This window comes from Manis javanica, chromosome 14 (assembly GCF_040802235.1).
Source record: "Manis javanica isolate MJ-LG chromosome 14, MJ_LKY, whole genome shotgun sequence".
Lineage (NCBI taxonomy): Eukaryota > Metazoa > Chordata > Mammalia > Pholidota > Manidae > Manis > Manis javanica.
The window spans coordinates 32,048,320-32,191,238 of record NC_133169.1 but is presented as its reverse complement, the minus strand read 5'-3'; the positions used below and the strand labels follow the sequence as shown (position 1 = coordinate 32,191,238).

The 142,919-nt window shown below is 43.0% G+C and overlaps 1 long non-coding RNA gene across 1 annotated transcript; it reads left to right on the top strand.

Moving 5' to 3' along the window:
* Window positions 1–45,229: 45,229 nt before the first annotated feature.
* On the top strand, window positions 45,230–126,820 carry LOC108388389 (uncharacterized). The gene is made up of 3 exons (XR_005057288.2): window positions 45,230–45,497; window positions 58,612–58,758; window positions 125,472–126,820. It is a non-coding gene; the product is annotated as an uncharacterized lncRNA (long non-coding RNA).
* The last annotated feature ends 16,099 nt before the right edge of the window (window positions 126,821–142,919 follow it).

The following is a 142,919-nucleotide window of genomic DNA, read 5'->3' as shown; positions in this document are numbered from 1 at the left end:
CCTCAGATGAGTGAAATCATTTGGTATTTCTCTTTCTCCGCTTGGCTTATTTCACTGAGCATAATACTCTCCAGCTCCATCCATGTTGCTGCAAATGGATGGATTTTTCCACTTCTTATGGCTGAGTAGTATTCCATTGTGTATATGTACCACATCTTCTTTATCCATTCATCTACAGATGGACATTTAGGTTGCTTCCAATTCTTGGCTATTGTAAATAGTGCTGCGATAAACATAGGAGTGCATCTGTCTTTCTCAAACTTGATTGCTGCGTTCTTAGGGTAAATTCCTAGGAGTGGAATTCCTGGGTCAAATGGTAGGTCTGTTTTGAGCATTTTGATGCACCTCCATACTGCTTTCCACAATGGTTGAACTAATTTACATTCCCACCAGCAGTGTAGGAGGGTTCCCCTTTCTCCACAGCCTCGCCAACATTTGTTGTTGTTTGTCTTTTGGATGGCAGCTATCCTTACTGGTGTGAGGTGATACCTCATTGTAGTTTTAATTTGCATTTCTCTGATAATTAGCGATGTGGAGCATCTTTTCATGTGTCTCTTGGCCATCTGTATTTCTTTTTTGGAGAACTGTCTGTTCAGTTCCTCTGCCCATTTTTTAATTGGGTTATTTGTTTTTTTTTTGTTGAGGCGTGTGAGCTCTTTATATATTCTGGACGTCAAGCCTTTATCAGATCTGTCATTTTCAAATATATTCTCCCATACTGTAGGGTTCCTTTTTGTTCTATTGATGGTGTCTTTCGCTGTACAGAAGCTTTTCAGCTTAATGTAGTCCCACTTGCTCATTTTTGCTGTTGTTTTCCTTGCCCGGGGAGATATGTTCAAGAAGAGATCACTCATGTTTATGTCTAAGAGGTTTTTGCCTATGTTTTTTTCCAAGAGTTTAATGGTTTCGTGACTTACATTCAGGTCTTTGATCCATTTTGAGTTTACCTTTGTATATGGGGTTAGACAATGGTCCAGTTTCATTCTCCTACATGTAGCTGTCCAGTTTTGCCAGCACCATCTGTTGAAGAGACTGTCATTTTGCCATTGTATGTCCATGGCTCCTTTATCAAATATTAATTGACCATATATGTTTGGGTTAATTTCTGGGGTCTCTAATCTGTTCCACTGGTCTGTGGCTCTGTTCTTGTGCCAGTACCAAATTGTCTTGATTACTATGGCTTTGTAGTAGAGCTTGAAGTTGGGGAGTGAGATCCCCCCTACTTTATTCTTCTTTTTCAGGATTGCTTTGGCTATTCGGGGTCTTTGGTGTTTCCATATGAATTTTTGAATTATTTGTTCCAATTCATTGAAGAATGTTGCTGGTAATTTGAGAGGGATTGCATCAAATTTGTATATTGCTTTCGGCAGGATGGCCATTTTGACGATATTAATTCTTCCTAGCCATGAGCATGGGATGAGTTTCCATTTATTAGTGTCCCCTTTAATTTCTCTTAAGAGTGACTTGTAGTTTTCAGAGTATAAGTCTTTCACTTCCTTGGTTAGGTTTATTCCTAGGTATTTTATTCTTTTTGATGCAATGGTGAATGGAATTGTTTTCCTGATTTCTCTTTCTATTGATTCGTTGTTAGTGTATAGGAAAGCTACAGATTTCTGTGTGTTGATTTTGTATCCTGCAACTTTGCTGTATTCCGATATCAGTTCTAGTAGTTTTGGAGTGGAGTCTTTAGGGTTTTTTATGTACAGTATCATATCATCTGCAAATAGTGACAGTTTAACTTCTTCTTTACCAATCTGGATTCCTTGTATTTCTTTGTTTTGTCTGATTGCCGTGGCTAGGACCTCCAGTACTATGTTAAATAACAGTGGGGAGAGTGGGCATCCCTGTCTGGTTCCCGATCTCAGTGGAAATGCTTTCAGCTTCTCGCTGTTCAGTATAATGCTGGCTGTGGGTTTATCATATATGGCCTTTATTATGTTGAGGTACTTGCCCTCTATTCCCATTTTGCTGAGAGTTTTTATCATGAATGGATGTTGAATTTTGTCAAATGCTTTTTCAGCATCTATGGAGATGATCATGTGGTTTTTGTCTTTCTTTTTGTTGATGTGGTGGATGATGTTGATGGATTTTCGAATGTTGTACCATCCTTGCATCCCTGGGATGAACCCCACTTGGTCATGGTGTATGATCCTTTTGATATACTGTTGAATTCTGTTTGCTAATATTTTATTGAGTATTTTTGCATCTACGTTCATCAGGGATATTGGTCTGTAATTTTCTTTTTTGGTGTGGTCTTTGCCTGGTTTTGGTATTAGGGTGATGTTGGCTTCATAGAATGAGTTTGGGAGTATTCCCTCTTCTTCTATTTTGTGGAACACTTTAAGGAGAATGGGTATTATGTCTTCTCTGTGTGTCTGATAAAATTCCGAGGTAAATCCGTCCGGCCCCGGGGTTTTGTTCTTGGGTAGTTTTTTGATTACTGTTTCAATTTCTTTGCTTGTAATTGGTTTGTTTAACTTTTGTGTTTCTTCCTTGGTCAGTCTTGGGAGGTTGTATTTTTCTAGGAAGTTGTCCATTTCTTCTAGGTTTTCCAGCTTGTTGGCATATAGGTTTTCATAGTAGTCTTTAATAATTCTTTGTATTTCTGTGGAGTCTGTCGTGATTTTTCCATTCTCATTTCTGATTTGTTGATTTGTGTTGACTCTCTTTTTCTCTTAATAAGTTGGGCTAGAGGCTTATCTATTTTGTTTATTTTCTCAAAGAACCAGCTCTTGGTTTCGTTGATTTTTGCTATTGTTTTATTCTTCTCAATTTTGTTTATTTCTTCTCTGATCTTTATTATGTCCCTCCTTCTGCTGACTTTAGGCCTCATTTGTTCTTCTTTTTCCAGTTTTAATAGTTGTGATGTTAGACTATTCATTTGGGATTGTTCTTCCTTCTTCAAGTGTGCCTGGATTGCTATATACTTTCCTCTTAAGACTGCTTTCGCTGCATCCCACAGAAGTTGGGGCTTAGTGTTGTTGTTGTCATTTGTTTCTATATATTCCTTGATCTCTATTTTGATTTGTTCATTGATCCATTGTTTATTTAGTAGCATGTTGTTAAGCCTCCATGTGTTTGTGAGCCTTTTTGTTTTCTTTGTAGAATTTATTTCTACTTTCATACCTTTGTGGTCTGAAAAATTGGTTGGTAGAATTTCAATATTGTGGAATTTACTGAGGCTCTTTTTGTGAGCTAGTATGTGGTCTATTCTGGAGAATGTTCCATGTGCACTTGAGAAGAATGTATATCCTGTTGCTTTTGGATGTAAAGTTCTATAGATGTCTATTAGGTCCATCTGTTCTAGTGTGTTGTTCAGTGCCTGTGTGTCTTTACTTATTTTCTGCCCGGTGGATCTATCCTTTGGGGTGAGTGGTGTGTTGAAGTCTCCTACAATGAATGCATTGCAGTCTATTTCCCTCTTTAGTTCTGTTAGTATTTGCTTCACATATGCTGGTGCTCCTGTATTGGGTGCATATATATTTAGAATGGTTATATCCTCTTGTTGGACTAAGCCCTTTATCATTATGTAGTGGCCTTCTTTATCTCTTGTTACTTTCTTTGTTTTGAAGTCTATTTTGTCTGATATTAGTACTGCAACCCCTGCTTTCTTCTCACTGTTGTTTGCCTGAAATATGTTTTTCCATCCCTTGACTTTTAGTCTATGCTTATCTTTGGGTTTAAGGTGAGTTTCTTGTAAGCAGCATATAGATGGGTCTTGCTTTTTTATCCATTCTATTACTCTATGTCTTTTGATTGGTGCATTAAGTCCATTTACATTTAGGGTGACTATTGAAAGATATGTACTTATTGCCATTGCAGGCTTTAGATTCGTGGTTACCAAAGGTTCAAGGTTAGCTTCTTTAGTATCTTACTGCCTAACTTAGCTCACTTATTGAGCTGTTATATACACTGTCTGGAGAGTCTTTTCTTCTCTCCCTTCTTATTCCTCCTCCTCCCTTCTTCATATGTTGTGTGTTTTGTTCTGTGCTCTTTTTAGGGGTGCTCCCATCTAGAGCAGTCCCTGTAGGATGCCCTGTAGAGGTGGTTTGTGGGAAGCAAATTCCCTCAGCTTTTGCTTGTCTGGGAATTGTTTGATCCCACCATCATATTTAAATGATAGTCGTGCTGGATACAGTATCCTTGGTTCAAGGCCCTTCTGTTTCATTGCATTAAGTATATCATGCCATTCTCTTCTGGCCTGTAGGGTTTCTGTTGAGAAATCTGATGTTAGCCTGATTGGTTTTCCTTTATAGGTGACCTTTTTCTCTCTAGCTGCCTTTAAAACTCTTTCCTTGTCCTTGATCCTTGCCATTTTAATTATTATGTGTCTTGGTGTTGTCCTCCTTGGATCCTTTCTGTTGGGGGTTCTGTATAATTCCATGGTCTGTTCGATTATTTCCTCCCCCAGTTTGGGGAAGTTTTCAGCAATTATTTCTTCAAAGACACTTTCTATCCCTTTTCCTCTTTCTTCCTCTTCTGGTATCCCTATAATACGAATGTTTTTCCTTTTGTATTGGTCACATATTTCTCTTAGTGTTGTTTCATTCCTGGAGATCCTTTTATCTCTCTCTATGTCAGCTTCTATACGTTCCTGTTCTCTGGCTTCTATTCCTTCAATGGCCTCTTGCATCTTATCCATTCTGCTTATAAATCCTTCCAGGGATTGTTTCACTTCTGTGATCTCTTTCCTGACATCTGTGATCTCCTTCCGGACTTCATCCCACTGCTCTTGCATTTTTCTCTGCATCTCATCCCACTGCTCTTGCATTTTTCTCTGCATCTCATCCCATTGCTCTTGCATTTTTTTCTGCATCTCTGTCAGCATGTTCATGATTTTTATTTTGAATTCTTTTTCAGGAGGACTAGTTAGGTCTGTCTCCTTCTCAGGTGTTGTCTCTGTGATCTTTGTCTGCCTGTAGTTTTGCCTTTTCATGGTGATAGAGATAGTCTGCAGAGCTGGTACAAGTGACCGCTGGAAGAGCTTCCCTTCTTGTTGGTTTGTAGCCTTTTCCTGGGAGAATAGCGACCTCTAGTGGCTTGTGCTGGGCAGCTGTGCGCAGACAGGGCTTCTGCTTCCTGCCCAGTTGCTTTGGGGTTTATCTCCACTGTTGCTGTGGGCTTGGCCTGGCTGGGGCTGTTCCTCCAAAATGGTGGAGCCCCGTTAGAGGGGGAGCAGCCAGGAGACTGTTTATCTCCGTAAGGGGCCTCTGTGCTCCCTGCTGCCCAGGGGGTTAGAGTGCCCAGAGATCCCCAGATTCCCTGCTTCTGGTCTAAGTGACCTGTCCTGCCCCTTTAAGATTTCCAAAAAGCACTCTCCAAACCAAAACAACAACAGCAACAATGAGAGAGGGAACAGAAAGGAAAAAAAAAAGAAAAAACACGCGATTTTTTTTTTTTTTCCTCAGGTGCCGGTCCCAGGCACCCGCGCACTGGTCCTGCTGCCCTGTCTCCCTAGCACCAGGGTCCCTGTCCTTTCAAGGCTTCCAAAAAGCACCCACCCACCGGTCCCGCAGGGAAGGAACGCTCAATATTCTTGGTCCTCAGGCACTGGTCCCACGCACCCGCTCACCAGTCCCGCCGCCCTGCCTCCCTAGCACCGGGGTCCCTGTCCCTTCAAGGCTTCCAAAAAGCACTTGGCAAAAAGAGAGAAAAAAAAAGGGGAAAAACGCGCGATTTCTTCCGTCCTCAGGTGCTGGTCTCAGGCACCCACCCACCGGTCCCACAGGGAAAAATGCGGGATATTCTTTGTCCTCAGGTGCCGGTCCCAGGCACCCGCTCACCAGTCCCGCCGCCCTGCCTCCCTAGCACCGGGGTCCCTGTCCCTTTTAGGCTTCCAAAAAGCACTCGCAGAAAAGAGAAAAAAAAAAGGGGAAAAACGCGCGATTTCCTCTGTCCTCAAGTGCCGGTCTCAGGCACCCGCCCACCGGTCCCGCAGGGAAAAACGGGGGATATTCTTTGTCCTCAGGCGCCGGTCCCAGCCACCTGCTCACCAGTCCCGCCACCGTGCCTCCCTAGCACTGGGGTCCCCGTCCCTTCAAGGCTTCCAAAAAGCGCTTGCCAAAAAGAGAAAAAAAAAAAAAAGGGGAAAAACGCGCGACCTCCTCCGTCCTCAGGCACCGGTCCCAGGCACCCGCCCCCAGGTCTCGCAGGGAGAAACGCGGGATATTCTTTGTCCTCCGGCGCCGTTCCCAGGCACCTCCTCACCGGTCCCGCCACCCTGCCTCCCCAGCAACAGGGGCCCGTCCCTCTAAGGCTTCCAAAAAGCGCTCGCCAAAAAAAAAAACTGCTCCGGTTTCTCTCCACCCGCCGGGAGCCGGGGGGAGGGGCGCTCGGGTCCCGCCGGGCTGGGGCTTGTATCTTACCCCCTTCACAAGGCGCTGGGTTCTTGCAGGTGTGGATGTGGTCTGGATGTTGTCCTGTGTCCTGTGGTCTCTATTTTAGGAAGATTTTTCTTTGTTATATTTTCATAGCTCTATGTGTTTTTGGGAGGAGATTTCCACTGCTCTACTCACGCCGCCATCTTGGCTCCCGCCTAGAGAGCATTTTGAAGAGAAGAAATAAGGTCCAGAACCCACGTGGTTCTCTATCCAGGCTCAGGGCATTTTGCCCAGATAGCATTGTAGGATTTCATTGGTACCAGGCACTTGAGGGGAACTTAGAAAATTTTGAGGAGGCATGCCCAAGCAGGGGTCTCCTTTCCCATATCTTCCCAGATTCATAATCCCAATTCCACTCCTTATAAACTTCCTGATCATAGACAAGTTACTTCATTGAGCCTCCGTTTTCTCGTAGGTAAAATGGGAATGATGCCTTACAAAAGATATGAAAATGATATGAGCTAATGTATATAGTGCCCCAAAAATGATAAAGGCTTGGTTAAGTTGACTATTGCTAGCTTTTCTTACCTCAACCAGAGACATGGCTGGAGTCTGACTGAGCCATTTGGGTATATAAACAACTTGCTGCATTCAGGAAATTCTTATACTGTAAATAGGAAGTGATATATTTTTCTTACTATAAAAGTGATTATTTTAGAGAATTTGAAAAATGTGAAAAGCATTAATTCAACAAATATATATTAGTTACCTATTATGAACTATAGCACTGATTTTTGGCACTGGTAAACTTCCAATGAACAAAACAGAGTCCCTCTCCTCTTGGAGCAGATATATATGATAAAATGTACATATTTAACTTTTATGCACATGCACACACATATAAATTATATTAAGTATATCATAGTATGTCACATGGTGGTAATGCAATGTAGAAAAAAATATAGCTGGGAAGGAGGTTATGGGGTACAAGGGGCTTTGGAGGTAGGAGTTTTAAACATGGTGGTCAGGAAAAGCTTCACTGAGAGGTTGTCACTTGAGCAAGGCCCTGAGAACATCTGGGAGAAGAGCATTCCAGGTGGAGCAGTACATCCAAGAGTCCCAAGCAGAATTGTGCCTGGCATGTTGAGGAGCATTATGGAAGCCAGTATGGCTAAGGTGGACTAAGTAATTAATAGGATGATAATTTGTAGAGACCAAATCATGGGGTAGAGAAATGCAGATAGTGTAGGGCCTTGTAGATAATTACAAAGACCTTGGCTTCTATTCTGGTTAACAAGGGAAGTTATTGTTGCAAGAACGTGTCCTCTGTGGATCTCTTGTACTCCTATATGTCTTGCTAAGTATGCCAAGAAGGCAAGGCCATGACCACTCTTCACCAGACAGTTTTTCAGGGTCATGTTTGTAATAAGCAACCTGAGGGATGAAGTAATGTCTTCCTCTAGGGCAAAGAACAGGCTTACTATAAAATGGTAAGTTTCTCAAATTCAGTGTTCCTCTCCTAAATGCAATCCATTTAAGACCTATTGTTGCCCTCATGGAACTTGGAGGATATACAGAAGTGATGCACGTGTGTGTGGGCTCACACTGCTTGCCAGACTATTTGCAATGAAATCTTTCTTTTGGACTCAGGAGTCTTATGTTTTCTGCCACCATCCATGAAACAGTTATAGGCCAACTTATTAACTTGTAAGTAAGGTAAAATCAGATCTCAGGCTCTTCATGGTTCTTGGCAGCCATTGTAAAGTTTTGATCAGTAGAATGACATGATCTGACTCAGGTTTTTCAAAGGTCACTCTGGCAAGTGTGCAGACTATGGACTTAGGGGACAGTGGTGAAAAGAGGGAGATGACCAAAGACAACCATGGGCATCCAGGTGAGAATAGCTGCTGGGCTGGATCAGTGTGGTTTGTGGTGATAAGGAAAGCGGTCCCTTTCTGCGTCTATTTGGTCATACAGGATTTCTGACAGATTGGATATGATTTGCAAGAGAAAGGGAATGAAAAGGAGGGCAAGATTTGCCCAAGCATTTGCCACTTGTAAGATAAGATGGCTTTTTGTTTTGTTTCATTTTGTTTTAACAGAGATGGGGAAAATAGGGGAGGATTTTGTTGAGGGGCTAGAAATTAAGTGGTTTGTTTTTTACATTATGTTTGAGTTGTTTATCAGACATTTACATAGGTATTGAGTGGGCAGTTAGATATGAGTCTAGAGTTCAGGATGAAAGTAAAGATATGAGATATAAAAGTGTAAGAAATAGGGGGCGGAGCCAGGATGGCAGCGTGAGTAGAGCAGAGGAACTCTCCTCCCAAAACCACATAGAATTATGAAAATATAACAAAGACAACTCTTCCTAAAATAGAGACCAGAGGACACAGGACAACATCCAGACCACATCCACACCTGCAAGAACCCAGCACCTCACAAAGGGGGTAAGATACAAGCCCCGGCCCAGCGGGACCCGAGCCCACCACCCCCCAGCTCCCGGCAGGTGGAAAGAAACCGGAGCAGTTTTTCTTTTCTTTTTTGGCGAGTGCTTTTTGGAAGCCTTAAAGGGACAGGGACCCCAATACCAGGGAAACAGGGCAGTAAGACCGGTGAGCGGGCATCTGAGACTGGCGCCTGAGGACAAAGAAAATTGCACATTTTTCCCTTTTATTTTGGCGAGTGCTTTTTGGAAGCCTTAAAGGGACAGGTACCCCAATAGCAGGGAACCAGGGCAGCAAGACCGGTATGCGGGTGCCTGAGACAGGCGCCTGAGGACAAAGAAAATCGTGCATTTTTCCCTTTTCTTTTTTTTTGGAGAGTGCTTTTTGGAAGCCTTAAAGGGACAGATACCCCAATACTAGGGAAACAGGGCAGCAAGACCGGTGAGCGGGTGCCTGAGACTGGTGCCTGAGGACAATGTTGCGCATTTCTCCCTTTTTTTTTTTTTTCTTGGCAAGTGCTTTTTGGAAGCCTTAAAGGGACAGGGACCCCAATACTAGGGAGACAAGGCAGCAAGACCGGTGAGCAGGTGCCTGAGACCGGCGCCTGAGGAAAAAGAAAATCGCGCATTTTTTCCTTTTTTTTTTTTTCCTCTTTCGTTGTTGCTGTTGTTGTTTTGGTTTGGAGAGTGAATTTTGGAAGTCTTAAAGGGACAGGACAGGACACTTAGCCCAGAGGCAGGGAATCTGGGGATCTCTGGGCACTCTAATCCCCTGGGCAACAGGGAGCACAGAGTCCACTACAGGGATAAATGGCCTCCCGGCCGCTACCCGTCCAACGGAGCTCCACCATTTTGGAGGAGCAGCCCCAGCCAGGCTACACCCACAGCAACAGCGGAGATAAACTCCATAGCAACTGGGCAGGTAGCAGAAGCCCTGTCTACACACAGCTGCCAAGCATAAGCCACTAGAGGTTGCTATTCTCCCAGGAGAGGAAGACCACAAAGCAACAAGAAGGAAAGCTCTTCCAGCTGTCACTTGTACCAGCTCTGCAAACTATCTCTATCACCATGAAAAGGCAAAATGACAGGCAGACAAAGATCACAGAGACAACACCTGAGAAGGAGACAGACCTAACCAGTCCTCCTGAAAAAGAATTCAAAATAAAAATCATGAACATGCTGACAGAGATGCAGAGAAAAATGCAAGAGCAATGGGATGAGATGCAGAGAAAAATGCAAGAGCAATGGGATGAAGTCCGGAGGGAGATCACAGATATCAGGAAGGAGATCACAGAAGTGAAACAATCCCTGGAAGGATTTATAAGCAGAATGGATAAGATGCAAGAGGCCATTGAAGGAATAGAAACCAGAGAACAGGAATGTATAGAAGCTGACATAGAGAGAGATAAAAGGATCTCCAGGAATGAAACAACACTAAGAGAACTGTGTGACCAATCCAAAAGGAATAATATTCGTATTAAAGGGGTACCAGAAGAAGAAGAAAGAGGAAAAGGGATAGAAAGTCTCTTTGAAGAAATAATTGCTGAAAACTTCCCCAAACTGGGGGAGGAAATAATCGAACAGACAACGGAAATACACAGAACCCCCAACAGAAAGGATACAAGGAGGACAACACCAAGACACATAATAATTAAAATGGCAAAGATCAAGTACAAGGAAAGAGTTTTAAAAGCAGCTAGAGAGAAAAAGGTTACCTATAAAGGAAAACCCATCAGGCTAACATCAGACTTCTTGACAGAAACCATACAGGCCAGAAGATAATGGCATGATATATATAATGCAATGAAACAGAAGGGCCTTGAACCAAGGATACTGTATCCAGCACGACTATCATTTAAATATGATGGCTTGACATCCAGAATATATAAAGAGCTCACACGCCTCAACAAACAAAAACAAATAACCCAATTAAAAAATGGACAGAAGAGCTGAACAGACAGTTCTCTAAAAAAGAAATACAGATGGCCAACAGACACATGAAAAGATGCTCCACATCGCTAATTATCAGAGAAATGCAAATTAAAACTACAATGACGTATCACCTCACACCAGTAAGGATAGCTGCCATCCAAAAGACAAACAACAACAAATGTTGGCGAGGCTGCGGAGAAAGGGGAACCCTCCTCCACTGCTGGTGGGAATATAAATTAGTTCAACCATTGTGGAAAGCAGTATGGAGGTTCATCAAAATGCTCAAAACAGACTTACCATTTGGCCCAGGAATTCCACTCCTAGGAATTTCCCCTAAGAACGCAGCAATCAAGTTTGAGAAAGACAGATGCACCCCTATGTTTATCGCAGCACTATTTACAATAACCAAGACTTGGAAGCAACCTAAATGTCCATCGGTAGATGAATGGATAAAGAAGATGTGGTACATATACACAATGGAATACTACTCAGCCATAAGAAGAGGAAAAATCCTACCATTTGCAGGAACATCAATGGAGCTTGAGAGTATTATGCTCAGTGAAATAAGCCAAGTGGAGAAAGAGAAATACCAAATGATTTCACTCATCTGAGGAGTATAAGAACAAAGAAAATCTGAAGGAACAAAACAGCAGCGGAATTACAGAACCCAAAAATGGACTAACAGGTACCAAAGGGAAAGGAACTGGGGAGGATGGGTGGGCAGGGGGTGATAAGGGGGGGACAAGGAAGGGGGGTATTAAGATTAGCATGCATAGGGAGGGAGGGAGAAAGAGGAGGGAGAGCTCTACAACACAGAGAGGACAAGTAGTGATTCTACATTTTGCTATGCTGATGGACAGTGACCGTAATGTGGTTTTTAGGGGGGACCTGATATAGGGGAGAGCATAGTAAACATAGTATTCTTCATGTAAGTGTAGATTAAATATTAGAAAAAAAAAGAAAGAATGAAAGAAAAGGGGGATTACTCCTTGATAGGATAAAACTATTGGTAAATCAAAGATTAATGCATGCTTTAAATATCCTTAATGTTGATCACTTAAAGAGTGTCAGATGATCAGCTATGCAGGTACTATTTTCTGATAATATTCCTTTCTCTTAATAAAAAAAGTAGTTCCTGTGTGCTGACCTCCAATGAGTTCTACACAGTGGTATAGAGGGCATGTCAAAGTGTGGGTAAAGTTTCTGTTTGTTTCTATGCAGAAGATCAAGGCCTAGCTTGGCTACCCAGAAAATGAACTAATATATGATATGAGGAGGCGCTTCCGGCATCAGCACTCTGGAGAACTCGTGCCGGGGGATCATCATCAAAAAGCCTCCACAGGGATCTGGGCGATGCTGCGGTTGTGGCTGTGTCCACCCTACCGTTTCCTGGACTTGCCATTGGAGTGAGGAGGGAGATGTCTAGGCTGGCATGTGCATACAGTGAGACAACGAAATTGACCGGATCTGTACTGTTGGAACTCAACCAGGAGTTGGGAGGGGTGCAAGTTGTAGCACTCCAAAATCTTATGACTACAGACTTTCTACGGTTAAAAGAACATATGGGATGTGAACAGATCCCAGAAATGGGTTGCTTTAATTTGTCTGATTTCTCTCAGGCTGTTCAAGTACAGTTGGACAATATCCATCATATCACAGACTAATTTTCACACATGCCTATTGTGCCTAAATGGTTTTCTTGGCTTCACTGGAGATGGCTGGTAATTATAGATTTGCTTTGTTTATGTCACCGTATTCTTATTATGTTAATATGTGTGTGCAAGTAAGTTAGTAGTTTAAAACCTATACATACTTAAGGTACTCTACAAGAAGATATGTCAAAGAAATAATCAATCCTCCCATGTTTTCTTCCATATGCTACCTCTATAGCTTTTCTTCTTCCTTCCTAATTACAACCCTTTAGTAGAATTAGTGCCTCATATCGAATTTACCAAGTATCATAATTCCTCCAGGTGGTAAAGATACCTCGAGACAAGTTCTGGGCATAGAAGCCACAGGGCATAAATCTGCAAAGAAGTAAAAAGCTAACCTTTTCAAACAATATGGCTTCTCTCTCACTTACCAATTTTTCATTTCCCTGTATGGCCCCGGAAGATGACTGGTTAGCCAGAGACAGGTAAGATTCCTCAAGGGAGGAACAACCTAAGACAGGCACAGTCGCAGGGGCGCCATCAGTTGAGAAATTGGGGAACAACAGTGGTGAATCTTAGAACCTCACCCCTGCTGTGTTGAGAGAAAGCTTCTGCATCCATGGATGTTTTATTGCCCTTGTCTAGCTCGGATTAGCACATAGTCTACAGGCACACACCTGATCATCTACAATTGCTCTCTTACAACACTAAACTATGTTTTCTACCTTTATCTTGCATCTACCTACCACTTCAGCAGTTTATTAAAAATAAAAATAATAGTAATAATAAAGGGAGAAATGTGGGATCCACATATAAATCAAGTATAAAAGTCAAACAAATATTCATATTTGACCTGTTTATAGTTCATAATGCGTGATCAGAACTGAATATTTCTGTGATGAATGCCCTTGTACTGTTCACCATGTAAGAATTTATTCACTATGTAAGAATTTGTTCACCATGTAAGAACTTGTTTGTTATGCTTCAGAAGATTGGAGACTGATGAGAATTAGGCTTGAGATGGATTAATGATTGTGCATTGAGCATTGACCCCCCTATACAGAATTTTATTGTTGTTAACAACCATTTGATCAATAAATATGAGAGATGCCCTCTAAAAAAAAATAAAGTAGGACCTTAGCCAGAGGCAATGACATTTTATCTCTTAATTCAATTTGGAAAGCTATTGTTGAAACTCTGAAACTGATGTAGTCATTCTTCATGGTGACAGAAATGCACTTTGACCTGATAGGGCAGAGAGTCACGAGGGGCTCCATGGCAGCTCTTCTGCCAGACGGACTTGGCTGTGGCCATATTTGCTTCTCTGAAGAAGTTGGGTGACTTTTGCTTGGCCCACACTCTGTGAACCGAAACACATGCTTTGTTGGCCACAGTTGAAATTGAAAATGGGAACTCTTTACCAATATGCTGATAGCTTGTGCCACAAACAGTATTCATTGTAGATTTTCAATAGAATTCCTCTTAGCAGAATTCAGGTCCTGAGGGTAAAAATTAAATCTAGAAATTCTGAAACGACAGTTATTCTGAGCCCCCAGTGCGGGAGGAGGATCTATGATGATGGCCTTTACTATCTATGCATGTTTGTCACCAAAAAGGTGGCATGTTGCTGTGGTTCTCAAACCGTTCAGGCATCCAGGTGCCTTGGAGGGTTTGATAAAACACAAATTCTTAAAGCTCTCCTCCACAGCTTCTGAGTCAGTAGCTCTGATATAACCACCAATTTAGATTTCTCCCACATTTGCAGGTGGTCCACCCTTTGAAGACCGCTGGCTTACTGGTTAAAAACAGAGCCCAATTAGCCCAACTACCAGGTTCAAACCAAGGCTTCATCTTGGGTAAGTTACTTAAACTTTCCATGTCTGATTTCCATATTGATATAATGAAGATAATGATACTATCTACTTCATAAATGTACTGTGAAGATTAGATTAATTGATGCATAAGTAGTAATTATAGGTTGGCACATAGTAAACTTCTTTCCTATTCTTATTAAAGGAATTCATATTTATTTTTAACTGTTTCTTGAAAATAGTTACAGGGATTGTCACTTTCTGAAAAAAGTTCCCTTTTAAGGTCTGCAATTTAGGGTTTATATTTACACTGAGGGCATAGTGAGAGACAGGAACAAATTTCATGAAACACGGTAAGTGTATAAAACATGAACAATCAGCCACACAAGATGTCCAGGCATGACCAAGATAAAAAGTTGAAAGAGCCAAGTGTAGATAAAGTGAACTTACTTCTCTTCCATGCATGCGCATGACATGCTACTTCTGCCTTTTGCTTCCACGTTGCTCATATGGTGATCATTCAGTCATTTCTTCCACAGACTTTCTTTTATCCTGTGACTGAAGTGACAGGCTTCACCTAAAGACCAGGTTTGTTGACATTCAACCAGTTAAGTACTTATTTGGCTGCCCTGTTGCTGAGGGCTTTGTCCAATCATCTGAAAACCAGGAAATCTTGCACATTGGCTTGCAGTCATTATTTCAGCATTTGTGAAACTTAATGCACTTTTCTGACCACTGCATATAGTAATATGTAGGTCAAGATACCCCCAAATTTAAGTTTTCTCTATATGTTTGTCCTTTCTTTACTAAAACAAAACTAAGGGTTGCTCTAATAAGAATTGTTAACTGTAGTGAAAATTTTTGACATGTACAGGACTGTCTGGTTCTCCAAATACTGTGGAGTTTTTCATGGCTTTGACATAATTCTGGGTGAAGTTCAATGTCCACATTGACCCATCCAACCCTAAGGAGCCCCTTCAGATATCTATTCCAAGGACATCTTTCTTCACTCGATCTTAGCAGCCTGCCTTCATGCCAATACTCTGGATCTTTAATCAGTTTTAATCGTTTCTTCTCTGAAACCCTGAATTTTGATGTTTCATCCTTTGATTTCAACTTTTGACCCACTTAACTTGCCCTTCCATTGCACCATGGCCTTGATTGTTACCTGCACTCTCGTTTTCTCAATTCCCTCATGTCCTTCTGTCTCCAGCCCAGACCTGCAGTCAATCATTTTATCCTCATTGCCCATAACTCCTCACCACCACTGCCCATCCTCAACCCATGGCCCGTCCAAACCATCCCTTTATCCTTGGATTGCTGAGTTCTGAAGGAAGCACAGAAGTGCGCTTAATTGGTATCATCACAAACTTGTGGTTTATAATTTTTTCTGAACCCTTAATAGTGCATAAATTCAGGCATGGGCTGTCTGTCATGTGAACTGCTCCCCGTCATGTGCTTTGGGGAAAAGCAGCAGGAATTTTTATTTAGTGATGACTAATACTCCTCTAGCAAGAGTTCTAGGGAGGCAGCTAATGGAACAATAAAATCAGTGACACATGGAACAATATTTTTGGACGTTTTAATAAAAGCTCACTGCTCTCACTGCCAAACTTTCCTTGGCTGCTACATAGGAATGTGGCAGACACTTTTATGGAAACTGATCTGACAAGTACAGCTTTCTCTGGTTCCATATGTCTGGATTCTTTTCAGCAGCAGGATCACATTTTAAAAACTGCTTAGAAATCAACTAATTACTACAACCATGAGCTTCTAAGGGCCCCAAGTGCCTACCAGTTGGTGAATGAAAGGGTCCAGTGTGGTGGCAGATTTCTGCAATCTTGCTTCTGGTCATTTCCCTGAGTCCCACCTTTTCCCCAACACATATTCTCTTTATTAATTCCTCTTTCCTAATGTAGTTTCCAAATGAAGTGATAATACTATCTTTAGGATACCCTATTCTGAAAAATATTGGAGGAATTGTAGTTCCTTCCTTGGCTGACCAACTGTGAGGGGCTTCTCAGGATGCAGGACTCAGTTCAAGACCCTGGAGAGTCCTGGGAAAACTAGGTTGAGTTGGCTACCTTATTTATGTCTTGGGCTTCCTTAGTTACCCAAACTTACATCAGAAAAACATTCTCACAGCCTTGAAAAGTAGCCTCTCTAGGGTCACTCACAAGTTAACCTATTCTCCTATGGAGCAGTTAATTCCAGTATCAAAACTTTTTATGCAGTTATAAAAAATTATAAAACTACTTCTTAGTTCCTAATTAGATGTATAGTTGCAAACATACTCTCATCAAATATTTTACCTCCTTTGCTTTTAAGAGGCTGGTGTCTGAGTTACATGCTGTCCGTATGTCCTCTGACTTCCGCTCCACCCTGCTTCTGCTCTAAATAGATTCCTCAGCTAAAAGGCCCGTCTGGAAAGATCATGAGTCAGCATGGTTTCCCTACAGCTTGGCTTTGCTCCATGTGACCTGTGACTCTTAGTCCCCATGGCCCAATCATTCCTTTATCACTCATTTCCCTATGACAGAATTGCTGGCTAGGCCTTATGGGGCCACAGCACTCATTCTAGAAGAGAACTGTGTCTGTTCCAAGTCTGATGTAGCACACATTTTCTCTCATTCTCCATCACTGTTTAGCAGGACTGCTTCCCATGTCATACACTGAAAACATGGCTGTTGCTTTGGTTTATGGAAGATGATGTTTCTTCCCCTGTTTTTTTTTAGTGTTTTGATATTTCTGTGGGCCTCAAGAAGAAGAGTAGGGGAAAATCTTTATTTGCTGTCTTCACTATTCACAGAAACATTATTTTGGGAAAAAATGACCAAATACACATTTTTCTATTCTTAAATATTTATTTTATTTCTCTCCTCTTGAGCACATGCAGTGTACTAAGGGCCCATGCAGACACTGGGCTCATGGGGATTCTGGTGAGGCTTTCATTGCAACCTGACACTGTGAAGACGGGCTAATCAGAGATTCAGTCTATTTGTTTTCATTAGTTTTCTCTATTCTGCCACTTCCATTTTACCCTCAATGCCAAAAATGTATCAAAATCTACCAATGTAAATGACATAGAGGAATTCTCTAAACATTGGTAGAGAAAGTCTTTTGCAAAATTCTTGGTAGTCTTGTGTTAAACAGTCTTCCCATCACTTTTTAGGAAAGGAGAAGTTAAAAATCCAAGTTTCTCTTGAGACTAATGAAAACGTTTTGTAGAAAATCAGTAAAATGTTTCTGTACTTTAGAAACATAAAAAATGGCACTCTCTCTTTTAGAGGCTCAAAATTTCCATTTAAAGGAGATTGTGATCATTTCTACACTTCTTTGTGGTTTATAAATAGACTCTTTCTAAAAAAGAAATCTCTCTTTCTCCGTAGTTCAATACACATCTTGAATTTAGTTAAGCTGTTAAAGTTGAAAATCTATATTTTTCCCTTATAAATCAGAATTGTACACATTGGCTTCCTAAATGTCAAACATTTATTACTATATGATGTAGTACAATGCTTTCAAAGGCTGAACTCTGCTGTGTAATTAAGACCTAAGCTCAGTGGCTCAAGCAGTGTGGGCAGAACTGAAGGTTTATTTTATTTGACTAGAATAGCACTGGGCAAAGACAAGGGAAGAAAACTTTGTAAAACTACTCTAACTTGGAGACTGCAACCTTTGCAGAACCAGTGACGTTAAAAACAAAAGGAAAATATTTTTTTCCCTCAAAATGACTTAACTCCTAAACAAATCTTCCTGGGTTATCTTTAGTGCATCAAACCGTTTTTGAGTGTCTACCCTGTTCCAGGTTCTGGGGATAGAAGGGAAGCACTTTCCTTCAAGGAGCTCACATTCATCCCCATGTGATGATGGCCACGCTGTGCTTTGAGGGTGTTGGAATACTCTTCAATGCAGTTGTCCCCATATGTTCAACTGTATTTGGAGATATATGGCTGCTAGATCTATGCTAGATACACAACTTTTCCTCAGAAAAATACTCTGACTCATTACTTGAGACTGAGATTGCACCCCTTCCATCTATCCCTTTATGAGAAGCATGTTTTATCTGAGTACATGTTTTTGTGCATTTCTTTCCCTTGCCTTTCCTCTTTATCTGACTTTTTCCTTCTCCTAGAAACTTGAAACAAAGCTGACCCATTCTGAACACACTCCTAGTGGAATGGACAGGGCTGCAGAGCACCAGATCTCTGGGATTCCTTCCCACCTTTTGGTCTTTCTTCCTTTGTCACTTTTTCTGGATCCAGCCCCTCTAGGTGACCTCAACTTGTTAGCATTCCCTAGGGCTTGCATTCTCCTTTCATGACCTGCTCTCCTAAGGTTGTGTCATCCATTTCCATGGCTATATATAGCATCCATAAACTGACACCACAATGGATTTCTCTGTCACAGACCTCTAAGCTCAGTTTAGCAGCCCTGACTCTGCTCCTCATCAGTGCTATGGGCACGTATCTTAACGTTCACATGCTTCAGTTTTCTCATGTGAGAAGTGGATTTGATAATAGTGCAAAAGTTTTAAGTTTTCTTTATGAGTATTAAATGAATGAATGCAGAAAATGGGTTTCATAATGATAAAAAGCACAGGGGGTTGTTATGAGGCCTGAAATAGTTAATACATATGTCTTTGTCAGTTTGGGCTGCTATAAAAGAATGCCACAGACTGCGTGACTTAAACAACAAACATTTCTTTCTCACAGTATAGTGAAGGTACATCTTTTGGGGGTTGGGAAATGCAAGACTGAGGTACAGGGAGATTCATTGTCTGGCGAGGGTCCCCTCCCTGGCTTACAGGCGGCAGTCTTCTTACTGTGTCCTCACATGGAGGATACCAGAGGAGGAGGGCAAGCTTGCATGTTTCCTTTAAGGGCACCAGTGTCCTTTCTGAGAGCTCTCCTTTCATGGTCTATCCACTTCCTGAAGTCGTTGCTTCCCAATACTGTTATATTAGGGATCAGGATTTCAGCATATACATTTTTGGAGGTACATAAGCATTCAGTCCATAACAACAAATAAAGTTCTTGGGTCTGGAGCCCAGTGAGTCATCAATAACTGTTGGCTATTATAGTCAAATGCCTACTGTACATCTTTGCCAGGTTATTTCAAAGCATCTTAAATTCTGGATTGTCTATCCTTTCATATTTTGCTCTTTCTCCTATCAGGAAAGCACTAAGTTCCATGCTGTCATTCAGGCCAGAAGCCACAAATCATAGTCCTTTTCTTCATCCTTGCCCCAGTACTCTAGGTAACAATGAATTCTCTTGGTCTCAAAAAGGTTTTAAAATTAGATCTTTGTCCTTTTCCCTTCCAACTCTCTAGCCAAGTCCTTGTGTGTTATTCTCTGTCTGTCATCCTACCACTGTAGGAGACTTCTGACTTCACTGCCTCTCTTCTACCTCCCACCCTGACCCCATTCATCCACTGTCTATATTGCATATATCATCACCTGCTTAAAATTTTTCAGTGGATTCCTATTTCACTAATACCCACATTGCTCTCTTTACTGGGGTGGAAAGGCTCTGGGTGTCTAGCCCCCCGCCTGCCTTTCCAGGGTAATTTTTGACTTTCATCCTTTTGCTCACTATGTTCCAGTCACATAGCCGAGATGGTTCCTAGAAGAAATCAAACTCCTTTCCATTTAAGGCCTTCAACTTGCTAAGCCTGGACATTCTGCTCCTAGCTCTTCACACATTTTGAGCATTCTCATTTACTAAGTTTCAGCTTAGATGTCACCTCTTAGAGAATTTTTTCCTGACCATCCTATCTGAAAGTAATTTGACCCATTCCAGCCATGATATTTTTTATCACACTTCCTATTACTTGTCCTTCAGAAATTCTTTTATCTATTTCACTTCTGTGTGTATTGTCTTCTGCCCCAGAATGTATAGGACACAGGAGGACAAAGACTGCCAGTTTTGTTTATCATTGTATTCTTGTTTCTATCAATATGCCTACTAAATAATATTCAATAAGTAGTTTAAGAATAAATGCCTCAGTGTTTTCAAGGTACTATGATGTCTGTGAATCTCATTAGAATGATTCTTTTGAACTGAAAGGTGGATATGTGTCTCTAGGTAAGAGGAGGCTGAGACAGGGCTAGTAACTAAATTGAGGGGTGGGGAGGAGATTGCCTGCCAGATGTGGCTAAGTAAGTTATAGATGCAAGGGGTGTGAGCGGAAGGTGGGAGACTGAGCCGGTGCTAGGTCAAAGGGATGCTCATTAGAAACTGATGGTGGGATAAAATACTGCTTGTGTCCTTTATGGATGCAGATGAGAACGAAGCTGTCCCTGGAGGGAATAAGCAAACTGATGTAGGGAGTCTGTACATGCCTGCTTAATGCAATCGAATGGCCAGGAACATTGGAAGGCCTTTCAGCCTGGAGAGCTGAAAGAAGGCCAGGCAGTAGTGGAGCCAGTCAGGCACAGTAGCGCAGTGTGTGTAACTCAAGGCTGTTTGAGAAAAAGTCGATCTGGCATTTCCTGGACAACTCTGCCTTGGGTCTTGGCTCTCTTCCCCTTAAAGGCACTGTGTCTGAAAAACAAACTGGTAAATCCTCAGGCAGGAGGCTGCATTTGTGTGTTCTGACTCATTTTGAAAAATGAAGTTTATAAAAATGCTCAAATCCATATACAATGACTAGTATCTTTCCTTCCCACGCTTTTTCTGTAGCTGCCTAATCCTCTTCCTAAGAGGAAATCATAAGTACCAGCGTCATGTATATTTTAGTGGAGATAGTCCATTGCACATACAAACATGGGTATATGCCAGGTGAAAGCACATTAGCAGAATAAACACAGTGCTCTCCACACCTTGATTTTTCACTACAACAGTGCAGAGACACATATTATCTTTTTAAATAGTGGCTAACTTTCCACTGCGTAGACTTTTATCCACAATTTTTTGAATCTAAACCCTTAGTAAAAGACACTAAGGTAATTTTCAACCTTTTAATCTTATAAACAATGTAAAGTGAATACTTTTTGCATGTATCAGTTCCCAATATGTATCAGGTTATATTTATAGAAGTGGCTTTTTGGAGTCAAAGGGTGTGCACAGCACTAATTTGAATTTTATTGGTAAATCACCCTCCTCAGAGACAGTTTCAATGGCCAGTCCCACTGGTAATATGTGAAAATGCCTGTTTTTCCACACTCTTATTAGTGTTTCTGTTTTTTTTAAAAAAAAAACAGAACAAACCAAACTGTGATATTTGCCAGTCTGACAAGAGAAAACTCTCTAGTTGCATGTGGTTAAAGCTGTATGAAGTTATACTTTATTAATTTTTTTTCTGCTGTTACAACACATTCATAGCCTTTGCTGAAATTTCATTTGGTTTATTGACCCTTTCCTACTGATTTATGATAGTTTATCATGTATTAATGAAGTCAGTACATTGTGTGTAATATAAGTTGTAAATATTTTTCCATTTTTATTTTGCCTCTGTAGATTTTTTCTTGGCCTTGACAAATTTTTTCAGTAATTGAGTTTATCAAATTTTTATTTGGCTTCTGGGTTTTGTGTTACACTTAAAAAGAAATTCTTTTCTTCAAGTTTATTTTAAACACTCCCCCCATGTTTTCATCTAGTAGGTTTAAATGTTTGTTATTGATAATGACAACATTTATTGAAAAAATATATTTTGTTCATTGATTTGAAATGCCATTTGTATTATATACCAAATACCTATGTGATACATCTGTTACTGGATTTTCTTTTCTCGCTGTTTTTATTATTATAGCTACTTATATCCTTTTTATTGTAGATTTACAACATTCATGTATTGGCTTAATCATTACAGTTTTATAATACACTTTGAATTCTGAAACTGATAGAGCATCAATATTTTTTTCAGAAATTTCTTAGTGATGTTTTTTGTTATTTTTCTATACGAACTTTAGAATCAGCTTGTTTATTTTTAAACATCCTGTTGGATATTTTTATAATGTTGAATCTTCCTTCCCAAGTACATGAACTTTCCATTTGTTTCCATCTTCTTTTGTTTCCCTCAGGAGCTTTTTAAAGTTTCTTCCAGAGAGGTCTTGAGGGGTTCTTTTCAATTTTATTCCTAGATGTTTTATATTTTTGTGCTGATATTTTATTTGGGGCTAATTTCTAACATATTTTAACTGGTTTTTTATACATGAATTTAAAAAAGTTTCTATAAATTAATTTCATACTCAGTTCCATTGCTGAATTTTCCTATATGTTATCCTTTTTCACTTAGTTTTCTTTGGATTTTTAGCAGCACTGGATTTTTAATCAAGATGTATATCTGAATTCCCTGTGGTTTTATATTTTTTTAAAATATATATATACAAATGTTTGTTTCCTCTTTTTGGAGATTGAGTAATCCTGGGTGGGTTCTGAGCATCTGCATTTTACAAGGCTTTATAGGTAATTCTCAGCCCTACCCAGGGGGAAAAATTATTTTAAAGTAAGAAAGGATGAATTAAAAATATTAAGTCCTGGCTGGTTGATATTAGAGGTAACTGTAGAACAGGGAATAAAATAGGTTTTCTGAATATTAAATGTGTCCACAAAATTCTGGGTTACAAACATGTTACTTCTTTCATTCTTTTGTCTGTAATTCTTCCCTCTCTCCTTCCTGCCCTTTCTTCTCTTTTATAAAGGGAAACACTAATAATGCAACCTGAAGATGTGAATATAAGTGAGGGCTATGTCACATGTTCTGTTAACTGCTTTCTCAGAGTTTGTTTTTCATTAATGTGTTGGTTTTATGTTCAGAGAACCTGTGTGCAATTCTTTATAATACTTATCATGGTTTGGTATTTTATTGACAAGCAAACTGTATGTGAAAAGGAAAAGAAAATCCAGGTCACTCAGCTAGTTGCTTTGGAGACAGGATCTTCCATATTAGAACAGTTTTAACTTCTTTTCTATATATAGTTTTTTGATCAACTGTGCAAGTTCCTCTACAGCAGTAAATGTTCTCATATCTGCATCTATTTTTCATATTCTAAAACCCTTTAAAATTATTATTCTTGCTTTCAAGGGGAGAGAACATCATACATTTGCATTTCTGAAAATTCTTGCTTTCTTCTTTTTCTTAATTTTGGATTTAGTATGTTCTTTCTTTTAGTTCTTTGAGGTGTTGAAGTTGTTTGAGATCTTTCTTCTTTCTTAACGTAGGTATTTTTCTCTATATCCTTCCCTATTAGAACTGCTATTCTTGCATCCCATAAGTTTTGGTATGTGTGTTTTCATTTTTATTTGTTTTAAGATGTTTTTTGATTTCCTTTTTGTGTTCTTCTTTGACCCATTGCTGTTCAATAGCATGTTGTTGAATTTCCACATATTTAAAATTTTTCCAGCTCTCCTCCTCTTGCTTTCTAGTTTCATATCATTGTGGTGTGCTGAAAGTCTTCTCGAAAAGGTGTTTGGTATGATATCAGTCTTATATTTGCTGAGACTTGTGTTATGATATAACATATATGATCAATCCCAGAAAGTGTTCCTTGTGTGCTTGAGAAGAACGTCTATTCTGTTGCTTATAGATGGAATGCTCTGTATTCGTCTGCTAGGTCTATCTGCTTCAAAGTATAGTTCAAGCCTAACGTCTCAATGATTTTTCTGTCTGGATGATCTATCCATAGTTGGAAGTAGGATTTTAAAGTCTCCAACTATTATTGTCTTGTTGTCCATTTCTCCCTTCAGATCTGTTAGTATTTGCTTACTATATTTAGGTGTTTGGATGGGTGCATGTATATTTAGAATTGTTACATCCTCTTGATGAATTAATCCCTGTATCATTATATAACAACCTTTTTTGTCTCCTGTTACAGTTTTTGACTTAAGGTCTCTTTTTTCTGACATCCATTCAGCTACTTTTGGTCTCCATTCTCCCATTTGGAACCTATGTATGTCCTTAAAGCTGAACTGAGTCTGTTGCAGGCAATAAACATATGCTGGTGTCTTTTTTTTCCAATCCATTTAGCCACTCTATGCCTTTGGATTAGACAATTTAATTCATTTACATTTGAAGTAGTTCTTGATAGGTAAATACTTAATAATGCCATTTTATGAGCTGTTTTCTGGATGTTCTGTAGTTTTCTTATTCTTTTTTTCCTTTCTCAGTTTCTTCTTTTGTGAATTGATGTTTTTTTTTTGTAGTGATATGCTTTGACTCCCTTCCCTTTATCTTTTGTCTCTGCTGTAGGTTTTTGCTTTGTGGTTACCATGAACGTTATATAAAACAGTCTATTTTAAGCTGATAACAACTCAACTTTGATCTCATACAAAACCCCTATTTTGTACTTCCCATTAAGGATTCTGAGACTTTCTCGAACCTTTTAAATGGATATGCCTGCTCTCCACTTCTTGTTCCCTTTGAGGAGGAATTCTCAAGATTACTTCCCTTCTCTGAATACTGCAAAGCCAGGCAAGGGGCTGACAACCTGTTTGCTTTCTCTGGGTTGGTGCAGCGTGATCAGGTTTGTGGGCTTTCCTCCAGTCCCACAGGGTTGATCTGCTTCCTGAGCAAGCCAAGCACTGTACACAAAGGCACTCTCACTACCACTGGGAGCACATAGGGACCTGGTCAAGTGTTGTGTAAGGGCTGGTGAAGCATGTGGAGTTTTGGAGGAGCCTATGGGCTACTGGGGGGATCTGCAGGAGAGGTGATCCCAGAGGCTTAAAGGTAGGCTTCCTGATGGAGTCTGCAAAGCAGTTAGTAGCATTTGCCTCTTGCTTCTGTGTTCCATTCTGAGCCCTGCTGCTGTTCTCCCAGATACTCACTGCAATCCAGTCACACAGCTTATGAATTGGCATTCTGGGTGGGGCAAGAAAGAAATGGGCCTCTTTAGCAAAGTTCTACACAGCTGGGGAAAGCAGGCAGTCACTAATGTGTTCTCACTTTCTCTTGTGGGAGAAATCATGGGCTAAGAAGTTCTCTCTTGGCACTAAGCTGTGTTGCCTTGGGGGAAGGAAAAAACCATTCTGGACTCTTCTTTGCTCTTAAACTCTGTAAAAGCTATAAGCAGACTCTATGATTTGAGTGTCAAATGTGTATTGTAGTTTTTTTTAGATTTTCTCCCTGACAGATTATTTTGCTGTAAGACTGTTTATAGACAAACTAAAAATCACATCAGGAGCTCTAAATGGTATTTTAGATCCCACATTCTCTCCATTATGAGATCAAAGACAACAGAAGGCAGCAGAGTGGGGAAGATGAATTATCCCCTCTTGGCTTTGAGCTGTTAGAGAGGTGGCTAAGAAATGAATTCCCTAGGGTGATAAGACAGGTGTCCTAGATAATTCTGAAGTAGAAGGGGTCCATATAAAGTTGCTTCATCTTAAGGCAGGCACAATTGAGAGTACCAGCAGGCACTTTGGTGATCAAAATCTTATCTCCTCAACTGGGAAAAATCATGAGATATTGTGACAGTTGCCTCAGATAACTCTTTCAACTCTAGAAGCCTCCCCAGGAGAGGAGTCCTCTCTTACCTGAATGTTCATGGAGTCTCCCAGTCAAAAATTCTTCTTTCAACTCTGGATCTACTACCCACACTTTTGGGCACTCTTCGACTTCTCATTTTCTCCTTAATATATGCAAGGTGAACTTATGAGTTATATATGTAATGCTTATGTGTATGTGTATTCTTAATAATTTAAGTAACATTCTACTCTGTAGCTTCTATATGCAGCAATTTGTTTTCATAAAGAATAATTTCAGGCCCAATAATGACTGGGGGATCCCAGCAAGTAACATGACTAAAAAGAAGTGGGAGATTCCAGGCATGCTCTAGAGCCACTGCTGTAAACCCCTGGTGGGCAAGGAGGTGCAGAAGCTCCAAGTTGTTTGTTCAAAAACTGGCCCCCTTGGAGGGAGGAAAATGATGGTGGTGTGAGAAATGAGGCAGAAACCTCCTCTCAAAACCACAAATAACACAAAAATACAGCAAATACAACTAATACAGAAAGAGTGACCTGAAAACTGAAGAACAGACTGCCTACAACTAGGGAAAAGAGAAGACCTCATAGTAAAGGCTAAAGTAGGAAAGTGGTGAACTGTCAGGACCCAAGCTCTACCCCGACCCAAACTTAAAGGTGGGAGTAAGAGAAATGGAGTGGGGAGGGAGTAGAAGCCCAGGACTGACTGCTAAACACCCAGCCCTGGAGATCTGCTCCAGGAGCATGAAACTACATTACACAGAGATTAGTGGGGTTGGAAAGCAAAGACAGGCAGACTACTTGGAGAAACTGAGATTTCAGCTGCTTGTAGAGAACAGGTACCACAAATGGCCACTTTAGGACAAAAGAAAGGTGGGCACTTTGAGACTTCCTAACAGCAAGAGGGGTGCTAATGGGGCAAGGATTACACAAAGCTGGCTGCTCAGGAAAAAGGACAGGTGGACAAAATCCTACTGGCACACTCAACCCCACAGGCTGGGAACTTTCAGGAGCTTCAGAAGATTCACCTCTGGCTAGCAATGCAGCCTCAAGGTGCTCCACCATGATATGCAGCCTGCTGCTCCTTCCACCTAGCAGGCATCATCAGCACACCTGCTGTCCCTGCCATTACAGCAGGCGAGCAGGACTGTGGCCCTGTAGATGGCAGCTACAGAGTCATAATGCAGAGGCTCCTCCCTGCACGATCAACCCACTACACCTGGCAGTGGAGAAAGGCATTGCAGCCAGGAAGCAGGAAAGAGCTCTTTCCTCCTGGAAGGTGCTGGCACTGCTTGCCTGCAAACTCCGCCGTTGTTCCAGATGCTCGACAGCTCCAGAGACTAGAACTTCTGGGCATTAGAGTGTGCCACGTACACAAAGTTATTATTCCATAGGAATCACTAGAAAAATGAAACAGCAAAAAAAAAATTTGTACAAACATAAATTCACATGTCAGAAAGAGGGCTGAATGAAACTAAAAAACTCCATTCTTCTTGATAAAGATTTCAAAATAAAAATCATAAAATTGCTCATGGAGCTATAGAAAAATTTCAAGATCTCAGAGAGGACTACAAGAAAACCATAAAAACTTTAAAAACTACAGTATCTAAAATGAAATATACAATGGAGGGATTTAAAAGTAGATTAGGTGAGGTAGAGGAGATGGTAAAAGAAATAGAAATTAGAGAACAGGAAAACAAAGAAGCTGAGGTACAGAGAGAAAAAAGAATCTCTAAAAATAGAAGAATAGTAAGAGAGCTATACAACCGATCCAAACAGAACAATAGCCATATTATATGGGTACCAGAATAAGAAGGGAGAGAAAAAGGGATGGAAAGTCTCTCTGAGGAATAACTGTGGAAAACTTCCCCAATCTGAAGAAGGAAATAGTCTCTTAAGTCATGGAAGCACAGAGATGTCTGTAACTCTGGGGAAAAACCCCAGGGCAAAGTATCTTCAAAACTGGAATCAGTCAAAGGGAGAAATAAAGTGGGAGAAAACCCATTTATTGCTTAGAAGCAGTCATCCACTTCTGCTCTACTGTGTCTCTAATGACCCAGCTGCAGAAGAAAAGGCCCCACCCATCCTCTGTAGTCCAGATATGCCCTCGCTCATCCTTGTAATTACCTACCGGTATAGAGATGGACTACTTCTTTCAACCCCTTGGAAACACCTATTGATGTGGAGATGCACAAAAGCCAGGCAATTTTACCCAAATGTCCTAGGAACCCTAGGAAGACAACACCAATAAATGTAATTAAAATGGAAAAGATAAAGCACAAGAGAGAGTATTAAAAGCAACCAGAGAGAGAAAAAAGATCATGTGTAAAGGAAAGTCCTTCAGGATATCAGCAGACTTATCAGCAGAAACATTACAGTTCAGAAGGGAGTGGCATGATATATTTAATGCAGTGAAACAGAAGGGCCTCCAACCAAGAATACTCTACCCATAGGACAATCATTAAAATTTAAAGGAGGGATTAAACAATTTCCAGATAAGTAAAAGTTGAGGGAATTTACCTCCCATGAACTCTTCAACAGTATATTTTAAAGGGAGTGCTATAGATGGAAGTGCTCCTAAGGCTAAATAGCTCTCACCAGAGAAAATGAAACTATAGTAAATGAAGTAGACCAACTAGTTACTAAGGACATGCAAAATTAAATCAACTATCCATAAAGTCAGTCAAGGGATAAATAAAGAATACAGAATATGACACCTAATATATACTTGGAGGATGAAGAAGAATGGAGAAAAGAAAAAAGAACCATTAGATTGTATTTGAAATAGCATGATAAACATGTTAAGTTAGATTGTTAGATAATAAGGAAGCTACCCTTGAACCTTTAGTAACCACAAATCTACAGCCTGAAATGGCAATAAGTACATATCTATCAATAATCACCCTAAATGTAAATGGACTGAATGTACCAATCAAAAGACATAGAGTTACATAATGGATTAAAAAACAAGACCCATCTATATGCTGTCTATAAGAGTCACTTCAAACCCAAATATGTACACAGACTAAAAGTGGAAGGATGGAAAAGATATTTCATATAAAAAATGGGGAGAAAAAAGCAGGTGTTGCAGTACTTGTATCCAACAAAATAGACTTCAAAACAAAGTAACAAGAGATAAAGAAGGACATTACATAATGATAAAGGGGCCAGGCAACAAGAGTATATAACCATTATAAGTATCTATGCACCCAATAGAGGAGCACCTAAATATGTGAAATAAATACTAATATGTGAAATAAATACAAAGAATTGAAGGGGGAAATAGAATGCAATGCATTCATTTTAGGAGACTTCAACACACCACAACTCCAAAGGACAGATCAACCAGACAGAAAATAAGTGAGGACACAGAGGCATTGAACAACACTTTAGAACAGATGGACCTAACAGACATCTACAGAACATTCCACCCAAAAGCAGCAGAATACACATTATTCTCATGTGTACATGGAATATTTTCCAGGATAGATCACACACTAGACCACAAAAAAGCCTCAATAAATTCAAAGAGATTGATTGTACCAACCAATTTCTCAGACCACAAAAGTATGAAACTAGAAATAGATAATGCAAAGGGAACAAAAAAACCCACAAACATATGGAGGCTTAACTACATGCTCCTAAATAATCAGTGGATTAAAGACCAAGTAAAAACAGAGATCAAGCAATATATGGAGACAAACGAAAACAATAACTCAACATGCTAAAACCTGTGGGTTGCAGCAAAGGCAGATCTAAGAGGAAAGTATATTGCAATACAGGCTTACCTCTAGGAAGAAGGACAATCCCAAAGGAAAAGTCTAAATCACAATTAATGAAACTAGAAAAATGGGAACAAATGAAGCCCAAAATCAGTATAAGGGAGGACATAATAAAGGTCAAAGAAGAAATAAATAAAATTGAGAAGAATAAAAAAATAGAATCAATGAAACCAGGAACTGGTTCCTCGAGAAAATAAACAAAACAGATAAACCTCTAGCCAGACTTAGCAAGAAAAAAGTCTACATGCATAAACAGAATCAGAAATGAGAAAGGAAAAATCACTATACAGACACCACTGAAATACAAAGAATTATTAGAGAATACTATGAAAAATTATATGCTAACAAATTGGAACTTTCTGGAAAAATACAACCTTCCAAGACTGACCCAGGAAGAAACAGAAAATCTAACGGACCAAATACCAGCAACGAAATTGAATTCATAATCAAAAACAACCTAAGAACAAAGTCTCCAGACCATATGGATTCACCACTGAATTTTATCAAACATTTAGTGACGACATAACACCCATCCTCCTTAAAGTTTTTCAAAAAGTACAAGAGGAGGGAATACTTCCCAATTCATTCTGTGAGGGCAGCATCCCTGTAATACCAAAACCAGGCAAAGACACCACAAAAAAAGAAAAGTACAGACCAATATCCCTTATGAACGTAGATGCAAAAATACTCAACAAAATGTTAGCAAACTGAATTTAAAAATATATTAAAAATATAATTTATCATGATCAGGTGGGATTCATTCCAGTGATTCAAGGATGGTACAGTATTCAAAAATCCATCAACATCACACACCACCACAACAAATAGGACAAAAATCACATGATCATCTCAAAAGACACTGGAAAAGCATTTGACAAAATTCGACATCCATTCAAGATAAAAACTCTCAACAAAAATAGGTATGGGGGCAAGTGCCTCAATATATTAAATGCCATATACAACAAACCCCCAGCCAACATCATACTTATCAGCAAAAAGCTGAAAGCTTCTCTTCTAAGATTGGGAACAATACAAAGATGCCCACTGTCAGCACTTTTATTCACCACAGTATCAGAGTTCCTAGCCATGGCAACCAGACAACACAAATAAATAAAAGGCATCCAGATTAATAGGAAAGACGTTAAACTGTCACTGTTTGCAGATGACATGATATTGTACATAAAAAATACTAAAGAATCCACTCCAAAACTATTAGAACTAATAACTGAATTCAGCAAAGTTGCAGGATACAAAATCAGTACACAGAAATCTGTTGCATTCCTATGTACTAATGATGAACAAGCAGAAAGAGATATCAGGAAAACAACTCCATTTACAATTGCATCAAAAAGAATAAAATACCAAGGAATAAACCTAACCAAGAGGTGAAAGACCTGTACCTTGAAAACTATAAGACACTTATGAGGGAAATTAAAGAAGACACCAATTGATGGAAATACATCCTGTGCTCATGGATAGGAAGAATTAATATTGTCAAAATGGCCATCCTGCCTAAAGCAATCTACAGACTTAATGCAATCCCTATCAAAATACTAACAGCATTCTTCAATGAATTAGGATAAATAGTTCTAAAATTCATATGGAACCACAAAAGACCCCAAATAGCCAAAGCAATCCTTAGAAGGAAGATCTAAGCAGGGAGATAATACTCCCTAACTTCAAGCTTTACAATAAAGACACAGTAACCAAGAGAATTTCATACTGGCACAAGAACAGACTCATAGATCAATGGAACAGAATATGGAGCCCAGATATAATCCCACACATATATGGCCAATTAATTTATGATAAAAGAGCCATGGATATGCAATGGGAAAATGACAGCCTCTTCAACAACTGGTGTTGGCAAACTGAACAGCTACATGTAAGAGAATGAAACTGGATTATTGTCTAACTCCATACACAAAAGTAAACTCGAAATGTTCAAAGACCTGAATGTAAGTCACGAAACCATAAAACTCTTAGAAGAAAACATAGGCAAAAATCTCTTGAATATAAACATGAGCAACTTTTTCCTGAACACATCTCCTCAGGCAAGGGAAACAAAAGCAGAAATGAATGAATGAGAGTACATCAATCTAAAAAGTTTCTGTATAGCAAAGGATACCATCAGCAGAACAAAAGGCATCATACAGTAGGGGAGAATATATTCATAAGTGACATATCTGATAAGAGGTTAACATCCAAAATATATAAAGAGCTCACACACCTTAACACCCAGAAAAAAATAACCCAATGAGTAAATGGGCGGAGGATCTAAAAAGACACTTCTCCAAAGAAGAAATTCAAATGGCCTACAGGCACATGAAAAGATGCTCCATATTGGTAATCATCAGGGAAATGCAAATTAAAACCACATGAGATATCACATCACACCAGTTAGCATAGCCAACTTCCAAAGACAAGGAACAACAATTGCTGTCGAGGATGTGGAGAAAGGGGAACCCCCTTACACTGCTGCTGGGACTGAGAATTAGTTCAACCTTTGTGGAAAGCAATATGGAGGTTCCTCAAAAAACTAAAAATAGAAATACCACTTGACGCAGGAATTCCACTCCTAGGCATTTACCTGAAGAAAGCAATATCCCTGTTTCAGAAAGACATATGCACCCCTATGTTTATTGCAACATTATTTACAATAGCCAAGATGTGGAAGCAACCTAAGTGTCCACCAGTAGATGAATAGATAAAGAAGATGTGGCACATATACACAATTGAGAACTATTCAGCCATGAGAAGAAACCAATCCTATCATTTGAAACAACATGAATGGAGCCAGAAGGTATAATACTCAGTGAAATAAGCCAGGTGGAGAAAGACAAGTAAAAAATAATTTCCCTCATTTGTGGAGTATAACAACGAAGCGAAACTGAAGAAACACAACAGTAGCAGACTCACAGACTCCAAGAAAAAGAGGTTACCAAAGGGAAAGGTTTGGAGAGGGTGGGTGGGGCGGGTGGGGAAAAGGGATTAAGGGTCGCTATAATTAGCACTCACAATATAGGTAGGTCATGAGGAAGGCAGTACAGCACGGAGAAGACAAGTAATAACTCTATAACATCTTACTATGCTGATGGACAGTGATTGTAATAGGTGTGGGGGGGGGACTTGATAATATGGATTAATGTTGAAACCACAATGTTGCTTATGTGGAACCTTCATAAGATTGTGTATCAGTAATACGTAAATTAAAAAAAGAATAATTTCATAGCAGTCATCTGTCCGAGGTGTTTGTACAGAATCTTTCTATAAAGAAAAAAAGATAATCTGGTAAGGATTGCTTCTCAAATCCTCTGTTATCTAAGGGATAGTAAATAGGAAAAACATAGGTTTGTTTTATTTTATTCAACCACAAATAATCAACAGAGCTATTTAACAAATATTTCTCTACCATCTGCCATGTGCCTGGCACTATTATCTTCTGCTCATACCTGTACAAATACCCCTCTCTTCTTAGTTGTAAACACATTTTGACTTAGAGTTGAAGGAATGTGGCCTGTTTATAATAAAATCCTGGACCCCTCCATGCAAAGCTTATGCACACCCAGATTCTAAATACTTCTTATTATCCATTGGTTTGTGATGGGTAAACAGTTGGAGTTACTTTTGGACAAGCCTTCATATCCTGATCGAAATCTTAGCTCAGTGTGTTTGGTCTAGAAATTAATATTAGTTTAGTGTTAGACAGTGTAATGGTACACTGAGACTTCTACTTTTGTGCTAAGATGAAAGAGCAGAAGCAGAAAAATAATCAGTAGAAGTCATAAGCAATATTTTTGAATTCGAAGAAAATCTGTGTCTTATGTCTGGATAAAATCTGTCATTTTTTTGTCAGAGAAATATCTCCTTTTTCCTATTTGTCTTTATTCCTTTCTCCTGGTGTTCACTCTCTTTGTTGTAATTAGTTTTAGGTTTTCTGACCATTCAAAAGTTCTAGGCTTGAAAGTTTATTGATCATGAAATCATTCTTTTCTCCTTCAAGGTGTGGCAAAGCAAGTCAAGAATAGTTGTTCATGTGTGTTGTGAGCAGTTATGTGATTTGATGTGTCCGGTGTGTGTCTTGTGACTTGCATTGTTACATTTGGTATTGGGTGTGTTCACTTTGCATCGTGCAGATCATGCACGAATATGGGTGTGGGATGTCTGTGCATGATTGTTTGTATGTTGTGTTGTATGTGAAATGTGTGCTCTGTGGGTATTTGTTGGTTGTGTGTTCTGCATGTGTTTTTTTTATGTGGTGTGCCTGTTTTCTGTATGTGATTGTGATATGTATTTGGCTGGGCTTGAGAGGTTGTGTGAGCGTTTGGTTGAGTTATGTGTGTGATGTTAGATGTGTTGTCTGTGTGTTGTTGTGCTTGTGTAGTGTGCCTCATTGTGCATTGCATGTACTAATTGAACTGTGGTTTGTGTGAACTGTGTGCTTTAATGTACTGTGATGTTTGTGGTGCATGTTGTTTTCTATGTTGTGCTGTGTGTGTGTTGAGAGGTTTTGTGTGTTCTGTATGTATGTGTATGTGAGTGTTTTCTTGTGTGTGTTGTGGTTGTTGAGTGTGCATTTTGTGTGGCTTTATGTGTGGTATGTAGTGGTTGTGTTGTTCTTTGTGTTGCATTGTTAATGCAGGGTGTTGTGTGTGTTATGAGTTGTGATGTTAATTTCTGTGCGATGCTTCTGTGTGTTGTGAAGTGTTGTTCTGTGATTTGTGTTTGTGTTGTGTCTATTCTTCTCTGTTGCATATTGTGTGTGTGTGTTGTGTGCTCTGTGTGTTTTGCAAGTTGTGTGAGATATTGTGTGTTATGACTGATATGCTTTGTGTATATGTGGTATTTGGCATTGAACATTCTCAGGCTCTGTTTGCTGTACGTTTTCTGTGTTTTGGGATTGATGTGTATAGTGTGTGAAATGTGCATTGGATGAATTCGGTGTTCTTTTTCTTGTGGTTTTTGTGTTTTGCATGTGGGTTTGTATGTGTTGTATGTGTGGTGTGCATTTTGCATGTGTGATTGTGATTTCCATGTGGTGTTTGAGTGGTTGTGGTTATGTTTGGCTGTTAGTGCTATGTGCATGATGTGAGATGTGTTGGCTGTGTGTGGTTGTGCTTGTTTAGTATGTCTCATGGTGTGTGCAGTATGTGGTCAGTGCAATGTTTTTCGTGCGTATTGTGGACAGTTTTGTGCATCGAGGTGTGTGGCATGTGTCTTTGACTCCTGTTTTGCATGTTTCTGTGTTGTGTGGGTGTTCTACGTTGTGCTCCTGTATGAGGATGTATGTGTGGTGTGTCTGTGGATGGCTGTGTGTGCAGCATGTAGTGTGTGAAATGTGTGCTCTTTTTCTTGTTTGTTGATTATGTGTGTTTTGCCTATGGATTTGTGAGTGTTGTGTGTGTTTTGCATGTGTGATTGTGATTTGTGTGTGGTTGTGTTTGAGTGGTTGAGTGTGTGTGGTTCTTATGTTTGTGATGTGAGATGTGTTGACTGTGTGTGGTTGTGCTTGTTTAGTGTGCCTCATTGTGTGTGTGTGCTGCGTGTACTCTTGCAAATGAGATTTGTGTGTTTTATGAGAAACATGTGCTCTGTTGTGTCTCGTGTGTGCTCTGTGACTGTTGTGTTGTTACTTTTTGAGTATTCTGTGTGTGTGTGCATTGTGTAGAGGTGCCTGTGTGTGTATATGTGTGTAGGGTGTCTGTGTGCAGTTGTGTGCAGTGCGTGTAGTGTGTGAAATGTGTGTTTCATAAGTTCAGTGTTCTTTTTGTTGTGGTTTGTTTGTGTTTTGCATGTGGGTTTGTATGTGTTGTATCTGTGGGGTGCGTTCTGCATGTGTGATTGTGATTTCTGTGTGGTTGTGTTTGACAGTTTGTGTGTGAAGGGTCCCCACCAGTAAGATGGCAAACTTCCGGCTTCTCTTCAGGGTCCTCAGTTCCCGCCGGCGCCACCTGAAGCCCAATCACCTCTCACCCCCCTCCCAATCCCAGCACCTAGCCAACAGCCAACAGCCCCGTAGAAGTGACACCTCAATCAACTCATGCCCCTTCCTATATAACCCAGCACCTTTCCCTAATAAAGCGGAACTCTCCAGTGAATTGCTGCTATGTGTCGCTCCTTTCCTTTCATTGGTGCCGAAACCCGGGAGACGGGACACCCCAACTGGGCCCCGTCTTCCCCCCGACACCAGCAGCAGCTTGCCCTCGTCCTCTTTTTCCGGCGCTGGCTCATCACACTCACCACTCCTCTCTGGCCTTTAGGTAAGTTTTCCCCCCGGAGTGGGCCACTCTTCCCCGAGCTATCGCAGTGCCATTGACCGTGATCGTCCGGCAAGGCCCTGACGCTCGAGGATGAGGAGGGAACTCTCCCCGCCTCAGGCCTTCACGGCTGCAGTGGACCCTCAGGCCCCTCCTGCAAAAGCCATAAATCCCTGCCTCAAGCCTTTATGGCTGCGGCGGACACTCACGCCCCTCCTCCGACAGTCATAAATGCAATCACCGTCCCTTCCATCAGTGCTGAAAGATTTTAAGCAAAATTTCCCCGGGGTGGGCCACTCTTCCCCGAGCTATCGCAGTGCCATTGACCATGATCGTCTGGCAAGGCCCTGACGCTCAGGGATGAGGAGGGAACTCTTCCCGCCTCAGGCCTTCACGGCTGCAGCAGACCCTCAGGCCCCTCGTCCGACAGCCATAAATCCCTGCCTCAGGCCTTCATGGCTGCGGCAGAATCTCAGGCCCCCCCCTCCAACAGCCATAAACAAGGTGACTCCTTTGTGGATGAGAACGCTCCCTTTCCCCGCCCCCTCCTTCTGTTCCATCCTCCGAAATCTGTTCTGTCTGCCGAAAATGCCTAGCGCTAGGTACCTCGTGACTCTGGCACTCTGCCTTCTTAGGGAAGTCTGGGTGACGACCCACACTTCCCAAGAAATTCCGACCGTATACGAGTTTCCGCAGACCACCAAGGATCATCGGGGATGCCCTTTGTCTCCTTGCCGTCTGCCTCCGGTCCGAGGATCTCCGTTCGTCTTCCCCTGTTTGTCTCCTTCTCTGTACTTTAGCCATGGGAGCCTCCTCATCCCTCCCTGAAAGTTCACCTCTTGAATGCCTGCTCAAGCATCTGGCTACCCCCTCCCTGACACCTGATATAAAACCAAAACTTCTCCATAAATATTGCTCCCAAGATTGGCCGACATACCCCCTAGACAATAACAACCAATGGCCCGCAGGGGGAACTCTTGATCCTAACATCACTCGCAATCTTTTTAACTACTGAAAAAATGGAAGGAGATTCCCTATATCGAAGCTTTCCACCTCCTCCTCTCCCCGCCCCCTCCCAAGTTCTCCTAGCCTGCAAGCCACCGCCCCCGCAGAAGCCTCCCATTCACTCCCTTCCCCTTCTTCTCCTACAACAGCCCTTCTCCCTTCCTCCCCAACCATCTCCTCCCCCATCTCACCTCCACCTTCATTCCCTGCAGATTAAGCCTGAGCCTTTCAGCCCCCCTTTAACTAGGTCCCAGGGGCCTCCTCTGTCTTTGCCCTCATCACCGGTTTCTCCCCTGTTAGGGACCGCCTTTGTCTTCTCACATGTTTGTAGGGAGAATGGGAAAGCACCTTCCCCCATGTCTGAACGCAGCATGGGAAAGCACAAGCTAGAGAACAACCGGTGCAGTCCTTAGAAGTTATCTGTCCACAAAAACATATCTTGCCAAGACTCCTCACTCTGAAAATAGGGAGACCTTGAAGATGTGTAGAAACACCGCCCCTGCTTCTAAATATGCCCTTCCCCCACTTGCAGATGTGGCAGGAATGGAGAACAAAGAACATTCTGTTGACGCATTCCATAAGCAATTAACTAGAGCTCTGCTGCAGCTCAGTTAGTAGAGCATGGGACTCTTAATTTAGAGTCATGAGTTCAAGGCCAACTAGAGCGGCAGAAGTAAGCAGCTGAGCTGCTAGCTGGCAACATGTGGGTCCGATCCTATCTTTATTTTCTTTGCCCCCCTTCTGCACTTCAGGACCTGCTCGACTAGGCACGGCTAGACCGCGTCACTCCCCCACAGACTGAGCCAGAACCCTTCAGTCCCCCTCAGACTCAGTCCTGAGAGCCTCCCAAAATTATCGCCCCCCTCCGGGAGGTAGCACAATCCGAAGGCATTGTGCGCTTTCACATCCCTTTCTCCTTAAGAGATTGAGCCCAACTAGAGAAACGCCTAAGTTCCTTTTCCACTGATCCCACGACATACATCAGGGAGTTTCAATGGACCCTCCAGTCTTACAGCCTCACACATCATGACATTTTCATGCTCCTGGCCAATACTCTCCTCCCTGAAGAGCGTAGACGAGTTTGGGACTTCACCCAAATGCACGCTACCGAAACCCACAGGACTGACCCCACCTATCCCCCTGGCCCCACTGCTGTCCCGGAAAAAGACCCACACTGAGATTATAACACCGCCATGGGTCTCTACTCTCGAGATATTTTTGCCTCCTGCTTAATAGCAGGTCTGAAAAAGGCAGCTCGTAAAGTAGTCAATTTTCAAAAGCTTCAAGACATAATTCAAAAGAGAGATGAAATCCCCTCCGAGTTCTTAGACAGACTCACTCAAGCCCTATTACAGTATACCAGCCTGGACCCAGAAACACCTGAAGGAAGACATGTCCTTATGACATACTTCCTAGCTCAAGGCTACCCCGACATTAAAGCTAAACTCAAAAAGTTAGAACAGGGCCCCGCTACCCCACAGACTGAGATCCTAACAGTGGCCTTTAAAGTCTTCCATAAGCAGGAGGAGGAGAAAGAACGCCGTAAACAAAAGGCTGATCAGGCCAATTTCCAAATGTTGGCCCAGCTGATAAAACCACAACCTGGGCGCCCCTCTACAAACAAGCCCCCCCCCAGGAGCTTGTTTCAAGTGTGGAAAAGAGGGACATTGGTCAAGGGTGTGCCCCTCCCCCAGATCTCCTACCACCCCATGCCCCAGATGCCACAAAAAGGGCCACTGGGGGTTTGATTGCCCAACCACCCGAAGGGGAGGCTGGACGAACAAACCCCATCCTAAGCCTGCCGTAGTGGGGCTGGCAGAAGAAGATTGATGGGACCCGGGGGCTTCTCGCCCGACCATTTCCAACACCAAACAGGAGCCCAGGGTTACTTTAACAGTAGATGGTTGCCCCATCTCCTTCCTCCTAAACACAGGAGCCACCTTCTCAGTCTTGCGAGAATACTGGGGCCCTACCATGCCTGCCATTACTCCTATAGTCAGGGTAAGAGGTAAACAGATTTTCCCATTAAATCTCACCCCCTTTATGCATAATCCAAGACAATCCCATACCTTTCTCCCACTCCTTCCTAGTTATGCCCCAGTGTCCCATCCCTTTACTAATATGAGACATCCTTTCCCTTCTCCACATTTCCATAACTATATCCACTCCCACAGCCCCCAGTACTCCCTTTCTGATGGCCCTCATAGCCAACAACCCCCCTCTACCAAATGAAAGCTCCAGTTCTGCCCTCATACACCCTGTAAATCCCCAAGTTTAGGACATTACAAGTCCCTCTGTGGCCCTATGTCCCCCTGCCTCTATCAAATTACGTGACCCCTCTCAGTATATCTGTCAGGCCCAATACCCCCTAACCACTTCAGCCCTCATAGGCCTCCAACCCATCATTCAAGATCTCTTAAACAAAAATTACCTCAGACCCACTCACTCCCCATTTAATACCCCCATATTAGCTGTTAAAAAAACCAACAGATCTTTCCGCCTTGTCCAAGACCTTTGCCTCATCAACAGAGCCGTTCTCCCTATCCATCCCTTAGTTCCAAATCCATACAGCCTTTTATCGCAGATCCCTGCCTCAGCTTCCCACTTCTCAGTCCTAGATCTCAAGGACCCATTTTTCTATCCCTCTAAGCCCCTGCTCCCAAGATTTTTTCATCTGCACCTGGACGGACCCATACACAAGACATTCTGAACAACTCACTTGGACAGTTTTGCCACAAAGCTTCCGAAATAGTCCCCATATTTTTAGACAGGTCCTAGCTCAGGACCTCAAACAGTTTCATCATGATCCCTCCAAGTCCACCTTATTATAATACATAGACAATCTTCTACTCTGCAGTCTCTCGTGAGAACAGTCTCAACTTGACACTGCCTCCCTACTTAACCTTCTATCGTCCAGAAGTTACTGAGTATCCCCCGTCAAAGCTCAAATCTCTTCCCTCCTGTCACTTACCTCAGATTCCTTCTATCTCAACAAAGAAAGTCCATTACCTTAGACAGAAAATAGCTCCTCTCTGACCTGCCCATTCCCAAAACCAAGACAGAAATCCTTTCCTTTCTAAGCCTGGCTAGATATTTTAGAGCGTAAATCCCTAACTTCTCCCTGCTCCCTGTTGGCAAGACCCCTATATGACCTCAGCAAGAACCCCCCCCTAAAAAACCATTATCCTCCTCACCCCGACACTCCTTCATTAAGCTCCGTCAAGCCCTTGTAGAAGCCCCAGCTCTCCATCTTCCTGATTTGTCGAAGCCCTTCTCATTATACATTCATGAGAGGTCCAGTCAAGCTCTAGGAGTCCTAGGCCAATATTATGGCCCATCCTTTGCCCCAGTAGCTTATCTCTCCAAGCAATTAGACCCCACAGTTCAGGGATGGGCCCCCTGCCTACGAGCATTAGCCGCTAGACAGCTCTTGCAGAAAGAAGCTCAGAAACTGACATTCAGGGCACCCTTACCATTCTGTCCCCACATCACCTAAAATATCTCTTAACCTACAAAAGTTTACAGACTCTCCCTCCCTCCAGACTCCTGACCTTACTGTCCTCTTTCCTCCAAAATCCCCTTCACCCCCTTTGCCATCCATACCCGAATCATGACTTTTTCCTCTTTTACTGCTCTCTTGCTTTTTTCCTCATTCCTATTGTCTTCCCCACCACCCCAGCCTCCTTTGTATGGCGATTCAAAGTCAGACAGACTTACACACAGCATCAAACAAAAGTTACTGCCCTCATTGCCACACCAGACTGTCCTCTGAAAAGCTGCTCTGAGCCTTTGTACCTCCACTTTCCTCCCTCCACCGAAGTGTTCACTAGCAGCTACCCTTATTCTCCCTACCTCTGCTTCCTCTATGACCAAAAACAAGCCTATTGCAGGTGATGGCCAGACACCTACAGGGGATGTCCCTACCAGTCTTGCGCCATTCACTACATGAGTAACTTCCAGTACCCACAGTATTACTCCTCCAACCGTTTCATGAAATATCCCAACGGCTCATTCTCCTTATCAATCCCAGATCCCTGGGACTCTCGATGGGCTGCCAGAGTCACAGCCTCAGTTTACTACGGGGGGTCCTCGACCCCCCATGGTACCCTTCATATCTCTTGAAAGTATGTTCCCTCTCATTCCCAGATCTCTCAAGTTGCATCAGATAGCAGACATTCCGAAAAAGTCATTATCCAAACTCTTGACGGCGCCTCTTCATCTTCTTATCCCCGCCCCTCTTCCCATTTCTCCTACTCTTCATTACAGCTCATTCAGGACACCACCATCTTTCTCAACCACACCCTTAACACAGCCAATTGTTTCTTGTGCGCATCACTACAGCGCCCACTGCTGGCCGCCGTGCCCCTTAATATTTCTAACTACTCCTTCCATGCAGAAAGACAACCCCTCTGCCCCCTGGCAGACATACCCCTATGGGAACCAGAATACGCAGATAATCTCACCATCCACCACTGTGTAGGCCCAATTCCACCCCCCTCCAGCGCACTTCACTGCCTCTCTATCTACACCCCTACCTCCGGCTCTAAGACTTTTACACAACCGGGATACTTCTTTTAGTGTAATGGCAGTCTTTTCAACTCACTGCCTCTCAGCTCCGATACACCCTGCATTCTCGTCACCCTAATCCCACCGTTTACACTTTACAGCATGGCAGAATTCCTTGAGCTCCAACCTCCCTTGCCCTCGTGCACAAAAAGAGCTGCTTTCCTTCCCATCATAGTCGGTATCTCTTAGATCACCTCAGCCATTGGAGCAGGGTTTTTGGGAGAAGCCTTGGGTCACTCTCTATGGGCAGTTAGAGATCTCAACGCCAAACTTGAGGGATCCCTGACATCCACTGCCAATTCCCTAGCCTCTCTCCAAAGACAGGTCACTTCGCTAGCTAAAGTCACCCTTCAAAACCGGCGGGCCCTAGATCTGCTTACAGCCGAGAAGGGCGGCACCTGCGTCTTCCTCCGGGAAGAGTGCTGCTATTACATCAACGAATCCGGCATTATAGAAACTGACATTACCAAACTCACTGACCTTGCCTCCAGTCTCCACTCTGCTTGTAGAAACTGACATTACCAAACTCACTGACCTTGCCTCTAGTCTCCACTCTGCTTCCAATTCCAACCCCTTCTCATCAATACTAACAAACCGCCTCCTCACCTGGCTCTGGCCCATTGCAGGCCCCATAATAATCATTCTTCTCACCTGTCTCTTCTTACGCTGTATAATAAAGTTCATCAAATCCCAAGTTGGAAAAATCTCTAATCAAGCTTTCAACCAGTTTTTATTCAGGAACTACCAGCTTCTGGCCACAGAAAATCCCTCACCCTCACGTGACCTCCTCACCACATGCTGAGATGGACCTCTCTCTCCACTGGAAACTGTTCCTGGAAACAATGGCCGCAGACGCCTGGCTCCTGACACCCATATCCTCTTAGCACCATTAGAATCAACAGGTCCTCGACCTATAGTTACAAAGAACCTTCATTGATTTCCAACCTGAAGAAGTCCACATCTACTCATCCTTACTGTGGGGAATCCTATCAACCCTTTCCTCCCAATCCTCAAACCCTCACTCCCTTCTACGCCCCTGTTCAGCAAGAAGCAGTCAGAGAGAAAGCAACGTCCACAAACCCATAGAGGAGAAAGGGGGGAATGAAGGGTCCCCACCAGTAAGATGGCAAACTTCCGGCTTCTCTTCGGGGTCCTCAGTTCCCGCTGGCGCCACCTGAAGCCCAATCACCTCTCGCCCCACTCCCAATCCCAGCACCTAGCCAACAGCCACCAGCCCCGTAGAAGTGACACCTCAATCAATTCATGCCCCTTCCTATATAACCCAGCACCTTTCCCTAATAAAGCGGAACTCTCCCGTGAATTGCTGCTATGTGTCGCTCCTTTCCTTTCAGTGTGTGTGGTTGGCTGTTTGAGTAATGAGTGTAATTTGTGATGTGTGTACTGTGTGGTCATGCTTGGCCTGTGAGCCTCACTTTGTGTGTTGTGTTTAGTCTGAGAACCATAGTTCATGTGTACCGTGGACAGTTATGTTCTCTGGGTGTGTGGGGTTTGATGTTTAGTGTGATGTGCTGTTTGTGTGTTGAGAGACTTCTGTATTGAAGCACACTGAAGACAGCCTCTCGTGCTTGTCCATTTTCTCCAAAGGTTTGCATTCCTCCGGGAGGGCCTTGTTTCCTGAGGACACAAGAAGAGAATGCAAAGAGCCACCTCATCCCTTTAGTAGCAATGCCTTGATGATGCCTTTGCAGTAATGAGTCAGAAACTGCTGCAGGAGAGCCTTATGCCATACTTTGCTGGGGTAACAGTCCACCATGCACTGAGGAGACCCTCCCTGAGAGAATACTAGGTTGCTTTTGCCTTGCATGCAATTTGCTCCTATGTGATATTGAAAACAGTAAACATTGTAGTAGAAGGTGGTCTTCTCTGTACGCTCTCTATCTCAAAGACGTAAGTGGGCTTCGAATAGGCCTTACCACTAGCCACACGGGAAGCTGCAGAACAAGATGCTTTGAAATAACAGCAGTGGAGGCAAGTCAGCTTTGGATTCAGCTTACGTGGGTGAAAGAAAGCAGTGCAGGATGCCCCATTCAAGGAATCATTGACGTCGTTGCAGTTGCTGCTGAAACTGAGCTTGCAATGTGCTTTCCATGTCTGTCCTGTGTGCCTGCACTCTAAGCACCTGAGTGAAGTCTGCTGTGTAGAGCTGTCTTTTGCTGAGCGGCAGATGCTCGCTTGTGTGGCCATTAACAAGAGGCCTTGCTTAGGAAGTCTGGCTGTCAGAAAAATGGCCGCATACAATGAATTTAGCTTGGAAGTTTAAAAAGTCGCTTTTTTCTCCTACTTCTTGTCTTCTTTAGGGAGGCCCAGGTTGGTCTGTGGGGTATGTAAACCGGTTTACCGTGCCACAGTCTGAGGTTTGAAAATTAAGTGTACATTAGATTCAGTCCCCCAGCATCATGTCAGCAAGAGGTGTGTGCAAGCTTCTCCAAAGCCTGGTGGCAGATGGGCCAGAAGCCTCAGAGCTGTTGTCCTGCAGCCAAGGCTCTGAGGCTGTCTCAGTCCAAGTGATTAGCTGCTCAGACATATCCAGACTGACAGCTAAACACTGCTGTGGCAAGGTGAGCTTCTTACATATACTTGTACTCCCAGACACAAGGATACTGTGAAGAGGTCTTCTGCCCAGCCTCAGGGGAAGAGGCAGAGCAAGTTGCTTTCTGCACAGCATTGGAAGCAGGACGGACGGGCGTTCTGTTCAACAGGTGAAAAGGAAGCAGCACCAGGAGCCTCTGTCAAGTAAGCACCACTTTATGGCTAGTGAAGCTTAATTCAAACCTGCAATGGAAATTGTCTGGGGGTAACTGAGCTCTAACTTCACGATCTAACACTTTCAGTTACTTTATCTTCCCTCATGCAGAGTGAAATGGCCAAACATAGGTGTGCATTGTGTCCTCTCTGAATGCACCTTAAATCCAAGAGATATGTGTGCTGTGAATAGGACTTACAACTAGGTTTAATGGTAGATGCTGTTGGGACTCCTTCAGCTGATCATCCTTTCATCAGAACAAAGCTATTCTCTGGGCCAGAACTCCATGGTGTGAGCAGTATGTAGTCTGTGCAATGTTTTTTGTTAGTATTGTGAGCAGTTCTGTGCCTTGAGGTGTGTGGTGTCTGTCTCTTGACTCTTGTTTTGTATGTGTGTTCTGTGTTGTGATCCTGTGTGAGGATGTATGTGTAGTGTGTCTGTGCGTGGTTGTGTGCAGCATGTAGTATGTGAAATGTGTGCTCTTTGTCTTGTTTGTTTCTAGGTTGCTTTCACCTTGCATGTAATTTGCTCCTATGTGATATGGAAAATGGTAAACATTGTAGTAGAATGTGGTCTTCTCTGTACACCCTCTGTCTCAAAGATGTAAGTGGGCTTCGAATAGGCCTTAGCACTAGCCACATGGGAAGTTGCAGAACAGGATTCTTTTAAATAACAGCCGTGGAGGAAAGTCAGCTTTGTATTCAGCTTATGTGGGTGAAAGAAAGAAGCGCAGGATGCCCCAGTCAAGGAATCATTGACATTGTTGCAGTGGATGCTGAAACTGAGCTTGCAGTGTGCTTTCTGTGTCTGTCCTATGGCTGGTGAAGCTTAATTCAAACCTGCAATGGAAATTGTCCAGGGGTAAATGAGCTCTAATTTCACTATCTAACACTTTCAGTTACTTCCTCCTCACTCATGCAGAGTGAAATGGCCAAACGTAGGTGTGCATTGTGGCCTCTCTGAATGCACCTTAAGTCCAAGAGACATGTGTGCTGTGAATAGGACTTGCCACTAGGTTTAAGGGAAGATGCTGTTGGGACTTCTTCAGCTGATCATCCTTTCATCAGAACAAAGCTCTTCTCTGGGGCAGAACTCTATTAGCCTGAACTAACCATGTACATCACAGCTCTCTCTTTATGATCTGCAGGGGGAAAGAATCCTTTGCTATGATTCTAAAGCCAAATGCTTAAGGGCAGTCCTAAGACTTCTGCATTCAAGCACACTAAAGAATGTCTTTCATGCTTGGCTGTTTCCTCCACAGATTTGGAATCATCCAGGAGGTCCTTGTTTCCTGGGGGTGCTAGAAGAAGATGCACAGAAGTGGAGTGTCCTGGCGAATAAAAGCAGTGCCCTGAAGATGCCTTTGTAGTAAAGTGTCAGGATCTGCTGTAGGAGAGTCTTAAGCCAGACTCTTCTGATGACACAGTCCACCGTGAATGAGTAGACCCTGCCTGAGAGAATACCAGGCTGCTTTCCCCTTGAATGCAACTTGTTCCTATGTGATATAGAAAACTTAATAAACATTGCAGTAGAAAGGTATACACTTAATCTGTTTTTTGTTTTTTTTGTTTTGTTTTGTGTGTGTAGTATGCTGTATGTGTTGTTGGTATATGGTAGTTAGTGTTTTGTCATGTGTTTTTTAATTCTGTTTGTATTCTCTGTTGTGGTATGCTGTGTGTACTGTGTTCTTGTGTGTTTTGCATTGTCTTGTCTATTCTCTGTGTGTCTTGTTTGTTTTCTCTCTGTTCTGTGTTGTCCGTGTTGTGTGTATTTTGTATGTAATATGTGTTGTATAGGTTCCTTACTGCTTGTTGAGTACACTGTTCTGTGTATTTTTCTCTGTGTGCTGTGTTATGTGTGATGTTATTTGTAAGTTGTGTTGTCTGCATTGAGTGGTTCTATGTGTATTGTATATTTTGCCTTTTTTGATGAGTTATGTGTTGGCAGCTACATATGTTGTGTGTTTTGTGTGTGGCTTCCTGTCTAATGTGTAGTGTGAAATATATCTTGTCTTTCTGTCCTCTGTTGTGTTATGTACTGTGTTCTGGGTTGTGTAAGTGTTGTGTATATGCCTTTTGTGTGTTACATACAGGGTAGATGTTGGGTGGTCTGTGTAATTTGAGCATTGTGTGTGATGTTGATTTAGCCTTGTGTCAGATGTGTTGTGTGCCTGTGCTCATTGTGTGTGCGTTTGTGGGTTTTGGTTCATTTTATCTGCACCTGGGTCTGTGTGTGCTCTATGTTGCATGCTTGTGGCTGTGTGTATTGTCTGTAGTGTGTTATAGGTGTGGTGTGTATGCTTTTGTTGGTTGTATGTGGATTTGTATGTGTTGTACCTGTTTTGTGTGTGTGATTTTGATTTGTGTGCGGTTGTGTTAGAGAGTTTGTGTGTGTGTTTGGCAGTTTGAGCTATGCACATGATGTGAGATGTGTTGACTGTGTGTGGTTGTGCTTGTTTAGTACGCCTCATGGTTTGCACAGTGGTTTTCATGTGTGTTGTGAGCAGTTATGTGCCTTGAGGTGTGTGGTGTGTATCTTGTGACTCTTGTTTTGCTTGTTTCAGTGTTGTGTGTGTTTTCTGCATTGTGCTCCTGTTTGAGGATATGTATGTGGTGTGTCCGAGCATGGTTGAGTCTTTAGTGTGTAGTGTTTGAAATGTGTGCTATTTGTCTTCTTTGTTGGTTATGTGTGTTTTGCCTATGGATTTATGAGTGTTGTGTGTGTTTTGCGTGTGTGAGTGTGATTTATGTGTGGTTGTGTTTGAGTGGTTGTGTGTGTGCAGTTGTTATGTTTGTGATGTGAGATGTCTTGTCCTTGTGTGGTTGTGCTTGTTTGGTCTGTCTTGTTCTGTGTGCTGCATGTACTGTCGCAAATGTGAATTGTGTGTTTTATGAGAAATATGTGCTCTGTTGTGACTGGTGTGTGCCATGAGCCTGTGTTGTTACTTTTTCAGTTTTGTGTGTGTGTGCATTGTGTAGTGGTTCCTTGTGTGTATATGTGTATGGGGTGTCTGAGTGTGTTTGTGTGTGGGGTGTGTACATGATTAACAGTGGTTTGTGAGAAATTTGTGCCTTTATGTCCTGTGATGTTTGTGGTGTATGTTGTTTCATATGTTGTGCTTTTTGCATGCTTAGTCTGTGTGTGGTCTCTATGTATTTGTGTTTGTGGGTGTTTACTTGTGTTTGTTGTGGTATTTCTTGACTTAGTGTTGTGTGTGGCTTTATGTGTGGTATGTATTGTTTGTGTCGGTCTGTTGTGTTGTTCATGCAGGGTGTTGTGGGTGTTATGAGCTGTGATGTTTTATTTGTGTGTGCTGTGTGATGTATATTTCTGTGATTTTTGTACTATTTTGTGTGTTGTGTTAATGTATTGATGTGTTTCTTTTAATGTGTGTGTTGTGTGTGTGATGTTTGTGTTCTGCATCGTTTTGTGATGTGTTTTGTGTTTGTTAGGTTTTGTGTTATGTGTGAAGTGCATTCTTTGTCTTTTGTGTATATGGTAGGGTGTGTTTTGTGGTGCTCGTTGTGTGATTGTGTGTGTCTTCTGTGTTGTTACATTTTGCCTGCTGTGTTATTGTGTGTTTTCTGTTGGGATGTCCGCGATCTGTTGGTTTAATGTGTGTGGCGGTGCTTATGTGGTTGTTTGTGTGTTTCCTGTGTGTTGTGTTCTTTCTGTGTTGTGACTGTTGTGTGTGTGATGTGTGCAGTTTGGGTACTTTGTTGTTTGTAGTGTAAGTTCTGTGTGAATTTGTGGAGTTCTGTGTGACTGGTGTGGTTGTGGGTGGTTCGGTGTTGGGTGTTGTGTGTTTGCAGTGTGTCTTTGTGTTGTATGTTTGGCATCATTTGTGTAGTGTGTTGTGTTCGTGGTTGGGAATGTTATGTCATCTGTGAATGGTTTTCTGTTTCATGTTTAGTGTTTGATGTACCACACATATGTTGTATGATGTCCAATGTATTGTGTTTTCAGTTGCATGTGTGTTGTGTGTACTCTTTTCAATTTTTTCATATTGTGCATGTGTTGTGTCATCTGTGTGTTTTACGTGTCATGTGGGCAATTAATTGTGTGCTGTGCTGTATATTCTTTGTACGTATATTCTGTGCTTTACATTATTCTGTGTGGACCTCTGTGCTGTATGTTTTATGTGTGTTTTGTGTGATGTGTGCAGTGTGTGAAATGTGTTTCATAAATTTGGTGTTATTTTTGTTGTGGTTTGTGTATTTATTACATGTCATTTTGCATGTGTGTGTGATGCGTGTTTTGCGTGTGATTGTGATTTGTGTTTGTGTTTGACAGGTTGTGTGTGTGATTGGCTGTTTGAATAATGAGTGTAATTTGTGATGTGTGTACTGTGCGTGGTCATGCTTGTTCCATGTGCCTCACAGTGTGTGTTGTGTTTACTCTGAGAACCATGGTTCATGTGTATTGCATGCAGTTATGTGCTCAATGTGTGGGGTGTTTGTTGTTTAGTGTGATGTGCTGTCTGTGTATTGAAAGGTTGTGTGTAAACACTGTTTTTGCATGTTGTTGGTGTTTTGTGTGTGTGTTGTATGTGCTGTCTTGGCGCTTTCCATATGTGTTGTGTGTGGCTGTGTTTGTTGTATGTTCTGTGTGTGTTGTTTAATGTGTGTTGTATTGTTTGTGTTGTATGTAGTGTGTTGTTTGTGCTAAATGTTGTTAAGAACATTTTTGTGTGCATTGTGTTGTGTATGCTGTGTGTCATTTTGTTCCTTTGTTTTATGTCTTGCTGTGTGGGCTGTGTGTTATGTGTTTTTTACCGTGTGTGTGTGTGTTTAATCTGTGTTGTGCTTTTTGGGTTTTTTTGTGTAGTGTGCTGTTTGTGTTGTTGGTATATGGTAGTGAATGATTTGTGGTGTTTGTTTTGTGATTATATGTGTATTCTGTTTTGCTATGCTGTGTGTGTGGTGTGTTCCTGTGTGTTTTGGGTTGTGTTGTCTGTGATCTGTGTGTCTTTCTTATTTTCTGTGTGTTGTGTGTTGTCCATGTTGTGTGTGTTGTGTATGTACTATGTGTGGTATGAGTTCTTTACTGCTTGTTGAGTACATTGTTCTTTGTAATTTTCTCTGTGTGGCATGCATTGTGTGATGTGTGTGGTTGTGAGTTGTGTGTTGTGTGCATTGGGTGGTTCTTTGTGTCTTGTATGTTTTTTCATTTTTGATGCATTATCCATTGGTGTTTGTATATGTTGTGTGTTTGTTGTGTGGCTTACGGTGTCCTGTTTTGTGTGTAATTTGTCTGGTCTTTCTGTTCTCTGTTGTGTTATGTACTGTGTTCTGGATTGTGTGAGTGCTGTCTGTATGCTTTCTATGTGTTAAGTACAGGGTAGATGTTGGGTGGTCTGTGTATTTAGAGCATTCTGTATGGTGTTAGTTTTCCGTTGTGTCTGATGTATTCTGTGAGTGTGCATTTTGTGTGTGTTTCTGTGTTTTGTTTCATGCTGTTCTGTGTTTGTTTCTATGTGTGCTTTATATTGCATGCTTTTGGCTGTGTGTGTTTTGTAGTGCATTATAGGTGTGTTGTGTGTGTTTTTGTTGGTTGTGTGTGGATTTCTATGTGTTGTGTCAATTTTGTGTGTGATTATGATTTGTGTGTTGTGTTGTTGAGAGGCTGTGTGTGTGTTTGGCTGTTTGAGTTATGCACATGATGTGAGATGTGTTGACTGAGTGGTTGTGCTTGTTTAGTATGTCTCATGGTGTGTGCAGTATGTACTCTGTGCAATGCTTTTCATGTGTATTGTGAGCAGTTATGTGCTTGAAGGGTGTGGTGTGTGTATTGTGACTTCTGTTTTGCCTGTTTCTGTGTTGTGTGTGTGTTCTGCATTGTGCTCCTGTGTGAGGATATATGTGTGGTGTGTCTGTGTGTCATTGTGTGTGTAGCGTGTAGTGTGTGAAATGTGTGCTATTTGTCTTCTTTGTTGGTTATGTGTTTTTTGTCTATGGTTTTGTGAGTGTTGTGTGTGTTTTGTGTGTGTGATTGTGATTTGTGTGTGGTTGTGGGTATGTTTGGGTCTTAGTGTTCTGCGCATGATGTGAGATGTGTTGACTATGTGGTTGTGCTTGTTCAGTATGTCTCATGGTGTGTGTAGTATGCAGTCTGCTCAATGAATTTCATGTGTATTGTGAGCAGCTATGTGCCTTGAGGTGTTTGGTGTGTGTCTTGTGACTGTTGTGTTGCATGTTTCTGTGTTGTGTATGTGTTCTGTTTTGTGCTCTTGTGTGAGGATATATTTGTGGTGTGTCTCTACATGGTTGTGTGTGTAGCATGTAGTGTCCGAAATGTGTGCTATTTGTCTACTTTGCTGGTTATGTGTGTTTTGCTTATGGATTGTGAGGGTTGTGTATCTTTTGTGTTTGATTGTGATTAAGGTTTGGTTGTGTTTGAGTGGTTGTGTGAGTGGCTGTTATGTGTATGATGTGAGATTTGTTGTCCCTGTGTGGTTTTGCTTATTATGTGTGCCTCATTACATGTCCTGTGTAATCTCCCAAATGATATTTGTGTGTTTTGTGAGCAATTATGTGCTTTTTTGTGACAGGTATGTGCCCTGTGACTGTTGTGTTTTTCCTTTTTGTGTTTTGGGTGTGTGTGCTTTGTGTAGTGGTGCCTGTGTGTGTACACATGTGTGGGATGTGTGTGCTTTTGTGTGTGTGATGTGTATTGTGTGAAATGAGTATTTCATAAATTATGTGTTCTTTTTGTTGTGGTTTGTGTATTTTTGCATGTCATTTAGAATGTGTCATGTGTGGTGTGTGTTTTGTGTGTGTGATTGTGATTTGTGCATGGTTGTGTTGAGTGGTTGTATGGGTGTTTGCTTTTGTGTGTGATGTGAGATGTGTTGTCTGTGTGTGGTTGTGCTTGTTCAGTGTGCCTGTTTGTGTGTGCTGTGTGTACTCTGTGAAACAAGGTTCATGTGTGTTCTGAGCAATTATGTGCTTTGATGTGTCTGGTGTGTGTCTTGTGACTTGTGTTGTTACCTTTTGGGTTTTCTGTTTGTGCACTTTGTGAAGTGTGGGCAGTGCACAGTTATGTGTGTGGGGTCTCTGTGCATGATTGTGTGTGTGGTGTGTAGTGTGAAAAATGTGTTATATATGTGTTCTCTATGTCTTTGTGTTTGTGCGTGTTTACTTGTGTTTGTTGTGGTTATTCTTTGAGTGTGTATTCTGTGTGGCTTTATGTGTGGTATGTAGAGGTTGCATCAGTCTGTGTGTTGTGTGGTTAATGCAGGGCCTTGTTTGTGTTATGAGTTGTGAAGTTTAATTTGTGTGAGATGTCTGTGTGTTTGTGTAATGTACTGTTCTGTAATTTGTGTATTCTTTTGTGTGTTGTGGTAATGTATTGGTGTGTTTCTTTTAACGTGTGTGCAATGTTTGTGTTGCGCGTGTTTTTTGTGATGTGTTTTGTTTTTGTTGGGTTCTGTGTTATGCGTGAAGTCCGTTGTCTCTTGTGTATATGGTAGGGTGTGTTTTGTGGTGTTTGTTGGGTGATTGTGTGTGTATTCTGTGTTGTGTTATATTTTGCGTGCTGTGTTATTGTGTGTTTTCTGTTGTGATGTCTGTGATCTGGTGGTTATAGTGTGTGTGTTTCCTTTATGTTGTGCTCTTTCTGTGTTGTGACTGTTGTGCATGTGATGTGTGCAGTTTGGGTACTTTGTTGTTTGTAGTGTATGTTCTGTGTCTATATCTCTGTGGAGTGCTGTGTGACTTGTGTGGTTGTGGGTACTTCTGTGTTGGGTGTGTGTGCTAGGGGTGAGACTGTGTGATGTATGTTTATAGTCTTAACTGTTTTGTGTATTGTGTGTGTTGTGTCATCTGTGTGTTTTGCATGTTATGTGGGATATTAACTGTGTGTTGTGTCTGATATGCTTTTATATATATTGTGTGCTTTGCATTGTGCATTCTGTGAGGCTCTGTGTGCTGTATGTTTTCTGTGTGTTTTCTGTGATGTGTGTAGTGTGTTAAATGTGTGTTTCATACATTTGGCATTCATTTTGTTGTTGCTTGTGTATTTTTTACATGTCATTTTGTATGTGTTGTGTGTGGTGTGTGTTTTGCATGTGTGATTGTGATGTGTGCAACGTTGTGTTTGAGTGGTTGTGTGGGTATTTGCTTGTTATGTGTGTGATGTGAAATGTGTTGTCTGTGTGTGGTTATGCGTGTTGAGTGTGTCTCATTGTGTGTGCTGTGTGTACTCTGTGAAATGTGGTTTGTGTGTGTTGGAAGCAATTATGTGCTTTGATGTGTCTGGTGTGTGTCTTGTGACTGTTGTGTTGTTACTTTTTGAGTTCTGTGTGTGTGTGCATTGTGTAGAGGTGCCCATGAGTGTATATTTGTGTGGGGTGTCTGTGTGTGGTTGTGTGTGGGGAGTGTAGTGTGCCAAATATGTGCTTTAGTGTGTTTACCATTGGTTGTGTGTTTTGAGTGTGGTTTTGTATGTGTTGTGTGTGTTTTGTGTGAGTGATTGTGACACGTGTTTGGCTGTGTTTGAGAGGTTGTGTGGTTGTTTTGTGTGTGAGGTGAGATGTGTTATCTGTATGTGGCTTTGTTGTTTAGTGTGTTACATTGTGTGTGCTGAATGTACACTCGCAAATGTGATTTGTGTGCTTTATGAGAAATATGTGCTCTGCTGTGTCTGGTGTGTGCCCTTTGACAGTTGTGTTGTTTTTGCATTGTGTGTCTGTGCATTGTGCAGAGTTGTCCTAGTGTGTATATGTGTGTGGGGTGTCTGTGTGTGGTTGTGTGTGGGGTGTGTAGTGTGAGAAATGTGTGCTATGTGTGTTTACCCTTGGTTGTGTGTTTTGTGTGTGGTTTTGTATTTGCTGTGTGTATTTTGCGTGAGTGATTGTGATATGTGTTTTCCTGTGTTTGAGATGTTGTGTGTGTAATTGGTTGCTTTGTGTGTGAGGTGAGATATGTTATCTGTATGTGGTTTTGATTGTGCAGTGTGCCTCATTGTGTGTGTGGTGTGTACATGGTTAAATGTAGTTTGTGAGAAGTGTTTGCCTTTATGTCCTATGATGTTTGTGGTATATGTTGTTTCATATGTTGTACTGTTTGCATGTTGAGTTTGTGTGTGCTTTCTATGTCTTTGTATTTGTGAGTGTTTACTTGTGTTTGCTGTGGTTATTCCTTGAGTGTGTGTTGTGTGTGGCTTTATGTGTGGTATGTAGTAGTTGCATCGGTCTGTGTTTTGTGTTGCCAATGCAGGGTTTTGTGGGTGTTATGACCTGTGATGTTTAAGTTGTATGTGATATTTGTCTCTGCTGTGTGATGTATTGTTCTGTTATTTTGTATTATTTTGTGTGCTGTGTTAATGTATTGATGTGTTTCTTTTAATGTGTGTGTTGTGTGTGCAATATTTGTGTTGTGCATTTTCTGAGAAACATGTACTCTGTTGTTTCTGGTGTGTGCCCTGTGACTGTTGTGTTGTTACTTTTTGAGTTTTGTGTGTGTGTGCATTGCATAGTGGTGCCCGTGTGTATACATGTGTGTGGATTGTCTGTGTGCATTGGTGTGTGGGGTGTGTAGTGTGTGAAATGTGTGCTATGTGTGTTTATTGTTGGTTGTGTGTTTTGCATGTGGTTTTGTATGTGTTGTGTGTGTTTTGCATGTGTGATTGTGATACGTGTTTGGCTGTGTTTGAGAAGTTGTGTGTGTAATGGTTGTTATGTGTGTGAGATGAGCTGTGTTATCTGTATGTGGTTTTGCTTGTGTGGTGTGCCTCATTGAGTGTGGGGTATGTACATGGTTAAATGTGGTCTGTGAGAATTGGGTGCCTATATGTCCTGTGATGTTGTGGTGTATGTTGTTTCAGATGTGCTGTTTGCATGCTGAGTTTGTGTGTGTTCTCCATGTCTTTGTGTTTGTGGGTGTTTACTTGTGTTTCTTGTGGTTATTCCTTGAGTGTTTGTTGTGTGTGGCTTTATGTGTGGTATGTAGTGGTTGTGTCAGTGTCTGTGTTGTTAATGCAGGGTGTTGTGTGTGCTATGAGTTGTGATGTTTAATTGTGTGTGATGCTTCTGTGTGTTGTGTGATGTATTTTTCTGTGATCTGTATTATTTTGTGTGTTGTGGTAATGTATTGATGTGTTTCTCTTAATGTGTGTGTTGTGTGTGCGATGTTTCTGTTTTGCGTCTTTCTCTGATGTGTTTTGTGTTTCTTGGGTTTTGTGTTATGTGTGAAGTGCATTGTTTGTCTTTTGTGTATATGTTAGGGAGTGTTTTGTGGTGTTTGTTGTGTGATTGTGTGTATTCTGTGTTGTGCTACATTTTGCGAGCTGTGTTATTGTGTTTTTTGCTGTGAAGTCTGTGATCTGCTGGTTTAATGTGCATGGCAGTGTTTATGTAGTGTGTGAGTGTTTCCGGTGTGTTGTGTTCTTTCAGTGTTGTGACTTGTGTACGTGATGTGTGCAGTTTAGGTACTTTGTTTTTTGTAGTGAGTGTTCTGTGTGTGTTTCTTTGTGGATTGCTGTATGACTGTTGTTGTGGGTGGTTCTGTGTTGAGTGTTGTGTGCTTGGAGTGTGCCTTTGTGTGTTGTACATTTGGCATCATTTGTGTAGTGTGTTGTGTTCATGTTTGGAAATGTTATATGGTCTGTGAATGGTTTTGTGGAGTGCTGTATGACTATTGTTGTGGGTGGTTCTGTGTTGGGTGTTGGGTGCTTGGAGTGTGTCTTTGTGTGTTGTACATTTGGCATCATTTGTGTAGTGTGTTGTGTTCATGTTTGGAAATGTTATATGGTCTGTGAATGGTTTTGTATGTGGTGTGCCTGTTTTGCATCTGTGTGATTGTGATTTGCGTTTGGCTGTGTTTGAGAGGTTGTGTGTGTGTTTGGTTGAGTTATGTCTGTGATGTGATATGTGTTGTCTCTGTGTGGTTGTGCTTTTGTAGTGTGCCTCACTGTGTGTGTTGTGTGCACTCAAACTGTGGTTTGTGTGAATTGCGTGATTTATGTCCTGTTATGTTTGTGGTGTATGTTGTTTTCTTTGTTGTGCTGTGTGCGTGTTGAGAGGTTCTGTGTGTTCTCTATGTATGTGTTTGTGGGTATTTTCTTGTGTATGTTGTGGTTGTTCTTTGAGTGTATTTTCTGTGTGGCTTTATGTCTGGTATGCAGTGGTTGCATTGTTCTGTGTGTCTTGCATTGTTAATGCAGGGTGTTTTCTGTGTTATGAGTTGTGATGTTAAATTCTGTGTATGATGCTTGTGTGTGTTGTGTGATGTGTTGTTGTGTTATCAGTGTTTGTGTTGTGTGTATTCTTCCCTGTGCATTACGTATTGTGTATGTGTTGTGTGGTCTGTGTGTTTTTCAAGTTGTGTGAGATATTGTGTGTTATGACTAATATGCTTTGTATATGTGTTGTGTATTTGGCATTGTGCATTCTGTGAGACTCTGTGTGCTCTGTTTTATGTATGCTTGGACTGATGTGTGCAGTGTGTGAAATGTGTGTTGCATAAATTTGGTGTTCTTTTTGTTGTGGTTTGTGTGTGTTTTGCATATGGGTTTGTACGTGTTGTATCTGTGGTTGCATTTTGCATGTGTGATTGTGATTTGTGTGTGGTTGTGTGTCACAGGTTGTGTGCATGGTTGGCTGAGTAATGAGTGTACCTTGTGATGTGTGAACAGTGTGTAGTTATGCTTGGTCAGTGTGCCTCACTGTGTGTATTGTGTTTACTCTAAGAACCATGGTTCATGTGTATTGTGCACAGTTATGTGCTTGGTGTGTGTGGGGTTTGTTGTTTAATGTGATGTGCTGTTTGTGTGTTGAGAGGTTGTATGTACACTCTGGTTTTGTGTGTTGTGGTTGTTTTGCATGTGTGTTTGTATGTGTTTTCTTGGTGCTTTCCTGGTGTTGTGTGTGGCTGTGTGTGTTGTATGTTCTGTGTGTGTTATTTTATGTGTGTTGTATTGTTTGTGTTTTATGTAGTGTGTGTTGGTTAACAGTTGTGATGTACATTTTTGTGTGCATTGTGTTGTGTGTGCTGTGTGTCATTTTGTTTCTTTGTTTTATGTCTTGCTGTGTGGGTTGTGTGTTATTTTTTTTTACTGTGTATTGTGTGTGTTTGATCTGTGTTGTGTTTTTTGGTTTTGTTGTGTGTGTAGTGTGCTGTTTTTGTTGTTGGTTTATGGTAGTTAATGATTTGTGGTGTTTGTTTTGTGATTCTGTGTTTATTCTCTGTTTTGCTATGCTTTGTGTGCTGTGTGTTCTTGTGTGTTTTGGGTTGTGTTGTCTGTGATCTGTGGGTCTTGTTTATTTTCTGTGTGTTGTGTGTTGTCCGTGTTGTGTGTGTTGTGTATGTACTATGTGTGGTGTGTGTTGTTTACTGCTTGTGTGTACACTGTTCTGTGTATTTTTCTCTGTATGGCATGTTATGTGTAATATGTGTGGTTGTGAGTTGTGTGTTGTGTGCATTGAGTGGTTCTTTATGTGTTATATATTTTGTTATTTTTTATGAGTTATCCATTGGTTGTTGTATATGTTGTGTGTTTGTTGTGTGGCTTCCAGTGTCATGTTTCGTGCATAATGTGTCTGGTCTTTCTGTCGTCTGTTGTGTTATGCACTGTGTTCTGGGTTGTGTAAGTGCTGTTTATATGCTTTCTGTCTGTTATGTACAGGGTAGATGGTGGACTGTGCATTTTGAGCATTCTATGTGATTTTAATTTTGGATTGTGTCTGATGCATTCTGATTATATGATTTGTGCGTGTGTATGTGTGTTTTGGTTCCTGCTGTCTGTGTGTGGGTCTCTGTGGGCTGTTTATTGCATGCTTGTGGTTGTGTGTGTTGGGTGTTGTGCGTTATACGTGTGTTGTGTGTATTTTTGTTGGTTGTGTGTGGATTTGTATGTGTTGTGTGTGTTTTGCATGTGTTATTGTGATAGGTGTTTGGCTGTGTTTGAGAGGTTGTGTGTCTAATTGGTTATGTGTGTAAGGTGAGATGTGTTATCTGTATGTGGTTTTGCTTGTGTAGTGTGCCTCATTGTGTGTGCTGTGTGTACTGTGTGAAATGTTGTTTGCGTGTGTTGTGAGCATTTATGTGCTTTGATGCATCTGGTGTGTGTCTTGTGACTTGCATTGTTACATTTTGAAACTGTGTGTGTTCACTTTGCATAGTGCAGCCTATGTGTGGGTATGTGTGTGGGGTGACTGTGAGTGACTCTTTGTATATTGTATAGTGTGTGAAATGTGTGCTTTCTGGGTTTTTGTTGGTTGTGTATTTTGCATGTGGTTTTGTATGCGGTGTGCCTGTTTTGCATGTGTGATTGTGATATGTGTTTGGCTGTGTTTGAGAGGTTGTATGTGTGATTGAGTTATATGTGTGATGTTAGACGTGTTGTCTGTGTGTGGTTGTGCTTGTGTAGTGTGCTATTTGTGTTGTTGGTATATGGTAGTGAGTGACTTCTGGTTTTTGTATTGTGATTCTCTGTGTATTCTCTATTGTGCTATGCTGTGTGTGCTGTGTATTCTTGTGTGTTTGTGTTGTGTTGCCTGTGATCTGTGGATCTTGTTTTTTTCTGTGTGTTGTGTGTTGTCTGTGTTGTGTATGTAATGTGTATGGTATGGGTTCCTTACTACTTGTTGAGTATGTTATTCTATGTGTTTTCCTCTGTGGCATGTTATGTGTGATATGTATGGTTGTTAGTTGTGTTCTGTGTGCATTGAGTGGTTCTTTGTGTGTTGTATATGTTGCCTTTTCTGATGAGTTTTCTATTGGTGGTTGTATATGTTGTGTGGTGTGTGGCTTCCTCTGTCATATTTTGTGTGAAATGTTTCTGGACTTTCTGTTGTGTGTTGTGTTATGTACTGTGTTATGGGTTGTGTAAGTGCTGTGTATATGCTTTTCTGTGTGTTACTTCTGGGGTAGGTGTTGGGTGGTCTGTATATTTTCAACGTTGTGTGTGATGTTAATTGTGTTGTGTCTGATATGTTTTGTTTGTGTGTTGATTGTGTGTGTGTTGTGTGCTTTGTGTCATGCTGTCTGAGTGTGGGTCTGTGTGTGCTTTATACTGTATGTTTGTGTTTTTGTGTGCTGTGTGCAGTGTGTTATATGTGTATTGTGTGTGTTTTTGTCAGTTGTGTGTGCTTTTGTATCTGTTGTGTATGTTTTGCATTGGTGATTGTGATTTGTGTGTGGTTGTGTGTGTATTCTGTGAACTGTGGTTCATGTGTATTGTGTGTGGTGATGTGCTTGATGTGTGTGGGTTGTGTTGTTTAGGGTGATGTGCTACTTGTGTGTTGAGAGATTGTGTATATACTCTGGTTTTTGTGCTTTGGGTGTTTTACATGTGTGTACGTGTTGTGTTGGTGCTTTCCATGTGTGTTGTGTGTGGCTGTGTGTGTTGTATTGTCTGTGGTGTGTGTAGCATTCTTTGTATGATCTGTTGTGATGTATGTTTTTGTGTGTGTTGTGTGTGCTGTGTGTCATTTTGTTTCTGTGTTTCAGTGTTTCTGTGTGGGTTGTGTGTTACCTGTTTTTTTCTGTTCCTGCATTCTCTAATGAATAAGAAACATTCAGACAAGTTTCTTTTGAAATTCGTGGCAGAGAAGTGACTAAGATCTCAGAATTTAAAGTGGGGTTTCCAGATATTCTTAAATCATATGAAGATTATGTCCTCTTAATTGATGTAATTCTCAATGATCCAGATCTCTTTGGATTCTCCAATGAAGGGGAGTTCTTACTGCAGAGATCCACATGATAAGTCATGAGCCCAGCTTTGCTGAAGAGCACCAGTCAACAGGCTCCAAGCACATAGTTCTTCCAGAAAAAGAAGCACCAAGCAATAACTTGAGGTATGCATGTTCAAGTATGCCTTTTGGTGCAGATTATTGTTGGGAAACTTAAAAGTACTTTCTGCTCTTAGGTGTCACTAGTTTATTTGGTGTTCATTGGAGCTTCAATATTTTTTAGCCTAGTTGTTTATTCCTTTCAATATAGCATTTTACTTGTAAGACCTGACAATGTCATTATACTAAAACTTAGTGCCAAAATTAAGCATTGGAAAACATCTTAGAAATTATAATGAAGCTGATTACCTGTTCAAATTTAAAATGGTCATTTATAAAGTGTCTTTTCAAATTACTGAGATGGCTACTTTCAAACTTCAATTAAATTTATTTTCATATGTTGTTTTTTTTTTTACTAAGGTATGATAGATATACACTCTTATGAGTGTTTCACATGAAAAATAATGTGGTTACATTTACCCATATTATAAAGTCCCCACCCATACTCCAATACAGTCACTGTCCATCAGTGCAGTAAGATGCCACAGATGCACTATGTACCTTCTCTGTGCTACACTGTTCTTCCCGTGATTCACCACACAATGTTTACTAAACATAATACCCCTCAATACCCTTCTCTCTCCCTCCTCACCTGCCCACCCACTCACCTCCCCTTTGATAACCACTAGTTCGTTCTTGGAGTGTCTGAGTCTGCTGCTATTTTGTTCCTTCAGTTTTGCTTCATTGTTATACTCCACAAGTGAGGGAAATCGTTTGGCATTTGTCTTTCTCTTCCTGGCTTATTTTACTGAGCATAATGTTCTCCATCTCCATACATGTTGTTGCAAATGGTAGGATTTGTTTCTTTCTTATGGCCCAATAGTATTCCATTATGTGTATGTACCACATCTTCTTTATCCACTCATCTACTGATGGACACTTAGGTTGCTTCCATATCTTGGCTATTATAAATAGTGCCAGAATAATCTTAGGGGTGCATATGTCTTTTTGAATCTGAGAACTTGTATTCCTTGGGTAAATTCCGAGGAGTTGGATTCCCAGGTCAAATGGTATTTCTATTTTTAGTTTTTTGAGGAAACTCCATATTGCTTTCCACAATGGTTGAACTACCTTACATTCCCACCAGCAGGGTAGGAGGGTTCCCCTTTATCCATGTCCTCACCAGCATTGGTTATTCTTGTATTTTTTATGTTGGCCATTCTTACTGGTGTGAGGTGATGTCTCATTGTGGATTTAATTTGCATTTCCCTGATGATTAGTGATGTGGAGCATATTTTCATGTGTCTGTTGACCATCTGAAATTATTCTTCGGAGACCTGTCTCTTCATATCCCCTGCCCATTTGTTAATTGGTTTATTTGTTTTTTGGGTGTTGAGGCATGTAAGTTATTTAAATATTTTGGATGTGAAACTCTTGTCAGATATGTTATTTACAAATATATTCTCCAACACAATAGGATGCCTTTTTTTCTGTTGATGGTGTCCTTTGCTGTACAGAAACTTTTTAGTTTGATGTAGTCTCATGTGTTCATTTTTGCTTTTGTTTCCCTTGCTCGAGGAGATGCTTTCAGGAAGAAGTTGCTCATGCTTATATTCAGGAGATATTTGCCTATGTTGTCTTCTAAGTGTTTTATGGTTTCATGACTTACATTAAAGTCTTTAATCCCTTTTGAGTTTACTTTTGTGCATGGGATTAAACAATAATCAAGTTTCATTCTGTTGTATGTAGCTCTCCAGTTTTGCCAACACCAGCTGTTGAAGAGGCTATTTTCCCATTGTATATCCATGGTTCCTTTATCATATATTAATTGACCATACATGGTTGGGTTTATATCAGGGATCTCTAGTCTGTTCCATTGGTCTATGGGTCTATTCTTGTGCCAGTACCAAATTGTCTTGACTACTGTGTCTTTGTAGTACAGCTTGAACTCAGGGAGTGTAATGCCCCTGGCTTTATTCTTCCTTCTCAGAATTTCTTTGGCTATTCGAGGTCTTCTCTGGTTCCATATGAATTTTAGAATGATTTTCTCTACTTTGTTGAAGAGTGCTGTTGGTATTTTGATAGGAATTGCATTATATCTATAGATTGATTTAGGCCGGCTGGCCATTTTGACAATATTAATTGTTCCTAGTCATAAGCATGGGATGAGTTTCCATTTATTGGTATCTTCTTTAATTTCTCTCATGAGTGCCTTGTAGTTTTGAGGGCATAGGTCTTTCACTTCCTTGGTTAGGTTTATTCCTAGGTCTTTTTTATTCTTTTAGATGCAACTGTGAATAGAATTCTATTCCTGATTCCTCTCTCTGCTTGTTTGTTGTTAGTGTGTAGGAATGCCACAGATTTCTGTGTATTAATTTTGTATCCTGCAACTTTGCTGAATTCAGATATTAGATCTAGTAGTTTTGGAGTGGATTCTTTAGAGTTTTTTTATGTACAATCTCATGTCATCTGCAAACAGGGACAGTTTTACTTCTTCTTGCCAATCTGGATACCTTTTATTTCTTTGTGTTGTCTGATTGCCATGGCTAGGACTTCCAGTACTATCTTGTATAAAAGTGGGGAGAGTGGGCATCCTTGTCTTGTTCCCGATCTTAAAGGAAAAGCTTTCAGCTTCTCACTGTTAAGTCTGATGTTGGCTGTGGGTTTGTCATATATGGCCTTTATTATGTTGAGCTACTTGCCCTCTATACTCATTTTATTGAGAGTTTTTATCATGAACGGGTGTTGAATTTTGTCAAATGCTTTTTCAGAATATATGGAAATGGTCACGTGGCTTTTGTCCTTCTTTTGTTGATGTGGTGGATGTTGTTGATGGATTTTCGAATATTGTACCATCCTTACATACCTGGAATAAATCTTACGTGATCATGATGGATGATCTTTTTGATATAATTTTGAATTCAGTTTGCTAATATTTTGTTGAGTATTTTTGCATCTATGTTCATCAGGGTATTGGTCTGTAATTATCTTTCTTTATGGTGTCTTGCCTTGTTTGGGTATTACAGTGATGGCCTCACATAATAAGTTTGGAAGTATTCCCTCTTCTTCTACTCTTTGGAAAACTTTAAGGAGGATGGGCTTTAGGTTTTCACTAAATGTTTTGTAAAATTCAGTGGTGAAACTATCTCTTCCAGGAGTTTTGTTCTTAGGTAGTTTTTTGTTTACCAGTTCAATTTCGTTGCTGGTAATTGGTCTGTTCTGATTTTCTGTTTTTTTCTTGGTCATCCTTGGTAGGTTGATTTTTCTAGAAAGGTGTCCATTTCTTCTAAGTTATCCAGTTTGTTAGCATATAATTTTTCATAGTATACTCTCATAATTCTTTGTATTTCTGTGGTGTCCACAGTGATTTTTCCTTTCTCAGTTCTGATTCTGTTTATGTGTGTAGATTCTCTTTTTTCTTAATAAGTCTGACTAGGGGTTTATCTATTTATCTATTTTGTTTGTTTTCACAAAGAACCAGCTCCTGCTTTCATTGATTATTTCTATTTTTTTATTCTTCTCTATTTTATTTATTTCTGCTCTAATCTATATTATGTCCCTCCTTCTACTGAGTTTGGGTCTCATTTTGTCTTCTTTCTCTAGTTTCATTAATTGTGAATTTAGACTGTTCTTATTTCCTGAGCTGGGCCTGTATTGCAGTATACTTTCCTCTTAGCATGAATTTGGCTGCATCCCACAGATTTTGTGGTGTTGAATTATCGTTGTCATTTGTCTCAATATATTGCTTGATCCCTGTTTTTATTTGATTATTGATCCATTGGTTATTTAGGAGCATTTTTTATGGAATGGTATGCAAAAGAATATGGTTGAATGTTGTAGATTGGTGTGGATTCTTGTCTATTGAAGTGCAATTGGGAGCAATATGATGCAATCTGAAGTATGTGAGTGGTTTCGAGTGGACGGAACCTTCTTTGATGGAATGGAAGTCAATAGAATGTGGAGAATGTTGTGGAATGATGAGAAATCTTGAGGATTGCCGTGGAATTGGGTGTAATGTGACACAATATATAGTGGCTTAGTGGGTTGGAGGTAAATGGAGCCTGCTTTGATGCAATGGAATGCAACAGAACATAGTTTAATGTTGTGGAATGAGGTGGAATCTTGTGGATTGGAGTGGAATGAGAAGTAATATAATGCAGTAAAGGGTATCTGAGTGGTTTGGTAAGGTATGGAGCCTTCTTAAATGGAACGGAGTGCATTAGAACTTAGTGGAATGTGGCTTAATGGAGTGGAATCTTGTGGACTGGAGTAGAATAGGGTGTAATGTGATGCAGTATAGGGTACCTGTGTGGCTTTGAAGGAAATGCAAGCGTCCATGAGGAATGAAACGCAACTGAAAGTTGTTGAATGCTGTGGAGTGCAGTGGAATGTTGTTGAATGGAGTGGAATCGACTGAAATCTAACGCAATAGAGGGTACCTGAGTGGTATGGAAGTTAATGGAGATTTCCTTGGCGGTATGGAAATAAACAGAATGTGATTGAATGTTGTGGAATGGAGAGGAATGATGTGGAAAGGAGTGTCATGTGACGCAATGGAGGGTTCCTGAGTGAAGTGGAAGGGAATGAATAACTTTTGACGGACCAGAATGCAATAAAGCGTGATGGAATGGAGTGGGGTGTTGAGCAGTGCAGTTGAGTGGGGTGTAGAGTGTCAAAGAGAGGGTATCTGAGTGGTTTGGAAAGAAATGGAGGCGTTCTTGAGGGAGAAGAAATGACTAGAATGACGTGCAACCTTGGGGAATGGAGGGGAATGCTTCAGAATGGTGTGGATTGGAGTGGAATGTGACGCAATAGAGAGCACCGGAGTGATTTTGAGGAGATGCAGACTTCTTTGAATGAAAGGAAAGCAACAGAATGTGGAGTAACAGAGGGAATATTGTGGAATGGAGTGTGAAAGGGGCGTATGTGATGCAATAGAGGGCAGATGAGTGATTTGGAAGGAAACGGAGACTGCATTTAAGGAAAGGAATGCAAGAGACTGTCGTGGAATGGAGTTCAATGTTGGGGATTGAACTGTACTTGGGTGTTATATGACACAATAGAGGGTACCTTATCTGAGTGGTGTGGAAGTGAATGGAACCTTCTTTGACATAACAGAAGGCAAGAGAACGTGGTCTTATGGTGTGGAATATTGTCGAATGGAGTGGAATAAGGCATATTGTGATGCAATAGAGGGTACTTGTGTGGTTTGGAAGGGAATGGAGCCCTTCTTTGAAAGAAATGTTTCCAATGGAACATGATGGAATGGAGTGGAATATTGAGGAATGGAGTTTTATGGTGTGTAATGTGTCGCAGTAGAGGATACCTGAGTGGTTTGGAAGGAAATAGAGTCTCTTATGATGGAATGGAACACTATAGAACATTGTGAAAAGTTTAGTTCGAAGTGGATTATTTTGGAATATAGTGGAATGCTGCAGAATGGAGGGAAAGATGACACAGTAAAGTGTAAATGACTAAGTTTCAAGGGAATAGAGCATACTTGGACAGAATGGAGCACAAAAGAATGTGCTGTGATGGCATATAATGTTGCAGAATGGATTGGAAAAGGGTGAAATGTGATGAAATAGAGGGTCCCAGTGTGGTTTGGAAGGGAATGGAGTCTTCTTTTAAGGAATGGAAAGCAATAGAGGGTTGTGTAATGGGATGGAAAGTTGTTCAGTGGAGCATGATGAGGTGTAATGTGACGCAACAGAGGGAATGTGAGTGGGTGGGGAGGGAATGGAGCCTCCTATGATGGAAAGGAGTGCAATAGAAAGCAGTGGAACGGTGTGGGTCAGAATGGAATGTTGTTAAATGGAGTGCAAGAGTGTGTAATGTGATGTAGTAAATGGTACGTGGGTGGGTTGGAAGGAAATGGATCCTTCTCTGATGAAATGGAATGCAATAGAACGTGTTAGGATGTTGTAGAATGGAGTATCATGTTGTGGAATGGAGTGAAATGGGGTGGAATGTGATGCAATAGTGGGTACCTGAGTTGTTTGGAAGCGAATGGGGTCTTTTTGGCCAGTCTAGGAAGCAACAGAATGTGGTGCAATGTTGTGGAATGGAGGAGAATATTTTGGAATGGAGTGTAATGGGCAAAAACATAACTCAATATATGCGAACTGAGTGGTTTGGACGTGAATGGGGCCTTTCTGATGGAATGGAATGCAACTGAACGTGGTAGAATGTTGTGAAATGGAGTCCAATGTTCTGGAATGGAGTGGAAATGGCTGTAATGTTGTGCAGTAGAGGGTTCCAGAGGGACTTGGAAAGGAAAGGGGCAGATTTTGATGGAACGGCCAACAGTAGAACGTGGTGCAATGTTGTGGAATGGAGTGGAATGCTGTGGAATTGAGTGGAATGGAGTGGAATGTGACACAATAGAGTTTACCAGAGTTGTTTGGAACTTAATGAAGAGTACTTTGACGTAATGAAATGCGATAGAATGTGGTATCATATTGTGGAATTATTTGAAATGAGAAATGGAGTGTAAATGGTTGTAAAGCGACCCAATCGAGGATACCTGAGAGGCTTGAAAGGAAATGGAGCCTCTTTTGATGGAATGGCACGCAATAGAAGGTGGTGGAATGTTGTGGAAAGTTTTGTACTGTAGTGGAATGGGGTGTTATGTGACGCAATATAGGTTACCAGAGTGATGTGGAAGGGAACGTAGCATTCTCTGATGGAATGGAATGCAATAGAACGGGCTTTAATGTTGTGGAATGGAGGGGAATGTTGCGGAAAGGAGTCAAATGGAGTGTAGTGTGATGGAAAGAGGGTACATGAGTGCTTTGAAAGGGAATGGAGACGTCCTTAGAGGAATGGAACGGAAAACAATGTGGTATAATGGAGTGGAATGTTGTGGAATGGAGTGTAATGCGGTGTACTTTAAGTCAATGTAGTTTACCAGAGTGTTTTCAAATGGAATGGAACCTTCCATAACAGAATGAAAAGCTTCATAATGTGCTCAAATGGAGTGGAATGTTGTGGAATAGAGTGGAATGTTGTGTAACGGATTGCAATATATTGCATTGTGATGTCATAGAGGGTAACTGAGTGGTTTGGACATGAATGGAGCCTTCATTCTTTTAATGGACTGCAATAGAATGTGGAGGTATGAACGGAACCTTGTATAATGGACTTGAATGCAGCATTATGTTATGCAGTAAATGTTGAGGATCTGAGCTAAATGAGGTGAAATGTGACGCAAAACTGGATACCTGAATTTTTTTAAGGGAATGGGGCCATCTTTGATGGAATGGAAAACAATAGAATGGGGAGGAACATTGTCGAATGGAGTGGAATGTTGTGAACTCGCATTAAATGGGTTGTAATGTGACAAAAGAGAGGGAAACTGTGTGTGTTGGAAGTGAATCCAGACTTCTTTGATGGAATGAAATGTAATAGAACGTGGTGCAAATGAGTAGAATGTTGTGGAATGGCGTGTAGAACAGTGAAATGAGATCCAATTGAGTGTACATCCGTGGATTGGAAGGGAGTGGACCTTTCTTTGATGGACAGGGAAGCAATAGAAGGTAGTGCAATGTTGTGGAATGCAAGGGAATTCCGTGGGATGGGGGCTAATGTGACACTATAAATGGTACCAGAAAGGTTTTTTAAGAGAATGCAGCATTTTTGATGGAATGGTATGCAAAAGAACATGGTTGAATGTTGTGGATTGGAGTGGATTCTTGTGGATTGAAGTGGAATTTTGAGCAATATGATGCAATCTGGGGTATGTGAGTGGTTTGGAGTGGACGGAGCCTTCTTTGATGGAATGGAAGGCAATAGAATGTGTAGAATGTTGTGGCATGGTGAGGAATCTTGAGGATTGCCATGGAATTGGGTGTTATGTGACACAATATAGAGTGGCTTAGTGGGTTGGAGGTGAATGGAGGCATCTTTGATGCAATGGAATGCAACAGAACATAGTTTAATGTTGTGGAATGAGGTGGAATCTTGTGGATTGGAGTGGAACGAGAAGTAATATAACACCATAAAAGGTATCAGAGTGGTTTGGTAAGGTATAGAGCCTTCTTAAATGGAATGGAGTGCATTAGAACTTAGTGTAATGTGGCAGATTGGAGTGGAATCTTGTGGATTCTACTGGAGTAGAGTGGTGTGTAATGTGATGTAGTAGGGGGTACCTGTGTGGCTTTGAATGAAATGCAAGCGTCTATGAGGAATGAAACGCAACTGAAAGTTGTGGAATGTTGTGGAGTGCAGTGGAATGTTGTAGAATGGAGTGGAATCGGCTGAAATCTGAAGCAATAGAGGGTACCTGAGTGGTATGGAAGTTAACGGAGGTTTCTTTGGTGGTATGGAAATCAACAGAACACGGTTGAATGTTGTGGAATGGAGAGTAATGATGTGGTAAGGAGTGTCATGTGATGCAATGGAGGGTACCTGAGTGTTGTGAAAGTGAATGAAGCCCTTTTGACTGACCAGAATGCAATAAAGCATGATGGAATGGAGTGGAATGTTGTGCAGTGCAGTTGAATGGGGTGTAGAGTGTCAAAGAGAGGGTATCTGAGTGGTTTAGAAAGGAATGGAGCCGTTCTTGAGGGAGAAGAAATGACTAGAATGATGTGCAACGTTGGTGAATGGAGGGGAATGCTTTGGAATGGTGTGGAGTGGATTGGAATGTGACACAATATAGAGCACCTGAGTGATTTTGAGGGGAATGGAGCCTTCTTTGAAAGAAAGGAAAGCAATAGAATGTGGAGTAACAGAGTAGAATATTGTGGAATGGAGTGTGAAAGGGGTTAATGTGATGCAATAGAGGGTACATGAGTGATTTGGAAGGAAACGGAGACTCATTTAAGGAAAGGAATGCAAGAGACTGTTGTGGAATGGAGTGCAATGTTGGGGATTGAACTGTACTTGCGAGATATATGAAGCAATAAAGGGTACCTTACCTGAGTGGTTTGCAAGTGAATGGAGCCTTCTTTGATATAACGGAAGGCAATAGAACATGGTGTCATGGTGTGGAATATTGTCGAATAGAGTGGAATGCAATAGAGGGTACTTGTGCGGTTTGGAAGGGAATGGAGTCCTTCTTTGATGGAAATGATTGCAATAGAACATGATAGAATAGAGTGGAATGTTGCGGAATGGAGTGTTATGGTGTGTAATGTGTCCCAGTAGAGGATACCTGAGTGTTTTGGAAGGGAATAGAGTATCTTATGATGGAATGGAACACTATAAAACATTGTGGAATATTTTGCTTCAAAGTGGACTATTTTGAAATGTATTGGAATGCTGTGGAATGGAGGGAAAGATGACACAGTAAAGTGTAAATGATTGAGTTTCAAGAGAATAGAGCATTCTTGGACGGAATAGAGCACAAAAGAACGTGCTGTGATGGCGTGGAATGTTGTAGAACCGATTGAAAAAGGGTGAAATGTGACTAAATGGAGGGTCCCTGTGTAGTTTGGAAGGGAATGGAGCCTTCTTTTAAGGAATGGAAAGCAATAGAAAGTTGTGTAATGGGATGGAATGTTGTTCAATGGAGTGTAATGAGGTCTAATGTGACGCAACAGAGGGAATGTGAGTCGGTTGGGAGGGAATGGATCCTCCTATGATGGAAAGGAGTGCAATAGAAAGCAGTGGAATGTTGTGGGTCAGAATGGAATGTTGTGGAATGGAGTGCAAGACTGTGTAACATGATGCAGTTAATGGTACATGGGTGGGTTGGAAGAAAATGGATCCTTCTCTGACGAAATGGAATGCAATAGAACATGTTAGGATGTTGTAGAATGGAGTATCATGTTGTGGAATGGAGTGAAATGGGGTGGAATGTGATGCAATAGTGGGTACCTGAGTTGTTTGGAAGCGAATGGGGTCTTTTTGGCCAGTCTAGGAAGCAACAGAACGTGATGCAATGTTGTGGAATGGAGGAGAATGTTTTGGAATGTAGTGTAATGGGGAATAACGTAACTCAATATATGCGAACTGTGTGGTTTGGAAGGGAATGGGGCCTTTCTGATGTAATGGAATGCAAGAGAATGTGGTAGAATGTTGTGAAATGGAGTCCAATTTTCTGGAATGGAGTGGAAATGGCTGTAATGTTGTGCAGTAGAGGGTTCCGGAGAGGTTTGGAAAGGAATGGGGCAGATTTTGATGGAATGGCACACAATAGAACGTGGTGCAATGTTGTGGAATGGAGTGGAATGCTGTGGAATTGAGTGGAATGGAGTGGAATGTGACACAATAGAGTTTACCAGAGTTGTTTGGAACTTAATGAAGAGTACTTTGACGTAATGAAATGCGATAGAATGTAGAATCATACCGTGGAGCGATTTGAAATGTGAACTGAAGTGGCAATGGTTGTAAAGCGACACAATCGAGGATACCTGAGAGGCTTGAAAGGAAATGGAGCCTCTTTTGATGGAATGGCACACAGTAGAAGGTGGTGGAATGTTGTGGAATGTTTTGTGCTGTGGTGGAATGGGGTGTTATGTGACGCAATATAGGGCACCAGAGTTATGTGGAAGGGAATGCAGCATTCTCTGATGGAATGGAATGCAATAGAACGGGCTTTAATGTTGTGGAATGGAGGGGAATGTTGCGGAAAGGAGTCAAATGCAGTGTAGTGTGATGGAAAGAGGGTACATGAGTGTTTTGAAAGGGAAGGGAGACTTGTTGAGAGGAATAGAACGCAATAGAACGTGGTACAATGGAGTGGAATGTTGTGGAATGGAGTGTAATGGGGTGTACTTTAAGTCAATGCAGTGTACCTGAGTGCTTTCAAATGGAATGGAACCTTCCCTGACTGAATGAAAAGCTTCATAATGTGCTCAAATGGAGTGGAATGTTAAGGGAAGAGTGGAATATTGTGGGATGGATTGCAATATATTGCATTGTGATGCCATAGAGGATAACTGAGTGGTTTGGACATGAATGGAGCCTTCTTTCATGTAATGGACTGCATAGAATGTGGAGGTATGAATCGCACCTTGTGGAATGGATTTGATTGCGGTGTTATGTTTTGCAATAGATGTTTTGGATCTGAGTGGAATGAGGTGAAATGTGACACAAAAGTGGGTACCTGAATTGTTTGAAACGGAATGGAGCCATCTTTGATGGAATGGGAAACAATAGAATGGGGAGGAACATTGCTGAATGGATTGGAATGTTGTGAACTGGCGTTAAATTGGTTGTATTGTGATGCAAGAGAGGCACCCTGAGTCCTTTGGAAGTGAATCCAGACTTCTTTGACTGAATGAAATGTAACAGAATGTGGTGTAAGTGAGTAGAATGTTGTGGAATGGCATGTAGAACACTGAAATGAGATCCAATTGAGTGTACATTCGTGGATCAGAAAGGAGTGGATCTCTCGTTGATGGACAGGAAAGCAATAGAAGGTAGTGCAATGTAGTGGAATGCAAGGGAATTTCGTGGGATGGGGGCTAATATGACACTATGGAGGGTACCGGAAAGGTTTTTTTTCAGAGAATGCAGCATTTTTGATGGAAGAGTCTGCGAAAGAATATGGTTGAATATTGTGGATTGGTGTGGATTCTTGTCTGTTGAAGTGGAATTCGGAGTAATATAATGCAATATGATGTATATGAGTGGTTTGGAAGGGTATGGAGCCTTCTTTACTGGAATGGAAGGCAATAGAATGTGGAGAATGTTGTGGAATGGTGAGGAATCTTGAGGATTGCCGTGGAATTGTGTGTAATGTGACACAATATATAGTGGCTTAGTGGTTTGGAGGTGAATGGAGCCTTCTTTGATGGAATGGAATGCAACAGAACAGAGTTTAATGGTGTAGAATGAGGTGGAATCTTGTGGAATGGAGTGGAATGAGAAGTAATATGAAGCCATAGAGGGTATCTGAGTGGTTTGGGATGGTATGGAGCCTTCTTAAATGGAATGGAGTGCATTAGAACGTAGTGGAATGTGGCGGAATGAAGTGGAATCTTGTGGACTGGAGTAGAATGAGGTGTAATGCGATGCAGTAGAGGGTACCTGTGTGGCTTTGAAGGAAATGCAAGTGTCTATGAGGAATGAAACGCAAATGAAAGTTGTGGAATGCTGTCGAGTGCAGTGGAATGTTATAAAGTGGAGTGGAATTGGCTGAAATCTGACGCAATAGAGGGTACCTGAGTGGTATGGAAGTTAATGGAGATTTCCATGGCGGTATGGAAATCAACAGAACGTGGTTGGATGTTGTGGAATGGAGAGGAATAATGTGGAAAGGAGTGTCATGTGATGCAATGGAGGGTACCTGAGTGTTGTGGAAGGGAATGAAGCCCTTTTGATGGACCAGAATGCAATAAAGCGTGATGAAAAGGAGTGGTATGTAGTGCAGTGCTGTTGAATTGTGTGCAAAGTGTCAGAGAGAGGGTATCTGAGTGGTGTGGAAAGGAATGGAGCCGTTCTTGAGGGACTAGAGAGGAATTAATGTTGTGCAATTTTGGGGAATGGAGGGGAATGCTATGGAATGGAGTGGAGTGGAGTGGAATGTGATGCAATAGAGAGCACCAGAGTGATTTCGAGGGGAATGGAGCCTTCTTTGAAAGAAAGGAAAGCAATAGAATGTGGAGTAACAGAGTGGAATATTGTGGAATGGAGTGTGAAAGGGCCTAATGTGATGCAATAGAGGGAAGATGAGTGATTTGGAAGGAAACGGAGACTGCATTTAAGGAAAGAAGTGCAAGAGACTGTGGTGGAATGGAGGGCAATGTTGGGGATTGAACTGTACTTGGGTGTTATAAGACGCAATAGAGGGTACCTTACCTGAGTGGTTCGGAAGTGAATGAAGCCTTCTTTGACATAATGGAAGGCAATAGAACGTGGTGTAATGGTGTGGAATATTGTAGAATAGAGTGGAATAAGGTGTAGTGTGATGCAATAGAGGGTATTTGTGTGTTTAAAATTGAATGAAGCCCTTCTTTAATGGAAATGATTGCAATAGAATGTGATAGAGTGGAGTGGAGTGTTTGGGAATGGAGTGTAATGCTGTGTAATGCGCTGCCGTAGACGATACCTGAGTGGTTTGAAAGGAAAGAGAGTCTCTTATGATGGAATGGACCACATTAGAACATGGTGGAATGTTTTGTTTCGAAGTGGAATACTTTGGAATGTAGTGGAATGCTGTGGAATGGAGGGAAATATGACACAGTGTAGTGTAAATGACTTATTTTGAAGGGAATAGAGCATTCTTGGATGGAATGGAGCACAAAATAATGTGCTGTAATGGAGTGGAATGTTGTGGAGTGGATTGGAAAAGGGTGAAATGTGACGAAGTAGAGAGTCCCTGAGGGGTTTGGAAGGGAATGAAGCCTTCTTGTAAGGAATGGAATGCAATAGAAAGTAGTGTAATGGCATGCAATGTTGTTCAATGTAGCATAATGAGGTAGAATGTGACACAACAGAGGGAATCTGAGTGGGGTCGAGGGAATGGAGCATCCTTTTTTGGAAAGGAGTGCAAAAGAAAGCAGTGGAACGTTGTGGGTCAGAATGGAATGTTGTGGAATGGATTGCAAGACTGTAATGTGATGCAGTAAACGGTAGGTGAGTGGGTTGGAAGGAAATGGATCCTTCTTTGATGAAATGGAGTGCAATAGAACATGTTAGGATGTTGTAGAATGGAGTACAATTTTGTGGAATGGAGTGAAATGGGGTGGAATGTGATGCAAGAGAGGGTACCTGAGTTGTTGGATGGGAATGGAGTACTTTTTGCTGGCCTAGAAAACAATAGAATGTGGTGCAATGTTGCGGTTTGGAGGAGAATGTTTTGGAATGGGGTGTAATGGGGTATAATGTAATGCAATATATACGAACTGTGTGGTTGGTACGGGAATGTGGCTTTTTTGATGGAATGGAATGCAAGAAAACGTTGTAGAGTGATGTGAAATGGAGTACAATGTTATGTGTGATTGTGTAGGAGTGTGTGTGATCGTGTTTCCGTGTGTGATTGTGTCTGTGTGTGTAAGTGTGCTTGCGTATGACAGTGTGTTAGTGTGTGTGATTGCACGTGTGTGTGAGGGTGTTTGAGAATGTCAGTTTGAGTGGCAGAGTGGAGTGTGTATATGAGTGTGCATTTGTGTGTGACTGTTTGATTGTGTGTGATTGTGTTTGAGTGTGTGTGTCTGTGAGTCTGTGAGTGTGTGTCTGTCTGTGTAGGTGTGTGAGTGTGTCTGAGTGTGTGACAGTGTGTGAGAGGGTGTGACTCTGTGAGTTTAGGTGTGTTGGTGTGAATGCATGTGTGATTTCATGTATGTGACTGTGTACACATGTGATGTTGTGTGTGAGTGATTGTGTGTAGGCATGTGAAGTCCTGGTTGTTAGTGGGTGAGAGTGTGTGTGTGACTGTATATCTGAGTGTGCGTGAGTGTGTATGAGTGGGTATGTGAGTGGGTGAGTGTGTTTGTGAGAGTGTAGTTGTGTGAGCGGATTTGAGTGTGAGTGTTTCTACACGTGTGTGATTGTGTGTGAGTGTGTGACTGTGTGTGAGAGTGTGTGTGTGTCTGTGTTAAGGTGTGTGAGTGTGTGACTATGTGTGAGTGAGTGTGAGAGTGCGTGTTGGCATGTCTTTGTGTAGGTGTGTGTTTGTGTGTGACAATGTGTGAGTGTGTGTGTGAGTGTATGTGTGTCTGTGAGTGTGTATGAGTGTGTCTCTGTAGGTGTGATTGTGTGTGACACTGTGTGAATGTGTGTGAGCATGTGAGTGTGGGTGGGTGTGCGTGATAGTGTGTGTTATGGTGTGTGTTAGAGTGTCCCTGTGTGTTTGTGTCAGTGTAAGCTCGTGAGTGTCTGTGACAGTTTGTGTGACGGTGTGTATGTGTGTGTCTGTGTGAGTGTGAGTGATTGTGGCTTTGTGATTGTGTTTGTGTTTCCATGTGAGAAATTGTGCACATGTGTGTGTAGGTGTATGAGGGGCTGTGTTTGAGTGTGTGAGATTGTGTGTATGTGTTTGTGTTTGTGTTATGTGTCAGCAGGTGTGTGTTAGTGTTTGTGGGAGTGTGTGTTTGTGAGAGTGTAGGTGTGTGTTTGGGAGGGTGACAGTCCATGTGTGACTGTGTGTTTGAGTGTGTATGACTGTGTGTGTGTGGGCATGTGCTCAGGTGTCTGAGACTGCATGACATTGTGTGAGTGCTTGAGTGCATGTGAGTATGTGTGTGTGTGTGCATCTGTTTGTGTGTGTTGATGTGTGAGGGTCTGTGACAGTGTGTGAGACTGTGTGTGAGTGCCTGTGAGACTGTGTATCTGAGAGTGTTTCTGTGTGTGTAAGCATGTCTCTGTGTGAGTTGCTTGGGTGTGTGTGTGAGTGTCTGAGTGTGTAAGTGTGTGTCGGTGTGAGAGTGTTTGTGATTGTGTTGGTGTGTAAGTGGGAGTGCGTGTGTGAGTGTGTGTCTGTGAGAGTGTAGATGTATGAGTGGGAGTGACTGAGCATATGAGAGTGTATAGGACAATGTGATTATGTGAGATTATGTGATTGGGTGTGTGTGTGTGAGTGTGTCTGTGTTTAGGTGTTTGTGTTTGGGAGAGTGTGTGTGTGCCTGTGTGTGCAGGTGTGTGAGTGTGCGGAGCATTGTGTGAGTGTGTGTGTGCGAGTCTGTGAGTGTGTGTGGGTGTGCCTGTGTTTGTAGGTCTGTGAGTCTGTGTGGCAGTGTGGCAGTGTGTGTTTGAGTGTGTGTGAGTGTGTGGGTGTGTCTGTGTGTGTAGGTGTGAGAGTGTGTGTGACAATGTGTGAGTGTGTGTGTCTGAGTATTTGTGAGTGTGTGTGGGTGTTTGTGACTGTGTAGGTGTGAGTGGGAGTGATTGTGTGAGTCCGCATATGAGTGGGTGATTGTGCGTGAGTGCATGTGATTCTGTGAGTGTGATATTGTGTGTGAGTGTATGTGCCTTTGAGTCTCTGAGTGTGTGTGTCTCTGTAAATGTGTGAGTGTGTGTTAAAGTGTGTGATTGTGTTTGAGTGTCTGAGTGTGTTTTGGTGGGACTGTGTGTGTCTGTGTGTGTGAGTCTGTGTGTATGAGTCTCTCTGGGTAGGTGTGAGTGTGTGACAGTGGGTGCCTGTGAGTACATGAGCCTGTGATTGTGTGGGTGGGTGTGTGAGTGTGTGAGTGATGGTGTGTGTCTCTGTGTGTTTGTGTCTGTGTACATGAGTGAGTGTGTCTGTGACAGTTTGTGTGACTGTGTGTGTCGGTGATTTTCTGTGTCAGTGTGTGTGATTGTGGCTGTGTGAATGTGTGCTTTTCTGGGTGAGACTGAGTATGTGTGGCAGTGTATGTGAGTGTGTGTGCGAAAGTGCAGGTGTGTGAGGTTCTGTGTGTGAGTGTGTGCATGTGTTTGTGTATGTGTTTTGTGTCAGCGTGTGTGTGTTAGTTTTTATGCGAGTGTGTGTGTGTTTGTGAGAGTATAGGTTTGTATTTGGGAGTGTGACTACCTGTGTGTGAGTGGCTGTGTGTGTGTGTGTCTGTGTGTGCAGGTGTGTAAGTGTGTGTTTGAGTGTGTGTGAGTCTGTGAGAGTGTGGCTGAGAGTGTGAGAGTGTGTGTAGGTGTGTCAGGGTGTGTAACAGTGTGTGACTGTGTGAGGGTTACTGTGAGAGTGTAGGTGTTTGAGTGAGAGACAGTGAGTGTGAGTGTGTATACGAGTTTGTGATTGTGTGTGAGGGTGTGTTTGTGTCTGAGTGTGTGAGGATGTGAGTGTGCCCGAGAGTGTTTGTGTGTGAGTGTGTGTTAGTGTGTCTGTGTGCATGTGTGTGAGGGTAATTGAAGGTGTGTGAGAGTGTGAGTGTGTGTGAGTCTGTGAGTATGTGTGGATGTGTCTGTGTGTGTAGATGTGTAGGTGTGTATGTGTGTATGTGTGTGAGGGTGTGAGGGTTAATGAGTGTGTGTCACTGTGTGTACGTTAGAGTGTAGTTGTGTGAGTGGGAGTGAGTGTATGTATGAGCGTGTGAGTGGGTGTGAGTGTGTCTGTGTATGTTGGTGTGTGCATGTGTGACTGTGTGAGTGTGTGTCAGTGCGTATGAGCTTAGAGTGTGTGAAAGTTTGTGAGTTTGTGTGTGACAGTGTGTGAGAGGGTGTGTGAGTGCGTGTGAGTCTGTGAGTGTGTCTGGCAGTGTGTGTGTGACTCTGAGTGTGTCTGTGTGTGCAGGTGTGTGAGTAACTGTGACAGTGTGTGAGTGTGTGTTTGAGTGTGTGTGAGTCTGTGACTGTGTGTGTGAGTGTCTGTGTAGGTGTCTGTGTGTGACAGGTTTCAGTGTGTGATAGTTTTGTTGAGAGTGTAGGAGTTTGAGTGGGAGACAGTGAGTGTGGGTGTATATATACGAGTTTGTGATAGTGTGTGAGTGTGTGTGAGTGTGTCTGTGTGCATGTGTATGAGTGTGTGTGACAGTGTGTAAGTGTGTTTGTGATAGTGTAGGTGTGTGAGTGTGAGTGTGTGAGTGTCTGTGACAGTGTAGATGAGTGAGTGGGAGTGACTGAGATTCTGAGAGTGTATAAGACAATGTGATTGCGTGGGTGTGTGTTTGGGTGTGTGTGTGTGTGAGTGTGTATCTGTGTGTAGGTGTGTGAGTGTTTGGGAGAGTGTGGGTGTGTGAGTGTGTGTGAGTGTGCCTGTGTGTGCAGATGTATGTGTGTGGGGAAGTGTGTGTGTGTGTGTCTGTGAGTGTGTGGGAGTGTGTATGTGTGTGTGAGGGTGTGAGGGTTAATGAGTGTGTGTCACTGTGTATACGTTAGAGTGTAGTTGTGTGAGTGGGAGTGAGTGTATGTATGAGCGTGTGAGTGGGTGTGAGTGTGTCTGTGTATGTTGGTGTGTGCATGTGTGACTGTGTGAGTGTGTGTCAGTGCATATGAGCTTAGAGTGTGTGAAAGTTTGTGAGTTTGTGTGTGAGAGTGTGTGGGTGTGTCTGTGTGTAGGTGTGTGTGCTTGACAGTGTGTGATTGTGTGTTTGAGTGCGTGTGAGTCTGTGAGCATGTGGGTGTGTCTGTGTGTGTAGGTGTGCGTGTGTGTGTGATAGTGTATGAGTGTGTGATTGTGATAGTGTGATTTTGTGTGAGTGCGTTTGTGAGTGTGTCTGTGTGCATTTCTGTGAATGTCTGAATTTGTGTGAGTGGGTGTTTGAGTGGTGTGTGCCTGTGTTACTGTGGGTGTGGTTGTTTCTGTGTGTAGGTTTGTGAGAGTGTGTGAGTGTGTATGTGAGTGTAGGTTCGTGAGTGTGTGTGACAGTGTGTGCGTGTGAGTGCAGATAAGTCTGTGAGTGTGTGTCAGTTTGTGTGATATTGTGTGTGATGGTGTGTGTTTGTGTGTCTCTGTGTGTTGAGTCTGCGTACGTGTGTAAGGGTGCAAGACAGATTGTGTGACTGTTTTTGGTGTGTGTCTGTGTGACGGTGTTTGAGTGTGTATGTGTCTGGAGTTGTGTCAGAGTGCGTGACAGTGGGAGAGTATTTGTGAGTGTGTAGGTGTGTTTGACACTGGAAATGAGAGTGTCCATGATTGTGAGAGTGCAGGTGTGTGAGTGGGTGTGAGTGAGTGTGTATATGAGTGTGTGATTGTGTGTGAGGGTGTTTGTGTGTGTCTGTGTGTGTGTGTGTGAGAGAGTGTGTGGGATGGTGTGTGTGTCTCTGTATGTTTGTGCCTATGTAAATGTTTGAGTGTGTGTGATAGTTTGTGTGACTGTGTGTAGGTGAGTGACTCTGAGTGTGTCTGTGTGTGTAGGTATGTCAGTGTGTGTGACAGTTTGTGAGTATCTCAGTGGGTGTATGTGTGTTTGAGTGTGTAGGTGTGTGAGTGTGTGAGAGTGTGTGAGTCTGTGTTTGAGTGCATGTGAATCACCAAATTTGCATGGGTGTGTCTCTATGTTTAGGTGTGTGGTGCTGTTTGGCAGTTGTGGTTTCATGTGTGTGTGTGAGTCAGTGGTCAGTGACTGTGAGGGTGTGAGTGTTTCTGTGTGTATAGTTATGTGAGTGTGAGTGAAAGTGTGAGATTGTGTCAGTGTGTGAAGTTATGTGACAGTGTTTGAGTGTGTGTTTGAGTGCATGTGAGTCTGTTAGTGTGTGGATGTGTGTGAGCATGTGTGTGAGGGAGTGTGACAGTGTGCGATTTCACATATGAGTGCGTGTGAGAATGTTAGTGTGTGCTATAGTGTTTTTGTGAGAGTGTGTGTCTGTGCATATTGGTATGTGACTCTGTGTGACACTGTGATTGTGTGTCAGTGTGTGAGTGTGTGTGACTGTGTGGTAGTGTGTTAGTATCTACTGAATGTGTAGGTGTGTGAGTAGGAGTGAGTGTATGAGTGTGTATATGAGTGTGTGATTGTGTGTGAGAGTATGTGTGTTTCTGTGTGTGTGTGAATGTGTGAAGGTGAATGACATTGTGGTTGCGAGTCAATGTATATTTGTGAGGGGGTAGTTGTGTGAGTGTGTGTGAGTGTGTGTGTTAATGATTGGTGTGTGAGTGTGACTGCGTGCATTGGTGGGTGGGTGTGAAAATGTGTGAGTGTGTGTGTCAGTGTGTGTGAGTGTGTGAGTGCGATTGCAAGGATGTAGGTGTGTGAGCCGGAGTGAGTGTGTGAGTGTGTAAACAAGTGTGAGAGTGTGTTTGTGTTTTAGTGTGTCTGAATGTGTCTGTGTAGGTGTGTGTGACAGTGAATGTATGTGAGAGTGCATGTGAGTCTGTGAGAGAGTGTGTGTACATGTGTGAGTGTGTGTGACAGTGAGAGTGTGTGACTGTGTGTGTAATTTTGTGTGAGTGAGTGTGCATTAGTGTGTGTCTCTGTGAGTGTGTCTCTGTGGGTGTGTGCATTTGTGTGATTGTGTGTGTTTGCTTGTGAGTGTGTGTGTGTTTGTGTGACTGTGAGTGGGGTTTGTGACTGTGTGTGTAGGTGTGTGAGTGTGTGTTACAATGTGTGAGTTTTCCTTTGAGTGCATGTGAGTCTGTGAGTGTGTGTCAGCATGTCTGTGTGTGTGAGTGACGGTGTGTGACAGTGTGTGAGTGTGTGTCAGTGAGTGTGAGACTGTGAGTGTGAATGAGAGCATGTGTGTCTGTGAGAGTGTGTGAGAGTCTGGAGCTATAGGAGTGTGTGTGACAGTATGTGAGTATGTGATTGTGCGATTGTGTGTGTGATTTTGTGTGTGTGTGTTTGTGAGTGTGTGTGTGGGAGGGTGAATGACACTGTGTGTGTGTCTGCATGTTGGTGGCAGTATAGTTGTGTGAGTCGGAGAGAGTGTGTGAGTCTATATATGATTGTGTGACTGTGCGAGTGTTACTGTGTGTGTTGGTGTGCATGTTTGTGACACTGTGTGAGTGTGTGTGTCAGTGTGTGAGTCTTGAGAGAATGTAAGTTTGTTTGTGATTTTCTGTGTGTGTCTTAGTGTGTCTGTGTGTAGGTGTGTGTGTGTAGCAGTGTGTGAGAGTGTTTGAGTGCATGTGAGTCTGAGTGTGTGGGTGACTGTGTGTGTAGGTGTGTGGTGGTGTGTGACAGTGTGCGAGTGTGTGTGTGATTGGTGTGAGTCTCAGCGTGTGGGTGTGTCTGTGTGTAGGTGTGTGAGTGGGTGAAAGTGTGCATGTCTGTGAGTACACATGAGTCTGTGAGTGTGTGTGGGTGAGTGTGAGAGTGCATGTGATGATGTGTGCGTCTCTGTGTGATTGTGCCTGTGTACATGTTCGAGTGTGTGTGACAGTTTGTGTGACTGTGTGTGTAGGTGTGTGTCTGAGTGAGTGTGTGTTATTGTGGATATGTGATTGTGTGACTGTGTGTGTAGGTGTGTGTCTGAGTGAGTGTGTGTTATTGTGGATATGTGATTGTGTGTGAGTTCCCGTGTGAGTATGTGTGTGGTGGTGAGTGTGAGAGAGGGTTTGTGAGTGTGTAGTTGTGTGAGGGGCTGTGTGAGAGACAGTGTGTGAGTGTGGGTGTGAGTGAAAGTCAGTCCATGAGTGTGTGTGTTTGTTTTTGTGTGATTGTGTGTGTGTGTCTGTGTATAGTTATGTGATTGTGTGTGTGTGACAGGGTTTGAGTGTTTGAGAAAGTGTCAGTGTTTGAGGGTGTGTGATAGGTTGTGTGAGTGTATGTCTTTTGAGTGTTAGGTGTGTGAGTGTGTGTGAGTGTGTATACAAAACTGTTGTGTGTGCAATTTTGTGGGAGAGAGTATCATGAGTGTGTGTGTTTGTGAGTGTGCATCTGTGTTGGTATGTGTATGTTTGTGAGTGTGTGAGTGTGTGTGCCTGTGTGACTGTGATGGTAGCATTGTGTATTTGTGTGTACATGTGTGAGGGTGTGTGACAGTGTGTGAGTGTGCATGAGTGCACGAGAGTCTGTGAGTGTGTTTGAGTGTGTTGTGTGAGTGCGTGTGACTGTGTCTGTGTGCTGGTCTGAGTGCATGAGTGACTGTGTGAGAGTGTGTGATTGGGTTTGCGTCTATGTGTTTGTGTCTGTGCACATGTGTGAGTGTGTGTGTGACGTGTGAATGTGTGTGTTGGTGTGTCTGTGTCTGTATATGTGTGTGTGACATGCTGAGAGTGTGAGTGACTGTATAAGGGTGTATGACAGTGGGTATGAGCGTGTGAGTGTGATTGTGAGTGTGTAGGTGTTTGACAGTGGGTGTGAGTTTGTATGTATATGACTGTGAGTGTGTGTTTGTGTGTGAATGTGAGCATGTTTGTGTGTCAGTGTGTGTGACAGTGTGTGAGTGTGTGTGATTCTGTGTGTATCTGTGAGAGGGTGTATCTGTGTGCGTAGGTGAGTGTGTGATAGTGCATGAGTGTGAGATTGTGACTATGTGTGATATTGTGCAAGTGTGTGTTGTGAGTGTGTTTCTGTGTGTGTACATTACTGTGAGTGGGTATTTTTTGGTGAGTGTGTTTCAGTGTGTGTTTGCCTGTGTTACTGAGTGTGGGTGTCTGTCTGTGTGTGTAGGTGAGTGTGTGTGAGTGTGTTTGTGTGTGTAGGTTTGTGAGTGTAAGACAGTGTGTGTGTGAGTGCAGATTAGTCTGTGAGTGTGTGTGGGTTTGTGTGAGATTGAGTGTGAGGTTGTGTGTTCAATTCTCTCTGTGTGCTGAGTCTGTGTACCTGTGTAAGTGTGTGTGACAGTTTGTGTGACTGTGTGTGTTTTTGGTGTCTGTGTGAGTGTGTGTGAGTGTGTATGTGTGTGGAGCTGTGTCAATGTGCATGAGAATGTGAGATTGTGTGTGTAGGGGTGTGTGAAATGGAGTGAGTGTGTGATTGTGAGAGTGTAGGTGTGTAAGTGGGTGTGAGTGAGAGTGTGTATATGAGTGTGTGATTGTGTTTGAGGGTGTGTTTGTGTGTGTCTGTGAGTGTGTGGGTGGGTGTGTCTCTGTGTACGTGTGTAAGAGTTTCTCACAATGTGCAAGTGTATGTGTGAGGGTGTGTGAGTTTTTTATTGTTTGTGGGTGTGTGAGAGTGTGTGTGACTGTGTGTGGGGGTGTTTGTGTACATGTGTTAGTGTGTCTGTGACTGGGTTACTGTGGGTGTGTAGGTGTGTGTCTGCTTGGGTGTGTGTGATTGTGTATATGTGATTGTGGGTTTACCTGTGCATTTGAGTGTGTGTGACGGCTAGTGTGAGGGTGTGTGAGTGTGTAGATGTGTGAAGGGCTATGTGTGAGTGTGTGATAGTGTGAGAGGTGTGTGTATGTAATTCTGTGTTTTGTGGGAGCAGGTGTGTGTTAGTGTTTATGTGTGAGTGTCTTCCTGAGTTTAGGTGCTTGAGTGGTGGTTAGTGAGTATATGTGTGTGTATATGAGTATGTGATTGTGTGTGAGGGTGTGACTGTTTCTTTGGGTGAATGTGTGTGTGTGAGGGTGAGAGATATTGTGTGTGTGTTTGTGATAGTATAGGTGTGTGTGTGGGAGTTTGTGTGTATAAGAGTGATTTTGTGTGCGTGTTAGTGTGTGAGGGTGTGTGAGTGTGTCTCTAAGTATTTGTGTGAGTGTGTGTGACAGTTTGTGAGTGTGTGAGGGCATGAGAGTCTGAGAGTGTGTGTGGTTGTGTCTGTGTGTGTAGGTGTGTGAGTGTGTCTGAAAATGTGCATGTGTGTGAGTATACATGAGTCTGTGAGTGTGTGTTGGTTGGTGTGAGAGTATGTGATGGTGGGAGTGTGTATCTGTGTGTTTGTGTCTGTGTACAAGATTGTGTGTGACAGTTTGTGTGTATCTGTGTAGATTTGTGTCTGTGTGAGTGTGTCTGCGTGTGTAGGTGTATCAGTGTGAGTGTCAGTTTGTGAGAGTGTCTCAGTTTGTGCATGAGTGTGTTTGAGCGTGCATGTGTGTGAGTGTTAGGGACAGTGTGTGAGTGTGTGTTTTGAGTGCATGTGAGTCTGTGATTTTGCTCAGGTGTGTCTCTATGTTTAGGTATGTGATGCGGTGTGACAGTGTGCGATTTCATGTGTGAGTGCGTGTGAGTCGGTGACTGTGTGTGTGAATGAGTTTGTGTGAGTGTGTGTAGTTATGTGAGTGTGTGTGAAAGTGTGAGAATTTGTGTTAGTGTGTGAAGTTGTGTGACAGTGTGTGTGTGTGAGTGCGTGTGAGTCTGTGACTGTGCTTATGTGTGTGCATGTGTGTGAGGGTGTGCGACAGTGTGCAATTTCGCATATGACTGTGTGTGTGTATGTGAGTGTGTGTGATAGTGTTTCTGTGAGACTGTGTGTCTATGCATATAGGTATGTGAGTCTCTGTGTGACACTGTGAGTGTGTAAGTGTGTGAGTGTGTGTGACAGTGTGTGGTAGTATGTATCATTATGAAAGTGTAGGTGTGTGAGTGGGAGTGAGTGTATGAGTGTGTATATGATTGTGTGATTGTGTGTGAGACTGTGAGGATGTGAGTGTTTCTGTGTGTGTGAGTGTGGGAGGGTGAATGACAGTGTGTGTGTGTCAGTGTGTGTGAGAGTGCAGTTGTGTGAGTGGAAGTGTATATGAGTGTGTAAGTCTCTGTGAGTGTGTCTGTGTGTTTTGCAGTGCATGTGTGTGACAGTGTGTGTGTCAGTGCATGATTCTTGTCTGTGTGTAAGTTTGTGAGTTTGTGTTAGTGTGTCTGAGTGTGTCAATGTGTGTAGGTGTGTGTGAGAGTGTGTGAGAGTGTGTTTGTGTGCATGTGAGTCTGTGAATTTGCACAGGTGTGTCTCTATGTTTTGGTGTGTGATACTGTATGACAGTGTGCAATTTCATGTGTCAGTGCCTGTGAGTCAGTGACTGTGGGTGACTGTGTTTGTGTGAGGGTGTTAGTGTTTCTGTGTGTGTAGTTATGAGTGTGTGTGTGAAAGAGTGAGTTTGTGTCAGTGTGTGAAGTTGTGTGACAGTGTGTGAGTGTGTGTTTGGGTGCGTGTGAGTCTGTGAGTGAGTGTGTGGTTATGCGTGTGCATGTGTGTGAGAGTGTGTGAGAATGTGCAATTTTGCATATGAGTGCATGTGAGTATGTGAGCATGTGTGATTCTTTTCTTGTGAGAGTGTGTGTAAGTCTGTGCATATAGGTATGTGAGTCTGTGTCTGACACTGTGTGTGTCAGTTTGTGTGTGTGACAGTGTGTGGTAGTGTGTGAGTATCATTCTGAAAGCATAGGTGTGAGTGGGAGTGTGTGTATGAGTTTATATACGAGTGTGAGATTCTGTGTGAGATTGTGTGTGAGTGAGTGTGATTGTGTGCAAGTGTGTGTGTGCGCCTGTGAGTCTGTGAGCATGTGTGTGTGTGACTGTGTCTGTGAGGGTGTGTTTCTGTCAGTGTGTAGGTGTCTGAGTGTGTGTTACAGTGTGTGATAGTGTGTGAGTGTGTGTGACTGTGTGTGAGCCTGTGAGTGTGTTTTCATTTGTCATTGTGAGTAGGTATGTGATGGTGTGTGACAGTGTTTTAGAGGGTGTGTGAGTGTGAGACTGTGAGTGTGTCTGAGAGTCTGTGACAGCGTGTGAGTGTGTGTGAGTGTGTTGGTGTGTGAGTGCGAGTGACTGTCTGTTTATTGGTCGGAGTGTGTGACAGACATTGTGTGAGTGTGTGTGAGTGGGTGTGAATCTGTGAGTGTGTGAGAGTGTGCCTGTGTGTACAGGTGTGTGAGTGTGTGTGAAAGTGTGTGAGTGTATGTGTCAGGGTGTGTGAGTCTGTGAGTCTTTGTGGGTTTGTGTGAGACTGATTCTGTGTGTCTATGTATTTGTGTCTGTGTACATTTGTGAGTGTGTGTGTCACATATTGTGTATGTGTGTGTGTTGGTGTGTCTGTGTGTGCAGATGGGTGAGTGTGTGACATGTTGAGAGTGTGATTGATTGTGTAAGGATGTGTGAGAGTGGGTGTGAGTGTGTGTGTGGTTGTGAGTGTGTAGAAGTGCAACAGTGGATGTGAGCTTGTGAGAGTGTACATGACTGTGTGAGTGTGGGTTTGTGTGTGAATGTGCCTGCGTGTCTGTGTGTAGGTGTGTGTGACAGTGTGTGAGTGTGTGTGATTGTGTGTGTGGCTGAGTGAGTGAGTGTGTCTGTGTGTGTAGGTGTGTGTGTGTGATAGAGCAAGAGTGTGTGATTCTCTTTGATTGTGTGCGTGATTTTGTGTGAGTGTGCCTTTGTGAGTGTGTGTCTGTGTGTGTGCATTTCTGTGAGTGTGTGTGTTTGTGTGAGTGTGTGTTTGAGTGTGTGTAAGTTCCTGTGATAATGTGAGTGTGGGTGTCTGTGTGTAGGTGTAAGAGTGTGTGTGAGTGTGTTTGTGCATATAGGTTTTTGTGTGTGACAGTGTGCATGGTTGTGTGTGCAGATTACTCTTTCAGTGTGTGTGGGTTTGTGTGAGATTGTGTGTGATGTGTGTTTGTGTGTCTCTGTGTGTTGAGTCTGTGTATATGTGTGTGTGACATATTGTGTGACTGTGTTTTCTGGTGTGTGTCTGTGTGAGTGTGTATGTGTGCGGAATTGTGTCAGTGTGCATGACACTGTGAGAATGTTTGTGAGTGTGTAGGGGTGTGTGACACTGAGAGTGAGTGTGTGTGATTGTGAGAGTTTAGGTGTGTGAGTGGTTGTGAGTCAGAGTGGGTATATGAGTGTGTGACTGTGTGTGTATCTGTTAGTGTGTGGGTGGGTGTGTCTCTGTGTAGGTGTGTGACTGTTTTTGACAGTGTGTGAGTGTATGTGTGAGGGTGTGTGAGTGTGAGTGTTTGTGTGTGTGTGTGAGAGTGTGTGTGACTGTGTGTGGGTGTGTGTCTGTGTGTTTCTGTTTGTGTACATGTTTTAGTGTGTCCATGACAGTTTGAGTGACTGTGGGTGTGTAGGTGTGTGTCTGTGAGTGTGTGTGATTGTGTATATTTGATTGTGTGTTTACCTGTGCATGTGTGTGTGATGGTTAGTATGAGAGTGTGTGTGTGAGTGTATATGTGTGAGGGGCTGTATGTGAGTGTGTGACAGTGTGAGATAAGTGTGTATGTTATTCTGTTTTGTGTGAGCAGGTGTTTGTTAGTGTTTGTGTATGTCTTCCTGAGTTTAGGTGTGTGAGTGGGAGTGAGTGAGTATATGTGTGTATATGAGTGTGTGATGGTGTATGAGGGTGTGTGAGTGTGTCTGTGTGTGAGTGTGTGTGAGTGAGTGAGGGTGAGTGACCATGTGTGTGTATTTGTGATAGTGTAGGTGTGTGTGTCATAGTGAGTGTGTGACAGTTTATATGAGTGAGTGATTGTGTGTGTGTTTGTGTGTGAGTGTCTCTGTATTTGTGAGAGTGTGTCTGACAGGTTGTGATTGTGTGAGGGCATGTGAGTCTGAGATTTTCTGGGTGTGTCTGTGTATTTAGGTGTGTGAGTGTGTGTGAGTGTGTGCATGGGTGTGAGTAGATGTGAGTCTGTGTGTGGGTGTTGGTGTGAGAGTGCATGTGATGGTGTGTGTGTTTCTCTGTGTTTTTGCCTGGGTACATGTGTGAGTGTGTGTGACAGTTTGTGTGACTGTGTGTATGTAGGTGTGTGTCTGTATGAGTGTGTGTGTTTGTGTAGGTGAGTCTGTGACAGTTTGTGAGAGTATCACAGTGTGTGCATTAGTGTGTTTGAGTGTGTAGGTGTGTGAGTGTGTGTTTCAGTGTGTGAGTGTGTGGTTGAGTGCATGTGAGTCTGAATTAGCACAGGACTGTATGTTTGGGTGTGTGTTGCTGTGTGACAGCATGCGATTTCCCATATGAGTGCATATGAGTATGTGAGTGTGTGTGTCTGTGCATATATGTATGTGAGTCTGTGTGTGACACAGCGAGTGTGTGTCAGTGTGTGAGCATGTGTGTGAGTGTGTGTCAGTGTGTGAGGTGTGTGACAATTAGTGTAAGTGTTTGTCAGATTGTAGGTGTGTGAGTGGGAGTGACTGAGCATATAAGTTTGTAGATGACTGTGTGATTGCGTGGGAGTGTGTGCTTGTGTGAGGGTGTGTGAGTGTCTGTGTCTGTGTGTGTGAGTGTGTGACAGTGTTTGTGAGTGTGTAGGTGTGAGTTTGAGTGTTTGTGTGAGTGTGCATACTAGAGTGTGTTGTGTGTGTTTGTGATTGTGTGTGTGTGATTTTGTGTGAGTGAGTGGGAGCCTGTGAATCTGTGACTGTGGGTGTTTGTGTGTAAGTGTGTGAGTGTGTGTTACAGTGTGTGATTGTGTGTGAGGGTGTGTGTGAGGGTGTGTGACTGAGTGTAAATTCATGTGAGTCCGTGAGTGTGTGTGTCTGGTTAGGTGAGTGTGTGTGTGACAATATGTGTGTGTGAGTACATGGGAGACTGTGTGTATGTGTGAGAGAGCGTGGGATGATGTGTGTGTGTCTCTGTGTTTGTGTCTGTGTAAGTGTGTGAATGTGTCTGACATTTTGTGTGACTGTGTGTGTTGGTGTGCGTCTGTGTGAGTGTGTGTGATTGTGGCTTTGCGATTCTGTGTTTTACCGTGTGAGAGTGTGTGTAGCAGTGTATGTGAGTGTGTGTGAACGTGTATGGGTGTGAGGTTCTGTGCGTGAGTGAGTGAGAGTGTGCATGTGTTTGCGTATGTGTTTTGTGTCAGTGGGTGTGTTAGTGTTTGAGTGTGTGTGTTTGTGAGGTTATATGTGTGTGTGGGAGTGTGACTCCCAGTGTGTGAGTGGCTGTGTGTTTGAGAGTGTATCAGTGTGTGAGTGTGTGTGAGTGTGTGGGTGTGCAGGTGTGTGAGAGTGTTTCAGAGTGTGAGTGTGTGTTTGAGCATGTGTGTCTGTGAGAGTGTGCGTGTTTGTGTGTAGGTGTGAGAGGGTGTGTGACAGTGTGTGATTGTGAGTGTCTTTGTGAGAGTGTAGGTGTCTGAGTGTGAGTTAGTGACTGTATGAGTATGTCTACGAGTGTGAAATTGTGCAAGAGAGTGTGTGATCTTGTTTGCGTGTGTGATTGTGTCTGAGTCTGTGTGAGTGTGACAGTGTGAGTATGAGTGATTGCATGTGAGTGTGAGGGTGCTTGTGAATATCGGTGTGTGAGTGGGAGTGAGTTTGTGAGTGTGTATAACAGTGTGTGATTGTGAGTGTGAGATTGCATTTGAGTGTGTATGTGCATGTGAGTCTGCGAGTGAGAGTGTCAATCTCTGTGAAGGTGTGTGAGTGTGTGTGACTGTGTGTGTGAGTGAGTGTGTGTAGGCACGTGAGGTGCTGATTGAAAGTGGGTGAGTGTGTGTGATGATGTATAACTAAGTATGTGTGAGAGGGTATTAGCAGTTTGGGATTGGGTGAGTGTGTTTGTGAGAATGCAGGTGTCTGACTGGGCTTGAGTGTGTTTCTATGAGTGTTTGATTGTGTGTGAGTGTCTGATTACGTGTGAATGCGTGTGTGTGACTGTGCGTTCAGGTGTGTGAGTGTGTGTGAAATTGTGTGGGTGAGTGTGTGAGTGTGTGTTGGCATGTCTGAGTGTAGGAGTGTGTGTTTGTGACAATGTGTAAGCATGTGTGAGTGCATGAGAAACTGTGAGACTGTGTGTGTCTGGAAGGTGTGTGTGAGACAGTGTGTGTGTGTGTCAGTGTGTGAGGTGTGTGACAGTTTGTGTGACTGTGTGTTGTGTGTCTGTGTGAGTCTGTGATTGTGGCTTAATGATTGTGTGTTTTTCTGTGTGAGAGTAAGTGTGTGTGGCAGTGTATGTGAGAGAGTGTATGTGAATGTGAAGGTGTGTGAGGTTCGGTGTGTGAGTGTGTGAGTGTGTGCATGTGTTTGTGTATGTGTTTTGTGTCAGCGGCTGTGAGTTAATGTTTGTGTGAGTGTGTGTGTGAGAGTAGAGGTGTGTGTGGGCATGTGACTCCCTGTGTGTGAGTGGCTGTGTGTGGTTGAGTTTGAGTGTGCGTGTGAGTGTGTGTCTGGGTGTGCAGGTGTGTGAGAGTGTGTGACAGTGTGTTTGAGTGCATGTGAGTCTTTGAGTGTGTATGAATGTTTGTGTGTGTAGATGTGAGATGGTGAGTGCCAGTGTGTGAGAGGGTGTGTGTGTGTGTGTGAGATGGCGAGTGTGTCTGAGTGTTTGGGTATGAGTGGGTGTAAGTGTCTCTGTGTATGTAGGTGTGAGTGTGTGTGTGACAGAGTCTGAGTGTGTATGTGAGTGTGTGTCAGTATGTGAGTGTTTTTAATAGTGTAGGTGTGTGAGTGGGAGTGAGTGTGTGAGTGTGTGAGTGTCTGGGAGAGCGTAGTTGTGTGAGTGGGAGTGACTGAGCATATGAGAATGTATAGGACAATGTGATTGTGTGGGAGTGCGTGAGTTGGTGCGTGTGTGTGAGTGTGCCTCTGTGTGTAGGTGTGTGAGTGAGTGGGACTGTGTTACATGTGAGTGTGCATGTGTGTGCATGTGTGAGTGTGTGGGGAAGTCTGTGAGTGTGCGAGTGTGTGTGAGTCTGAGTGAATGCGGGGGTGACTGTGTGTGTAGGTGTGTGAGTCTGTGTGACAGTGTGTGAGAGTGTGTGTGTGTGTTGGCATGTCTGTGTGTAGGTATGTGAGTGTGTGTGACAATGTGTGAGTGTGTGTGAGTCTGTGTGAGTGTGTGAATGTGTGCATTTGTTTGTGTATGTTTTTTGTCAGCAGGTCTGTGTTAGTGTTTGAGTGTGTGTGTTTGTGAGAGTATAGGTGTGTGTGAGGGAGTGTGACTCCCTGTGTGTGAGTGGCTGTGTGTTTGAGTGTGTATGACTGTGTGTGTGAGTTTGTGTGAGTGTGTGGGTGTGCAGGTGTGTGAGTGTGTGCGGATTTGAGCATGTGTGAGTCTGAGTGTGGGTGTGTTCGTGTGTAGGGGTGTGAGTGTGGGTGACAGTGTGTGATTGTGAGAGTGTAGGTGACTGAGTGTGAGTTAGTGACTGAGTATGTATACGTGTGTGAGATTGTGCAAGAGTGTGTGTGATCATGTTTGCGTGTGTGATTGTGTCTGTGTAAGTGTGTGTGTGTGACAGTGTGAGTGTGTGTGAGTGTGTGAATGTGCTTGTGAATGTTGGTGTGTGAGTGGGAGTGTGTATAAGAGTGTGTGAGTGTGTGTGATTGTGTGTGAGTGTGTGTGAATGTGTGTGATTGCGTTTGAGTTTGTGTGGGCCTGTGAGTCTGTGAGTGTGTGTCTGTGTGCAGCTGTGTGAGTGTGTGACAGTGTGTGACAGTGTGTGATTGCGTTTGAGTGAGTGTGTGCATGTGAGACTGTGAGTGTTTGTGTCTGTCGGTGTGTAGGTGTGTGAATGTGTGTGACAGTATGTGATAGTGTGTGATAGTGTAAGTGTGTGTGATTGTGTGCGTGTGAGTGTAGGTGTGTCAGTTTGAATGCATGTGTGATTTTGTATATGTGTTGATGTGAGTGTGTCATGCTGTGTGTGAGTGTGTGAGAGTGTGTAGGCATGTGAGGTGCTGGTTGTTAGTGGGTGAGTGTGTGTGTGACCATGTATATCAGAGTGTATGAGTGTGTTTGAGTGGGTTTGTGAGTGGGTGAGTGTTTTTGTGAGAGTGTAGGTGTGTGAGTATTCTTGAGTGTGTGAGTGTTTCTACGAGTGGGTGATTGTGTGTGATTGTGTGAGTGTGTGTGTGTCTGTGTGTTCAGGTGTGTGAGTTTGTGTGACATTGTGTGAGTGAGTGTGTGTGTGTTGGCATGTCTGTGTGTAGGTATGTGAGTGTGTGTGACAATGTGTGAGTGTGTGTGAGTCTGTGTGAGTGTGGGTGTGGGTGTGGGTAGGTGTGTGAGGGTGTGACTGTGTGATTGTGTGAGGGTCTTTGTGAGAGTGTAGGTGTGTGAGCATGACTTAGTGACTGTTAGTGTGTATACGAGTGTGTGATTGAGCAAGAGTTCCGTGGCCAGCAGGGAGTTCAACAAGGGCTCGAGGGGAAGTTAACCTGGATGAGAGACAAACCAGACACAAAGAAGGAGATCAAGTCAAAAGTCTGATCAAGGTCTCAAGGTTTATTCTCACAAGGTAGATTATGTAGGAGCTAGGAGGGGAAAACAGCTCCAGCTGAAGTGGCAAGGGTTATCTAGGTTGCTAGGATACCTTAACTGAAGAAATATTCTCTGGAAAAGATCATGGGTGGGGGATTACTGAGAAAAGACAGAATGTTTTACTAAGGAGGAGATGTTACCATGGCAGCTGCTTAATCTCTCTCCCAGTGGTCTAATCACAAGCTGGGTCTACTGATCTTTTGTAAATGGGGCAGGCTGGAGAAACTAGAGACCTATGCAAAAAGGGCAAGACCATTGTTTCTATGGCCTAGGGCTCCCAACATCTCCTCCCTTCTTTTATACAAAAGAGGGGGAGGCCCGTTAGTTAGCATTGGGCATTAACCAATTGGGGGAGTAGTGACCTGGCTCCTCTGAGACTCCCCATTGATGGGTGTCAACATTGGCCCTTGATATCTTTTGTGTAGGGGAGGAAGGGTGTATTTATTTTAGATACCAACCTCTATGCAAGCCAAGTCTTTCTCTCAGGGAATTCAGAGGGGGTTCATGGACCTTCCCTTGCAATGCTTAGCTTCGCACCCACATTGGTGCCCATATTGCACTCACTTTATTGTGAGCTGATATGCATAGGTCTGAATCCTATGCAGCTTCTAAAGGAGGGGAGTCATCTGGCACATCATAGCCTTGGTCCACCAGGTCAAGCCGGTGATAGTGGACTTGTATCTGTCTGCCGAGGGCAGTATTGATCTGTTCTCTAATGAAGGTGGTAATTCTATGGAAGGCCCAAGGGCCAAGGGAGAGCACAAGCATGAGGCCAAGGGAGAGCACGCGCATGAGACTATTATAGGGAGAAGATAAGGAAGAAACCCACTCATCCCAGTCCATAGGGGATTTTCAAACAGTTTTTTCTTTCTTTGCACGAGATCTTCTTGGAGTCTTTTTATTTTGTCACGAACTACTCCAGACTTGTTTGCATAGAAGCAGCATTTCTCTTAAAAGGCTAAGCAGATGCCGCCTTGTTCCGTGGTGAGAAGGTCTAGGCCATGCCTGTTCTGTAAGATTACTTCTGCAAGGGAATCTATTTGGTCTTGAAGATCTTGTAAGGTTCCTGAAACAGCCTCAATATCATTAATTAACGATGGGATAGTTGATTATATTTGTGTATGGCAATGCCCGTTCCTGTGGTACCAGTTGCCAGACCGCCTGTGACTCCAAGAGCGATTAATAGAGAAGGACAGTAACTGCTCTTTTATGCCTTATGGGGTAGTAATCAAAGGTTGGCAAAGGGACTGGTTCTTTTCCATCAACTAAGGATATATCAGGTAAAGGGCTAGCAGTGGTGCACTGCCCTGTCCAGTTGGTGGGTAGAGAGGTGTATCCCATGCTAGTCCCACAAACAAAGATTTGGTCATTGGGGGGGCATAGGACACTGTTTGTAACATTAATGACAAGAATTTCTGAGCAGTGGCCGAAAGAAATTTTCCCTAGGTCAATGTCATAAGAATTATTTTGAAATCTCTGGTACAAGCAGGTTATGTTATCTAGTGATACTGGTTGCACTTTAAAAGGGGAGGAAAGTGAGAAATGGTTATTATTTTGGAGATTTTGTGTGATATTGGGTGTGAGAATAGCTAGAGGCATGGGTGTTCCCCAAGGCAGACAAAGCCAACAATTGGATGCAAGGTCAGGGTTGGTAAGATTAAGGAGTTTGTGAGTTTCTTTAGCTTGAGCCACAGGATCGAGCTCAGCTAGAAGGGCAAGTTGGGTAGCTTTATCAGTCACAGCATTGCCTGTGGCTAGAGTTCCAGGAAGACCAGAATGGGCACGAATATGGCTTATATAAAAGGGATGTTGCCTGGAATATATGCACTGCTGGATGGGAAAAAAACAGAGGGGTGGCGTTCGTAGTGGGTTTTATATAGGGCATGGTTTCTAAAAGGGGAATGGATTGAGCAGTATAAGCACTGTCAGTGTATAGGTTAAATGGAGTATTTGGGAGTTGTTGAAAAACTTGTAAAACAGCAAAGAGTTCAACCAATTGAGTGGAGTGGAATGGGGATTGTAGGGAAGTGGTTTGATTATCTATGGTGAAGGCTGCCACTCTGTTGGAGGAGCCATTGGTGAAAACTAGGGGGGCATGAGGAAGGGGTTGGGAGGAGGTCAATGTAGGGAAAACAAATGGTTGGGTCCTTAGAAAATGGAGAAGCTTGTTAGCAGGGTAATGATTGTCAAGGGTTCCCTGGAAAGAGGTGCAGGATGTTGCCCATTCATCGTGATTCTCTATCAACCACTGGATTTGGGTAGGGGAATAGGGTAGGACAATTTTGTTGGGGTCTTTACCGAATATTTTCCTGCTGTGGTCATGTCCTATTTTTATCAGCTCAGCCACCGAGGAGGTATAGGGGATAAAGACTTTGGGTGGTGAGGCAGGAAAATGGACCCAAAAAAGGGGCCCCTCTTGCCAGAACACTCCAGTGGGTGTAAAATCAGTAGCACAAATGACTAGGAGAAGAGGCTTATCATAAGAGATAAAGGTGACCCTTTGGTATAGAATTGTGGCTTCCACTGCTTTTAGGGCTTCTAGGGTGGGGGCTGTTAAGGAGCGACTGGAAGTAGGATCTGGGTCCCCTTTAAGGATATCAAACAAGGGTTTAAGCTCTCCAGTAGTTAGCTTGAGATAAGGCCTGAGCCAATTGATATCTCCTAGAAGTTTTTGAAAATAATTTAAAGTTTTTAAGCAATCAGTTCTAAGTTGAACCTTTTGTGAAAGAATCTTATTATGAAAGAGTTCAAAGCCTAAAAACAATTAAGGGGGTTTTAACTGAATTTAAATGGGGGTATCTGAAGACCAGCTCTGGTAAGGGCCCTAGAAAGCTCTTGGGAATACGCAAGGAGTTCAGCGGGGTTAGGACCAGCCACGAGGATGTCGTCCATGTAATGAATTAAATATGTAGAAGGCCATCTTTGTCTAAATGGATCTATAATTTGAGCTACAATTTTTTGGCACAGTGTAGGGCTGTTTGCCATTCCTTGGGGCAGAACTTTCCATTGGAATCTTGGCATAGGGTCTTTAAAATTAATCACTGGCAAACTAAATGCAAAATGCTTGTGGTCTTTAGGATGTAGGGGGATTGTGAAAAAGCAATCTTTTAGGTCAATAATGATTTTACAATATCCCACAGGAATCGCCACAGGAGTGGGGAGGCCTGGTTGAAGGACCCCCATAGGTATCATAGCTTTATTGATTTCTCTAAGATCTTGAAGTAACCTCCATTTTCCTGATATTTTCTTTATGACAAAAATAGGTGTATTCCAGGGGGAGGTGGTGGGCTCGATATGGCCTGCAGCAAGTTGTTCCTGTACTAATATTGTGGCTGCACCCAGTTTTTCAGAAGTTAAGGGCCATTGGTCAACCCATACAGGCTCAGTTGTTTTCCAGGATATTTTATCTGCATGGGGTACAGGTATGTCAATGGCCGTTAGGGTAAATTTTCATAGCCAATTCCAGCACGATCAGTTTTTATGGTGACCAGGACCGGCTCTTTTGCGCCCTGAGAGTGCCAGGGTGAAAGCCTTGATTGAGACATAATGAGCTTCATTTGAGAGAGTATTTTCTGAACAAGAGGTACAGGGAGGGAGCTTATTTCTAAGTCAAGGTCACATAATTGCCTAAGCAATTGGGATCTCTCCCTTTTGATCTGAAGCAGTGCCTTAAGGGACTGCGCCTCCTGAGAGAGTTTAACAGTGGCTTGTCTAGTTATTTCTTCTAGATTGGGTTGAGTACAGAAAGGGGGTGGTATGTTATAGGGTGGTAGACATGCACCTAAAGGTGCTTGAGGGGACCAATCAAGATTATGGAGCTTAGTGGTGGTGTCTTTTAGTTCAGCCTCCTCTTCAGGGGAGAGGGGATCATCATCAAGGCTGCTGGACTTGAGACCAGACAGGGCTGAGTAAATAGATTTTGGGGGGCTGATAGACAGCAGATCATTATCAACCTCAGGCATAGGAATGGAGATAGAGGGACAATTAGAAGCTGGGGAAGAGGGACAAAAGTTCTCAGGGACCTCCTTTTTGTGGGGGAGAAATCTGACTGGTTTTAAACTTCCCCCTCAGATAATTTTCGCTATCAGCAACAATCTGAAACATCTGGGTAACAGTGGCGGACCTGCAACACATCGTTTATGAGATTCCAATAAGAAAATGCCTGTACTGGGAACTTCTCAGGGCCAGAGGAATGATAATAATCATTCAGGCAGTCACCAACTCGGCGCCACCTTTTTTCATCTCTAGTTCTTTCCTGGGGGAACCATGGGCAGACATCATCTAGCAAGATAAAAAATTTAACTAAATCTATTTTCTTAACCCATATTCCTCACATCTTCTGAGAAGCCTTAAGTCCCTTAATAAATAATTCATGCTTATTTAGTGTTTGCCCCATGATTGCATCACTTTCTTTACCTTTACTGATCTCCGTCACAGGCGGGTATTCCTGTGGTGATCTTCATATGGATCTTCACTCACCGGCGGGGTGGTGGTCCTAAGAAAGAAGGATGGCTGTCCATATGAGCGATGTCCAGATCAGGCTTCGTACCTCGAGCCCCACATTGGGTGCCACTTGCCCTGGCCAGCAGGGAGTTCAAGAAGGGCTCGAGGGGAAGATAACCTGGATGAGAGACAAACCAAACACAAAGAAGGAGACCAAGTCAAAAGTCTGATCAAGGTCTCAAGGTTTATTCTTACAAGGTAGATTATATAGGAGCTAGGAAGGGGAAACAGCCCCAGCAGAAGTGGCAAGGGTTATCTAGGTTGCTAGGATACCTAACTGAAGAATGTTCTCTGGAAAAGATCATGGGTGGGGGATAATTGAGAAAAGACAGAATGTTTTATTAAGCAGGAGATGTTATCATGGCAGCTGCTTAATCTCTATCCCAGCAGTCTAATCGCAAGCTGGGTCAATTGATCTTTCATAAATGGGGAAGGCTTGAGAAACTAGAGACCTAGGTGAAAAGGGCGAGACCATTGTTTCTGTGGACTACAGCTCCTGACACAAGAGTGTGCGTGATCAAGTTTTCGTGTGTGATTGTGTCTGTGTGTGTAAGTGTGTGACAGTGTGTGAGTGTGCATGATTTCAGGTGTGTGTGAGGGTGTTTGTGAATGTCAGTGTGTGAGTGGGAGGGAGTGTGTGAGTGTGTATACAGGTGTGTGATTGTGTATGATAGTGTGAGTGTGTGTGATTGCATTTGAGTGTGTGTGCCTGTGATTCTTTGACTGTGTGTTTCTGTGTGAAGGTGTGTGAGTGTGTGTTACAGTGTGATAATTTGTGAATGTGTGAGTGTGTGTGACTGTGTGTGAATGTAGTTGTGTTGGTTTGAATGCACGTGTGATTTTGTATATGTGAATTTGTGTGAGTGTTCGATAGTGTGTGTGAGTGAGTGTGTGTAGGCGTGTGAAGGGCTGGTTGTTAGTGGGTTAGAGTGTGTGTGACTATGTATATCTGAGTGTACATGAGTGTGTATGTGTGAGTTTGTGAATGAGTGTGTTTGTGAGTGTACTTGTATGAGCGGGATTGTGTGTGAGTTTCTATGAGAGGCTGATTGTGTGTGAGTGTGTGTTTGTGTGTGTGCGCGCATGTGGCTGGCATGTAGGAGTGTGAGGATGTGTGACAGTGTGTGAGAGGGTGTGTGTGTGTGAGTCTCTGAGTGTGTCTGAGTGTTTTGTGTGTGTAAGGGTGTCTGTGTATGTTGTGTGAGTGTGTGTGACAGTGTCTGAGTGTGTGTGTCAGTGTGTGAGTGTGTTTGACATAGTGTAGGTGTCTGAGTGGGAGTGGGTGTGTGAGGGTGAGTGTGTGTCTCTGTGTCTGAGTGTGTCTGAGTGTTTGAGGGTATTTGTGAGTGTGTAGGTGTGAATGGGAGTGATTGTGTGAGTGTGTAAACAAGTGTGAGATTGTGTGAGTGTGTGTTATAGCTTGAGTGAGTGTGATTTTGTTGGAGTGTGTTGGGCCTGTGAGTCTTTGAGTGTGTGTGTGAGTGAGTGTGTGTGCCTGTGAGTGTGACTGTGTGTCTGTCAGTGAGTAGGTGTGTGTGTCTGTTACATTTTGGGATTGTGAGTGAGTGTGAGATTGTGTGAGGGTGTGTGACTGTGTGTGTGTGAGTGTGTGTGAGCCTGTGAGTGTGTCTAGGTGTGTCTGTGTGTATAGGTATGTGAGGGTGTGTGACAGTGTGTGAGAGGGTGTGTGAGTGTGTGAGTCTGAGAATGTGTGTGAGTGTGTGTGTGTCCATATGTATAGGTGTGTGAGTGTGTGTGAAACTGTCTTAGTGTGTGTTTGAGTGTGTGTCAGTGGGTGAATGTGTTTGCCATAGAGTAGGTGTGTGAGTGGGAGTGAGTGTGTGAGTGTCTGTGAGAGTATAGGTGTGAGTGGGAGTGACTGAGCATATGAGAGTGTATAGGACAATGTGATTGGGATTGTGTGATTGGGTGCAAGTGGGTGCGTGTGTCTGTGTGTATAGGTGTGTGAGTGTGTGGGACAGTGTATGAGTGTGTGTGTATGTGAGTGTGTGTGGCTGAGTCTGTGCAGGTTTGTGAGTGTGTGAGTGAGTGTGTGTCAGTGTGTGAGGTGTGTGACTGTGAGTGAGTGTGAGAGTGTAGGTGTGTGAGTGGGAGTGACTGAGCATATAAGAGTGTATAGGACTGGAATTTTGTGTGGGAGTGTGTGACTGTGGGTGTGTTTGAGTATGTCTGTGCCCGAGTGTTTGAGGTTGTTTATGAGTGTGTAGGTGTGAGTGGGTGTAATTGTGTGAGTGTGCATACATGGGAAATTGTGTGTGTGTGTGAGTGTGCCAGTGAGATTGTGAGTGTGTGTGTCTGTCTGTGTGAAGGTGTGTGAATGTGTGTTACAGTGTGGGATTGTGTGTGAGTGTTTGAGTTTGTGAAGGTGTTTGACAGTGTGTGAGTGCGAGTGTTAGTGCGTGTGAGCCTGTGAGCGTGTTTTGGTGTGTCTGTCTGTGTAGGTGTCTGAGCCTGTGTGACAGTGTATGAGTGTGTGTGAGTGCGTGTGAGTCTGTGTGTCTGTCTGGGTACGTGTGTGAGTGTGTGTGACAGTGTGTGTGTGAGTACATGTGAGTCTGTGGGTGTGTGAGTGTCTGTGTGATGGTGTGCATGAGTGTGTCTCTGTGTCTGTGTATGTGTGTGAGTGTGTCTGTGACAGTTTGTGTGACTGTGTGTGTTGGTGTGTTTCTGTGAGTGTGTGATTGTGGCTTAGCAATTGTGTGATTATCTGTGTTAGAGTAAGTGTGTGAGGCAGTGTATGTGAGAGAGCATGTGTGTGAATGTGAAGGATGTGTTAGGTTCGGTGTGTGTGTGAGTGTGTGCATGCATTTGTGTATGTGTTTTGTGTTAGGGCCTGTGATATACTGTTTGTGTGAATGTGTTTTTTTGAGAGTATAGGTATGTGTGGAGTGTGACTCCCTGTGTGAGAGTGGCTGTGTGTGTTTGAGTGTGTATGAGTGTGAATGTGAGTGTGTTTGTGCATGTGCAGGTGTGTGACAGTGTGTGACAGGGTGTGAGTGTGTATTTGAGTGCATGTGAGTCTGTGAGTGTGTATGCGTGAGTCTGTGGGTGTAGATGTGAGTGTGAGTGACAATGTGTGAGAGGGTATCTGAGTGCATGTGAGAATGTGAGTGTTTCTGAGAGTTTGTGTGAGTGTAAGTGCGTCTGTGTGTGTAGGTGTGAGTGTTTGTGTGACAGGGTCTGAATGTGTGTGTGAGTGTGTGTCAGTGTGTTTTTGATAGTGAAGGTGTGAGTGGGACTGTGTGTCTGTGAGAGTGTAGGTGTGTGTGTGGGTGTGACTGAGCATATGAGAGCGCATAGTCAATGTGATCGTGTGGGAGTGTGTGAGTGGGTGCGTGTGTGTGAGTGTGCCTGTGTGTGCATGTGTGAGTGTGTGGGGCAGTGTGTGTTAGTATGTATGTGACTGTGTGTGTAGGTGTGTGAGTCTGTGTGACAGTGTGTGTGTGTCTGAGTGTGTGTGAGTCTCTGATTGTGTGTGGATGTGACTGTGTGTAGGTGTGTGAGTGTGTGACAGTTTGTGAATGTGTGTGTCAAAGTGTGAGGTGTGTGACAGTTTGTGTGAGTGTGTGAGTGTCTTTGAGAGTGTAGGTGTGTGAGTGGGAGTGACTGAGCATATAAGAGTGTATAGGACTATGTGAATGTGTGGGAGTGTGATTGTATGAGTGTATGTGACTGTGTCTATATCTGAGTGTTTGTGAGTGTGTGAGGGTTTTTGTGAGAGTGTAGGTGTTTGAGAGGGAGACAGTGAGAGTGTGAGTGTGTATACGAGTTTGTGATTGTGTGAGTGTGTGTTTGTGTGTGAGTGTGTATGAGTATGTTTGTGCATGCATGTGAGAGTGTGATAAGTGTGTGAGTGTGTGTTTGAGAGTGTGTGAGTCTGTGTGTGTGGGTTTGTCTCAGAGTGTGTGTGAGTGTGTCTGTGTGTGACAGTGTGTGAGTGTGTGGACAGTGTCTGAGAGTGTGAGTGTGTGTCAGTGTGTGAGGTGTGTGACTGTTTGTGTGAGTGTGTGTGCAGTGAGAGTGTAGGTGTGCGAGTGGGAGTGAGTGAGCATATAAGAGTGTATAGGACAGTGTGTGTGAGAGTGTGTGATTGTTGGAGTGTGTTTGAGTGTGTCTGTGTCTGCATGTGTGGGAGGGTGTTAGTGAGTGTGTCAGAGTGTGTGGATGTGATTATGTGAGTGTACATACGAGTGTGATATTGTGTGTGAGTGTGTGTGATTGTGTGAGGGGGAGTGATTGTGTGCAAGTGTGTGTGTGTGCCTGTGAGACTGTGAGCGTGTGTGTGTGCCTGTGAGTCTGTGAGGGTGTGTTTCTGTCAGTTTGTAGGTGTGTGAATGTGCATTACAGTGTGTGATTGTGTGTGAGTGTTTGAGTGTGTGAGTGTGTGTTTGAGTGTTGTGAGTCTGTGAGAGTGTGTAGTTGTGTCTGTGTGTGACAGTGTGTGAGCATGTGAGAGTGTGTGTTTGTCAGTGTGTCAGTGTGTGAGGTGTGTGACTATGTGAGTGTGTGTGTCTGAGAAAGTGTAGGTGTGTGAGTGGGAGTGAGAGAGCATATAAGAGTGTATAGGACTGTTTGTGTGGGAGTGTGTGATTGTATGAGTGTGTTTGATTGTGTCTGTGTCCAAGTGTATGTGAGTATGTGAGGGAGTTTGTGTGTATGTGTGAGTGGGAGTGATTGTGTGAGTGTGCATACAAGTATGAGATTGTGTGTGAATTTGTGTGATTGTGTGTGTAAGTCAGATTGTGCATGTGTGTGTGCCTCTGAGTGTGTGAGTGTGTGTGTGCATGATTGTGAGTCTGTGAGTGTGTGTGTCTGTCAGTGTTTAGGTGTGTGAGTGTGTGTTAGTGTGTGATTGTGTGTGAGTGTTAGTGTGTGTGTGTGTGAATGTGTGTGAGCCTGAGTATGCTTTGGTGTGTGTGTGTAGTTGCGTGATGGTGTGTGACACTGTTAGAGGGTGTGTAAGTGCGTGTGAGTCTGTGAGTGTGTCAGAGAATATTTGTGTGTTACTGGGTGTAATTGTTTCTGCATGTGTTGGTGTGTGAGTGTGCATGTGAAAGTGTCTGAGTGTGTGTCAGTGTGTGTCAGTGTGTGTGTTTGTGATAGAGTAGGTGTGAGGGTGGGAGTGAGTGTGTGAGTGACTCAGAGAGTTAGTGTGTGAGTGGGAGTGACTGAGCATATGAGAGTGTATAGGAAAATGTGATTGGGTGGGAATGTGTGATTGGGTGCGTCTGTGTGAGTGTGTCTGTGTGTATGTGTTTAAGTGTGTGGGGATGTGTGTGAGTTTGTGTGTGTGTGCGTGTGTGTCTGTGAGTGTGTGTGGGTGTGTCTGTGTGTGTAGATGTGTGAATCTGTGTGACAGTGAGTGAGTGTGTGAGATTTTTTGTGAGAGTGTAGGTGTTTGAGTGGGAGACAGTGAGTGTAAGTGTGTATACGAGTTTGTGATTGTGTGTGTTAGTGTGTGACTGTGAGTGTATATGTGTGCATGTGTGTGAAAGTGTGTGAGTGTGTGTTTGAATGTGTGTGAGCCTGTGAGTTTGTGTGTCTTTGAATGCATGTGGGTGTGTCAGTGTGTGACAGTGTGTGAGTGTTTGTGACAGTGTGTGTGTATGTGTGTGTGAGGTGTGTGACTGTGTGAGTGTGTGAGTGTCTGTGAGAGTGTAGGTGTGTGAGTGGGAGTGAGTGTGCATATGAGTGAACAGGACTGTGTGATTGTGTGGGAGTGAGTTTGTGTGAGTGTGTTTGAGTGTCTCTGTGTCTGTGTGATTGTTAGTATGTGAGGGTGTTTGTGAGTGTGCAGTTGTGAATGGGAGTGATTGTGTGAGTGTGAATACGAGTTAGAGATTGTGTGTGAGTGTGTGTGAATGTGGGAGCGAGTGTGATGTTGTGTGTGTGTATGTGTGTGCCTGAGTCTGTGAGGGTGTGTGTCTTAGTGTGTAGGTGTGTGAGGTGTGTGACTGTGTGAGATGGTCTGTGAGTGCATGTGTGTCTGTGAGTGTGTCTGAGTGAGTGTGTGATTGTGTGTAATATAGCATGTGTGTGTAGGTCTGTGCGTGATTGACAGTGTCTGAGTGTGTGTGTGTGTGTCAGCGTGTGTGTTTGTGATAGCGTAGGTATGTGAGTGGGAGTGTGGGTGAATGTGTGAGTTTCTGTGAGATTGTAGGTGTGTGAGTGGTAGTGACTGAGAATATGAGAGTATAGTACAATGTGATTTTGTTGGAGTGTGTGATTGGGTGCATGAATGTGAGTGTGCCTGTGTGTGTAGGTGTGCGAGTGTGTGGGACATTGTGTGGGTGTGAGTGTGACTGTGCCTGTGTGTGCAGGTGTGAGTGTTCGGGGGTCAATATGGGATTGTGGATGTGTGTGAGTCTGTGAGTGTGTGTGTGTGTCTGTGTGTAGGTGTGTGAGTCTCTGTGACAGAGTTGAGTGTAGGTGTTTGAGTGGGAGACAGTGAGTGTGTTAGTGCATATATGTGTTTCAGATTGTGTGGTTGTGTGGTTCAATGTGAGTGTGTGAGTGTGTGTGTAGGTGTGTGAATGTGTGAGTGGGTGTTTGAGTGTGTGAGTCTGTGAGTGTGTGTGGGAGTCTCTGTGTTTTCAGGTGTGTGAGTGTGTGTTACATTGTGTGAGAGAGTAGGGGAGTGTGTGTTGGTGTGACTGTGTGTAGGTGTGTGAGTATGTGTGTCAATGTGTGAGTGTGTGTGAGTGCGTGTGAGTGTGTGATAGTGTGTGAGTGTGTCTGCCTCATTGTGAGATTGGGAGACACTGTGTGAGTGAGTACATGTGAGGATGTGAGTGTGTGTGGGTGTGCGAGTGTGAGTGACGGTGTGCATGAGTGTGTCTCTGTGTGTTTGTGACTGTGTACGTGTGTGAGTTTGTGCCAGTTTGTGAACCTGTGTGGTTTGTTGGGTGTCTATGTGAGTGTGCATTTGTGGCTTTGTGATTGTGTGTGAGAGAGCCTGTGTGTGAGTGTTTAGGTGTGTGAGGGGCTGCGTGTGACTGTGAGATTGTGTGTATGTGTTTGTGTTTGTGTCTGTTGCAGCAGATGTATGTTACAGTTTGTGTGAGTGCATGTGTTTGTGAGAGTTTAGGTGTGTGGAAGTGTGACACTGTGTGTGACTGTGTGTGTTTGAGTGAGTATGAGTGTGCATTTGAGTGTGTGTGTGTGGGTGTGTGAGTGTGTGTCAGTGTGTGACTGTGTGTTTGGGTTAGTATGAGTCTGTGAGTGTGTGCGTGTGTGTGTGTTTGGGTGCGTGATTGTGTGTGACAGTGTGTGAGAGGGTGTGTGATTGTATGAGAGTCTGTGAGTGTGTGTAAGAGTGTGTGTTTATGTGTGTAAGTGTGTGATTGACTGTCTGAGTGTGTGTCTGTGTCAGTGTGAGAATGTGCTTGTGATAGTCTAGGTGTGTGAGTAGAGTGAGTGTGTGTCTGAGAGTGTAAGTGTGTGAGTGGGAGTGACTGAGCTTAAGAGAATGTATAGGACAATGTGAATGTGTGGGAGTGAGTGATTGGGTGTGGGTGAGTGTGTCAGTGAGTGTAGGTGTGTGTGTAGGACAGTGTGTGCATGTGAGTGTGTGTGAGGGTGCCTGTGAGTGCAGGTGAGTGATTGTGTGGGGAAGAATGGGAGTGTGTGTGAGTGTGTGTGTGAGTGTGTGTGTGTGACTGTGTGTGTAGGTGTGCGAGTCTGTGTAACTGTGTGAATGTAGGTGTTTGAGTGGGAGACAGTGAGTGTGAGTGTGTATATGAGTTTGTGATTGTGTGTGAGGGTGTGTTTGTGTGTGTTTGAGGATGTGAGTGTGTCTGAGAGTGTTTGTGTGTGAGTGTGTGTGAGTGCATCTGTGTGCATGTGTGTGAGGGTGCGTGAAGGTGTGTGAGAGTGTGAGTGTGTGTGAGTCTGTGAGTATGTGTGGGTGTGTCTGTGTGTGTAGGTGTGTGAGGCTGTGTGACAGTGTGTGAGAGGGTTTGTGAGTGTGTGTGAGTCTGTGAGTGTGTCTGGCAGTGTGTGTGACTCTGAGTGTGTCTGTGTGTGCAGGTGTGTGAGTAACTGTGACAGTGTGTGTGTGTTTGAGTGTGTGTGATTGTGTGACTGTGTGTGGGTGTCTGTGTAGGTGTGTGTGTGACAGGTTTCAGTGTGTGATAGTTTTGTTGAGAGTGTAGGAGTTTGAGTGGGATACAGTGTAGGTGTGTGTGTGTGACAGTTTCAGTGTGTGATAGTTTTGTTGAGAGTGTAGGAGTTTGAGTGGGAGACAGTGAGCGTGGGTGTATATATACGAGTTTGTGATAGTGTGTCTGTGTGCATGTGTATGAGTGTGTGTGAGTGTGTATTTGAGTGTGTGTGAGTCTGATGGTGTGTGGGAGTGTGTGTGTTCAGGTGTGTGAGTGTGTGTGACATTGTGTGAGTGAGTGGGGGAGTGTGTGTTGGCATGTCTGTGTGTAGGTGTGTGAGTGTGTGTGTCAATATGTGAATGTGTGTGTGAGTGCATGTGAGTCTGTGAGAGTGTGTGAGTGTGTCTGCCTCGGTGTGAGAGTTTGTGACAGTGTGTGAGTGTGTGAGAGTGAGGATGTGTGTGTGTGTGTTAGTGCATCTCTGTGTGTTTGTGTCAGTGTAAGTGACACAATGTGCATGCATGTGTCTGTGACAGTTGGTGTGACTGTGTGTATGTGTGTGTCCATGTTAGTGTGTGTGATTGTGGCCTTGTGACTATGTGTGAGAGAGTGTGTGTCTGAGGGTGTAGGTGTGTGAGGGGCTGTGTGTGAGTGTGTGAGATTGTGTGTATGTGTTTGTGTATGTGTTTTGTGTCAGTGGGTATGTGTTACTGTTTGTGTGTGTGTCTTTCTGAGAGTGTACGTGTGTGTTTGGGAGTGTGACTCTCTGCGGCTGTGTGTTTGAGAGTGTATGAGTGTGTATGTGAGTGTGCAGGTGTGTGAGAGTGTGTGAGTGTGTGAGTGTGTGTTTGAGTGCAGGTGGGTCTGTGAGTTTGTGAGCATGTGTCTGTGTATGTAGGTGTGTGAGGGTGTGTGAGTGCATGTGAGTCTGTATGTCTGAGAGTGACAGTGTGTGTTATAGTGCATGTGTGTAGGTGTGTGAGTGTGTGATTGGCAGTGTCTGACAGTGTGTGAGTGTGTGTCAGTGTGTGTTTGTGATAATGTAGGTGTGTGAGTGTGAGTGTCTGGTTGAGTCTGTGAGTGTGTGTGAGAGTGTCTGTGTGTTCAGGTGTGTGAGATTGTGTCACATTGTGTGAGAGGGGAGTGTGTGTTGGAATGTCTGTGTGTAGGTGTGAGTGTGTGTGTCTAAGTGTGAGTGTGTGTGTGAGTGCGTGTGTGTCTGTGAGAGAGTGTGAGTGTGCCTGACTCGGTGTGAGAGTGCATGACCATGTGAGAGTGAGTGAGTTCGTGTGCGGATGTGAGTGTGTGTGGGTGTGTGTGAGAGTGTCTGTGATGGTGTGTGTGAGTGCATCTGTGTGTGTGTGTCAGTGTCAGTGCATGCGAATGTCTGTGACTGTGTGACTGCGTGTGTATGTGTGTGCCTGTGTTAGTGTGTGTGATTGTGGATTTGAGATTGTGTGTGAGAGAGTGTGTGTGAGGGTGTACATGTGTAAGGGGCTGTGTGTGAGTGTGAGATTCTGTGTATGTGCTTGTGTATGTGTTTTGTGTCAGTGGGTATGTGTTAATGTTTGTGTGAGTGTGTGTGTTTGTGAGAGTGTAGGTGTGTGTTTGGGAGTGTGACACTCTGTGTGTCTGTGTCTGTGTGAGTTTGTCTGTGTGTAGGTGTGTGAGTGTTGGGACATTGTGTGGGTGTGAGTGTGTGTGGGTGTGCCTGTGTGTGCAGGTGTGTGAGTGTGTGGATTATTATGGGATTGTGTGTGTGTGAGTCTGTGAGTGTAAGGGGGTAGTGTGTGTGAGTATGTGTGACAGTGTGTGAGTGCAGGTGTTTGAGTGGGAGACAGTGTGTGAGTGTGTATAAGTGTTTGTGATTGTGTGGTTGTGTGGTTGTGTGTGAATGTGTGTGAGTGTGTCTGTGTGTGAATGTGCGTGAGTGTGTGTTTGAGAGTGTGAGACTCTGAGTGTGTGGGAGTGTCTGTGTGTTCAGGTGTGTGAGTGTGCGTGACATTGTGTGACTGAGTGTGGGAGTGTGTGTTGGCATGACTGTGTGTAGGTGTGAGTGTGTGTGAATGTGTGTGAGAGTGCATGTGAGTCTGTGAGTGTGTGAGTGTGTCTGCCTAGGTGTGAGTGTGTGTGACAGAGTGAGTGTGAGTGAGATTGTGTGAGGATGTGAGTGTGTGGTTTGTGTGAGAGTGTGATGATGCGCATGTGTGCATCTCTGTGTGTTTGTGACTGTGTACGTGTGTGAGTTTCTCTGTGCCAGTTTGTGCAACTGTGTGTTTTGGTGTGTGTTTGAGTGTGAATCTCTGTGTGTGACTGTGTGTTAGTGTGTGTGTGTTTGAGTGCATGTGAGTGTGTGAGTGTGTGTGCGTGTATATGTGTGTGTAGGTGTGTGAGGGTGTGTGACAGAGTTTGAGAGGGTGTGAGAGTGCATCTGAGCCTGTGAGTGTGTCTTATAGTGTGTGTGAGGGTGTGTAAGAGTGTGTGTTTAGGAAAGTGAGTGTGTGATTGAATGTGACTGAGGGTGTGGGTGAGTGTGTCAGTGTGTGTTTGTGATGGTGTAGGTGTGTGAGTGGGTTTGAGTGTGTGAGTGTGTGTGTGTCTCTGAGTGTGTAGGTGTGTGAGTGGGAGTGACTGAGCATTAGAGAGTATATAGGACAATGTGATTGTGTGGGAGTGTGATTGGGTGCGTGTGTGTGAGTGTGTCCATGTGTGAGGTGTTTGTGGGACAGTGTATGGGTGTGTGTGTGTGAGTGTACATGTGTGTGCAGGTGTGAGAGTGTGTGGAGCTGTATGGGAGTGTGTGAGTGAGTGATAGTGTGTGAGTGTGTGTTGGTTTGTCTGTGTGTGTAGGTTTGTGAGTCTCTGTCAGAGTGTGTGAGAGTGTAGGTGTTTTAGTGGGAGGCAGTCTGTGTGAGTGTCTATACGAGTTTTTGATTTTGTGGTTGTGTGTTTGTGTGTGCATGTGTGTGACTGTTTGAGTGTGTGTGAGTCTGTGATGGTATGTGGAAGTGTCTGTGTGATCAGGTGTGTGAGTGTGGGTGACTATGTGTGAGTGAGTGGGGGAGTGTGTGATGGCATGTACGTGTGTAGGTGTGGGTGTGTGTAAATGTGTGAGTGTGTGTGTGGGTGTGTGTGAGACTGAGAGAGTGTGTGAGTGTGTCTATGTGTAGGTGTGTGTGTGAGTGTGTGAGTGTGTTTGTGTGTAGGTGTGTGATTGTGTGTGACTGTGTGAGTGTTCGTTTGAGTGTGTGTGAGTCTGAGTGTGTCAGCATGTCTGTGTGTGCAAGTGTGTGAGGGTGTGTGACAGTGTGTGACTGTGTGTCAGTGTGAGTCTGTGAGTGTGCATGAGATCATGTGTGTCTGTGAGTGTGTGAATCAGTGTGTGTAGTCAGTGTGTATGACAGAGTGTGTGTGATTGTGTGTGTGATTTTGTGTGTGAGTGTCTGTGTTTGTGAGTGTGTGTCTCTGTGGTTGTGTGCATTTGTGTGAGTGTGTATGAGTTTGTGTCACTCTGTGTGTGAGTTAGTGTGTGTGCCTGTGTGACTGTGAGTGTAGGGGTGTGTCTGTGTGTGTAGGTGTGTGAGTGTGTGTGACAGCGTGTGAGACTTTGAGTCCATGTGAATCTTCGTGTTTGTGTCGGCGAGTCTGTGTGTGTAAGTGTGTGAGGGTGTGTGAATGTGTGTGTGAGTCCTTATGTGTCTTTGAAAGTATGTGAGTGTGTTTGAGAGTGATTGTGCGTGAGTGTGTCTGTGTGTATAGGTATGTGAATGCGTGTGTGACAGTGCTTGAGTTTTTGTGTGAGTGTGTCAGTGTTTGAGGGTGTGTGAAAGTTCGTGTGAGCGTGTGTGTCTTTCTGAGAGTGTAGGTGTGTGAGTGTGAGTGGGCAATTTTGAGTGTGTGTTCAATACAGTTGTGTGCTTGTATTTGACTGCCTGTGTGATTTTGTGGGAGTGAGTGTGTGTGAGATGGTGAGTATGTGAGTGTATGAATGTGTGGGTGTGTGCATATTGGGAGTGTGTGTGTCTTTGTGTGAGTGTCTGTGAATGTGTGTATGCCTGTGTGTCTGTGAGTGTGGGTGAATCTTTGTGAATACATGAGTGTGTGTGACAGTGTGTGAGTGTGTGTGTGGATGAGAGACTGTGAGTGTGTTTGAGTGTGTTTGTTTGTGAGTGTGTGAATGTGTCTGTGTGTGTTGGACTGTGTGTGTGAGTGAATGTGTGTGAGAGTGTGTGACAGTGTGTGTCTGTTAGTGTGAGTGTGCCTGCCTGTGTAGGTGTTTGTGTGTGTGACAGTGTGTGTGTGTGAGTGTGTGTGTCTGTGAGAGTGTTTGTGTGTGAGAGTGTGTGAGTATGTCTGTGTGTTGGAATGTGTGTGTGAAATTGTTTGAGATTGTGAGAGTGTGTGATTCTGTGAGTGTGTGAGTGTTTGCCTGAGTACATGTGTGTGTCTGTGTGTGTGCATTTGAGTCTGTGAGTGTATGTGGGTTTGTCTGTGTGTGTAGGTGTGTGAGGGTGTGTGACAGTGTGTGGTAGTGTGTGTCATTCTGAATGTGTAGGTTTGTGAGTGGGAGTAAGTGTATGAGTGTGTATATCAGTGTGTGACTTTGTGTGAGTGTGTGAGTGTGTGTGTTTGTGCATGAGGGCACATGACTGTGCATTGGTCTGAGTTTGTGAGTGACTGTGTGAGTGTGTGTGAGTCTGAGTGTGTGAGAGTGTGCTTGTGTGTACAGGGGTGTGAGTGTGTGTGACAGAGTGTGAGTGTATGTGTCAGGGTGTGTGAGTCTGTGAGTGATTTTGTGTGTGTGAGAGTGTATGTAAATGGGTGTGGGTCTTTGTGTTTGTGTCTGTGTACATGTGTGAGTGTGTGTGTGACATTTTGTGTGAATGTGTGTGCATTGGTGTGTCTGTGTGTAGATGTGTGAGTGTGTGACTGTGCGATTTCGCATGTGAGTGTGTGTGAGTCTGTGAGTGTGTGTGATTGTGTTTGAGACTGTGTGTGTGCCTTTGTGACAGTGAGTGTACACGTCTGTCCGGGTGTGTAGGTGTGAGAGTGTGTGTGAGTGTGTGTGACTGTGAGTGTGGGATTGTGTCTGAATTTGTAGGTGTGTGTGTGTGAGTGTGTTTGTGTGTAGGTGTGTGAGTGTGTGTGAAAGTGAGTGAGTGTGTGTTTGCATGTGAGTCAGTTTCTGTGGGTGTGTCTGTGTGTGCAGTGTGTGAGGTTGTGTGACAATGTGTGAGTGTGTGTGTGACTGTGAGTCTGTGAATGTGTGTGTTTGTGTGTGAGTGTGTCTGTGTGTATATATATTTGAGTGTGTCTGTGACAGTTTGTCTGAATGTTTGTGTATAGGTGAGTGTCTGTGTGTGTTTATTTGTGGACATGTGAATGTGCATGAGTTCCCATGTGAGTGTGAGACTGACGGTGTGAGAGAGTGTGTGCGAGTGTGCAGGTGTTTGAGGGGCTGTGTGAGAGAGTGTGTGAGTGTGAGTGTGAGTGCTTGTGAGTCTGTGATTGTGTGTTTGATTTTGTGTGATCCTGTGTGAGTGTGTCTGTGTGTATAGTTCTGTGAGTGTGTGTGTGACAGACTTTGAGTGTTTGTTTGAGAAAGTGTCAGTGTTTGAGGGTGTGTGACAGTTTGTGTGTGTGTCTTTTGAGAGTTAGTTGTGTGAGTGTGAGAGTTTGTGAGTGTTTATACAAGAATTCTGTGATTGTGATGGAGATAGTTTGAGAGTGTGTGTGTCAGTGTGCGAGTGTGTGTGACAGTGTGTGATAGTGTGTGAGTGTCTTTCTGAAAGTGTAGTTGTGTGAGTGTGAGTTACTGTATGAGGGTGTATATCCGTGCTGTGTGAGAGCGTGTGAGTGTGTCTGTGTGCATGTGTAGGAGTGTGTGTGACAGTGTGTGTGATTGTGTGATTGTGCATGTGATTTTGCATGAGTGAGTGTGTGCGAATGCGTGCCTTTGAGACTGTGAGTCTGTGAGGGTGTGTGCATTTTTGTGAGTATGTGTGTGTTTGTGTGAGTCTGCATGTGAGTGTGTGCCTGTGTGAATGTGAGTGTAAGGTTGTGTCTATGGGATTAGGTGTGTGAGTGTGTGTGATTGTGTTTATGTGCGAATGTGTGTGTTGTGCATATAGGTATGTGAGTCTGTGTGTGACTGTGAGTGTGTGTCAGTGTGTTACTGTTTGACAGTGTGTGTCTTTCTGAAAGTGTAGGTGTGTGAGCAGAGTGAGTGTATATGTGTGAATATAAGTGTGTGATTGTGTGTGAGAGTGTGTGTTTCTGTGTGTGTGTGAGTGTGTGAGGGTAAATGACACTGTGGGTGTCTGTCACTGTGTACTTGTGAGGGTGTAGTGTGAGTGGGTGTGTTTATGAGTGTGTGTAAGTGTGACTGTGTGCTGGTGTGTGTGAAAATATGTGAGTGTGTGTCAGTGCGTGTGCCTCTGTGAGTGTGTGACTATAATTGTGAGGGTGTAGGCGTGTGAGCTGGAGTGAGTGTGTGAGTGTGTAAACGAGTGTGAGAGTGCACTTGTGTTTTAGTGTGTCTGAATATGTCTGTGTAGGTTTGTGTGACTGTGTCTGAGTGTGTGTGAGAGTGCATGTGAGTCTGTGAGAGTGTGTCTGTGTGTGTACATGTGTGAGTGTGTGATTGTGTGTGTGTAATTTTGTGTGAGAGCGTGTGTGTTAGTGTGTGTGTTTGTGAGTGTGTGTCTCCGTGGGTGTGTGCATTTGCGTGATTGTGTGTGTTTTGAGTGTGTGTGTGTGCCTATGTGAGTGTGAGTGTGGGTTTATGTCTGTGTGTGTAGGTGTGTGGGTGTGTGTGAGTGTGTGTGTGAGAGTGTGTGCAGGTGTGTGAGTGTGTGATTTCATTTGAGTGCATGTGAGTCTGTGTGTGTCAGCATGTCTGTGTGTGTAAGGGAGAGATGGTGTGTGACAGTGTGACTGTGTGTCAGTGAATGTGAGGCTCTGAGTGTGCATGAATGCGTGTGTCTGTGAGAGTGCGTGAGAGTCTGTGTGTAGCTGTAGGAGTGTGTGTGACAGTGTGTGAGTGTGTGATTGTGTGATTGTGTGTGTGTGTTTGTGAGTGTGTGCCTGTGTGGTTGTGTGCATTTGTTTGAGGGTGTATGAGTTTGTGTGGGTCTGTTTGGGAGTGACTGTGTGTGCCTCTGTGATTGTGAGTGTAGTGGTGTGTCTGTGTGTGTAGGTGTGTGAGTGTGTTTGAGTGTGTGTGATTGTGTTTGTGTGTTCAGGTGTGTGTGTGACAGTGTGTGATTGTGTGATTATGTGTGTTATATTCTGTGAGAGTGTGTGGGTGTGTATGTGCTTGTGAGTGCGTGTCTGTGTGGTTGTGTGCATTTGTGTGAGTGTGCGTGAGTTTGTGTGAGTCTGTGTGTGTGTGTGTGCCTGTGTGACTGAGTGTGGGGGAGAGTATGTGTGTATAGTTGTGCGATTCTGTGTGAATGTGTTTGATTCTTTTTATGTTTGCACGTTTGTGAGTGTGTGTGACAGTGTGAGTGTGTGCATGTGACCTTGTGAGTGTGTGTTGGCATGCCTGTGTTTTTGTGAGGATTTGTGACAGTGTGAGTGGGTTTGTGAGTGTGTCTGTGTGTTTGAGTGTGTTTGAGTGTGAGTGTGTCTGTGTGCCTAGGTATGTGATTGTGTATGACAGTGTTTGAGTGTTTGTGTGAGAGTTTCAGTGTTAAGATTTTGTGGCAGCTTGTGAGAGTGTGACTATTTCTGAGACTGTAGGAGTGTGTATGTGTTTGTGAGTGTGTGTACAAGACTGTTGTGTGATTGTGTGTGACTGTCTCTGTGACTATGTGAGAGTGAGTGTGCAAGAGTGTGTGTTTGTGAGCATGTGTCTGCGTGGGTGTGTGCATGATTGCGTGTGTGTGTGAGTGTGTTTGTGACTGTGTATCTGAGAGTGTGGTGTGTGTTTTCATGTGTACATGTGTGTGTGACAGTGTGTGTGCTTCAGTGTGTTTGTGGGAGAGTAGTTGTTAGAGTGGGAGTGAGAGTGTGAGTGTTTATACGAGTGTGTGTGTGAGTGTGACTGTGTGTTGGTGTGCACGTGTGAAAAGCTGTGTGAGTTTGTGTCAGTGTGTGAGACTCTGAGTTGTGTGCGTGCATGTGCGTATGTGAGAGCATGTGAGTGTGTCTGTGTGTGCATGTTTAGGTGTGTGTGACTGTGTGTTTGTGTGATTGTGCATGTGATTTTGCATGAGTGAGTGTGTGTGAGTGCGTGTGTGTTTGAGACTGTGTATCTGTGAGGGTGTGTGCATTTTAGTGAGTATGTGTGTGTTTGTTTGAGTCTGCGTGTTAGTGTGTGCCTGTGTGACTGTGAGTGTAGGGGTGTGTCTGTGGGATTTGGTATGTGAGTGTGTGCGATTGTGTTTATGTGAGAATGTGTGTGTTGTGCATATAGGTAAATGAGTCTGTGTGTGACACTGTGAGAGTGTGTCTGTGTGTGACAGTTTGACAGTGTGTGTTTCTGAAAGTGTAGGTTTGTTAGCGGAGTGAGTGTATGAGTGTGAATATCAGTGTGTGATTGTGTGTGAGTGTGTGTTTCTGTGTGTGTGAGTGTGTGAAGGTTAATGACACTGAGGCTGTGTGTCAGTGTGTATTTGTGAGGGTGTATTTGTGTGAGTGGGTGTGAGTGTGTGTTTATACGAGTGTGCATGTGAGTGTGACAGTGTGTGTTGATGTGTGTGACAATGTGTGAGTGTGTGTCAGTGCGTGTGCCTCTGTGAGTGTGTGTGAGTGCGTGAGTGTAATTGTGAGGGTATAGTTGTGTGAGCTGGAGTGAGGGTGTGAGTGTTTAAACGAGTGTGAGAGTGTGTGTTTTAGTGTGTCTGAACATGTCTGTGTAAGTGTGTGTGTGACAGTGTCTGAGTGTGTGAGTGCATGTGAGGCTGTGAGAGTGTGTCTGTGTGTGTGCATGTGTGAGTGTGTGTGGCACTGTGAGTGTGTGATTGTGTGTGTGTAATTTTGTGTGAGTGCGAGTGCATTACTGTGTGTGTGTTTGTGAGTGTGTGTCTCTGTGTGTGCATTTGCGTGATTGTGTGTGTTTTGAATGTGTATGCCTGTGTGTGAGTGTGGGTTTGTGTCTGTGTGTAGGTGTGTGTGTGTGAGTGTGTGTGTAGGTGTGTGAGTGTGTGTTACAGTGTGTGTTTTCATTTGAGTGCATGTGAGTCTGTGAGAGTGTGTTGGCATGTCTGTGTGTGTAAGGGAGTGATGGTGTGTGACAGTGTGTGAGTGTGTGTCAGTGAGTGTGAGGCTGTGAGTGTGCATGAGTGCGTGTGTGTCTGTGATAGTGTGTGAGAGTCTGTGTGTGTAGATGTAGGAGTGTGTGTGACAGTGTGTGAGTGTGTGATTGTGCGATTGTGTGTGATTTTGTGTGTGTGTTGGTGAGTGTGTGCCTGTGTGGTTGTGTGCATTTGTGTGAGGGTGTATGAGTTTGTGTGGGTCTGTTTGTGCGTGACTGTGTGTGCCTGTGTGACTGCGAGTGTAGCGGTGTGTGTGTGTAGGTGTGTGAGTGTGTTTGAGTGTGTGTGATTGTGTTTGTGTGTTTAGGTGTGTGTGTGAGTGTGTGATTGTGTGATTATGTGTGTTATTTTGTGTGAGAGTGCGTGGGTGTGTATGTGCTTGTGAGTGTGTGTCTGTGTGGTTGTGTGCATTTGTGTGAGTGTGCATGAGTTTGTGTGAGTCTGTGTGTGAGTGTGTGTGCCTGTGTGACTGAGTGTAGGGGAGAGTCTGTGTGTATAGGTGTGTGATTCTGTGTGAATGTGTGTGATTCTTTTTATGTTTGTACGTTTGTGAGTGTGTGTGACAGTGTGAGACTGTATGAGAGTGTCAGTGTTGAGATTGTGTGACAGCTTGTGTGAGTGTAAGTCTTCCTCAGACTGTAGGTGTGTGAGTGTGTGTGAGTGTTTGTGAGTGTGTATACAAGACTCTTATGTGATTGTGATTCTCTGTGACAATGTGAGAGTGAGTATACATGAGTGTGTGTTTGTGAGCGTGTGTCTGTGTGGGTGTGTGCATGAATGTGAGTGTGTGTCTGTGTGAGTGTGTGTCAGTGTGTGTGTGAGACTGTGTGTCTGTGAGTGTGGGGGTGTGTCTTCGTGTGTACGTGTGATTGTGTGTGACACTGAGTGTGTCAATATGTTTCTGAGAGTGTAGTTGTGAGAGTGGGAGTGAGTGTGTGAGTGTTTATATGGGTGTGTTTGTGTGAGTGTGACTGTGTGTTGGTGTGCATGTGTGTCACACTGTGTGAGTGTGTGTCAGTGAGTGAGACTGAATTTGTGTGTGTGCATGTATGTCTGTGAGAGTGTGTGAGTGTGTCTGTGTGTGCATGTGTAGGAGTGTGTGTGACAGTATGTGAGTGTGTGATTTTGCGATTGTGCATGTGATATTGTGTGTGTGTTTGTGAGTGTGTGCCTGTGTGGTTGTGTGCATTTGTGTGAGTGTGTATGAGTTTATGTGAGTCTGAATGTGTGTGAGTGTGCCTGTGTGAATGCGAGTGTAGTGGTGTGTCTGCGTGTAGGTGTGTGAGTGTGTTTGAGTGTGTGTGATTGTGTTTGTGTGCTCAGGAGAGTGTGTGACAGTGTGTGGTTGTGTGATTATGTTTGTTATTTTGTGTGAGTGTGTGTGGGTGTGCATGTGCTTGTGAGTGTGTGTCTGTGTGGTTGTGTGCATTTGTGTGAGTGTGGGTGAGTTTGTGTGAGTCTGTGTGTGAGTTTGTGTGCCTGTGTGACTGTGAGTGTAGGGGAGAGTCTGTGTGTATAGGTGTGTAATTCTGTGTGAATGTGTGTGATTCTTTTTATGTTTGTACGTTCATGAGTGTGCATGACATTATGAGAGTGTTTGTGTGCATGTGACTCTGTGAGTGTGTGTCGGCATGCCTGTGTGTTTGTCAGATTTTTTGACAGATTGTGAGAGTGTGTGAGTTTGTGTGAGTCTGTGAGTGCGTGTGAGTGTGTTGGAGTGTGAGTGTGTCTGAGTGTATAGGTATGTGAGTGTGAGTGACAGTGTTTGAGTGTTTGTGTGAGAGTGTCAGTGTTGAGATTGTGTGACAGCTTGTGTGAGTGTGAGTCTTCCTGAGACTGTAGTTGTGTGTGTGTGAGTGTCTGTGAGTGTGTACACAAGAATGTTGTGTGAATGTGTGACTGTCTGTGACTACGTGAGAGTGTGCATGAGTGTGTGTTTGTGAGTGTGTGTTTGCATGGTTGTGTGCATGAATGTGAGTGTGTGTGTTTGTATGAGTGTGTGTGAGTGTGTATGCATGTGTATCTGTGAGTGTGGGGTGTGCCTTCATGTGTATGAGTGTGTATGACAGTGTGTGTGTCAGTGTGTTTGTGAGAGTGTATGTTTATATGAGTGTGTGTGTGAGTGTGACTGTGTGTTGGTGTACATGTGTGTGACACTGCGAGTTTGTGTCAGTGTGTGAGACTCTGCGTTTGTGTGCATGCATGTGTGTCTGTGAGATAGTGTGAGTGTGTGCATGTATAGGAGTGTGTGTGACAGTGTGAGTGTGTGATTGTGTGATTGTCCATGTGATTTTGCATGATTGAGTGTGTGCGGGTGCATGTGAATTTGAGACTGAGTCTGTGAGGGTGTGTGCACTTTTGTGAGTCTGTGTGTTTGTGTGAGTCTGCGTGTGAGTGTGTGCCTGTGTGCTTGTGAGTGTAGGGGTGTGTCTGTGTAATTATGTGTGTGAGGGTGTGTGATTGTGTTTGTGTGAGAATGTGTGTTGTGCATAAAGATATGTGAGACTGTGTGTGACACTGTGAGTGTGTGTCAGTGTGTGACTGACAGTGTGTGTCTTTCTGAAAGTGTAGGTGTGTGAGCGGAGTGAGAGTATGACTATGTATACCAGTGTGTGATTGTGTGTGAGAGTGTGTTTCTGTGTGTATGGGGGGGTGAATGACAGTGTGTGTTTGGGTCAGTGTGTATTTTTGAGGATGAAGTTGTGTGAGTGGGTGTGTGTGTGTTTATACGAGTGTGTGTGTGAGTGTGACTGTGTGGGTTTGTGTGTGTGTGACAATGTGTGTGTGTGTCAGTGCATTTGATTCTGAGAGTGTGTGTGATTGCTTGAGTGTAATTGCGAGGGTGTAGGTGTGTGAGCTGGAGTGAGTGTGTGAGTGTGTATATCAATGAGTGATTGTGTGTGAGAGGGTTTGTCTTTCTGTGTGTGTGAGGGTAAATGACAGTGTGTGTGTGTCAGTGTGCACATGTGAGGGTGTAGTTGTGTGAATGGGTGTGAGTGTGTGTATACGAGTGTGTGTGTGAATGTGTGTGTCTCAGTGTGTGTGTGTGACAACGTGTGAGTGTGTGTGTCAGTGCATGTGTGTCTGTGAGTGTGCGTGAGTGCATGAGTGTGATTGCAAGGGTGTAGGTGTGTGAGCTGGAGTGAGTGTGTGAGTATGTAAATGAGTGTGAGAGTTTGTCTGTGTTTTAGTGTGTCTCAATGTGTCTGTGTAGGTTTGTGTGTGTGACAGTTTCTGAGTCTGTGTGAGAGTGCATATGAGCCTGTGAGAGTGTGTCTGTGTGTCCATGTTTGTATGTGACAGTGTGAGTGTCTGATTGTGTGTGTGTAATTTTGTGTGAGTGAATGTGTGTTAGTGTGTGTATGTTTGTGAGTGTCTCTGTGTGTGTGTACATTTGCATGATTGCATGTGTGTTTGATTATGTGTGAGTGTATGTGTGCCTGTGTCACAATGATTCTGGGATTGTCTGTGTGTGTAGTTGTGTGAGTGTGTGTGAGTGTATGTGAGTGTTTGCATGTAGGTGTGTGAGTGTGTGACAGTGTATGTTTTCGTTTGAGTGCATGTGTGTCTGAGTGTACATTGGCATGTCTGTGTGTGATGTAGTGACATTGTGTGACCTTGTGTGATTGTGTGTCACTGAGTGTGAGACTGTGAGTGTACTTGAGTGCATGTGTGTCTGTGAGAGTGTGTGAGTCTGTGGATATATAGGAGTGTGTGTGACAGTTTTTGAGTGTGTGATTGTGTGGTTGTGTGTGTGATTTTGTGTGTGTGTTTCTGAGTGTGTGCCTGTGTGGTTGTGTGCATTTGTGTGTGTGTATGAGTTGTGTGGGTCTGTTTGTGAGTGTGTGTGCTCCTGTGTGACGGTGAGTGTAGTGGTGTGTCTGTGTAGGTGTGTGTGTTTGAGTGTGTGATTGCGTTTGTGTGTAGGTGTGTGTGTCAGTGTGCGATTGTGTGATTTTGTGTGTTATTTTATGTGAGAGTGCGTGGGTGTGTATGTGCTTTTGAGTATGTCTCTGTGGTTGTGTGCATTTGTGTGAGTGTGCGTGAGTTTGTGTGAGTCTGTGTGTGAGTATGTGTGCCTGCGTGACTGAGTGTAGGGGACAGTCTCTGTATATAGGTGTGTGAATGTGTGTGATTCTTTTTATGTTTGTACATTTTTGAGTGTGTGTGACAGTGTGAGAGTGTTTGTGTGCATGTGACTCTGTGAGTGTGTGTTGGCATGCCTGTGTGTGTGTGAGGAATTGTGACAGAGTGAATGTGTGTGTGAGTGTGTGTGAGTCTGTGAGTGTGTGTGAGAGTGTTTGAGTGTGAGTGTGTCTGTGTGTACAGGTATCTGAGTGTGTTTGAGTGTGTGTGATTGTGTTTGTGTGTTTAGGAGTGTGTGTGACAGTTTGTGATTGTGTGATTTTGTATGTTATTTAGTGTAAGTGTGCGTGGGTGTGTATGTGCTTGTGAGTGTGTGTCTGTGTGGTTGTGTGAATTTGTGTGTGTGTGCATGAGTTTGGGTGAGTCTGTGTGTGAGTTTGTGTGCCTGTGTGACTGTGAGTGTAGGGGAGAGTCTGTGTGTATAGGTGTGTGATTCTTTTTATGTTCGCATGTTTTTGAGTGTACGTGACAGGGTGAGAGTGTTTGTGTGCATGTGACTGTGTGTGTCAGCATGCCTGTGTGTGTGTGAGGTTTTGTGACAGAGTGTGAGTGTGTGTTAGTGTGTGTCTTTGAGTGTGAGTGTGTTTGATTGCGAGTGTGTCTGTGTGTATAGGTATGTGAGTGTGTGTGACAGTGTTTGAGTGTTTGACAGTGTCAGTGTTGAGATTGTCTGACAGCTTGTGTGAGTGTGAGTCCTTCTGAGACTGTAGGTGTGTGTGTGTTCATGTGTATACAAGACTGTTGTGTGATTGGTGATTGTGTGTGACTGTGTGTGTGACTACATGAGATTGAGTGTGCATGAATGTGTTATTGTGAGCGTGTGTCTGCATGGCTGTGTGCATGATTGTGAGTGTGTGTGTTTGTGTAAGTGTGCGTGATTGTGTGTGTGCCTGTGTGTCTGTGAGTGTGGGGGTGTGTCTGTGTGTGTACATGTGTGAGTTTTTGTGACAGTGTGTGTCTGTGTGAGTGCATGAGATTCTGTGAGTGTGTGTGAGTGTGAGTGTTTGTGAGTGTTTAAACAAGAATGCTGTGTAATAGTGTGTGTGTTATTTGTGGGAGTATGTGTGAATGTGTGTGAGTGTGGGTGTGCCTCTGTGTCTGTGAGTGTTGGGTTGTGCCTTTGTGTGTACATGTGTGATTGTGTGTGACAGCGTGTGAGAGTGCTTGAGAGTCTGTGAGTGTGTTTGAGTGTGTTTGTGTGTGAGTGCGTGTGACTCTGTGTGTTTGTCTAAGTGTGTGAGTGACAGTGTCTGAGTGTGTGTGAGTGGTTGTGAGTCTGTGAGTGTGAGTGTGTGCCTGCGTGTAAATGGGTGTGAGTGTGTGTGACAGAGTGTGAGTGTATGTGTCAGGGTGTGTGAGTCTGTGAGTGTTTGTGGGTGTTTGTGAGAGTGTGTGTGACTGGTTGTGTGTCTATGTGTTTGTGTCTGTGTACATGTGTTTGTGTATGTTGTCAATTTGTGAATATGTGTGTGTGTACATGTGTCTGTGTGTAGATGTGTGTGTCATATTTATAGAGGGAGTGATTTTGTAAGGGTCTGTGACAGTAAGTAAGGGTTGTGAGTGTGTGTGTGTGATTGGGAGTGTCTAGGTTTGTGACAGTGGGTGTGAGTTTGTGAGTGTGTATATGACTGTGTGAGTGGGGATTTGTGTGTGAGTGTCTGTATGTCTGTGTGTGTAGGTGTGTGAGTGTGTGTGAGTGTGTTTGTGTGTGTAGGTTTGTGAGTGTTTATGACAGTGTGTGAGTGCAGATTAGTCTGTGAGTGTGTGTGGGTTTGTGTGAGACTGTGTGTGATGGTGTGTGCTTGTGTGTGTTGAGTCTGTGTACGTGTGTAAGTGTGACAGTTTGTGTGACTGTGTGTGCTTTTGGTGTGTCTCTGTGTGAGTGTGTGTGAATGTGTATACAAACTGTTGTGTGATTGTGAGAGTTTGTGACTGTGCATCCGTGTGGGTGTGTGCATGTTTGTGTGTGTGTGTATGTGTGACATTTTGTGTGAATGGGTATGTGTTTGTGTGTCTGTGTGTGTAGATGTGAGAGTGTGTGTGGAGGTGTGCGATTTCACATGTGAGTGTGTTTGTCTGTGACTGTGTGTGATTGAGTTTGTTTGAGAATGTGTGTGTCTGCATATAAGTATGTGAGACTGTGACACTGAGAGTGTGCACCAGTGTGTGAGTGTGTGTGACAGTGTGTGGTAGTGTATGAGTGTCTGTCTGAAAGTGTAGTTGTGTGAGTGGTAGTTAGTGTATGAGGGTGTATTTCAGTGCTGTGTGTGATAGTGTGTGAGTGTGTCTGTGTGTGTGTGTGAGTGTGTGAGGGTGAATGAGACTGTGTGTGTGTCAGTGTGTGTGTGAGAGTGTAATTGTGAGAGTAGGAGTGAGATTGTGAGTGTTTACACGAGTGTGTTTGTGAGTGTGACTTGGTGTGCATGTGTGTGACACTGTGCAGGTATGTGAAATTGTGTGTGAGTCTGTGAGTGTGTGAGACTAAGGATCTGGACTGAGTGACGAAGACTGTGATATTGAGTGACAGGTTTGTGGTGAGCTGTGAGTGATGTCAATGTAGACCATGAGGAGTCATGTCCATGGGTGAGAGCTGAGGTTAGGATAAGGTGTTCCTTATGTTGTACGGTCAGTATACAGTTATGTTTACATTTTGGATTTGGGTCAGATGTGAGGGCGACAGTGATATTTAACTACAGTGTTACAGTGACACTTGGGTGACATCAATATCCATGGTAGGGTCTGCCCTAAGTGTCAGGGCTAGGGGTAGGTTTTGGTGTTTGCGTAGGATTGAAGGGGCTGATACAGGTTTGGGTAGAGTTAATGTCTGGCTGTGATATGATGGTGAGTGTAAGTTTATGCCTCAGGTTTATGATTAGATGAGCTGACACTAAAATGAAGGTGAGAGACCAGAGCATGGGACAGTGCTAGGGTTAGGGTAAATTGTTCAGTAGTGGGTACAGGGCATCTAGTACTACGGATACAGTGAGTCTGTGGCCCTGATGTGAGGGAGAGGGCGATATTGAGAGACAGGTATATGATAAGCTGTGGCAGATGTTGATGCTTACCACGAGGTTTCAGGTCCAGGGGAAAAGTCTCGGGTTAGCTTTAGGGGTTCAAAACGTGTATGGTAAGGAAAGGGTTATGGTTACATTTAGTATTCGGTTCTGATGTGAGGTTGACAGCGAGAATGAATTACAGTGTTACAGGGAGACATGAGTGATGTCGATATCCATAGTAGTGTCTGTTCTAAGAGTCATGGCTGTGGTTAGAGTTCCGTGTTTGGGAAGGTTTATGGCACTGAAAGGGATTCAGTTAGACTTCACATCCAGCTGTGATGTCAGGATGTGTGCGAGATTGTGGCTCAGGTTAAGCATTTGGTGGTGCTGAAAATAAAATGATGTGAAGAGGCTGTGGCTAGTGCCGGGGTAGAGTTGGATCAAATGTTTGGAAATTTGTACGGGCAGGAGAACACTACGTTTACAGTAAAGATATGCCTCTGAAGTGAGGATGAGGGTGAGTATGATCGACAGGTTTATTGTGAGCTGCGGATGATGTCAGTGCTGACCATGATGTGTCAGATGCAGGGTACAGTGCTGGGGTTACCATAAAGGGTTCGTTAAGTTGTATGTGCAGGATAGGTTTTTGGTTACATATGGGATGAGGCTGAGATGGGAGTTCGACAGTGAGATTGACTTACAGTGTTACAGTGAGACATGAGTGATGTCAATATTCATGGTACGGGTCTGTTCCAAAAGTCAGGGCTAGAGAAAGGGTTCAGTTTTTGGGAAGGTGTATGGGGCTAAAAGGGTTTTGGTTAGAGTTAGGGTCTGGCTCTGATGTGAGAGTGAATGTGAGATTTTCTCTCAGTATAAGGATTTGGTGGGGCTGAAAATAAAATGATCTGAATGGTCTTTTGCTGTAGCAAGGGACAGTGTGAGGGTTAAGTATTCGATAATATGTACGGAAATGATAGTGCCGTGTTTACACTAATGATCTGGCGCTGATGTGTGGATGAGTGTGACATTGAGCAACAGGTGTACAGTGATCTTTGGGTGATGTCAATGTTGACCATGACAGTTAAGTTCCACGGACAAGAGCTAGAGTTAGGATTAGGTGTTTCCTAAATTGTATGGCCAGTATACTGTTTCAGTTACATTTCAGATTCAGGTCTGATGTGAGGGTGACTGCGAGATTGAACTGCAGTGTTTCAGTGAGACATGGGTGACGTCGATATCCATGGTAGGGTCAGTTTAAAGTGTCAAGGCTAGGGTTAGTGTTCGGTGTGTGGGTAGGTTTATGGGGCTGATATGGTTTGGGTAGAGTTAGGGTCTGCTTGAGATGTGTGTGTGACTGTGAGATTATGCCTCAGGTTTAGGATTTGTTGTGCTGACATTAAAAAGGAGTTATGGAGTCCAGAGCATGGGACAGTGCTAGGGTTAGGGTTAAGTGGTTGGTAATGGGTATGGCCGTCTAGTAATATGGTTACAGTGAGGATGTGGCCCTGATGTGAGGAGAGGGTGATATTGTGAAACAGTTTTATGATAAGCTGTGGCTGATTTCAAATTTTATCTTGAGGTTTCATGTCCAGAAGTCGGGTATAGGTTTAGGTTCAGAGGTTCGAAATGGTGTACTGCTAGGAAAGGGTTATGGTTACATTTAGTATTCGGTTCTGATGTGAGGTGACAGTGAGATAGAATTACAGTGTTACAGGTGGTCATGGGTTACATCGATATCCATGGTACGATCAGTTCCAAGAGACAGGGCTATGGTTAGAGTTCGGTGTTTGGGAAGTTTTATGGTGATGATAGTGTTTTGGTTAGAGTATACATCCTGCATTGATGTGAGGGTGAGTGTGAGATTGTGGGTCAGGTTAAGCATTTGTTTTGTCTGAAAATCAAATGATGTGACAGGTCTTGTGATAGTGCCATGGCTATGGTTAGGTTTAAGTGTTCAGTAACGTGTACGGGCAGGAGAGCGCTGCATTTGCAGTAAGTATATGGCTCTGAAGTGAGGATGAGGGTGAGTAAGTTCGACAGGTATATGGTGAGCTGTGGATGATATCAATGTTGAAAATGAAGTGTCAGATGCAGTGTACAGTGCTAGGGATAGGGTTAGGGATTCGGAAAGTTGTATGGGAAGGATAGGTTTATGGTTCCATATGGTATTCAGCTCCTATGTGAGTTCGACATTGAGGTTGAATTACAGTGTTACAGTGAGACATGAGGGATGTCGATATTCATGGTACTGTTGTGTTCCAAAGGTCTGGGCTGGGGTTAGGGATCAGTTTTTGGGAAAGTGTATGGGGCTAATAGAGTTTGGTTATAGTTAGGATCCGGCTCTGATGAGAGGGTGAATGCGAGATTTTATCTCAGTAAAAGGATTTGGTGGGGTTGTAAATATTATTATGTGAAGGATCTGGTGCAGGGGCAAGGGCTAGGTATTGGTTCATGTGTTCGATAATAGGTACGGGCATGATAGCACTATGTTTTCACTAAGGATCTGGCTCTGATGTGAGGATGGGTGTGACATTGAGCGATAGGTGAACTGTGAACTGTGGGTGATATCAATGTTGACCATGAGGGTTCAGGCCCACAGCTGAGAACTAGGCTTAGGTTTAGGTGTTTGTTAAGTTGTATGGCCAGTATACAGTTGCAGTTACATTTCAGATATGGGTCTGATGTTAGGGAGACAGCGAGATTGGACTACAGTGTTACAGTGAGACATGGATGATGTCGATATCCATGGTAGGGGCTGTTCTAAGTGTCAGGCCTAGGGTTAGGGTTCAGTGTTTGGTTAGGTTTAAGGGGATGATACAGATTTCAATAGAATTAGGGTCTGGCTGTAAGGTGAGGATGAGTGCGAGATTATGCCACAGGTTTATCATTAGTTGAGCTGACACTAAAATGAAGGTGAGAGTCCAGAGCATGGGACAGTGCTAGGGTTAGGGTTAAGTGTTCATTAACGGGTACAGGCCATCTAGTACTACGGATACAGTGAGTCTGTGGCCCTGATGTGAGGGAGAGGGCGATATTGAGAGACAGGTATATGATAAGCTGTGGCACATGTTGATGTTTATCACGAGGTTTCAGGTCCAGGGGACAGGTCTAGGGTTAGGTTTGGGTGTTTGAAAAGGTGTACGGAAAGGAAAGGGTTATGGTTGCATTTAGTATTTGGTTCTGATGTGAGGGTGACAGTGAGATTGAATTACAGTGTTACAGTGAGACATGGGTGACGTCGATATCCATGGTAGGGTCTGTTCCAAGAGTCAGGGTTATGCTTAGATTTCGGTGTTTGGGAAGGTTTGTGGCACTGATAGGGTTTTGGTTAGAATTTGCATCCTGCTGTGATGTGAGGGTGAGTGTGAGATTGTGACTCAGGTTAAGCATTTGGTAAGACTGAACATAAAATGATTTGATGGTTCTGGTGCTAGTGCCAGGGCCAGGGTTAGGGTTCAGTGTTCGTTAATGTGTACATGCAAGATAGTGCCACATTTAGAGTATATATCTGGCTCTGATGTGTTGATGAGGGTGAATATAATCGACAGGGTTACGGTGAACTTTGGATGTTTTCAATGTTAAACATAATGTGTCAGGTGCAGGGTACAGTTCTAGCGTTATGGTTCGGGGTTTGGTAAGGTGTACAGAATGATAGGGTTATGGTTACATATGGGATTCAGCTCTAATGTGAGTTTGACAGTGAGATTGAAATACAGTGTTACAGTGAGACATGAGGGATGTCGAGAAGTCGATACTCATGGTACTGGTCTGTTCCAAAAGTCAGGGCAAGGGATAGGATTTGGGGTTTGGGAATGTTTATGGGGCTAATATGGTTTTGTTTAGACTTAGAGTCCGGCTCTAATATGAGGGTGAATGCGATATTTTGTCTCAGTATAAGGATTTGGTGGGGATGAAAATAAAATGATGTGAAAGGTTCGCTGCTGTGGCAAGAGCTAGTTTTAGGGTTAAGTGTTCATTAATATGTATGGGCACAATAGCGCAATGTTTACACGAAGGATCTGGCTCTGATGTGAGGATGAGTGCGACACTAACTGACAGGTTGACAATGAGCTGTGGTTGATGTCAATGTTCAGGTCCACGGGCGAGAGCTTGGGTTATGGTTAGAAGTTCATTAAGTTGTATGGCCAGCATACAGTTATGGTTATATTTTGGATACGGGACTGATGTGAGGGCAACAGCGAGATTGAAGTGTTACAGTGAGAAGTAGGTGACGTCTATATCCATGGTAGGGTCTGTTCTAAGTGTCAGGGCTAGGGCTACGATTCGGTGTTTGGGAAGTTTACGGTGCTGATACGGTTTTGGGTAGAGGTAGCGTCTGGCTGTGATGTGAGGGTGAGGGTGAGATTATGCCTCAGGTTAAGATTTGTTGGGCTGACACTAAAATGAAGGTGAGAACTCGAGAGCATGGGACAGTGCTAGGATAAGGTTAATTGCTGGTAATGGCTACGGGCCGACTAGTACTATGGTTACAGTGAGGATGTGGCCCTGATGTGAGGGAGAGGCCAATATTGAGAGACAGGTTTATGATAAGCTGTGGCTGATGTCGAAGTTTATCATGAGGTTTCAGGACCAGGGGCCAGGTCTAGGGTAAGGTTTAAGCTTTCGAAAAGGTGTATGGGTAGGAAAGGGATATGGTTACATTTAGTATTCTGTTCTGATGTGAGGGTGATAGTGAGATTGAATTACAGTGTTACAGTGAGACATGAGTGATGTTGATATCCATAGTAGGGTCTGTTCTAAGAGTCACGGCTGTGGTTAGAGTACAGTGTTTGGGAAGGTTTATGGCGCTGATAGGTATTCAGTTAGAGTTTACATCCAGCTGTGATGTCAGGATGTATGCGAGATTGTGGCTCAGGTTAAACATTTGGTGGGGCTTAAAATAAAATGATGTGATGGGTCTGCAGCTAGTGCCGAGGTAGGATTTGTGTTAAATGTTTGGAAATTTGTATGGGCAGGAGAGCGCTACGGTTACAGTAAGGATCTTGTTCTGATGTAAGGACGAGGTTGAGTATGATCGACAGGTTTACAGTGAGCTGTGGATGATGTCAATGTTAACCATGAAGTGTCAAATGCAGGGTACAGTGCTAGGGTTAGGTTTAGGTGTTCGTTAAGTTGTACGGCCAGTATATGGTTATGGTTTTATTTCGGGTTCTGTTCTGTTGTTTGGGTGACAGTGGGATTGAACTACAGTGGTGTTGCCGTGAGACATGGGTAATGTCCATATCCTTGATAGATTCTGTTCTAAATTGCATGGCTAGGGATATGGTTGGGGGTTTGGGGAGATTTATGGGGCTAATACAGTTTTTGGTACAGTTAGGTTCTGGCTATGATGTGAGGGTGAGTGAAAGATTATGCCTCAGGTTTAGGATTTAGTGGGCTGACATTAAAATGAAAGTGAGGAGGTCAGAGCATCGGACAGTGCTAGGGTTGTTGTAAATTGTTCAGTAGTGGGTACAGGGCATCTAGTACTACGGGACAGTGAGGATGTGGCCCTGATGTGAGGGAGAGGGTGATATTGAGAGACAGGTATATGATAAGCTGTGGCTGATGTTGATGTTTAACATGAGGTTTTATGTCCAGGGCACAGGTCTCGGGTTGGCTTTAGGGTTTCAAAAACGTGTATGGTAAGGAAAGGGTTGTGGTTACCTTTAGTATTCGGTTCTGATGTGAGATTGACAGTGAGATTGAATTACAGTGTTAGAGGGAGACATGAGCGATGTCGATTTTAATAGTTGGGTCTGTTCTAAGAGTCACGGCTGTGGTTAGTGTTTCGTTGTTTCTGAAGGCTTATGGTGTTGATAAGGTTCAGTTAGAGTTTACATCCAGCTGTGATGTCAGGGTGAGTGTGAGATTGTGGCTCAGGTTAAGCATTTGGTGGGGCTGAAAATAAAATGATGTGATTGGTCTGGGGCTAGTGCCTGGGTAGCGTTTGGTTTAATGTCTGGAAATTTGTATGTGCAGGAGAGTGCTATGTTTACAGTAAGGATGTTGCTCTGATCTGAGGATGAGGTTGAGTATAATCAACAGGTTTATGGTGAGCTGTGGATGATGTTAATGTGAACCATGAAGTGTCCCATGCAGGTTACAGTTTGTGGAGCAGACTATACCCTTTCCCCACTTGCTGATGTGGTGGGAATGGAGAACAAAGTACATCCTTGTTACGCATTCCATGAGCATCTAACGGAACTCTGCTGAGCCTACCTTTGCCCAGCTACCACTGACGTCAATACTGTGTTTGACTGTTTATTGGATAAGGCTATTTTCTGAAATCATGTATGTCTTTGCTGTATAAATACCCTGGTACCCAATAAAGATTTGCTGGCGATGCACAGGAGCGTCAGCCCTCCCACTTCTTTCTGTCTTTCTTTATTTTCTTCGCCCCCCTTCCGCACTTCAGGACATGCTCTACTAGGAGCATCTGGACTGCGTCAAGTGGCGCCCGAACAGGGACCTGAAGGAGAGGGAGAAGGTGAGGGCCACCACGAGGCCTATAGAGAAGAGAAAACCCTGGCCAGTGTAACCAGAGAAGATGCACAAGAGAAGAGGCGCACAAGCAATGTGGATGTGGTAAGTGAATTTTTCTGGGAGTTCAATATGGGACAGGCGGGGAGCAAACAGTTATATGTTTGCGGGCTAAAGAGGTTGTTAGCCACCAGAAGAATTAAAGTAGGGATTGCCCAATTAGAAAGATTTTTAGATATTATTGAGAAAGTGTGCCTTTAGTTTCTGGAAGAATGGACAGTAGACATAGAATTGTGGAATGGGGTAGGAAAGTGACTTCAATCTTATTATTCTACCCATGGCCCAAAAAAGGTTCTGGTGGACACATTTGGCCTGTGGACCTTAATTAGAGACTGTTACATGACTTAAGGCAAATTAATGTGGTTCTTAAACCTATGTGACCTTTACAACAAGGCCTCCCTTTTCTAGCTATGATTCCAAAAGACTGGAAGATGGCTATCATTGACCTTAAAGATTGCTTTTTTACCTTGCTCTCCATTCAAAGCAGTCATCTTAGGCCTGAGTTACTTCCTCCTGTGTAATGTAAAAAGAGCCTGTAATTAAGCTGAACCCTCAGATCAACATGTAAATAGGTCTATTCTATTAACTGTTTTCATTAGAGGCAGTCATCCTGGAGCTAAGAATTTCCTCCTCAGCAGCCCCAGGGAAGCCAAAGAAGCTTGTGACTCAGATCAGGGCTCTAGTAGTGAAAAGTCACACAGTCCCTGCATTTATCAGTAAGGCAGGGGCCTCTTGAGGAATGACTAAAGCTCAGGCAGAAAAAACTAGGAAAACTAAGTGAGAGCAGTTAGATCCCTAAACTCTAAAAAGAAGTATCTTATCTTCTGCACACAAACCTGGCCCCATTACAAACTCTCTGATTAGAGAGGCTTGGCCCCTAAAAGAAGTATGCAATATAATGTTATGCAGCTAAATATATTTTGCCACAAGGGAAGAAAATAGTCAAAAGTTCCATGAACTACTACAATATGGAGCTAGTTTTCTAAATTCTTTTTAGTGAATGTCTATTCTACTTATTAAGTTCATCATTATCTTCGAGAATTGAGAAGTCTTAAACTAAACTCCCTGAGATAGAAGAAATTTATCTTCTGCAATACAGCCTGGCTTTAAATGACTAGAGCTAGAATTGTACTTGCATTTCATTTCCAGCACCCTGGACACACAGTCCCTATTGGTTCAGAGCCTTCATCTGCCCTGTTAGTCTAGGGCCATCTAAACCTTAACCCGGTTATGTAAACTTCTTGCTCTTAGAGTGTATTCTTGAAAACTGAAGTACTTTTAATCAAATAAACTAAGAAGAAAGAAAACCATTGAATATTAGAAACTCAAATTTTATGTCAGTTTGTCTGTGTATATGTTTTTATATGAAAAGTGTTGCTAACTGTACTCATTATGTCTCGGTCTGTATGTTTGTGTGTCTAAGTGTGTAACAAAAAATATTTTCTACCTCTAGAAGGTATTAATAAAATTGATTTAAAAACAAGCACTTGTGCAAATTGGGCATTCTAAAACTTCCAGAAAAGGTAATAAAAAATATTATGCATTAATGCTAATTTAAGCTTAACTGAAATGGACATGTCCTTAGAGTTATTAGCTGCCAAAGTTTACTTTAAGTTATTTAATTTAATGTTACCTATTAAATATTTCAAGAAAATGCTTAAAGAAAGGCTTGACTTTGATGTGTGGTGAAAGTTTTATAAGTAATTTATCATGGTTGCTAAAAATAAGTAAACAAGTGTAGCAAATAAACTTTTTAATAATAATACTGTATTAATCTTTAACAATGTATATGTCTGCAAACAGCCTGAGAATTTTTGTGGTAACCAAAGTTCTTAAAGTTTGCTAAGTTATATAGACATATTTTGTGCTTAATAAGAAATTGTGCTATAAGGCACATTTCCAAAAATGATAAAATATGTTCATAAATGTATCAAACTGAAGAATGCTGGTGTGACAGTTTACAGTGGCCTATTTTTCAGTGTTCACTGAAGGTTGAAGTATCAAATGGTTTTAGGTTCTAATGAAAACTACTTGTTATAATGAGGAAAATATTTTAGTATGTTAAAGATGTGTGTTTTAATAAGAGAAAGTATAAACAATGGAAATTCGTTTTGTTGAGAGTGAAAGAAGGTTAATTGTTCTGAAGTACAGCTATTTATTTAAAGGGAGACAGAGAGACAGAGACAAAGAGAGAGCGCAGCGTGGTGCAGCAGCGTGGTGCCTTTTCTTGTGGCAGATCCGCTCATCCTGTTGCTTTGGGATAAACCCAGTCAAGCCCCAGGCAAGCCCACACATAATTCTAGCCGGCTTATGTGCTTGGGACCATGAGGCAAATGAAGAATAAATTACTATATTCTTACAGATATAATCATGCTATGTGAAATTAAAGCAAGTGAGTCTTAATATCAAGTACACAGCAAAATTGGAGTTTTGTTTTCAGTTGGAAAGACAAAATATTCTTTAACTGTTAGTCTGCTCTTAATATTGAAAGATTGCAAAGAGTTCTCTAATTGTTTTATTAAAACAGTTTCTTATGCTTAAAGTCTTAATGAATTGTCTGAGTATTTAAGAAAATATGATCTTAATATTAAAAAGACTAAGCTAAGTGTTAACAACTATGTAACCTTCTGCATTTGCTTTTAAACTTTCTTATTATCATTCTAGTTAAATAATAAGTGTTATTTAGTAACTATAATTCTATTTAGGCAAGTGCCTTAAAAACTTTTGACAGCTTCCCAAAACCAAAATTTAAAAAGGTATTTTTACCTCTCAATTAACTCTAATATTTTCCAGAGGTCCCCTGGAAGATATCAGTAGAATTTCTTCTCATCAAAGAAAATATTTGACTAATTTGGCTTATTTACCTGATATATACTTACCTAAAAAGTGCTGTCAAAAGGAATAATGCTCGATTTTATTACTGAGTGTTTGATGTTACAGAAATATCCAAACTTCCATATATCAACTATCTTAGAGTAAGTTCTCATCAAATCTTTAACCATTGTTATTTGTAAATCTTTTCTTGTTTATAATCTGTTTAATTACTACCAAACTAGTAAAGAACTAGATTTCAGCAAATTGAGTACTAGTTACTTTAAATTAGGTAAACTAAAGAAAAATGATTTTGTAGCTTCTTGTTTCAAGTGTTGCTGATAAAATGTTTTAAGTTTTATCTCTTAAGCTGGCTGACAACGCTCCAGTTTACCTCTCCTCTGTGTTACATACATTTTTTCAGCTATATAACATCACTCATAACACAGGCATTTCACACAGTTCTACAAGTCAAGCTTTCATTGAATATTGTCATCTTATTCTTAAACATTATTTATTAATACAAAGAGGGGGGAATACTCCCCGATATGATAAAATTAGTTGCAAGTTGATGATTGGTGCATGCTTTACATATCCTTAATTATGATCTTCTGGAGGGTAATAGACCTCAGCGGTAGAGGTACATTTTTCTGATAATATTTCCTTTTCTGAAACAACAACAGTTCCTGTGTAGTAGTCTCCAATGGGTTCTTTACTATGGCATAAAGATCATATCAAGGTGTGGGGCAAGGGGTTTGCTTGTGTTTTTACAGAGGATCAATGCTTGATCTGGTCGCCCAGAAAATGAATTCAGATACGATATGAAAGAGAACTTCCAATATCAACATCCTCTGGAGGAGTCATTCCAGAAGGTGACCATCAAAAAACCTCTACAAAATTCTGCATGTCAAACACAGAAAACTGAAGCCCACTAAATAATAGTATCTTTTTTTATTTCCAATAATGGCACTTACGTATGTACATACTACAGAAAAAATGTATAGACACATGATAGAGGAAAACTTAGATAGAATGATATTGCTGATTGGTCTGTTAGAGATGGTGATCATTATGATATTTATAAAGCAGTTTTGTCCTGAGAAGATATTGGCAGTTATACTTGTGAAAAGCTTCAGAAAAGAACTCTTGTCATATTGTATAAGAGTAATCAGGTGTATTTAAATATATCACTCATTCCAGGAAATAATTTTTCCTCACCTAACTTGTAGTTACAACTCATGAGCCAAAAGTTGCACAAGTCATCTTTTTGTGTAGCAAGAAATTCCTCTATCAGTGAACTGTTGAAGAAGAATTTAATAGGCATAAGACTTTCTCTTATGGTGTTTACTAATATCTCAGGCATAAACATCACTTTTCCCCCTAAAGTGCTTGCTCCTGATGCCCAATTAAATTTACCTGTTAATACTACTATAATTACTGATTGTGTATGTATTAATTGTACTCGTGTACCCTCTTATTGTAATTCTTCAATCATTGTAATAGTCTTCTAGATATAGACTTCCAAATGTTGGATATTTTTGTGTAATAACAAAACATATCAAGCCCTTTCTTCACACTATCAAGGTGTTTGTGAGGTGGGATGCATTCTTCCTGCTCTAATAGACCACCTGAATATAAGTGCAAGAAACTTCTTCTAGCTCTGCCATCTGATTGTCATGAAAACTTGAAAATTTGAGATCCTGCCACTGTTGCAGTTGCAACTGTGTTCCTCCTGCCAGTACCTAGACTTGTCATTGGAATGCAGAAAGAGATATCTAAGCTGGCCTGTGCATATAGCAAAACAACAAATTTGACTGCTTCTGTATTATCTGAACTCAACCAAGAACTTAGAATTGCAAGCTGCGGTGCTTCAGAATCGTGCTGCTGTGGACTGTCTGTTGTTAAAAGATCATGTAAGATGTGAACAATTTCCAAAAATGTGCTGTTTCAATTTGTCTGATTTTTCTCAAACTACCCAAAATCAATTAGATGATATCCCTCATATTGTCAATGTTTTTACAAATGCCTAAGCTATCTAACTAGTTTTTTAAATTTCATTAAATATAACTAGTAATTGTAAGTCTGCCTCTGTTATGTATCTGTATTCTTATTCTGGTAATGTATGAAAGCAATTTGACTAGTAGTTTGTGAAAACCTATATATATATATATATATTCAAGTTATGTCTGTCAACATGTTCGATCTCAGCCATGTAATGCATACTTCCCACAAAACTAAGATGCCATATAATCCACAAGGCAAAGCACTATAAAACGTGCCCATGGCACCCTTAAAGCTCATTTGGAAAAAACAAAAAAGGGGGAGTTATATCCCCGGCCACCACAGAACTATTTAAATCATATCTTATTTGCAGCCAAAACTGCATCTGATATATTAAATCAGATAAAAGACGTGTTCAGGAACCCCCTGAATAGTCTCTGGCATGCTGTCGCACCTCTCTTAACCCTAAGCATTTTAAGGGCTTCGTTGCTGTTACTAGGGCCTTGTGTCCTTCGCAGCATGTGAAAACTCATCCGGCAAGCCTTAAGAGAGACCTACGTCATTTGAAATTGCAGATGGACCCCCACTTGTAAATCATAAGTTCTAAAGTCTTGCCTCATTTTCTGTTATCATTATGTGCAGCCATTGTGTGTATGTTTCTCATTGTGTTCTTGTTGCCTTGTTTCCTAAAAATGAGTTTTAAAGCATTTCTGCACATTGGTGTAGAGCTATATATGTCCCAGCTGAAAAGTCACCCCCCGATGCTGGATACTGAGAAGGGGACAGGATAGTCAACGACGGGTAAGTGTCTTGGAGACCTCTGGCAACCTAAGACAGGGCCCTCATGATGGAATGTGGGAACCAATGACGGGTAAGTCCAGATGAGTCGTCCAGGAACACCTTAGACAGGCACTGTCACCCTCTTATAAAATAAAAAAGGGGGTGATGTGGGGAGCAGACTATGCCCTTCCCCCACTTGCCGATGTGGCGGGAATGGAGAACAAAGAACATCCTTGTTACACATTCCATGAGCAACTAACGGAACTCTGCTGAGCCTACCTTTGCCCAGCTACCGCTGACATCAATACTGTGCTTGACTGTTTATTGGATAAGGCTATATTCTGAAATCGTGTATGTCTTTGCTGTATAAATACCCTGGTACTCAATAAAGCTTTGCTGGTGATGCACAGGAGCGTCAGCCCTCCCACTTCTTTCTGTCTTTCTTTATTTTCTTCATCCCCCTTCCGCACTTCAGGACCTGATTGACTAGGCATGGCTGGACAGCGTCAGTACAGTGCTAGGGTTAGAGTTAGGTGTTCCTTAAGTTATATGGCCAGTATATGGTTATGATTACATTTCGGATTCTAGTCTGATGTTTGGGTGACAGTGAGATTGAACTACAGTGGTGTTGCAGTGAGACATGGGTGACGTCCATATCCATGTTAGATTCTGTTCTAAATGACATGGCTAGGGATATGGTTGGGGGTTTGGGGAGATTTATGGGGCTGATACAGTTTTTGGTAGAGTTAGGGTCTGGCTATGATGTGAGGATGAGTGCGAGATTATGTCTCAGTTTCAGGATTTGTTGGGCTGACATTAAAATGAAGGTGAGGAGTTCAGAGCATGGGACAGTGCTAGGGTTAGGGTTAAGTGTTCAGTAATGGGTACATGCCGTATAGTACTATGGTTACAGTGAGGATGTGGCCCTGATGTGAGGGAGAAGGCGACATTGAGAGACAGGTTTATGATAAGCAGTAGCTGAAGTCAAAGTTTATTGTGAGATTTCAAGTCCTGGGGCCAAGTCTAGGGTTAGACTTAGGGGATTGAAGAGATGTATGGGTAAGAAAGGGTTATTGTTACATTTAGTATTCGCTTCTGATGTGAGGGTGACAGTGAGATTTAATTACAGTATTACAGTGAGACATCGGTGATGTCGATATCCATGGGACGGAATGTTCTGAGAATCAGTGGAATGATTAGAGTTGGGTGTTTGGAAATATTTATGGAGCTGATAGGGTTTCAGTTAGAGTTAGTCTCCTGCTGTGATGTGAGGGTGAGTGCAAGATTGTGTCTCGGGATTTTCATTTTGTGGAGCAGACCAAAAAATGGCTGTGTGTGGGCAATGCAGGTATCAGTGCTAGGGTAAGTGTTAAGTGTTTGGTAATGTGTATGAGTAGGATAGCACTGCGTTTACAGTAATGAACTTGTTCTGATGTAAGGATGAAGGCGAGATTGAGAGAAAGTTTTATGGTGAGCTGTGTGTGATGCCAATGTTGTCCATGAGTGATCATGTCAACAGGCGAGGGTCGGGTTAGATTTAAAGTTTCGGTAAGCTGTATGGCTACATATGGTTATAGTTACATTTAGGATTGGGCTCGGATGTGAGGGCAACAGCGATATTGAATTACAGTGTGTAACAGTGAGAAATGAGTGATGTTGATATTCATGGTAGGGGCCTTTTTCAAAATTCAGGACCTGGGTTAGGGTTAAGTGTTTGTGAAAGTGTATGGGGCTGATCGGGATTAGGATAGAGTTTGCATCTGGCTGTGATGTGAGGGTGAGTGCGATATTGTGTCTCAGGTTAAGGATCTGGTGGGCTGACACTAAGATGAAGGTGAGGAGTCCCGAGCATGGTACAGTGCTAGGGTTAGGGTTAGGTGTTCAGTAATGGGTATGGACCATCTAGTTCAATGGTTACAGTGAGGATGTGGCCCTGATGTGAGGGAGAGGGCGATACTGAGAGACAGGTTTATGATAAACTGTAGCTGACGTCAATGTTTAACATGAGGTTTCTGTTCCAGGGGACAGGTCTAGGGTTAGGTTTAGTGGTTCAAAAAGGTGTACAGAAAGGAAAGGGTAATGGTTAAATTTAGTATTCGGTTCCGATGTGAGGGTGACACTGAGATTGAATTACAGTGTTACAGTCAGACATGGCTGACGTCGTTATCCATGGTTGGGTCTGAAGTAAGAGTCACGGGGTATGGTTAGAGTTCAGTTTTAGGGAAGGTTTATGGGGCTAATAGGGCTTTGGTTAGATTTAGGGTCCGTCTATGATGTGAGGGTGAGTGCGAGTTTGTGTCTCAGTATAAGGATTTGGTGGGGCTGAAAATAAATTGATGTGAAGGGTCTGGTGCTGTGGCAAGGGCTAGGGTTAAGTATTCATTAATATGTACGGGCTTGATTGAGCTTTATTTACACTAAGGATGTGGCTCTGATGTAAGGATGAGTGCGACATTGATAGGCTTACAGTGAGCTGTGGGTGATGTCAATGTTGACCTGACCATGAGCGGTCAGTTCCATGGGAGAGAGCTACAATTAGGGTTAGGTGTTTATTAAGTTGTACGGCCAGTATACTGTTACGGTTACATTTCGGATTTGGGTCTGATGTGAGGGCGACAGCGAGATTGAATGACAGTGTTACAGTGAGACATGGGTGACGTCGATATCCATGGCAGATTCTATTCTAAGTGTCAGGGCTAGTGTTAGGTTTCAGTGTTTGGGTAGGTTTACAGGGTTGGTACGTTTTTGGGTAGAGTTAGGGTCTGGCTGTGATGTGAAGGAGAGTGCAAGATTTTGCCTCAGGCTTTGGGTTTGGTGAGCTGACACTAAATGAAGGTGAGGATTCGAGAGCATGGGAGAGTGCTAGGGCTGGGTTAAGTGTTCAGTAATGGATACGGGCCGTGTAGTGCTACGGTTACAGTGAGGATGTGGCCCTGATGTGAGGGAGAGTTTGATATTGAGAGACAGGTTTATGACAAGCTGTGGCTGATGTCCAAATTTATTGTGAGGTCTCAGGTCCAGGGGCTAGGTCGCGGGTTATGTTTATGGGTTCAAAAAGGGTACGGTTAGAAAGGGTTATGGTTACATTTAGTATTAGGTTCTGATGTGAGGGTGACAGTGAGATTGAATTACAGTGTTACAGTGAGACATGGGTGACATCGATATCCATGGTAGTGTCTGTTCCACGAGACAGGGCTATGGTTAGAGTTCTGTGTTTGGAAGGTTTACGGAGCTGGTAGGGTTTCAGTTAGAGTTTGCATCCTGCTGTGATGTGAGGTCGAATGTGACATTGTGGCTCAGGTTAAGCATTTGGTGAGGCTGAAAATAAAATTATGTTATGGGTCTGGTACTAGTGCCAGGGCTAGGGTTAGGGTTAAGTGTTCGGTAATGTGTACGGGCAGGATAGCGCTACGTTTACAGTAGGGATCTGGCTCTGATGGTAGGATGAGTGTGAGTATGATCGACAAGTTTACATTGAGAAGTGGATGATGTCAATGTTGACCATGTAGGGTCAGATTCAGGGTATACAGCTATGGTTAGGTTTTGTGGTTCGGTAAGTTGTATGGGCAGGATAGGGTTATGGTTAAACGTGGGATTCAGCTCTGATGTGAGTTTGACAATGAGATTGAATTACAGTGTTACAGTGAGACATGAGTGTTGTCAATATTCATGGCACTGGTCTGTTCTAAAAGTCAAGGCTAGGCTTAGGTTTCAGTGTTTGGAAAGGTGTATGGGGCTAATAGGTTTACAGTTAGAGTTAGGGTCTGGCTCTGATGTGAGGGCGAGTGCGAGATTTTGACTCGGTATATGGAAATGCGGAGGCAGAAAATTAAATTATGTGAACGGTCTGGTGCTATGGCAAGCGCTAGGGTTAGGGTTATGTGCTCTTTAATAACTACGGGCATGATAGTGAAACGTTTATACTAAGGATATGGCTCTTATGTGAGGATGAGTGCAACATTGGGCGACATGTGTATGGTGAGCTGTGGGTGATGTCAATGTAGACCATGAGTGCTCAGATCCATGGGAGAGAACTAGGGTTAGAGTAAGCTGTTTGTTAATCTGTATAGCCAGTATACAGTCATGGTTACATTTCAGATACGGGTCTGATTGTGAGGGCGACAGCGAGATTTTACTACAGTGTTACAGTGAGACATGGGTGATGTCCATATCCATGGTAGGGCATGTTCTAAGAGACAGGGCTAGTGTTAGGTTTTGGTGTTTTGGTAGGATTATGGGGATGATAAGGTATTGGGTAGAGTTAGGGTCTGGCTGTGACGTGAGGGTGAGTGCGAGATAATGCCTCAGGTTTAGGATTAGGTGGACTGACACTAAAATGAAGGTGAGGAGTCCAGAGCATGGGACAGTTCTAGGGTAAGGGTTAAGTGTTTGGTGATGGCTATGGGCCATCTAGTACTACGTTTACAGTGAGGATGTGGCCCTGATGTGAGGGAGAGGGCAATATAGAGAGATAGGTTTATGATAAGCTGTGGCTTATGTCAAAGTTTATCATGAGGTTTCAGGTCCAGGGGCCATGTCTAGAGTTAGGTTTAGGGGATTGAAAAAGCGTATGGGTAGCAAAGAGTTATGATTGCATTTAGTATTCAGTTCTGATGTGAGGGTGACAGTGAGAATGTATTACAGTGTTACAGTGAGACATGGGTGACGTCAATAACCATTGTAGGGTCTGTTCCAAGAGTCAGGGCTATGGTTACAGTGCGGTGTTTGGGAAGGATCACGGATCTGATAGGGGTTCAGTCAGAGTTTGCATCCTGCTGTGATGTGAGGATGAGTGCGAGATTGTGGCTCAGGTTAAACATTTGGTTGGGCAAAAATAAATTGATGTGCAGGATCTGGTGCTAGTCCCTGGACTATGGATAGGGTTAAGTGTTCGGTAATGTGTATGGGCAGGGTAGTGCTATGTTTACAGTAAGGATCTAGCTCTGATGTGAGAAAGAGTGTGAGTATGATCGACGGGTTTACGTTGAGCTGTGGATGATGTCAATGTAGACCATGATGTGTCAGATTCAGGGTATGTGCTATGGTTAGGGTTAGGGGTTTGGTAAGTTGTATGGGAAGGACAGGGTTATGGTTATATATGGGATTCAGCTCTGATGTGAGTTCTACAGAGAGATTGAATTACAGTTTTGCAGTGAGACATGAGGTATGTCGATATTTATGGTACTGGTCTGTCCAAGAAGTCAGAGCTAGGGTCATGGTTCTGTGCTTGGGAACGTGTATGGGGCCTATAGGGTTTTGGTGAGAGTTAGGGTCTGGTTGTAATATGAGGGTGAATGAGAGATTTTTTTCTCCATATAAGGATTTGGTGAGGCTGAAAATAAAATGATGTGAAGGGTCTGGTGCTGTTGCAATAGCTAGGGTTAAGGTTCAGTGTTCGTTAATGTGTACAGGCACGATATCACTAGGTTGACACTAAGGATCTGGCTCTGATGTGAGAATGAGTGCGACATTGACCGACAGGTTTACAGTGAGCTGTGGGTGATGCCAGTGTTGACAATGAGGGTCAGTTCTATGGGCGAGAGCTAGGATTGGGTTGGGGTTTGTTAAGCTGTATGGCCAGGATAGGATTGTGATTACATTTCGGATTCAGGTCTGATGTGAGGGCAACAGTGAGATTGAACTACAGTCTTGCAGTGAGACATGGGTGATGCTGATATCCATGGTAGGGTCTGTTCTAAGTGGCTTCTGTTAGTTTTCAGTGTTTGGGGAGGTTTATCATGCTCATTGGATTTCGGTTACAGTTAGTCCTCTGGTGTGATGTGAGGGTGAGTGCAAGATTGTCTTGAGATTTGGATTTGGTGGGGCAGACCAAATAATGATGGTGTGTGAACAATGCAGGTTCAAGGGCTAGGGTTATGGTTAAGTGTTCAGTAATGTGCACTAGTAGGAGAGCACTGCTTTTACAGTAAGGATCTTGTTCTAACGTGAGGATGAAGGCGAGATTGAGAGAAAGGTTCACTGTGTGCTGTGGGTTATGCCAATGTTGACCATGAATGATCATGTCAACAGGTGAGGGCTCGGGTTTGTGTTAGAGGTTTGGCAAGCTGTATGGGCTGGATAGAGTTATAGTTACACTTAGGGTTTAGCTCTGATGTGATGGCGACAGTGATATTGAATTACAGTAGCACAGTGAGAAATAGGTGACATCGCTATTCATGGTAGGGGCCTTTTTAAAAAGTCATGGCCTGCATTAGGTTTAAGTGTTAGTGAAAGTGTACAGGGCTGAATGGGATTTGGTTAGAGCTTCTATCTGGCTGTGATGTGAGGGTGAGTGCAATATTGTGTCTCAGGTTAAGGATCTGGTGGGCTGACACTAAGATGAAGGTGAGGAGTTCCAAGCATGGGACAGTGCTAGGATTAGGGTTAGGTGTTCAGTAATGGGTACGGACCATCTAGTTCAACAGTTACAGTGAGGATGCGGCTCTGATGTGAGGGAGAGAGCGATACTGAGAGACAGGTTTATGATAAGCTGTGGTGGATGTCGATGTTTAACATGAGCATTCTGGTCCAGGGGCCAGGTGTAGGGTCAGGGTTAGTGGTTCAAAAAGGTGTACAGCCAGGAAAGGGTAATGGTTAAATTTAGTATTCGGTTCTGATGACACTGAGATTGAATTACAGTGTTACAGTCAGACATGGGTGACATCATCATCCATGGTAGGGTCTGATGTAAGATTCAGGGATATGGTTAGAGTTCAGTTTTAGGGAAGGTGTATAGCTTTAATAGGGCTCTGGTTAGAGTTAGGGTCCAGCTATGATGTGAGGGTGAGTGTGAGTTTGTGTCTCATTATAAGGATTTGGTGGGGCTTAAAATAAATTGATGTGAAGCGTCTGGTGCTGTGACAAGCGCTAGGGTTAAGTATTCATTAATATGTATGGGCATGATTGCACTTTACACTAAGGATGTAGCTCTGATGTAAGGCTAAGTGCAACATTGATAGACAGGTTTACAGTGAGCTGTGGGTGATGTCAATGTTGACCATGAGTGGTCAGTTCCATGAGAGAGAGCTACAATTAGGGTTAGGTGTTCATTAAGCTGTATGGCTAGTATACAGTTATGGTTACATTTTGGATTTGAGTCTGATGTGAGGGAGACAGCGAGATTTAACGACAGTGTTACAGTGAAACATGGGTGATGTCGATATCCATGGTAGATTCTATTCTGTGTCAGGGCTAGTGTTAGGTTTCAGTGTTTGGGTAGGTTTACAGGGCTGGTACATTTTCGGGTAGAGTTAGGGTCTGGCTGTCATGTGAGGGAGAGTGCGAGATTATGCCTCAGGTGACCTGACAGTAAAATGAAGGTGTGTAGTTGAGAGCATGGGAAAGTGCTAGGGTTAGGGTTAAGTGTTACACATGGGATACAGCTTTGATGTGAGTTCGACAGTGAGTTTGAATTACCGTGTTACAGTGAGACAGGGTACAGGCCATCTAGTACTATGGTTACAGTGAGGATGTGGCTGTGATGTGAGTGAGAGGGCGATATTGAGTGTCAGGATCATGAAAAGCTGTGGCTGATGCCAAAGTTTATCATGAGGTTTCATGTCCAGGGTCCAGGTCAAGTTTTATGTTTAGTTGTTTGAAATGGTGTATGGCTAGGAAAGGTTTTGTTTATATTTAGTATTCGGTTCTGAAGTGAGGGTGATAGTGAGATTCAATTACAGTGTTTCAGTGAGACATGGGTGACATCAATATCCATGGTAGGGTCTCTTCCAAGAGTCAGGACTATCATTAGAGTTCGGTGTTTGGGAAGATCTATGGTGCTGATAGGGTTTTGGTTAGAGTTTGCATCCTGCTGTGATGTGAGTGTGAGTGTAGATTGTGTCTTGGGACTTGGATATGGTGGGGGAGAACAAAAAATAGTGGTGTGTGGGGCATGCATGTCTCAGACGAGGGTTAGGGTTAATTGTTTGGTAATGTGTACGAATAAGATGGCACTGCGTTTAAAGTAAGGAACATCTTCTGATGTGGGGATGAAGGCGAGATTGAGAGAAAGGTTTATGGTGAGCTGTGGTTGATGCCAATATTGACCATGTGTGATCATGCCAACAGGCATTGGCTCAGGTTAGAGTTAGAGTTTCGATAAGATGTATTGGCTGTATAGGGTTATAGTTATAATTAGGATTCAGCTCTGTTGTGAGGGCAACAGCGATATTGAATCAGAATTTCACAGTGAGAGGTGGGTGACATCGATATTCATGGTAGAGGCCTTTTCCAAGTGTCAAGGCCTGGGTTAGTGTTCAGTGTTTGGGAAGGTTTACGCTGCTGACAGGGTTTCAGTTAGAGGTTGCATCCTGCTGTGATGTGAGAGTGAGTGCGAGATTGTGGCTCAGGTTAAGCATTTGGTAGGGTTGTAAATAAAATGATGTGACCAGTCTGGTGCTACTGCCAGGGCTAGGGTTAGGGTTAAGTGTTCAGAAATGTGTACGGGCAGGATAGCACTACATATACTGTAAGGATCTGTCTCTGATATGAGGATGAGTGTGAGTATGACCGACGGGTTTGTGGTGAGCTATGGAAGATGTCAATGTTGACCATGAAGTGTTCAGACTCAGGGTACAGTGCTAGGATAGGTTAAGGGGTTTTTGTAAGTTGTACGGGCAGGACAGGGTTATGGTTACATATGGGATATGGCTTTGATGTGAGTTCGACAGTGAGTTTGAATTACAGTGTTACAGTGAGACATGAGTGATGACGATGTTCATGGTACTGTTCTGTTCCAAAAGTCAGGGCTAGGATTAGGGTTTGGTGTTTGGGAAGGTGTATGGGGATAATAGGGTTTTGGTTATTGTCTGGCTCTAATATGAGGGAGAATGCGAGATTTTGTCTCAGTGTAAGGATTTGGTGGGGCTGAAAATAAAATGATGAGAAGGGTCCAGTGCTCTGGCAAGGGTAGGGTTAGGGTTAAGTGTTCGTTAATATGTACAGGCATGATAGCACAATGTTTACAGAAAGGATCTGGCTCTGATGTGATGATGAGTTTGATATTATGTGGCAGGTTTACGGTGATCTGTGGTGGATGTCTTTGTTGACCATGCAGGTTCAGGTCCACGGATGAGTGCTAGGTTTAGGGTTAGTTGTTTCTTAAGTTGTAAGGCCAGTATACAGTTATGGTTACCTTTCAGATGGATTCTGGTCTGAGGTGAGGGTGACTGCGATACTGAACTACAGTCTTGCAGTGAGACATGGGTGATGCCGATATCCATGGTAGGGTCTGTTCTAAGTGTCAGGGCTAGGTTTAAGAATTGGTGTTTGGGTAGGTTTATGGGACTGATACAGTTTTGGGTAGAGTTAGGGTCTGGCTTTGATGTGAGGGTGAGTGCAAAATTATGCCTCAGGTTTAGCATTAGGTGGTCTGACACTTAAATGAAGGTGAGGAGTCCAGAGCATGTGAAAGTGCTAGGGTTATGGTTAAGTGTTCGGTAATGGGTACCGGGGTTCTAGTACTATGTTTAGAGTGACGATGTGGCCCTGATGTGAGGCAGAGGGCGATATTGAGAGACAGGTTTATGATAAGCTGTGGCTGATATTGAACTTTACCATGATGTTTCATGTCCTGGGGCTAGGTCTAGAGTTAGGTTTAGGGGTTCGAAAAGGAGTACAGCTAGGATAGAATTATGGTTACATTTAGTATTCGGTTCTGATATGAGGGTGACAGTGAGATGGAATTACATTGTTGCAGTGAGACATGGGTGACGTCGATATCCATGGTAGGGTCTGTTCCAAGAGTTAGGGCTATGGTTAGAGTTCAGTGGTTTGCAAGGTTTACAGCACTGATAGGGTTTTGGTTAGAGTTTGTATCCTCCTGTGATGTGAGCCAGATCCTTAGTGTAAACATAGCGCTATCATGCATGTACATATCACATTCATCCTCACTTCAGAGTCAGAACCTTAGAGTAAAAAAAAGTGCTATTATGCCCGTACATATTAACAAACACTTAACCCTAACCCTATCCCTTGCCACAGAACCAAACTCTTCACATCATTTTATTTTCAGCACCACAAAATCTTGCATTCACCCTCACATCAGAGCCAGAACCTAACTTTAACCAAAATACTAATAGCCTTCTTTAATGGTATGCAACACAAAAGAACGTGGTGGAATGTTGTGGAATAGAGTGGAAGGTTGTGAAATGGAGTGTAATGGGGTGTAATGTGATGCAATAGAGTGTTCCTGAGAATTTTTGATGAGAATGGTGTGTTCTTTGTAACAATGGAATGCAACAGAACATAGTGAAATGTTTGGAATGGAGTAGAAGCTTGTGGAATCATGTGGAATGGGATGTGAATTGATGCAGTAGGCTGTTCGTGAATGGTTTGGAAGCTGTGGGGCCTTCTTTTACTGAATGAAATTTAATGGAATATGGAGGAATTTGCACAATGGAGTGCAATGCTGTGGTATTGAGTGGAACGTGGTGTCATGTGACGCAACAGAGATTTCCTGGGATGTTTGGATAAGAATGGTTCCTACTTTGTCACAATGGAACTCAGTAGAACTTGTTGGAATGCTGGGTAATGGAGTACAATCTTGTGGAATGGAGAGGAATGGCATGTGAAGTGACACAGTACGATGTTCGTGAATTACTTGGAAGCAAATGGAGCATTGTTTAGAACATTGGAACACAATAGAACGTGGTGGAATGTTGTGGAATATAGGGCAATTTTGTGGAATAGAGTGGAATTGGCTGTAATGTGACATAATAAAGGTCTTAAGAATGGCTTGGAAGCGAATGGTGCCTCCTTTGCTAGAAAGTAAAGCAAATGAATGTGCTGGAATATTGGGGAATGGAGTAAAATGTTGTGGAAGGGAGCGGAATGTGATGTAATGTGATGCAATAGAGTGTTACAGATTGTTTTGGAAACGAAGCGAGCCTGCTTTGACAGAATGGAATGATATAGAACGTGGTGGAATTTTGTGGAGTGAAGTGCAATTTTGTAGATTAGTGTAGAATTGCATGTAATGTGACACAATATAGAGTTCCTCAGTGGTCTGAAAGCAAATGGAGCTCTCTTTGATGGAATGGAATGCAATAGATCATGGTGAGATGTTCAGGAATGGAGTGCAATGTTGTTAAATGGGCTGGAATCATGTGTAATGTGACTCAGTAGAGTGTTCCTCATTGTTTTGGAAATGGACGGAGCCTTATTTGACAGAATGAAATGCAATAGAACATGGTGGAATGTTGTGCAATGGAGTGGAATTTGTGGAATGGAGTGGAATGGGATGAAATGTGATGCAGTAGAAGGTTATTGGTTGTTTTTGAAGCCAGTTTTGCTTTCTTTGATGGAATGAAAAACAAGAGAACGTGATGGAATGCTGTGGAATTTGTTTAGTGTGGGGGAATAGAGTGGAGTGTGGCATAATGTGATGCAACAAAGCTTTCCTAATTTTCTTGGAAGTGATTGGAGCCTTCTTTAATGGAATGAGACGCAATAGATCATGGTGGAATTTTTCAGAATGCAGTGTCATGTTGTGGAATGGCTTGTAATGGGTGTAATATGATGAAATAGAATATTCCTGCATCGTTTGGTAGCAATTGATGCCTTCAATGATGCAATGGAAAGCACCATAAGGTGGTGGAATATTGTGGAATAGAGTGGAATGTTGTGGATGGGATAAGAATGGGATGTAATGTGATGCAATAGAAGGTTCCTCAGTGGCTTGGAAGGGAATGGAGCCTTCTTTGACGGAAAGGAATGCAATAAAACGTGGTGT